Source organism: Adiantum capillus-veneris, chromosome 25 (genome assembly GCF_014529385.1).
Source record: "Adiantum capillus-veneris isolate H3 chromosome 25, ASM1452938v2, whole genome shotgun sequence".
Lineage (NCBI taxonomy): Eukaryota > Viridiplantae > Streptophyta > Polypodiopsida > Polypodiales > Pteridaceae > Adiantum > Adiantum capillus-veneris.
In genome coordinates, this window is record NC_140955.1 from 27062674 (window position 1) to 27206852 (window position 144179).

The 144179-nt window shown below is 42.8% G+C and overlaps 1 protein-coding gene across 2 annotated transcripts; it reads right to left on the reverse strand.

Annotated features, from left to right (window-relative positions):
- Positions 1 to 21599: 21599 nt before the first annotated feature.
- Positions 21600 to 106446, reverse strand: LOC147424612 (beta-carotene isomerase D27). Of its 2 annotated transcripts, XM_086499553.1 has the most exons (9): positions 106281 to 106446; positions 106079 to 106185; positions 105910 to 106005; positions 56756 to 56860; positions 56421 to 56520; positions 56255 to 56346; positions 56035 to 56115; positions 54478 to 54546; positions 53702 to 54276 (listed from the first exon to the last, which is right to left on the reverse strand). In XM_086499553.1, the coding sequence occupies exons 1-9, from the start codon at positions 106444 to 106446 to the stop codon at positions 54136 to 54138; spliced, it is 957 nt and encodes a 318-aa protein (XP_086355679.1). In that variant the 3' UTR covers positions 53702 to 54135. The 2 variants fall into 2 exon arrangements, with proteins under 2 accessions (XP_086355678.1, XP_086355679.1); XM_086499552.1 differs by lacking the exon at positions 53702 to 54276 and adding an exon at positions 21600 to 23637 and having other exon boundaries at positions 106079 to 106284.
- Between the last annotated feature and the right edge of the window lie 37733 nt (positions 106447 to 144179).

Consider the following 144179-nt stretch of genomic DNA (forward strand, 5'->3'; position numbering starts at 1 on the left):
CGTGTCGCCCTTGAAGGCAATTCAAGGCACATGAGAAAACACACGCCCACGCACACACACTAAATTTCTCCCTCCCTCCCTCCCTCCCTCTCTCTCTCTCTCTCTCTCTCTCTCTCTCTCTCTCTAACAAATCGCACCAATACTTATATAAGTAAGACAAAAAGTTCCTGAACAATCAAAGTACAAAGTTACCCATGATTCCAATTTCCAACACCAACAAAGAAGTGGAGGTTGTGATCTGTCAAAGGCAGCTTCCTCAACTTAGCTGGTTGCGGCAACAAAGGCCACAAAATTCGAATGTTTTGGGCCGGCCAAAGAATTGTGGACCCCCGCAAATGAAGAACAACATTGAATTATTGCACTATACTCAATAAGCAGGATCATCATCGGTAGGTGCAGCCTTCTTGGATTGTGGGTTGCCCTCATTAGGTTGAGGAGGGACAAGGAAGGTGGCATTGTTGTTGTTCACAAGCTCATCATCAACATCACAATCGAGATCAAGAGACTTTTGCGCAAATGAGCCGTTCGCAAGCTTCGTTTGGCATAAAAGTGCAGCCTGGCCCAGCTTACCCCACATGCCCCTGTCTTCCCCTGATCGGCTACGTGAATGATTGCATGCATCGGAATGAAGAACAACCGTGTAGGTGTTGATGAGTCCAGGACAATGCTCTTGCATGTGATCACATTACATGACGTGAAAGTGGATTTGAGCAGATACATTGTTGTTGAAGCTTGGGTGTAAAAGAATGTCGGTCGGAAGTTAGGACTCTTACCCTACATGCATGTGCAATGTGCGTTGCCAGAATCAATGCCAGGAAGGCAAAGCACTCCCAAGATGGCCGGTCTCGCCATGATTGCCCAACAGATGACATATTATAGCAAATCAAGTTTCTTATACCAGCTCAGCCGCTCATATGACTATAGCATAACACTCATAGCGGGCTTGCTATGAGATGGTTGCGGTCACATAGGATTCACAGAGCCGGTTTCATGCTTTAATAGTCTCCAAATGATTGGTGTTGGTTGTAAATAGGGCCCACGAGAAGCTAGAACAGGAGCGTCGAATCGGTAGCTGCCGATGAAGGAGGTGCATCATAGCTTTGGAGGGAGGTTCAACCACCTCTACACTAGAGGTGATCTAAAGATGAAGCAACCTGCCATCTCAGCCATGTATGGCATATGAGAATGCAGCCACACCCTTATTTCACCCCCTAGAGGTGGTTTTATCAGGCCTATCTTACACATAGTCGGTGATTGTCGACCCTATGGGTGGATGCTCTATGTGGTCATGCGAACGAGACTATGCAAGGGCATTAGTAGGATCTTGCTCTGGGTCCGACACCCACCTTCACTTGCTTTTTCAAGTCTGAGACCTCTCGTTCGATGGTTCATTCATGCAACAAACCAGTCTTTCTGATTGGGCCTTCCGGCACCAAAGGATGCCATCAAAAAGCCCTTATTGCATTAGCTGGAGTGGCAATTAGGGGAAGGTCCCCGACAGCTAGCTTGAGCACGATCCTGAGCAACAACCCCCTGCAATGCATGACCCCCTTGGGTGAGAGCAGCAACCCACTAGAGGCTTCCATTGAAATGCCTCCATCTTATCAGGCGTATGTGGCCACCCTCTTAGCCATGAAATGCATGCCTATGATCTCATTGTTGCGTATCATCTAAATGCTACAGACCAACACAAAGCACCTACAACGGGAGCCTTGAGCCGATTGAAGAGTCCAAAGCTGGTTGTGACAACCATTGCCAAATATTGGCATGCACTAATTTATATGCTATTCTCCCTCTGTGCCGCAGCTTGCCGCAAGCCGCTGTCAGCAAGACGTCATCTCTCTCTCTCTAGCATCGCACACCAGCGCGTGCACATTACGATAGCTCAAGGCAGGTTCTCTCTCTCTCTCTCTCTCTCTCTCTCTCTCTCTCTCTCTCTCTCTCTCTCTCTCTCTCTCTCTCTCTCTCTCTCTCTCTCTCTCTCTCTCTCTCTCTCTCTCTCTCTCTCTCTCGCGCACTTTACGGCAGTTCAAGGCTCCTCGGGATCTTTAAGGTCTCTTGGGATAGTTTCCTACGACGTTAAAATTCTCTTCTTCAACGGGGTGTGTGTGCACTAATAAAAAGAGGAAAATGGTATAGAATTTCAATCACCCAAGTGTGGTAGATTGGTTATGCCATTTCCCTCTTGAATCACAGGTCTTGAGTTCAACTCTCCTTGTCTGATAGATATTTAAGGTCTCTTGGGATAGTTTCTTACGCCGCCAATAACCTTTGCCTCTCAAAACTGACAAAGTTTGAATCTCCATAGAGGAACTAGTATTAAAAAAAAAAGATTATGAGCAGCAATGTTTCAAAAAATGTGTCTCAGTTTAATATCGTGCCGTTTTCAATTTCAAAATGTCAATTGAGATCAAGAGGAAAAGGAGAAATTCTTCACCAAAATAGAGAAAAATGGTGCAAAAAACCCAAAAAGATAACCTAATTTGCTAAAATTTCCTCTTGGCAAATTCAAGGAAAGGAATTTTGTGTGTTTGGAAAAATGATTTTTCATGAACACTGATGAGTAGCTACAAGCCTAAAAATGGTGCCTATGGCCATCAAGTCGCTAATAGCTTTACGATAAAGTGACCCACTCATCCTTGATCGATCTGATAGGATGGATGGGGTAATAATTTTGTACTTTGGAACATCAGAAAGAAGCTTATCATGAGTAACCTCATCAAACAAAACCATAATATTATGGACCTTCTCCTTCAGCTTTCCCTTGCTCCATTTCTTCTGCTTCTGCTTGCCCAATGCCGCCTCCTCTGTTCTCTCTCTTTCTCTACCACTACGCGCCGGCGTGCACCCTTGAAGGTACTTTAGATCGTGCAGTTTAGATGGCGGTAATGTGTCGCGGCAAAAACGTTGCCGAATACAAACTGCCACGAGAGCCTCTCTCTCTCTCTCTCTCTCTCTAGCACCACACATCGGCTCTCTCTCTCTCTCTCTCTCTCTCTCTCTCTCTCTCTCTCTCTCTCTCTCTCTCTCTCTCTCTCTCTCTCTCTCTCTCTCTCTCTCTCTCTCTCTCTCTCTCTCTCTCTCAGCACCACACATCGGCTCTCTCTCTCTCTCTCTCTCTCTCTCTCTCTCTCTCTCTCTCTCTCTCTCTCTCTCTCTCTCTCTCTCTCTCTCTCTCTCTCTCTCTCTCTCTCTCTCGCTCTCTCTCTCTCTCTCTCTCTAGCACCACACATCGACGTGCACCCTTGCAAGCAGTTAGATGATGGCAGGTAGGTGTCGCAATAGAAACGCTATTGAATACAAACCGTCGAGGACAAGAGCCTCTCTCTCTCTCTCTCTCTCTCTCTCTCTCTCTCTCTCTCTCTCTCTCTCTCTCTCTCTCTCTCTCTCTCTCTCTCTCTCTCTCTCTCTCTCTCTCTCTCTCCTTTGGTCGGCATGCACCCTTGAAGGCAGTTTAGATGGCAGCCATATGTCGCGATAGAAACGTTGTCGAATACAAACTGCTGGGGAAGATGAGGTGCAACACGGGTCTATTGGGAAGTTGGCAACGCATGTGGAGGCCGCCAACACTAAGTGCAAGGAGAGCCAGTTTCAGACGAGGTTCCCTATCCTTGCATCCTAGCATTGTTTGACTAAATGAATTGAGGAAATTTAACCTACATATTTTTTTTTTCAACTTAACTCTGTTTTCTTAAACTTTTCAAGTGGAGTTCTCCTTATCTAGTATAAGGCTAAGTTGAGGCACACTTTTCTCTAACACTACATTCCACCCTCCTGTTCACACAGGGGCAGTAGTGACTCAATACGCCTAGCATAAAAGAATAAAAGAACCTGTTTGAATAAAGGTTTGAGCTCCTGTTCACACAAGGACGGTAGTAACTCAATATGCCTAGCATAGAACAATAAAAGAACCTGTTTGGATTAAGGTTCGAGGACAAAAACCAATAGAAGTAAAGCCACACAACTTGACACAAGCAGGTTTATTCAAACTAGAGGATGGAACTTGGAAGAGTAGTTTTTTTTGTGAGGGGGACATCACCTCACGTTCTACCGTAACTTGCTACTGTGCAGGCTTGTTGCCGCTGCATCTTGTGACGCATCTCTAGGCACATGAGAAAAAACACACACACACACACACACACACACACACACACGCACACACACGCACGCACAGTGTACGTTATCTAGATTGAAGGATTCTAAAGCATTCTAATTTGTCCAGCCTCACACACACGCACGCACGCACGCACAGTGTACGTTATCTAGATTGAAGGATTCTAAAGCATTCTAATTTGTCCAGCCTCTTGCCATTAGACAATTACTCTAAAAAAATGTTTGAATATGGAGTCTCACTGAGTCCTGCACTCCTTGTGTGTGTGTGTGTGTGTGTGTGTAAAATCATGCTCAAGGTAAATAGAGATTATTCTTTTCCTTTTGCAACTGAAGTGAACACGCCTAAAGCCTTTTGGGCAAAAAATTGAGAAGGTTTCACTAACCTTCTCCCTTATTTTTGAGAACCCCCCCCCCCCCCCAAGCACGCCTGAGTAGGCTTTGGATAAACTAAACCTAGCTTTTCTCGAGTCATGTTAAAATTATCACACACACACTCTCTTTCTCCCTCCCTCTCTCTTTGTCTCTCTCTATCACGTGCTCTCACTAGCAGAGTGCACCAATGCATGCTCCTAAAGATAGTTTTCATTAGAAATATTGTGGCAATTCTATAATTTCCCAAAAGAAAAAATCAACCAGGGTCAAAAGAAGGCACGTTCCCCATTGATATAGAAAAGGCACACTTGAAAAGCTCCGAGTTTTAAGTAAAAATTTGAAGCATTTTCCTGTTTTACACTAAAACTCGTAATTTTGAGCACTTTTCTCAAGGGCAAGCTCAAGTCTAGCCGAGATTTCTCAATTGAGGCCATTGAAATAAATCACACCACCAGCTTTTATAAATACTATTTGAAATCCTCCCAATTTAATGTTAAATTTGAAGCATTAGCTGGCTTTTACACTAACACTTGTAAAATTTGAATGTTTTCTTAATCGAAAGCCCAAATCTAGCCTTTGGATTTCTCAAGTTTAGCTCGTTAGAAATACACTACATCTCAAATTTTTGTTAACGATGTGTAGAACCAATTGTGGCTCACAATCTTCCAAAGGTAAGCCATCATGAACTACAAATGTTGCAAGAGGCTAGGACTCAGAGGAGGCCTTAGGTGACCTTACCAACAAAATGTTTACATAGGCTGATAGGAAGTGTAAAAGAATAATGGTATTACATAGGAGGCTCACCAATTAAGAGACTCGCTCGGACTATAGGTGTCATAAAATCTAATATCTAACCAACCCAAATGATTTTCTCATATTAAATTGATCACTTAATGTGGGAGAATAAATGGGAACAAGTGTTAAGATATAGATATGTGCTTATAGATCTATCTCAACACGGGGCCAATAGTAAAGGGGCCCAAATGGGAGATGGTCTATCAAGAGCAAGGCTAACCAATGGAGCATAAGACCTTAGGGTTAGCTTCATTGAAGACCTCCAATAATGTGTGTAAAAGTCCTTTGACCTTAGGTAAGCTAGGGCTGAGCTTGAGGTGGGAACCCGGCCCAAGCTCAAGGTGCTTGTCGTGCTTGAGGTGCTTGTCATGCTTGAGGTGATTGATTAAGATGCTTGAGGTGCTTGACTGGCTCCATGCTTGAGGTGCTTGACTTGGTGCATGATTAAGGTGCTTGAGGTGCCTTGAGAAGCTTGCCTGAGATGCTTGTGGGAACACCCCCTACTTCAAGTGCTTAGTCATGCTTGATGACTAAGGGGCTTGCTCATCCAAAGTCAAAAATATCCCTACAAGGAGGGGGGCGAGCCTACAAGGGGGGGGAGATGAGAGAGAATACACACACACACACACACACACACACACACACACACACACACACACACACACACACACACACAAGGGAAGCCCCAGCTTGAAGAGGCAGCAAGGACACTTGTCAAGTTCCTCCCCATGTTGCGCCTGAAGCCTATTGGTTGGCCACCCAAGGGGTTCAATGATAATTTAGGATATTTAATTAATTGATTTTGCATTTATCAAGTCCTCTCTCTCAAAGGGGAAAGGGGGACACTTGTCCCAAAGCTACCCATGTTTCTTGTAATGGCTCCTGCTTGTGATTGGCTAGGCCTGGAGGGGTCCAATGAGCTTCAAGCATGAGCTACAAGGGGGGGTCGACCCAAGCAATCTAGGGGGGTGCTTAGGGGGTATACTCACCCACACACACTCACAAACACTCTCATTGTGTACTATGCAAAGTGCAAGAACTCCCTCTCCTTCTCCAAGCAAGTAGAGGTTGAGAGCCTACACCAACACTCTTGGCTATGGAGTGCAAATCCATCCAAGAGCCATGCTTCAATGCTTGAGCTTGCCATCTATTTCTTCTTCATTACTATGCTATTATGTATGCTAGCACAAGAGTTATGATAAGTGAGGAACTAGCTCTTTCTTGTATGAAATGTTTCTTCTTCCTCTTCCCTACCCTCATTCCCTGCTAGCTCTCTCCACCTTCGAAGATGTTTGAGGTCTTGGGACTGAGGCTTGGTATAGTTAAAGCTTTCTTCAAGTTTAGGTTATGCTATGATGGTGATGCATGAAGCTTTCCATCTTCATTGCTTCACCTACGTCACAAGGAACACAAAGAATGTATTGTAACAAGTCTCTCTTTATGGGAGAAATCATAATACAAATGCCTATTGGAGGGGGGACTGGCTCCATATAAATCCGGTCCTCAACTGTTGTCATGTTCCCTAAATTCTCTCTCTTGCAAAAGTATTGTCCATGCCAAGTTAACTAATTGCTATATTTATGTTGTTATCTTCAATTATGTCTACCCGCTATGCTCACAAAATCATTTCTTGAAAGTACTCTCATTAAATTCCTCTACTCTCAAATTGAATAGAAAAATTCCATTACATTGGTATCAGAGCATTTGGTTTCTCTTTTCTTGCTTAAGAAGAGAGATCCTTAAGTAGCCTATAAATGGTTGATGTTGTTAATTATAATAGAGTAAGTGGAACTGGGATCTAATATCGGTTTTGTTAAGCCCACTATGTGGGGGATGGTGCACACCTCAGGAGCTTTGGACTTAATAATGGAGTCTTTTTAGACTTGCCTACGGCTTTACCATTATTGAGCCATAAGAAGTCCGAATGGAGCTAGCCCTTGGCAACTCTGCTATGTTAGACCTACTCCTCTACTCTCTATAATTAACCACTTTGAGCCGTGGGTGTAGATACTTAAGAGCCGATTTTCAAAGGCTAAGAGGAGTGGCAACTAAGGTTTTGTATTGCCAAAGCATGCAATAAGTATAAACATCAATTTTGTTAACATGGCTGACAATAATCAAGAGAGTAGAATGAACATTGATAGCTTTGATTTTGCACATGAAGGTGCTAATGATGATGCTCCCATGTTTGTGAATTATCTCGTCACTAGGTTGCAACAAGCTATGGGCAACCCTGTTTTGCAAGCCGAAGTTACTCAACAACTTCGTGCTTATGGAATTTCCCTTCCTCTCCCAGAGGAGAGAGAGCTTAGGAGGCCTCTTGAAGAGACCCCCAAAAGAAGACTCTCTCCCATTCGAGAGGAGGAATCCAAAGAGAAAGAAAGCAATGAAAGTCTAAGTTCTTCTGAAAAGGTGGCTCCACGAAGACGGCGGTCTAGACGATCGCCTACTCCTCCCAAGAGGAAAAGAGCAACCTATAGTCCTTCTCCTCATCACTCTGAAAGGCATGAGAGGAAACAAAGGAAGAAAAGGGCTAGGAAGAGGTCACCCTCTTCTCCTTCTTCTTCACCTTCCTCCTCTTCCGATGAAAGTTATGGCTATTCTCCTAGAGAATACAAGAGGGGAGGACATCGCAAATCATTTCCTGCATGGCGAAGGTCACAAAAGCTAAAGAAGTTCAAGGAGGGAGGAAGGAGTATCTCTTTTCTCAACTATGATGGCACCTTTGGTGCTACCGACAAAGTGTTGGCCTTCATCCAGCAATTTGATGCGGCCTTTGGGGACGAGGGCTTCACAGAGTCCTCCAAGCTACACCATGTAGCTATGCACTTCCAAAAATCAGCTCGTCAATGGTGGGCTAGCCTTCGTGGCAATGGAGAAGCCCCAAAGACATGGAAAACTGTACGAGTTTCCATCATGAAGAAATTTCTTCCAAGCGATACTAAAGATAAAGTTCTTACCGAATGGCGCGGCTTGAAGCTTCTCTCTCATGAGTCTATCAACAAGTATGTAGACAAGTTTTGGGATTTACATCTCAAAGCTACTGTCTTTCAAAAGATAGACTTTGCCGAGCAAAGACAGCAATTCTGTGCGGGATTACCTAAAGAGATGGCCGAATACATCAACTCTCAACGGCCTAGTACTATTACCGAAGTAATCCATCACACCATGGTTGCTTCACGCATCAATTTCCATCAAGGGGCTAGACGTAATGTCAAGCCCATGGAAAACAAAGATAAAAATGATGCAAAATCCAATGCTCAAAATAATTCCCAAGGCACTTCCAACAACAACAATAACAACAACAATCGTTCCAAGGAGAAGGGAGTTTACAAAGGTAAAAACAAACTCTCTCCTGAACAGCTTGAAGCTTTTCGCAAGGACCATAAATGTTTCAAGTGTGGGGAGCAAGGACATGGCTATCGTTCTTGCCCCAAGAAGAATACTCGCAATGAGACTCCTAGGGCTTCCACCATCGAAGCTCCAAAAGAGGATGCTCATTGCAAAGCATCATCACTCTCCTATGCTTGGGGAAAGGTAAGAGAGCATGATGCCTTCATCTTGTTTGACCTTGGCTCTACTCTCAACTTCATATCAATAGAGTTGGCCACCAAGTTGGGCATTCAAGCTTTTGAGATGGGAGATATAGTAACAGCTGATGCAGCTTTCAAGGGACAACAAGCCTCCATTACTCCCTTGATTGGGAAGTTGAGGCTTCATGTCCAAAGCTATGTCGACAAAGAAGACTTCTTCATCTCTCCTCTCCAACATCAGGATGTTATCCTAGGGGCACCATGGTTTGATCGCATGGCTACCAACATGAAGTTCCCTGAAAGGAGAATTTACTTCACCTACAGGGGAAAGAACATGTATATAGATGCTAGTGAGCGTGGTCGCACTATTCCACTTGTAAATCCTCTTTCTTTTGATAAATCAATGAAGAGCTAAGTTTCTGCGTACATGATTTATGTCAAAGAGTCTCTAAAAGCTAATAATGTTTCATCAAATGAAAATGATAGGAATCAAGAAGAGTTAGACTTGTGTACTTTTCTAAAAGGATTCCAAGATGTGTTCATCGATGATATCCCTATGGATCTACCTCCAAAACGAGGGGATGATGACCATCGTATTGAGCTCCTTCCAGGAAGCTCACCGCCTAACAAACCTCCTTATCGAGTCTCACAAGCTCAACAAGAGGAGATTATGAGGCAAGTACAGGAATTGGTAAACAAAGGGATGGTGAGGCCTAGTTCCTCTCCCTTTTGTTCTCCAGTCCTTTTAGTGCAAAAGAAAGATGGTACATACCGTATGTGTGTGGACTATCGAGCACTAAACCATATCACTATCAAAAACAGATTTCCCGTGCCTCGGGTAGAAGATCTGTTTGATAAGCTACAAGGCTCTACCTACTTCAGTAGGATTGACCTTAAGAGTGGCTATCATCAAATAAGGATAGTGGATGAAGATATCCTAAAGACCGTGTTTCGCACAACATTTGGTCTTTATGAATATCTAGTCATGCCTTTTGTCTTGACTAATGCACCAGCTACTTTCAATCGTCTCATGGAGAAAATTTTTAGACCATATCGTAAATTCACTGGAGTGTTCTTTGATGATATCATCATCTACTCCAAATCTTTGGAGGAACATAAGCAACATCTCCAAGTGATTTTTCAAGCCTTGAGGGAAAACAAACTTTTTCTCAACCAAAAGAAAAGTGAATTCTTCCTTCAAGAGATTCAATATCTAGGTCATATTATCTCTCACGATGGTATTCGTATGGATCCATCAAAGTTAGAGGTAATAAAATCATGGCCTAACCCAAGGAATCTACATGAGCTAAGAAGCTTTATTGGTATGTGTGCATACTATAGACGCTTCATAGCAAAATTCTCTCAAGTAGAAGGACCACTACACGAATTAACAAAGAAGAACGTTAAGTTTGTATGGACTACTAAGGAGCAAAATGCTTTTGAAAAACTCAAAGAGAAGCTTACTTCCCAACCAGTCCTCATGTTTTGGGATCTCTCAAAACCATTTGAGGTCCAATGTGATGCTTGTGGTGATTGCCTTGGAGCGGTTTTGCTTCAAGAAGGGCATGCCATAGCATATGAGAGCCGAAGACTCAATAGTGATGAACGAGTCTTGGACATTTATGAGAAAGAGCTTTTAGCTGTTCTACATGCCCTAGATACATGGAAGCACTACCTATTGGGGACTCCATTTATCCTACGAACCGACCACCAAAGTCTCAAGTATTTCATGACGCAAACCAAACTTTCCGACAAACAAATGAGGTGGGCAAATTTTCTTTCGCAATTTAATTTCCATATTGCTCACATAGCTGGTAAGCACAATCAAGTTGCCGATGCACTTTCACGACGACCAAAAGTTAATGCGGTGTCTATAGCTACTCACAATGATCTATCCTCTATGATAGATGAGTATGCTACTGACCCTGACTTTAGAGACATAATGTCAGCCCTTGCTTTGGGGAAGAAAGAGGAACCATTCACCTTGCAGGATGGTTATCTTCTCCACGGCAATAGGCTATGTGTTACCCATTCCCTTCGTGAGAAGGTTATGTATGAATCCCATACTCCTCCATATGCAGGGCATAGAGGTATTCAACCTACTCTCCGAGGAGTAGAGACTTATTTCTATTGGCCTACCATGAAAGTGGACATACAAGAGTATGTTTCAAAATGTGTAGTATGCCAAAAGACCAAGTATGATAGAGGGAAGCAACCTGGATTACTCCAGCCATTGCCTATTCCAAATTCGCCATGGGAGAGTATATCCATGGATTTCATCTTTGGATTACCCAAGTCTATCCATGGGAATATAGGAATATGGACAATAGTCGACAGGTTTAGCAAGCAAGCACATTTTATTCCTGTCAAAAAGACTATTAAGGCACATCAAATGGCAACTCTCTTCATATCTCAGATTTTCAAGCACCATGGATTACCCACATCCATCGTGTCAGATAGAGATCCTAGAATGACCAGTAATTTCTGGAAAGGTCTCTTTGAAAATCTAGGAACAAGATTGAATTTCTCTTCGGCCTATCACCCACAAACGGATGGCCAAAGTGAGATAGCCAATCTTACGATACTCGATCTACTCAAGACTTATGTTACCGAAGTAGATCAACGCTCACAATGGGAAAAGTATTTACCTCTAGTAGAGTATGCCTACAATAATACTGTACATACTTCTGCGGGGAAAGCACCTTTCGAGATCATAGAGGGAAGACCTAAAAGTCCCTTGCTACTCAAAGTACATGGGAAGATCTTCGCCGCCGATGAGTATAGCCGTGACCTACAAGAATCTTTTCAAAAGATTAGGGAGGCTATAGCCATCTCTCAACAAAGGCAAAAAGCTGCTGCTGATAAGCACAGAAGAGCCTTAATGTTCAAAGAAAATGATTGGGTCTTACTCAAGTTTTCTAAGGCTCGATTAAGGCAAACGACGGGCAAAAATCCTACGGGCCATCAAAAGTATTATGCTAAACTAGCAAAAAGATACTACGGTCCTTTCCAAATCTTGAAGCCCATCAATGAGATGGCTTATCAACTCAAGTTGCCCAACCATTGGCTTATACACAATGCCTTTCATGTAAGCCTACTTAAGCCTTACAAAGGAGAGCCACCAACTGAACCAATTATTGAAGACACTCCCGAAGTTGAAGACCAAGAAGAGGTGCTACAACCCGAAGCTGTCCTTCGGCATGAAGACAAGGTACTACGACATGGTAAGATAATCCGACGGTATCTTATTAAGTTCAAAAATTATCCTTTTGAAGATGCTAAATGGATGCAAGGAGTACAACTTAAGGATAGTATGAACCTTGTCAATGCTTACAATGCTACATTAGAGTAAGCAAATGTACAACTCTCTTTTAAATGACTCATGTTTTTGTCTTATAAGACTAATCCTCTTTTTAATTGTGCACAAATTTAACTAGTATGCATGCTTAGAATCATGTTTGTGATGACGACGTCTCTCAAACACCAAGTAGAATTTGTCACTCTACTTTGGGAGAATGAAATGGAATAAAGAGCAGACATGCTTGCGGCAGCTATGTCTCCCAACCACCAAATGGATTAGTCATCCATCTTGGAAAGATGTCGTAGGGTAAAAAAGGGATCCTCTACCCGCTAAGTACGATTGACTAATGAGTAAGGCTTTATCTCTTCTACCTCATAGTCAAGGACGACTATGATTTCAAGAGAGAGGTAATGTCATAAAATCTAATATCTAACCAACCCAAATGATTTTCTCATATTAAATTGATCACTTAATGTGGGAGAATAAATGGGAACAAGTGTTAAGATATAGATATGTGCTTATAGATCTATCTCAACACGGGGCCAATAGTGAGGGTTAGTGTTTCTAGAGTTCATGCATCTCTTTGTTTTCGTCCAATCGGTTCCAATTTCTCCCAGGGACAAGTTAACTAGGGAGTGAGAGCTGTTTTTCGGTTGTGCCAGGTCAGTATGAGGTAGTTCTCTCATGTCGCGTGGTGTTTGCCATGTTTAGCTCGGGTTTTGGCTTTGTTCCATGGCCATATAGGATCTTGGAGACGTGTGATAATTTATTCTAGTCTCCCCTATTTTTGCCCCATGGATCTTGTGCCGTTTTCCCATTTCCCTTTTATTTTTCCCTTTATTTCAGGGCCGTGGAGCATAAGGTCTGAGTCACACAAAATGGGGGTTGTAGCTCGGGTTTTGGCTTTGTTCCATGGCCATATAGGATCTTGGAGACGTGTGATAATTTATTCTAGTCTCCCCTATTTTTGCCCCATGGATCTTGTGTCGTTTTCCCATTTCCCTTTTATTTTTCCCTTTATTTCAGGGCCGTGGAGCATAAGGTCTGAGTCACACAAAATGGGGGTTGGCCCTATATATGGGCATGGGGGGGGTCTTCTCTTGGCATGCAGTTCAGCCCCACTAAGAGGGCACCCTCCCTTGGGTGCCCCAATGGGCAACCGCACGAGGCAGGCAACTAGCAAGCAAGAGGGGGGCACCCTAGTGTTCTTGGGCAGCCTCCCATACCAGTGTTTTTGTCTTGTTGGCAGCCCTGGCATTTTTGGCATGTGCAATGGGAAACAACATGTGCGAGTCAGAAGCAACTCCATTCCTACATTCTCTTCAATACACTCTCTTGCTCATGCAATCTCAGGCAGAGACAGAGCACCCCTTTGATGGTGTAGGCCTAGGAGATCAGAGATGTTCTGCCCTCTAGAGGGCAACCATACAATGGGTAGCCTTGAGGGATGTCGATCTCTCTCTCAGATCAAAGGTAGTGTCAGGATGAGGAGCACCTGAGGGTTTGATTAGTGGTCTCCTGTGTAGGAGCAATTGGCAGTATCAGTAGCAATCGCAGTTGTGTGTACCTCCTAACTATCCATATGGCATGTTAGATCTATGCCGTGCACCACCCTTGATCACTTGTATGAGCAGCTTGTTATTAGCATGGAGCAGCTTGGTATCAGCATGGGCAGCCTTGGTCACTTGTATGAGCAACTTGTTGTCAGCATGGAGGGTCTTTCCCAGATCTCTCTCTCTCTCTCTCTCTCTCTCTCTCTCTCTCTCTCTCTCTCTCTCTCTCTCTCTCTCTCTCTCTCTCTCTCTCTCTCTCTCAAATGTCCCGTCTCTTTCTACCTCAGTGATCTCTCTTCTCCATAGGTGTCTTGTTCATGTGTGTGGCATTATAGGAGTTGAGGTGTCCACGAAATCAAGAGACAATTCTTGACTTCATTGCATCTGTTGCTGCCACCTTGGACATGATTTCAAAACCCTAGGTGATATGACACCTTCGACGCTTGAATTTGGTTTATTTGGTGTTGTTTTGGACTTGATAAAGAGACTGGAAGCTTACTATTTTTCTCCTTTTTTCCTCCAAGTTTGGGGCACATTTGGGTATGTGGAGGCTATGGATCCTCGTCTACGACTTCCCCATCTTTAACCCTTGTTTACCCCGACCTCTCTTTTCTGAGAAGAACCCGATGGAGGTTCCAAGATGTGTAGCAGTGCTGGATTGCTTTGGTTTTCCCCAATGGAGTCATGTTGTCATGCCTTCCTGCAAGGGGATCAAGCATGTGGTTGTTGGATCCATATGGGGATCTATTCATTTCAAGCTTCTTCTTCAGAGAGCAGTGTTTGGACATCAGTATGATATTCTTCAACACTTATGGAGTAGGTTTCTATGGCTGTGTTTCCTTTGATGAGGTAGATTGGACGATTTGTTGTGCCTTTCCAAATGCACGTCTTTCAGAGAATTTTCGGTGGAGCTACCTCTCCGATGGGCAACAAGTTGATGATTCAATTGCACTTTTGTACCAGATAGTGGATTATGGATAACAAAAGGAGATTTCTTTCCTTCTTGAATCAAAGGATGATCTTTGATTTTCTCTTATCCTCTAAGGATGGAAGTTCTAGTTCCAGCTTCAGATGACTCTTGTTCATCCAATATGAAGTAGTTCATGTGCATGTTTTAGTGCATGTCTTGTTGACAAGTAGAGGGGGCTATTTTTAACTCCAAACCCACTTCTTGTTTGATCATCTGACCTTCTTTAATGAGGTTAGAGGTGGAGCATGTGGTGTTAGACCCTTAGCCGACAATGACACAGTTGAAAGAGGTTTTGATGGAGTGTGGACTTCTCCTTTCTCCATGTTCTCTCCTGTTCCGGTGGTAGTGTGGCCCTGCAGATTTGGTCATTTCTTTGCACTTTTAAGAGCTTAATAGTACCAGTTTTTGGGCATGTTTGCACCCTTAGATGGGCAATTTTCTTAATGCTCGATAGCATATTTGTCAAGATTCTTTGGATGACAAATTCGCATATGGAGTCGGTAATTGGTGGGGGAAATCTAGTTCCTACTCCCACATGCAACAACATTTGGATGCTTCTTCCATAGATCCTTTTGGAGAGCTCCAACCTTTGGGGCAGCCCTTGGGATGCAGATCTAGCCACTGCTGGCAAGTGTAATAGGTTCTTTCCTCACGGTTTTTTGCCAAGATTTTTGGCATGTTACAGATCAGCCCCATTGTTCTTCACGGGCTTGTTCCCAAAGCCAATTCTTTTACTCTTACCTTGAATATTAGTGTCATGTTGTGTATTCGATATTGCTTGCACAGTGTAGTTGTGGGTATATTCTCTTCAGCAAAAGCACAAAGGTCAGTTTTGTTGAGGATCTTAAGGAAGCAACTTACAACACTGGGAGTAGATGTGCTCTTCCAAGTATGTATGTAGTTTGGCATATTGTATTGAATTGTACCTACAAGTTTGATCTTGACAGATGCAAAGGAGTGGCAAACATTTGCTTTGATCATAAGGAGTTGTCTTGAGTAGTTAGGTCCTTTTTTTTGGAACTCAACGGCTTCATTGGCAAACATGATCCTTAGGAGACAACCTTTCAAAGTGTCTTCCTATTCTTAGCAGTTCGAGTTTACCGATGGTGTGATTCTCTTTGAGTCTCAAGTTCCTTGAGATTGAGGTTTTTCCATTCACTTACAGAGGTAGCAGTTCTACTCTAGGTTGTCTCATATTTCTTTATGGTAATAGTTATTCTCTTTTCCCATAATTGAGCAAGAAGGGGGCTTCCTATCTTCAGCGGAGCCCTCAGCTATAGCCTTGGAGCTTTAGTGAGAGTATTTTCATTGTTTCGACCACAAGTTGAGTCAGTTGTTACCTCAGCGTTCTTTGAGGATACTTCACTTTTAGAGGGAGCTTCCAAGTTTCTATCTTTACTCGACTTTTCTTTCTCCCTTCTAGTCCTTGGACTCCTTGCCCATTTCTCGTGGCTTTGGATAGTGTGCTTTAGTCCACAGTGCGGTTAATATCTTGGCGGATCTTCCAAATCTGTGGCATGACAGTTGCTCTTCCAAGTGCATCCGAGAAGTAGTTCCTATGTTTTGTCTTCTAGATTGGCCCCTAGATATTGTACCATCCCAAACACACCTACTTTCCTTATCCTTAGACTGGTATGTTGTTTCAGACAGGTGGACAATGGTCCTTCTTGGACCACGAACCAATTACTTCTAGCCAGCATTCTTTATAGTGAAGAGGCGGTCTTCTTGGGTCTCACAGATTTGGTTCCAAATTCCATAGGTATATTTTTCTTTTGGAGTCACCTACCTTAGGTGATCCATCCACACAAGTACAGGCTATTGGAGAATTATGACAGTTATCCATAGTTCGGGTGTTCTCCATTCAAAGGGGGATGAGGAGTTAGCTTGGGAGGCAGTTTTCGCAAACTACTTCCTATTCAGTACCATTGGTACCATGTGCAGCGAACGGGATTGATAGTCTATTTGGCAGCTTTCTATAGCACCTTGTCCTTCCCTTGCAGAGCTAGGGTGCACAGTCTCTTGATCTTTTCGTGTTAGTTGCAGTCTTAGTATTGATGTGTTTTTCTTTCTACTGGATGTTTGTTCTCGATTCACTTTAAGAGTGGGGTGATATTCTCTCAGAATGTGTTCCAAATACATGAAGATCAATAGCAGTTTCACTCTCACTTTCGATGAAGGTCCTTCAAGTACAGTTTGCAGCTTATTATTGTACATGGTGGTGGGTGCAGTTCTTTGGTTCTTCAATATCGACGGACAAATTATTTCTCAGTAGCCTCAGCTGCTCACATTCTTTGGACTTCTCGTGGCAGTTTGGAGATTCTGGGATGTGGTATATGACGGGAGGTACAGGTTTACACTCTTTCCTCGAGCATGGAGCACTTTAGAGTTGGAAAAAGATCCAGATACCATTAGTTTATGCTTTTACCCTCCGTTTTGATGCATTCTCTTGAAGTAGTCAGCAGTAGTACTTTCAGCAAATGTTGGTTGTGCGACTTGTGAGTTGCTTGAGTTGAGGAAAATCTTGATAGAGTTGGAAGTATTTTCAGCAGACAACATTTTACTATGTGGACATCTTTCAAGGGTAGCATTTGGATCGTACATTGTAAGATACTTTTGTATTGCAGAGACTTGTTGTGTCCACGAAACCCTCACTTTACAGTTGCACATTGCTCACTCCAGCTTCCTAGTCCATCTTCCTTTTCAGGAGCGGAGAGGGGGTGTTAGCATTTAGGAATCTCTTTGGACTCGTCAATCGGTCCCAGTTTCTCCCATGGACAGGTGTTAGGTAGTGAGGATTGTTATGTGGCTATGCTTGGCCAATATGAGGTAGTTCTCTCACGTCGGGTAGTGTTTAGCCATGTTTAGGTTGGGTTTTGGCTGTGTTCCATGTCCACATAGGTTCTTGGAGGCCTCTGATATTTTATCCCAATATCCCCTACTTTTTCTTCAAGCGTATGATGCCCTTTTCCCATTTCTCTCCTATTTTCCACTTTATTTCAGGGTCGTGGAGCAAGTTGGGCAGATGGGGATTGGTCCCATCTATGGGCATGGCGGGGTCTTCTCTTGGCATGTAGTTCAGCCCCACTAGGGGAGCACTCTCCCTTGGGTAGCCTCCCACACCAACGTTTTGGGCAGCCATCACCAGCAACGTTTTTTGCCTTGCTGGCAGCCCTGGCATTTTTGGCATGTGCAATGGTAGCATGCCTGAATGAGCAGCAGGTCCAGCCCTACGTTTTCTCTGCAAGACACCCTCTTGCTCATGCAATCTCAGGCAGAGCACACCTTCGATGGTTAGGCCTAGGAGATCGTAGATATTATGCTCTCCAGAGGGCAGCCATATGGGGATGTCAATCTCTCTCTATAGATTAGAGGTGGTGTCAACAGAGGAGGAGCACTTGAGGGTTGGAATGATATCGTGTATAGGAGCAGTTGGCTGCAGCATTCGCAAACATGATCCTTACGTGACAACTTTTCGTGTCTTCCTATTCTTAGCAGTTCGAGTTTACTGATGGTGTGACTCTCTTTGAGTCTCAAGTTCCTTGAGATTGAGGTTTTTCCATTCACGTACAGAGGTAGTAATTTTACTCCAGGTTGTCTCATATTTCTTTTTGGTGGTACTTACTCTCTTTTCCCAGAATTGAGCAGGAAAGGGGCTTCCCATTTTCAGGGGAGCCCTCAGCTATAGCTTTGGAGCTTTCAGTGAGAGTATTTTCATTGTTCTAACGTGAAAACGTGAAGTTTAGTCAGTTGTTACCTCAAAGCGTAGTTGTTACCTCAAAGCGTTCTTTTGAGGATACTTCACTTTCAGAGAGGGCTTCCAAGTTTCTATCTTTACTCGACTCTCTTTCTCTATTCAACATAGTGCCATGCACGATGTCTTCTAGTCCTTGGACTCCTTGCCCATTTCTTGTGGCTTTGGATAGTGTGCTTTAGTCCACAGTGTGCTTAATATCTTGGCGGATCTTCGAAATTTGTGGTGTAACAGTAGCTCTTCCCAGTGCATCCGAGAAGTAGTTCCAGATTGGCCCCTAGATATTATACCATCCCAGACACACCTACTTCCCTTATCCTTAGACTGCCATGTTGTTTCGTACAAGTGGATAGTGGTCCTTCTTGGACTACAAACCAATTACACTTAGCCAGCATTCTTTTTAATGGAGAGACGGACTTCTTGGTTCTAGCAGATTTTGTTCCAAATTCCATAGGTATATTTTCCTTTTGGATTCACTTACCTTAGGTGATCCATCCACACAAGTACAGACTATTGAAGAATTACCATGGTTTGGGTGTTCTCCGTTCATAGGGGGGTGTGGAGCCAGCTTGGGAAGCAATTTTCGTAAAGTACTTCCTATTCAATACTAGTGGCTCCATATACAGTGGACAGGATTGATAGTCTATTTGGTAGCTTTCTATAGCACCTTGTTCTTCCCTTGCAGAGCTAAGTGCACAGTCTCTTGATCTTTTCGGGTTAGCTGCAGTCTTAGTATTGATGTGTTATCTTTCTACTGGATGTTTGTTCCCAATTCACTTTGGGAATGTGTTTCAAACAGATGAAGATCAATAGCAGTTTCACTGTCTCGATGAAGTTCCTTCAAGTACAGTTTGCAATTTAGTATTGTATATGGTGGTCAATGCAATTTTTTGGTTCTTCGTCATCGACAGACAAATTATTTCTCAGTAGCCTCAGTTGCCCACATTCTTTGGACTTCTCGTAGCAGTTTGAAGATTCTCGCATGTGGTATATGACGGGAGGTACACTTTTTAACTCTTTCCTCAAGCATGGAGCACTTTAGAGTTAGGAAATCATCCAGATACAAGTAGTTTATGCTTTTACCCTTTGTTTTGATGCATTCTCTTGAAGTAGTCAACACTAGTACTTTCAGCAAGCGTTGGTTGTGCAACTTGTGAGTCGCGGAGATTCTTGATAGAGTTGGAAGTATTTTCAGCAGACAACGTTCTACTATGTGGACGTTTTTCAAGGGTAGCAATTGGATCATATACTGTAGGATACTTTTCCATTGCGGAGACTTGTTGCGTCCATGAAACCCTCACTTTACAGCTGCAAATTGCTCACTTCAGCTTCCTGGTCCCTCTTCCTTTCGACGAGCGGAGAGGAGGGTGTTAACGTTTAGGAATCTCTCTGGAATCGTCTAGTCGGTCCTAGTTTCTCCCATGGACAGAGGTGTTAGGGAGTGAGGGTTGTTATGTGGCTATGCATGGCTAATATGAGGTAGTTCTCTCACGTCGTGTAGTGTTTAGCCATGTTAAGCTCGGGTTTTGGCTTTGTTCCATGGCCATATAAGCTCCTGGAGGCCTGTGATATTTTAGCATGAAGTTCAGCCCCACTAGGGGGTCACCCTCCCTTGGGTGCCCTATTGGACAGTCGTACAAGGCAAGCAACTGACATGCATGAGGAGGCAGCCAACGTTTTTGGGCAGTTTTGGGCAACCTCTGCCAGCAACGTTTTTTGTCTTGCTGGCAACGCTGGCATTTTTTTGGCATGGGCAGTGGGTAGCATGCATGAATGAGCAGCAGATCCAACCCTACGTTTTCTCTTCAAGACACCCTCTTGCTCATGTGATCTCAGGCAGAGACAGAGCACCCCTTCGATGCTGTAGGCCTAGGAGATCGTAGATATTACGTTCTCTAGAGGGCAACCATACACGGATGTCGATCTCCCTCTATAGATCAGAGGTGGTGTCATGAGGAGGAGCACCTGAGGGTTGGATGTCCGCGTGGAGACCATGCCAATGGTCTCATGTTTAGGAGCAGTTGACATTGTCGGCATTGTCAATAGCAGTCGAAGTTGTGTGTATGTCGGGTCTATCCATATGGCATGTCAAATCTATGTTGAACAGCGCTTGGTCACCTATTTGAGCAGCTTGTTCTCATCATGGAGAGCCTTTCCTCTCTCTCTCTCTCTCTCTCTCTCTCTCTCTCTCTCTCACACACACACACACACACACACACACACACACACACACACACATGTCTCGTCTCTTTCTACCTTAGTGATCTCTCTTCTCCACATGTGCCTTTTTCATGTGTATGGCATTGCAGGTGTTCTAGATCGGAGCCAAAGTTTCCGACCGATCACCAACCAATTCTTGTCTTCATTGCATCTTCTGTTGCCACCTTTGACAAGTATGTGGGTGAAAACATGTAATGATGGTACCAATGCTTGCCCTTTTTTTTGGTACTCCTTGGACTTCCAAAAGGGAGGAAATCAAGCAATTTTGGAAAATAGCCTTTCAGTTGTTTAGAAGTGGCACCTTGGAAACTAAGGTTTTGAAAGTAACACTTTGAATCTGCAACCATGTCATGGCATTATTGCTAGGCGAGGGGCTTCATGGTGCCATCATTGTAGTGACTTTCTCTCACTCAAAGTGACAAAGGTCTTCTTGTCCCTCCATAGGATAAAACCTATGCACCTTTGTCACTCTACTGATGTGCCTCTTGCATTACTCTCATCCCCATTGCTACGTGCCATAGGCTACCTCTACCTTCCAATGCTATTGCGTTTGGTCATGCCTTCCTCAATATTCATCAGGCTCACTTTGCAAATGTTCATCAGGCTCAATATTCATTGAGGTGGTTGCAAATGGTGTGTTCAAAGTGCTTTGTCCATGAAGGTGTTGTGAAAGTGCTATAAACTATATTTTTGCAAGTGATTCAAGGGTTTTAAATGTATTCATGAATGTCCCTCACATATGAGCCCCAAAATGCTTTAAGGTACTTCTTGGTGCCTATACCTCCATCACAATGCTTCAAAAGCACTGAAAAAGTGTTTTGAAGTACTGATTTGAAGTGCTTCATCTTTTACTTTAGTGCTTCAAAAGTGCTGTTAGGTGCTTGAGTGTGCTTCAAAAATGCTACTACGTGCTTTGTAATCTGAAACATGAAAAACTAGTGCCTTTGACAACTTACAAGTACAAGACAGGTTCTTAAAAATGATTAGAATTGCTAAAAGTTCTTCAAATAGATTGATAACGCTTTTGACAACTAAAAAGTACAAGTCTGCCTTTTGTGTACTCAATAGTGTCTCACAAGTAAATTAGAGTGCTTTGACTGCTTGAAACTGCTTTCAAGACTTTTGCAAATGATGATTCCTCCTATCTTTTCTTCAAGGACAACATGATCCTTTGGAGCATGATTTGGTAAAGATGAGAGATTATCGAGGGTGCATTGAGTTTGTTGAAGTGGGAGAGCAAGGTTATACTGGTGCCCACCTTGCCTTCTATAAGCAGATGCAACAATATTTCTATGGTGGTTGTTGGGCAGCTGTGTGCGCTACTCAATCTGAGTGCATTGGCAATAATATCCCGACTTACAAAGTGCTGAACACATGGTAGGATGTGCAAGGAGAACTTTTTCTCATCTACCATTGTGCACCAATACGGCCTACTTATTTAGGAGATGCGAGGGAAGGGCTCAAAATTGTCCTGCAAGTGTGATGGACGATGAGGTAGAACCTTTTAACTTGGATGACTTGTTGAAGACCTTTTCGGCTTGTGCTTCCGGTCCTGTATTTGGTGAGGATGAGGACACAGATGTTCTTGATGTGACACCCTTTTTGCAAGACCTATAGATAACCCTCTATAATTGCACCATCTTTTGCATCAGGTTTATAAAACGTTAACTGTTGTGTTGAATTGGCAGGAGGGGATGCTGAGGAGAAGGGAGAGAATGTGATTTGATTGCTACCACTAGTGATGCAACAACTCCAATAGCATGGACATCCCTGATTTGACTACTACAGTGGGTGATGAGGAGAAGGGAGAGACAACACTTGGGGCTGCTACTAATGAAAATACCATTGAACACCTTTCTGCAGATTTTGAGCCACAAATACTGTGGCAAATGCTTAGCCAAGAATGCCAAAGATGCAAACTGGCACAGGGCAAATGAGACAGAGAGGACATGTGGACAACAAAATCGAGGAGACGTTGCTACTGTTGAGATGAGGAAAATGAGAAAGAGGCAGCTGATATTTTCCAAAAACCTTGAGAGCTTCTGGTTACTCTTCCCTGGCTGTGATAATACTACCACCTTGGTACTTGATGACTCCCACCACCATATGTACTACACGATGCCCAAGCTACTGCTATCGAGACTATGTACACCCCTTTCGCCTGCCACAGCTATCAGCCACATTCAAAGCCCTTTTTGCTTACGAGGTTGAGCAGCAGTAGTCCCCCCTCCCTAAGACTTTGCCAACCCCTCACCCATCAGCCACACCAGCTTGTGTGCATACTAGCCTCTTGCTGTCCAGGCTTTCCGTATTTCCGAGCTGCCCGCAATCCGCAACCTCTTTATGGAGCGCGCATCGCACCCCGAGAACCTATAAGCTTGCCTTTGACTGTGTGCTGCCACACCAACGATATGGGTCACCCACTCTCTAAACGTTCGCCCCACCTTGGCCCTTAGCTCCAATGTCATTGTGTACAGTGTTGTCATAGCAACCGTTGGGTTCTCTCTCAATGTTCGCAGTATTTGTGGGCCAGAATCGCAGTATTTCTGGGGTACGATGTCGTTTTGCATAGGGTTGTCCCAGCAACCGTGGGGGGCAGCACCTCACGTCTTGCTCGTGTGCAGGCTGTTGAAGCTCGTGGGGGCTGGATTGCCAATGGACTCCAAAGCTTTTCAGCGCCAATTTGAGAAGGGAGGCGAGATCTAGGGGGCCGCCAAAAAGAAGTGAACCTCTCCTGCGGACCCAAATATCACCTTCAGGCGCGTTGGTTGAAGTCCGCCATGTTCCCCATGCCTAAAAATTGGCTTGAACACACCCCTCCTGTGGGACGCTTGTAATTTTATCTTTATCATTTCAATCAAAACTTACTTTTCTCAAAAATAAAAATAAAAATTGGCTTGAACACGCCACGTGAGAAGGGGCCCAAAACTCTCCTTAAACCAAGTGGCCAAGCCATGCTCTTCGTGGAAGGAAACCACAAAATAGTTTGTTATGCTTGGTTCGGCAGGTTCCTCCCCAGACGCACACTCCTAAATAAAGCAACAATTAGAGCTATTGATTAAGGGGCTAATGTGCTCCAAATCAAGAGAACAGGGGCTCTCTGGAGAGCTCTTGCAGAGCACAAATGAACACACAATTTAAAATGAAATAAGGCTTCCACTTATGCAATGAGATCAAACACAAACACACAAAAGAAACACGCAAAATCAACACTAAGTGCAGTCTAAATGCATATGCGAGCACCTAATTAACAAACCCTAATGCTAAGTGAGCATTCAATGGTCAATGAGTAGTGGCCAAAGAGTCTTTAATCTCATGGACATGCTCATGCTAACCAATTGGCCGCAGCGGGGAGAGAGAGGGATAAGTGTGCAATTAAAAGTGAATTGATTAGAGAACGCTAATCACACCAAATCTCTGATACCAATTGAAAGATTTCATGGGGGATTAGCAAGGCTAGCATTCATCTTAGCATACTTGATAATCACTAACTATTACACTAATTACTCAAAGAGAGAGAGAGAGAGAGAGAGAGAGAGAGAGAGAGAGAGAGAGAGAGCGTAGATTCAAAGCATAACTTGATTAATGATAACTTGACAACATGCATACAATGGGTTGGATTAGGTAAGTGTGTACAAAATCTAACTACTTTATCACACATTTTTTGGCTATAGGAGCTAAGTCTATTGTGTCACATAGAGACCCCACATTGACGAGCTTGTTTTAATGAGCAGAATGAGAGACTGCGGGTTCTTCACTCAAATTCTCTTCAATATTTCATCCATATACCAATAGGAAGTCAAAGATCACAAACTCTCTAGTATTAGACGTGTTGAAGTGCTACATCTCTAAAAATAAGTCTCAATGCAAAAAGTGTTTTCCATTGGTGGAATTTGCTTACAACAATATGTCCACACTTCCACGAGGAAGCTCCCATCTGGAAGTGTCCAAACTGGCAAGAAGGTTCCGACTACCTTGTACACCAAGAACAAAATTTCCAAGGCTGATCATTTTGTAGAGGATCTAGCCACCACTTGTGCCAAGGTTGAGGAGGCTTTGTAGAAGTCTCAACAACGGCACAGGCAAGTACGAACAACCATCGACGTGACTTGCAGTTGAAGGAAGGTGATTGGGTGCTTTTTAGGTTTGAGAAGTCATGCTTGAGAAAGAGGAAGAGTAAGAAGAAAATTTATCCAAAGCCGAGTATGAGACCTAGGGGATAGTCACCATACATGATACTAGATGAGGAAATTTGGGAGGTCTCGAGGAATGGAGATGTCATTATACTTGGGGATTTCAATGCTAGGACAGCATGTCATTAGGCATCCTTCTTTGACACTTCCAAGGAGATGTTGAGAGAGCTAGACTCCATAGAGATTGAGCTCTCCAGGACCTTAGAGGATGTGAGGAGTTTACAAAGAGATGTCTCATTGAGATGGGCACAACACATGGATTGGCCATTTTGAAAAGCCTTGATAGATACTCTTGTTCAGGTAGCTTCCCTTGCTTCCCTCACAAACATGGTGCTAGCATTGTGGATTACGTTTTGGCTCCCACATCACTTATACCACGCATTCAAGACTTATCAATCTCGCCCAGACCCGTTGGAGTGGCCGTAGATCATGCTTTTGCATTAATTTTACTTAAACCATTGGTGGCTTTCATCATGCAACACATCGCCATCTGAGATACCACTTTTGCAGAGAGACAATTGGAGTGTATATAGCAAAGTTGTATAGTCTTCTAGCAAGGGAGAACCCCCATAGACCCTTCCTTGTTCGAGCTCACCCAGATGTTGACATAGATGATACACAGAACAGCAGCCATAGCTTTTCCCCACTCTTAGCTTGCTAGGAGACCATGGTTTGGAAGCACGCCTCATAATAGTTGGTATGATGATGAGTGACGAGAAACGAGAGGCCGAATACACACAGAGAGATGGATTTGGGAGACATCACACATAGGCAATCGCATATACTCTTCCGACGCCTTATACGACGAAAGAAGAGAGCTTTCTTAGCTCATCTTGAGAGAGATATTTATCAAATACTCTTGAGCCAAGACTCTAGGGAGGCTTCGCGATTCTGGAGAGAGAACTCACCCTCTCCAATCATTGCTTCCACAAAGACATGGACACAATATGCATCCTCTCTATACACAGTAGCAGAGCAATTGAATATGCATCCTCTCTATACACAGTAGTAGAGCAGTTACCATTGCCAGACCCGTCGGAGCCTTGTCCTCCCACTTCTACTTTCTTCACACCAATTTGGTGAAATTTGACAAATTGCACACATGGGGGGCATAGGATCATGATGGTATAGTGGCAAAGCATTTCATACAAGGTAGAGATCATATTGATGATTTGTTAGCCTTATGTTCAACAAGGCCATGTGTGAAGGTTTCCTGAGACTTGGAGTACGTCTACAATTGTACCAATACTCAAGTCTGGAATTTCGACCCTGCCAACTTACTATCGCAGTATTGTACCAATACTCAAGTCTACAGTTTCGACCCTACCAACTAACTATCGCAGTATCATGATTGGGCACTCATTGGCCAAGCTATATGCATCTATACTTAATGCATGAGTTGAGCAGATGGGCAGAGAGAGAGGGTGTACAAGCTTCAAGGCAGCCTGTATTCAAGAGGGGATTCTCTACACTTGATCATATCTTCACGCTTAGAGCGATCATTGAAGAGGACACAGCACGTGGGAGGAGGATATATTCTAGCTTTCTAGATTTCTGCAAAGCCAGGTTGACACAAAGACTACACGACTTGGGGTATCATGGCACTGTATGAGACACAGTTATAGGGATAGTACACACAGCAAAGGGTCTTTCAGAGCCTGTTCACTCTACTACTAGGGTGAAGCAGGGATGCCCACTTTCTCCGACTTTGTTTGGATAGTAGATTTTCCGACAATATTGAGACTGCAGGGGATAGAGGGGCATAATTGTCAAGTACATGGGCCTCTATGATATTGTGCTTATTTCAGACTCTCCAAAGGGTATGCAGAGACATCTAGATGCGTTAAATTCTTATGCACATGACAGTGGGCTCTCCATCAACCTTGGCAAAACCAAGGTGATGTTATTCAATACTACAACGCAGTGGGCCAGGAGATCCACATGTAATGAACGGGAGGGCACCATGTTCCAATTGAAATGAACAGAATAAAGGAACTTTTAGTACTTCAAAGAATTGAGCTAAAAGAGAGGGAGAATCCACACAAGACACGGAGTGGCGGTGTTCCACTCCCAAATTACAGTGGCCCCAAACTGTGGAGCCCCTTTTGATATTTCTTTATATTGCTCCAACATTACAATTGTGCGGCCCCACTCTGTTTCTCCCACGGGTAGAATCCCAGAAAGAAAGCCCACAACACAAGCCCTCATCAAAAGCAATTACATGAAAAGCACTTGACTCAAAAGCATGAAGTCCAGAATTTGGCGCCCCAGAAGCTGTTAGCACAAAATCCAAAAATCCATACAACGTGCTAGCCCAAAATCCGGGATGTCCGTACAACCTCTCATGTCATCACTTTTTACGTAAAATTAAGAGAGAGAGTGTGTGTGTGTGTGTCAAGTGACACATCCAACCCTATGTGTCCGTGGACGAGCTACAGCATGACCTAGGTTCAGTTCAGTCAAGTCAGTCTAGAATAGAAAGTGATCTGGCACTTTTGTGAGTCTGTTCGCACACCGTACATGTCCAAACACTTAGACTAGATACATATCCTCTGGTTGCACACAGCATGATCATCAACATTACCATCAGAATCCATCAAGAGTATTTTCCAATGCATTAGACCTATTTTCCCTATTTTTGACATTTTTCACTTATTAATTTAAGTGACTTTTGTTGGGAATTGGGTAGGGCAATTTAACTAAAGCAATATATAAGGAAACCCTAGCGCTAGCATTTCTGGCAGAAGCAGGAAGGAGAGCACAAGCACCCAGTGCACCAGGCCCTCTGGAGCACCTTCTCAACAAGAACCAAGACCAAAGAACCCCCGGGGTTTTCAGAATTGAAGGCCAGCACTTCAGCGTTTTTGAAGACCTAAGACCAGCGTTTTGGAGCCAACATTGCAGCAATGGTTTCAAGCCATAGATCAACGATTTCAGCAATCTTCTGCAGCGTTTTCAAGCAGCCAATTTAGCGTTTTCAAGCAGCAGAACCTGGCATTTTTCAGCATAGAGACTTCAGAGTTTTTGAACCAGCAGAGATAGCGATTTTGGCCCAACAGAGGTGGCGTTTTTGTAGACAGCAAGACAACGTTTCCAGCAAGGCACTAAGCACACAGATCAGTCCCGATTGGATGCGACAAGAACCAACTCACAACATTCAGTTTTCAGCCTTAGCTTCATCATGGTCGTCCGCACCGTCGACTTCGACATAGTACCACTTAGATTTTGCATCAGCATCTTGTACCAAATTGTGCAATCAATAGCATAGACTTCTCTCGCCAACAAGAGAAGGGCCCTTGGAGGAGGGTTTGACAACTTGTCTGGTGTCGTATTCTTCTCTCTCTATCTCTCAGTCTCATGCACCTTCATTCACAGTGTTTACCACTTTGTTTGTGATCAATGCACTCTCTCACTAAAGGAACGGAAGGCTCTCCCGTCTGGAAGTAAAAGGAACCTTGAGCACAGTTCGGAGCACTCATCTTGAGCAAAGTTCAACATTCACTTCCGCTGCACCTTACAATGAGTGTGTGTGTGTGTGTGTGTGTGTGTGTTGTGGATTGGAACTGCCTTCTCGTGATCATTTTGTGGTGCTTGCGTATGCGGATGACTCCATGTTTTGGCCTAGAAATCGACCTGAGGATGTTTGATATATCATGGATGCATTGCATATTTATGGGTTGATTGCAGGTCTGCATGTGAATTTTCGAAAATCTAAATTGTTACCATTGCATCAAATGGATTGGCACTCTGTATTATGGCCAGGTGAGATAGTGAAGCTTGATCAAATTGTGAGCCATTTTGGATATCCGTTGGCTTGATCAATTAACAATGCAGAATTATTGGATTGGGTTGAGAATAAATTGAGGTCTAAATTGCATTATTGGAAATTGTCTACCTAGCCGTTACCTGTAAGACTCAAAATAGTGCAGTCCATCTTGGTGGCATACATGCAATTTTTCTTGCCATTGTTGCATTGGCCACCTCGTCGTCTTTGGACCTTCATGTCTTAAATTCTAGAGCACTTCTGGTCTACTTAGTACTTCCTCCCAGAAAAAGGGCCTCCGATTCCTTGCGATGGATAATTTGTGTACTCCAAAGCGTTGTGGTGGTCTGAATATTTTACATTTGTGTTCTCATGTTACAACAAGGAAGGCTACTTCGTTGTTGGTGCTAGTTAAGCGAAAGCAGTCCTGGACACAGATGTTTGCATTTCTGTGCTATCATGCAGTTTCTACACCGGCTTTTGGCCCTTGGCAGCCGTCGTATTGGGATGTGGTTTTTGGTAAGTTTGAAGCTACAATATCTGGATGCCCGTTGCTTCCAGTCTTGTAGCTGATTAAAAATTGGTCACGCGGGAATTGTTGTGGCATGGTAGAGATGATGCCTGTGGAAATTTACTTCGATTGGAGAGTTTGCATTGGGAGTCCAGTTTTTTAATCGAACTCTTGTTCAATGCTTTCCTAGACAAGCTTATTTTCTCTCCCGAGAAAGTATTGATAGGATAACAAATGTGAAGACATGCTGCTCTTTCCTTTGGGCTTGGGATGCACTATAGGCATATATGGGACACCATTAAGGTTCTAGTTGGCTCGATGTCTCCGTTCCATTGCTAGTTGCGGAGAATCGAATTTGTGATTAGCTCTATGTTGGTTCTTCGATCCGTTCGATATTTGAAAAGAAAGTATACTCTCATTTGCAATCATCTTCCTCGATCCAAGATCACTGTAATAAGGTATGGAATATGACAGAGTGTGTTTCATTGTGGCGGAGTAAAGTTATGAAAGTATGGCATGCTAAATTGCCTCTGAAGGAGAAAATGTTTATGTGGAGATGTATTGTTGAGGTTCTCCCGACTGGCAAATTTTTGCACTCCAAAAGATTGGCCTCTTCGCGATGTATTCGTTGTGGTGCACGCATTGAGAATATTCCACATTTATTGTGGTCTTGTTCTCATACGCAACAGTTTGTGGATTGCATCTCTACAGCTCTTCGCACACGTTTTCCTGGTATGCATTTCAGTAGATTTTTCTTGATTTTTTGAATGCTTCCGCCATTACTTCAACCGTATGCATGCTTCTTCGGTTGGGTTAGATTCTAGGTCCTATGGACAATGTGGAGAGCATGTAATTTCCTCATATTTCAGCAGGTTCAAGTGGAGTATGTTTCCTTCTTCAAGACTTCTCTTCAACAATCTCATCAAGTTGCCTATGACTTGGACGAGCTCCCTGTTTATCATTACGGCTAGGATGTTTAATCCTCACCCCTTTTCAATCTCTAGGCCACTCGGCCAGGATCTGTAAGTTGGGAAGTCTTCTTCTACTAATGCTTCTTCTGTTAGGGTTTAGACCCCTCGGCCAAGATCTACAGGTTAGCCCAGTTCTCAGGGATTGCCATGTCACTAGGTTGTGACATACCCCCCCTCTTGAAAGAAAAGTAATCACCCGCAATTATATCTGCAAAACAACTCAAGTTAGCTCAAAAATGTATGAGGGTTATTCCAAGGTTCAATCCCGACGGTCATTCAGTTTTCTCATTCCATATCGAAGCTCTTGATATTTAGGCATAGCAACATTAGCCATCACAACCAAACCACGTTGATCTTTAAAGGTGTGTCTCGACGGACTAAGATCGAATACCCAGGTAATAAGAACTTCACAAATAAACTTGAGACAAGAATTCAACACTTCAAACAAATCACAACTTGGCAGTCAGAGTGGCTCACCAATAGACAGTGACACCGCGTTGGCCCCAAAGGTTGGCGCCCCTTTCCGTATTTTTTATTCCAATTAAACTTTGGAGAAACCTATGAACTCCTACGTGTTGTCCCACTTTTATTGGGCTGAAAATGCCCTACTCTAGCCGGATTCGGTAACATAACGACAATAGGAGGCTTCACAGACAAAATCCCCATGAAATAGGTGACTTTCCCAATGCATTAGAGCACTTTCCTAAACCGGGCGAGAAATAAAAGCATGCTGAATTCTCTGTTTTCGGCCTCTAAAATGCACCAAAACACCTGTACGATGATTCTCTAACTTCCCCGAAGCTCCTGGGACTGTTAGGCAACAAAAACGGCCAGAATCCTTAACCTGCAAAAATACACAACACGTTGTAATTCTCTATTTTGGGCTCTGTTTCGCGTGCCAATCGCATTCATAGCAAGCCCTCGAGTTTCCGTACCTGTAGGGCTACTTGCCCTTTGATTTGAACGAGATTTCTCACGAGAAATCTCTCCGAATCGACTTGTATCTGTCGGGGATTGACAAGTAGCTAATCCAGTACCTGTGAAAGAGGCTCTTGCCTCCGCAATCGCACATAAACCCACACAGTTGTACATACAAATGAGTAGCCCTTAAGTTGGGCATCACGTTTCTATATTCAAAAGGGGAGAGAGGTGCACGAGCGGAATCATCGTGCTACATATAACAAAGGAGAAGGCAAGCTTTCCATGAAAGTTGTAACCCTTCACTACTCACACACACACTATAGGCTTCACAATGAAGAAGAAGGCAGCCCCAAACAGCCTTTTCTCTCAAATTTGGGCACCCCCAACTAAGGTATCTTGGAGGTGAGTTCTAGAGCCGCCAAGTGTCAGGTTTGCCCTTTTGTGTTAATTTCCCAGTAACCACCAACTAATAAAGTATCGCGTGGGGCCTAAATGACTTTGAACTAAGCCTAGCCACCATTTTACTACTCGAATCTCAATGCCGATTGGCCCAACCAACTTGTGGCGACCTAGCCTTCACTGTTGTGGGTGAAACTTATGGCCATCGGCCATTTCACACTAGCCACACAATGTCCAACCATTTGTGACTTCAACAAGAGGGTCCCAAGAAGTAAATAAAAATAAAGGGAAGGAAACCAACAACTGAGGTTAGTGGTTGTCACAACCTCATGACATAGCCCCCTCAAAAAATTGCAAACGTCCTCAATTGCATGCCAGATATACATGCCATAGATGATTTAGTGTGATTAGCACCCTTTTATCATCACATGTATGGCAAGAAAGGTCATGAAACATAGATACAAATGACTTAATGAAACCTCATACTCTTGTCATTTCTATGTACGATACAAGTGAGCAATATACCTTTAACACTTGCTAAACGATGTACACTTCTATTGCAATGAATCCGTATGTACATATGACGTGCTAGCTCCATTATCACCCCTCTTGAGCACATTGAGTTGGGGCATACGTAGGTTGTAACCCAAAGGCTTCGAGGTGGAGATGCAATACATTCAGTGACTAGCAATTCATTTTCTTCCATCCGCTATGCATCCATAGGTGGATAGTTTCTGAGCTTCACCAAATAGCGTCATGCAAATTTGCCCTTAACCTTCCTTTCCGTATGTGTCAAAATCTGCTCAGGTACCAAGATTCATCAAGTTCCTCAACTTCTGGTTAATCATTATCTAGCAAACCTTTTGGCACATCACCCACAAAGGGTCTTAGAAGACTCATGTGAAGCACATTATGAATCTTCCGATTGTTAGGGAATTTCAACCTATAAGCAACATCGTTGATCTTGTCGAGTACTTGAAAAGACCCATAGTAACACATGCTCAGCTTAGCAATCAATCGTTCTTGCCCTCCATCTTCTTTAACCTTGCCTTTTCAAACCCCAAAGGAACCCAAATCACCGGGTGAAAACAAGAGTTCACAACGGTGACAATCAGCAACCTTTTTCTCCTTTGCCTCAATCTTCTCCAAGGCAAGCTTGATTTTCTTATGCATTTCATCCATGTTCTCTACAGAGCAATCTGCTTCAAAAATCTTGTCCTTTGTGTACAAAATGGGAGAAACCTTTTTGCCACCTTTCAAGAGGCGCCTTGCCTGTTGACCGTATTGTTGTATGCATACTCAAGCATGGGTAAATATTGTTCCCACTTGCCCTTATTATCTGACACAGCATTTCAGCAGATCTAAGTATAATTAGCTTTTTCTGACAGTCCATCAATTTGTGGATGAAATGACTAGGAAAACTTGAGCGTAGTGCACATGTTTTCAAACAAGCCTCTCCAAAAGAGGCTCATCATACGAAGATCACGATCACTGATAATAGACTATGGCATACCATGGTACTTATACACATTGTACATAAACCTAGTCAGATTTTATCTTCTTCTTGGCAAGGATAAAATGAGCCTATTTTGTTGAACCTGTAAATAATGATCCATATACCATCATTCCTTGTTAGCGTTCTTTGAAGATCAAAGATAAAATCCTTAGAATTATTTTCCCATGGCTTATCTGAAATAGGCAATGGTTGCAAGAACCCTGGTGCCTTTTGCTTGTCAAACTTGACCTTTTGGGAGATTATGCATGCTCGCACAAAGGCATCCATATCTCTCGTCAAAGCAAGCCAATAAAAGAATATCTTCATCAGTAGTATATTGTTCCTTCATTTCATCAAGCTCATGATGATAAGGAATTCACACAATTGAAAATCGTGGCTTTCTTGACAACGCATCAGCCACAACATTTTTATTGCCTTGCACATGCACAATTTGAAAGTGGAACATAGAGAGAATGTTTGCCCATCGCATATGCTTTTCAAATAACTTTCATTGTGTCAAGAAGTATCGCAATGTCTAATGGTCTGTTTGGACAATAAATGAGCACCTAGCAGCTAGTGTTTCCAACTTGAAAGCGCATGAATCACGGCTAGTAGCTCTTTCGCAATGTCTAATGGTCTACTTGGACAACAAATCAGCACCTAGCAGCTAGTGTTTCCAACTTGAAAGCGCATGAATCACGGCTAGTAGCTCTTTCTCATAGATTTGCATAGTCTTTTTTGGCCCTTGCAAGATTTTGCTTTCATATGCTACTACCCGACCATCTTGCGTTAACACTAACCAATACTATTGCCACACGCATCACACTGGACCACAAATGACTTCCTGAGATCATGTAAAACAATTACTGGATCCAAAGTCATCGTCTTTTTCAAGAGATTAAAAGCTGCAATCTCTTTTTGTGTCCATTTGAAAGTGACCTCTTTCTTTTGCAGAACATGTAGGTGTGAGATCCCCAACCCACATATACCAAGATCGGGATGGGATCCTTGACAGGTCTCTAGGTCTGATAAAAATTAGAGTCTCTAAACAAGAAAAATCCAAGGAATAACCCTTTACCATTGACAATGGCTTGGGTCTATAGACTTAGAAGAAGACCTAGTCCTGTCTCGCAACGGAAACGGGACAACGTATTAAAAGTCCAAAAAACTATTTCAGCCCTATAACTTCCACAATTTGGGCTAAGATATCTTCAACCAACGCTTTTTTCCTCCTAACATATGTGAGGGCACAGCCGCTAGTGAACTCCTCTTCCAAGTGAAGATGTTTTCCAAACGTTTTTAGTGCGCGAGGATGGATAGTTACCTGACTAATCAGGTCCACCCGTCCATGATTGACAACCTTAGTCAATCCCCACTTACCACCCCGCACTCACATATGATTGCTTTGTTATTTAATTACTACCACATTCTTGTCACAATTAAAATAATGATTTCTTTTAACTTTCATAACTGAATTTCATTAAAACACCTCTTGAAAACATTCTTTTTGCAAACAGATATCTTTGAACTTAAGACAGAGTACTGTCAATCAAAACATTGTCCATAATAACCATGACCAATACTCTTCTTGTCTCAAGATCACCTAAGGGTGAAAAAAACGACACCCATTCCTTATTCATAATCCGGAATGGATAAACCCCCACCCAAAGTTCTGGGTGCCCATACAGCAAACCAGTTGCCCATACAACCGGGCAGCTCCCCTAGGATAAAAAATGGTATCGTAACTTATGTAGAAACATCAAGATATGACACGGAGTAGAAGCTCAACGTTCATGGGGGTAATCGACTTATCCGTGGCTGAAAAGCCATCATTATCATCAAAATATACCAAAAAGTCAGAGGTGTCTTGAGACAAGCTATCTTAAGGATAATCAATCATATCTTTCCTAATTCAATCAGTTTTAACCCAAACAATTCTTTCCTACATTATAAACAAATGCACGTTGGAAGTTACCTTCCGTTTTTGGTCAATTATTCCTTTTCTGATTCTTACTCGCTCCTTATGTATGCAATGCTAACTTATAAAAGAACTTAAACTATTTAAAGACTTAATTGGATAATGGGAAACCCACCTGGGACTGATCGGCCATCTGCTGCTGCGCTGGCGCCTTAAGACTCTCCTCCGTAGACCTACTACTAGGCCCAACTTCATCGTCGTGCGACGCTCTAGTTCTTTTTAGAGCTCTGCCCTCATCATCAGATGTAGGATTGGCTCGGGTCCTTTTTGATGCCATAACTTCGTATCTGTTGATTAACCAACTAGAGCTTTGCTCTCTAGTGATTTCTGCGAAGAGGTCTCTGTAGATTACGGAGAATTTGCCAAGGCTCCGAGTCTGCCTGAAATTGTGAAGCAAGGGGTCCTATTTATAGGTTTCTGGCACTCACAAGCTCTCATAGGCTGACAAAGACAGTTGCTTGCAGCTCAAGCAGCCCCCAGGCTCAAGATGGCGCCCCCTGCTACTAATTCTGTCTTGGGAAGGTTCCACACAGCCCCCCAAGCTTCCAGAATCGATTTCTGCTATTTTCCCTAAGTTTTAATGATTAAACTTGGAAATATCTACAATTTCTAAAACCTTATGATAAAAAGTCTGTAGCAGTAATAATCACTGAAACCATTCAATTTTACTTAACTAATTAGATTCATAGTGTAACCTTTCAGAGGCCGTAACTTTTTCAGATTTTATCGGAATTCGGTTCTGAAAAATTTTAACCATAGTAAAGCTTTGGTTACGGTTTCAAAAAATACCAATATTTGCCATAGTTGGATCATTCTACAGTGTTTTCTTAACAACCAAGTTAATTTGATGAGGCTTTGTACAATTTCTAAGGTTTCAGAAACTGGAAACCTTACAGTAGGGGTGAAGCAATCTCGGCAAAGTTCCTTATGTACCTTCTATAGTAAGAACATTATCCCAAGGAGCCACGGACATCATCCATAGTCTTCAAGTTTGGCCATGTCTTGATTGCTCAACCTTGGCAAGATCCATTCGGACACCATCTCTTGATACTATGTGGCCTAGAAAGTGGATCTCTTCCAAGAAAATTCACTTTTTTTGGGGTTGATGAGCAACCTATGACTGTGGTACTATTCGAACACAATGGTTAAGTGACGCCTATGCTCCTCTTCATTCTTTGAATAGACTATCTATATACTATTCATTCTTTGAATAGACTATCGTATCATCAAAGAGTGTGCCAACAAGCTTTTGATGTGGACAGAAGATCCGATCCATCATCCTACTGAACGTAGCAAGAGCATTTGTAAGAACAAATGGCATCACTAAAAACTCATATAGACCAAATGTCATTCTAAACGCAGTCTTGTGCACATCCTCTAGTCTGATCCGAATCTGCTGATGCGAATCTAATGGTGTCCACTCTTAAGGTCTATCCTGCTGAAAATTGCAGCATTCTCTTATTGAACGCACGGTAATCAATACACATGCGCCAAGAGCCATCCTTCTTTTCTACTAGAAGCACTAGGGAGCAAAAGGGGGAAGAACTAGGTTGAATCAGCCCTTTTTCTAACAGCTCCTCTACTTGGCTCATGATCTCTTTCTAATTGGCCGCACTAACCCTGTAGAAAGGTCTATTTGATGAGCTACAACCTGGCACCAAATCTATCACAAGATCATCAGGCCTCTCTAGCGGCAACTGAGCCGGTAATGAATCACAAAAACACTCAACTAGACTCTAACAAAAATGCTAACCTTTCTTTATCCAACACAGATAAATTTCACTGACATTTATCTGAAACATCACGTGCAAAAATCAAGTACGCAGAAAGATGATTCTTAATTACAGAAGCGATAGCCGAAGCTGATGCAATAGGGACAGAGTCCCCTTTAAGCTTTACATCCAAGATGTGAGTTTTGCCCCTATGCTACAGGGTGACCCTTTGTTGAAAACATCCACCACTTCATCTACACGTAACATCCATGGGATTCTCAACAACGCATCGCACCCTTCGAGTGGCATGATGTAAAATTTCTCTGTGTCCACATACGACTGAATATGCAGACACAACTTTTCAATGTTGGGAGTAACACACTTTGAATGGTCACGACATGCCAAACTTGCCTCTGCTATGTACCCCATCTCTTCAGCTTTGATGCCCAATTTGATAGCCAACTCTGGCCAGATAAAGCTTTCCTTAGCACTTGAATCAAAGAAAATAAATGTTGTCTAATACCTCACTTTACTCCACGCTCTGCATAACTCATTGGCATCCGAGTTTGGCCTATCACCATTGTATCTAGCATTAAACCTGTCGTGGGTTTGAACGTTTGTTCTTTCTTGTTCTCTGAGTCAGCTAGCCTCTTCCTCTATAAACAATCTGGAGTAAAATGAGCCAACAACAATACTTCTCAATCTGCTCTATCAGCGACACAAACCTGTAGGAGATTAATGAGTGACGCTTTACAGAACCTCCGATTGTACTCATCTAGGCTCTTGCAAGTAGCCGCAGTGAGTTGGTTTCAATCTGTCATGACATCGGCATCAAATGTGTTTGACATCCATATAGATACAAACATTTGCTTGAAGTAAACCCATGTGGCGGGTGTCTGTCCTTGCATCAACAATGTCGTCCACCATGCACGCGCATTACCTTTCAAAAAAGTGGCAACTTTCCTGACCTTGGAGGCTTCTATAAAATTTCCCCCTGTTGTAACAAACCTGGACACCCCAAGTCTGGAATCTGTCGCGACACAAGAGAGAATCATTTTATACACTTCACAATTTAAATCACATTTCAATTTGAGTCGACACGGCCCGGTGTAGTTCTGTGCCCAAAGAGATTGGCCCCAAAGATTGGTGCCCCTTTCCATATTTCTTTTTCTATTAATAATCAATCAAAGTACAGTTGCCCTTGGGTCGCCTCTGCTCATCGGCTCGTCAACACGAAGTGAGCCAAAGAGAGCCCAAGGGGCTTATTTAAAGGCCCTTGGCCTAGGTGAAAAGCAGGACATGAAAAGCTTGCAATTCAAAAGCACTAGGCTCTCCAAAACCAGCCAGTACTCAAAGCAAAAATTCGTACAGCATGCCACGTCACCACAACAACACATTTTGCAAAGATTTCCGTACGAACAGCCACGTCAGCATGCTCAGCACGTTTTGCAAAAATTTCCGTACATTCTACTATCCGCCAGTCTTTTTATTTTTCCTAGTGTCCCTAGGGGCCTTGTCGGCAGGTGCCCTATAAGTTGGGTACAACTATGGACATGCCACGTCATCAATTTGTGACATACCCCCCTCTTGAAAGAGTTGTAATCGCCCTCGATTACGCTTGCAAAACAAACAGAAGCCATAAACCAATTCAGTAGACACCGGATCTAAGCACCGACGCACTAGACTAACATAAATCTAGCAATTGCACAAAGACGACTTAGTCAGTGCACATTCATATCATATCAATCACATAGAAATTGATTCCAGATCTAAGACCATGATTCCTGGCAACATATTTAGCATGTCGGATTAGCTAATTCTTCTTATTGCGATCATGTCTAAAGATTCTCAAGACTGAACTGTTGCAGTCATTTCGTCTTTCATTACTACACTCAAACAAAATCACATGAGAGAGTACACATCGATCAACTTCAAGTCCACTTTCAATAGTCATAGTCATACAGCAGAATACTGTCAGCACAGCAATATCCCTAAAATCCAAAGGAAAATCGATGACTATTCCATCCATGTACTTTGTGACAAAGGAGCGGAGTGACTCCCCTCTTGTGCAATCCCATCTGCACCAGATTTAACCCTACTCATCCGCGTGATCTTTCGTAATAGACGCAACAAATCCAAAAGTCTCAAGGTAAAGTTCCAAAATCCGAGGAGTATCTGTTAGGTCCTCCTCCACCATCCACTTCGCATCCAATGCAGGATAGTTCTTAAAATTCACTAAGAACCGCTGAATCACTTTACCTTTCACCTTTTCTTTCCTTATGTGCAAGAATCTGTTATGGAACGAGTATCTCCTCGATCTCTTCCACTTCGTGTTGCTCGTCAAGCTCCCCATCAATTGGCACCTCACCCTTAAAGGGTTTCAAAAGACTCACATGAAATGCACTGTGAATCTTCCAAGTATTTGGCAAGTTGAGTCTGAAGGATACATCGTTTATCTTTTCTTGAATCTGGAAAGGGCCATAATACCTCATGCTAAGCTTTGGAAAAAGCCACTCTTTTCCTTTTCGTTTCCTTAGCGTGCCTTCTCAAAACGTAAGAGCATCCAATCATCTTCCATCAACTTCAAGTAGCGTCTATGTCGATCTGTTGCTTTCTTATGCCGTGCTTGAGCTTCTCTAGAGCCTCGCAAACCTTGGCAAAAGCAGTGTCCATGTCCCTCGTATACTGATCAGCATCAAAAATCTTGTCTTTGGTGCTTAGAAAAGGAAGGACCTTCTTAGCACCTTCAATTACCTCAAATGGCGCCTTCCCCGTCGAAGAGTGAACCGTGTTATTGTAGGCAAATTCCACCAAAGGCAAGTATTTATCCAATTGAGTCTTCTGATCCGAGATGTAAGACTTCAATAAATCCAAAACCACTCAATTGGCTATCTCAGATTGCCCATCTGTATGAGGGTGGAATGATGATGAGAATTGCTACCGCGTGCCAATGTTCTCCCAAATAGCCCTCTTAAACAAACTCGTGAATCGGGGATCTCTGTCGAAGACTTTGGTCTTAGGCATGCCATGTAACTGAAAATCTGAGCAATGAGCAGTCTCGGTAAATGATCCAGGTTGACTGTTTTCTTTACTGAAATGAAGTGAGCTTGCTTGCTAAATCTGTCAATGACAGTCCAAATGCCATATTGCCCACTTTGAGTCTTGGGGAGATCAAAGATAAAATCCATGGCAATGCTTTCGAGGGACGGATGGGAATGGGTAAAGGCTATAGTAGTCCATGTGCCTTATGCCTGTCAAACTTCACCTTTTGGCATACTAAACAACTGCGAACAAAGTCATCCACATCCTTTTTGAGTCTCAGCCAATAGAAATAACGCTCCACGTCCTTCAAGGTGATATCTATGTCGCGGTGACCCATAAGGTGGGCAATGGCACTCTGTCAAAACCTTTTTTCTCAAAGGCTGTGTAACACAACATCGTTTTCCGCATCAAATAGCCATCCCGCATAGAATAACCTAAAACTATCTCTCCATTCTGTATCCGAGCAAAAATGTACGCAGATCAAGATCTGTGGCGAACAAGTCAACCATATCCTCGAAGCTTCTGTAATGAATCACCGAAATAGCCAGAACCAAGGGCTTCCGAGACAACGCATCTCCCACTAAATTCTTATGTCCTTGAACATGGACAATCTGGAAGTGAAACTATGACAAGATGTTAACCCATCGCATCTGCTTTTCCAAAAGCTGCTTTTGTGACAAGAAGTAGCATAAACATTCTTTATGTCAGGCCAATCGCGGATAGTCTCGATTTTGGCCAGGTCCATCTGTACTACTCCTGCTGAGACAAGGTATCCCAAGAAATGTATCTCCGTAAGAAAATTTCGCTCTTTTTAGCATTGATAACAAATCTATGCTTCCGCAATGCTTGAAAGACCTGAAGCAGATGGTGTGTGTGTTATCCTTCATCCTTGGAGAAAACAATAATGTCGGTCCACTAGGCATCACCAATAATAATATAAACCAAAAGTCTTCCGAAAAGCTATCTTGTAGACATCTCCTAGAGCAATTCTCATCTGATGATATCCACTTTTAAATCAATTATGCAGAAACAAGAGGATCCCTGATGTAAGGTGCAGCGGAAGTGAATGTTGAACTTTGCTCAAGATGAGTGCTCCGAACTGTGCTCAAGGTTCCTTTTACTTACGGAAGTGAGAAAGTGCAAATGACCACAAACAAAGTGAATGACACTGTGAATGAAGGTGTTGAATCTGAGAGATAGAGAGAGAAGAATATGACACCAGAATGTTGTCAAACCCTCCTCCAAGGGCCCCTCTCTCGATGGCGAGAGAGGTCTATACTATTGATTGCACAAATATGGTACAAGATGCTGATGCAAGTCTAAGTGATGCTATGTCGAGGTCGACGATGCTAAGGCTGAAAACTGAATGCAGTGAGTCGGTTCCTGCCGCGCCAAGTTGGGGCTGTCCAATGAACTTGATGCCCTGCTGAAAACGTTGTCTTGCCGTCTACAAAAACGCTATCTCTGCTGGTCAAAAACGCTGGACATGCTGGTTCAAAAACGCTGGTCATGCTGGTTTAAAACGCTGAATTTGCTGGGTCTTGGAATCACTGGAATGCTGCCTTGAATTGCTGATATGCTGGCCACAAAAACGCTGCAATGCAGGGCTGGAAATGCAGGGGCTGAAATCACTGATTTGTAGGCTCACTAACGCTGGTCCTGCATGCTGAAAAACGCCAAGCCTTAAAGCTGAAAAACGCTGATTTGCAATGCTCCAAATGCTGAAGAAAAACGCTGGCTCTTGCTTGAGGAAAACGCCAGGTCTTCAATGGTTCTTGCTTGAGAAGTTGCCTGCTGAACAAGTGCTCCTGCTGCCTCTTCTGCTGTGGAATGCTAGCACTAGGTTTGCTTATATATTGCTTTAATCATTTTGCCCTACCCAGTTCCCAACAAAAGTCACTTAAAAATAATAAATGAAAAATGGCTAAAATAGGGAAAATGGGTTCTGTGCACTGAAAAATGCTCCTGATGGATTCTGATGGTAATGTTGTTAATCATGCTTTGTGCAACCAAAGGATATGCATCTACTCTAAGTGTCTGGACATGCACAGTCTGCGAACAGACTCACAAAAATGCTAGATCACTTCCTATTCTACACTGACTTGACTGAAATGAACCCTTGTCATGCTGCTGCAGCTTGTCCACGGACACATAGGGTTGAATGTGTCACGTGACATCCCCTCCTTTTCAAAGTGAGGTACTGGTACCGAACTGTATGGCGTCGAGGGAGATCGCCAACAGAGTCTGGAATCCTGAAAAGGACTCTTCGCCGGCCCACTCTGATGCATGGGTCATGCAATACTTGAACTTCATAAAGGTCTGCAACGCTTGCTTCTCGGGGCCGCGCCGAAAGCGACACAAAGTCTTATGTGGCTCCTCCAATGCTTCAACTTCGTCTATAGTCATGCGTCTATCTTGTTCAAGAATCTTCGAGGATGAAAATTCCTGAAACCACTTCCAACACAAAAATATGAACATACCCATTCCATGTAAAGTGATTGGAAAAATAATATTCGTTCAAAAAAATTGTGCATGTGTCACCTGACACATCCAACCCTATGTGTCCGTGAAGAAGCTACAGCACGATCAGGGTTTAGTCAATCCAGTCAGTCTAGATTTAGAAGTGATCTGGCACTTTTTTGAGTCTATTCGTAGACCGTGCATGCCCAGTCACTTAGTGTAGATGCATATCCTCTGGTTGCACACAGCATGATCATAAGCATTTCCATCAGAATCCTTCAGGGGAATTTTCCAGTGCATTTAACCTATTTTCCCTATTTTTGATATTTTTCACTTATTATTTTTAACTGACTTTTGTTGGAAAGTAGGTAGGGCAAATTGAGTAAGTTTGTATATAAGACAACTAGAGCTAGCACTATTTGGCAGAAGAGGCAACAGGAGCCAAGCTCAGCAGGCAACTTCTCAACAGGACCTTGGCGGTTGCCCCCTCCAAGCAAGAACCCCCATGCTAGCGTTTTTGCATCAGCCATTGCCTAGCGTTTTCAAGATCTACACCATCGCCAGCAAGTTCAAACACTAGCAGTTTGCATCAGCCTTCATCGCCAAAAGAAGTCACAGACAAGCTAGCGTTTTTGCCATCAGCAGCCCTAGCGTTTTTGAAGATCTCCGCATTTGCAGATTTCAGGCTTCGCCGATTTTCAGCATAAAGAAGTAGCATATTCATCCCGGTAAGACCATCAGTTTTCAGCCTTAAGAGACCTCAGTTTTCAGCCCTAAACCTGCAGATTTTCAGCGTCAACGACCTACAAAAACAGCCCCCCAAATCAGCGTTTTTGGACTAGTCGCAGATTTCAGCCCATAGCGTTTTTGGACAGCAGTAGCAAGATTGCAGATTTCAGCCCTTGGGTCGCCTTCGTCATCACCGTCATCATCGTCAACATAGCCTAGGCTTGCATCAGTCTCATGCATTCCATTTGTACCATATTGTGCAATCATAAGTAGACCACTCTCGCCAGCGAGAGTGGGGCCTTCGGAGGAGGGTTTTACAACGTCTCTGGTGTCGTATCTCTCTTCTCTCTCTATCTCTCAGTCTCATACACTTGCACGCACAGTGTCCATTCACTCTGGTTGTGATCATAGCATTCTCTCATTAAGAACGGAAGGCTCTCCCTTCCATAAGAACAAAAGGAACCTTGAGCACAGTTCGGAGCACTCATCTTGAGCAAAGCGCAAACATTCATTCCGCTGCACCTAACAGCATGCAATGCAGATGAACATATAGACGGAGTGTCAAACCGTTCATCAAACACACGCAAACAATGGGGTCAAATCGTGACTTTCTGATCTAAGTCAATCAACTCTGGCAAATCACAATGGAAATGCCGATGCTTGATGCTCAATCTTTCTTGTGCTCATTCTGATACTGTGTCATGCCAAGGAAGAGACATGGAATGTAAATTCCTTGGGTGCAAACATTTCATCTTTTCATGAGTAATCCGCATACATCCGTGCTCATTCATGAGTGAATTGTGTTCATCGTGTAATATGTCATGCCTATGAAAAGGGATCACATAAAGACGCTCATTAAAATACAGGAAACAATCACAAATAAAACACTTGATCAATGCGTGGCTGACTAATCATGCAAACACATAATACTTCCTCGGTCGGGGGGGGGGGGGGGGGTTCTGTGGACCTAGGCTCGAGAGCCAAGATCGGTTCTTCCTGAGGGGTTTCTTTGAACCTAGGCTCGAGAGCCAAGATCGGTGCTTAGTGATTGATCGTCTCTGCAATGAGGTTAGCTTCACTAGAGAAAGTATCAACTAACACATCATCCTTGCGAGCAATCACATCATCTTCATGCAAATCATCATGCTTATCATTATCATGCAATTCATCATGCTTGTCATTATCATTCAAATCATCATGCTTATCATTGTCATTCAAACCATCATGCTTATCATAATCATGCAAATCATCATGCTTATCATTATCATGCAAATCCTGTGTGTCATGCTTTGTAGAAGAAGAGACTGAGAGAGTCTCCTTTTCCCGAATCTCTTGCATTTGTGTCTGCACTTGAGAAAAGAGTCGCAATATCTCTTTCATGTGTCGGTCGTATATTGCTTTTCTTGCTTTGTTCTCACGATCAAATTCTGCTTCTCTTACTTTGGCTTTGAAGTGTGCGTGCCTATGCTCACACTCTAAGACTGCCATTCTTTCTTTGGCCACTTCGCGCGCTTGCTCACGCTACCGCTCCAAGTCGGCCTTTCTTTCTACTTCTCTTTCTGCTTTTCTTTCTACGTGTTTACGATCCAATTCTTCCTTTCTTTGCTCCCATGCTACTTGCCTTTCTTTGCGCTTGCGCTCCAAGGCAAAGCATTGCACTTCTAGTTCTATCCTCTTGTCCATAAACATCTGTTCCAAAGCCTCCATATGTTAGGTGCAGCGGAATGAATGTTGTTTTTTCTCAAGATTAGTGATCTTTATTACTCAAGGTTCCTTTTAGTTCTTTAGGGAAAGAGAGAGCTTTCCGTCTTGTAGAGTACTGTGGTCACGAACAAAGTGAGTGGATTGTGCGTGCAAGTGACTGAGACTGAGAGAAGGAGAGAGAAGAGATACGACACCAAGAGGTTTGTAAAACCCTCCTCCGAAGGCCCCACTCTCGTCGGCGAGAGTGGTCTACTTGATTGCACAAAGGTGTACAATGCGAATGCAATGGACTGATGCAATGGGACTATGCCGATGACGACGACGATGGTGACGACGGCGACTTGGGCTGAAATCTGGGATCTTCTTGATGCTGAATTTCTGGGACTGTTTCGGTGGCTGAAAATGACTGTTTTGGGCTGTGTTCTTATGGCTGAAAATGGGGAACCATCTGCAACCTTTTTGGGCTGATCTGCTACCTTTGCTAAGGCTGAAAAACTGCGTTTTGACTGCTGATTTTCTGATCCTAAAACGCTGGTTTTTTTAGGGTTTGCTGCGTTTTTAGGGTTTGCTGAAAACGCTGGGATCTGCAAGTATTCCAAGGCTGGAAACGTTGGGATCTGCAGGTATTCCAAGGCTGAAAACGCTAATGAAGCTGAGGTTCTGCTGTGGATTGAAAACGCCAAGGGGAGTGGGAGGATGGCGCGGGGTCATAAGGGGGGGACTGCTGAGAAGTTGCCTGTTGAGCGGAAAGCTCCTCCTGCCTCTTCTGCCATTTAGTGCTAACTTGGGTTTGCTTATATAGAAACTTAGCAAAATTGCCCTACCTACTTTTGTAGGAAAGTCACTTTAAAACAATAAGTGAAAATCCCAATAAATAGGAAAATAGGCTAAATGCACTGGAAAATTCCCCTAACTGATGCTAATGGATTTTGATGGGAATTCTGATGATCATGCTGTGTGCAACCGGAGGATATGCATCTATGCTAAGTGACTGGGCATGCACGGTCTACGAATAGACTCACAAAAGTGCCAGATCACTGCTACTCTAACTTGATTGGACTGACTGAACCTTGCTGTGGTGTAGCTTGTCCACGGACACATAGGGTTGGGATGTGTCACGTGACATCCCCTCCTTTTCAAAGTGAGGTACTGGTACCGAACTGTATGGCGTCGAGGGAGATCGCCAACAACATCCGGAATCCTGGAAGGGACTCTTCGCCGGCCCACTCTGATGTGTGGGTCGAGTGGTACTTGAACTTCATAAAGGTCTGCAACGCTTGCTTCTTTGGGACGCGCTGAAAGCAACACAAAGTTTTCTGAATCTCCTTTCTTGTTTCAACTTCGTCTAGAGTCCTGCTTCTTTCGTCTTCAAGAATCTCCATGGCTGAAAATTCTTGAAACCATCTCCAACACAAAACCATGAACATACCCATTCCATGTAAAGTAAAGGAAAAAAATCTTGTCTTCTCTAAAGACTGTGCATGCAATGTAGATGAACATAGAGACGGAGTGACAACCTGTTCATCAAACACATGCAAACAATGCGATCGAATCTTTTCTGTTTGATCGAAATCAATCAACTGTGGCAAATCACAATGGAAATGCCAATTCTTGGTGTTCATACGATCATGTGCTCTTTCGGAAACTATGTCATGCCACGGAAGAGACATGGAATGTGACTTCCTGACATACAAACTTTTCAGCTTTTCATGAACAATCTGCATACATTCGTGCTCATTCATGAGAGAAACCTGCTCAACATACAATATGTCATGCCTAGGAAAAGGGATCACATGACGATGCTGACTAAAATACAAGAAACCTTCACGAATGAAACACTCGAACAATGCGTGCGTATCAATCATGCGAACACATAATACTTCCTGTGATGGTTCTTTGGACCAAGGCTCGAGAGCCAAGATCGGTTCTTCGGGATCTATCGAATCGTCTTGTGGGGGTTCTTTGGACCTCGACTCGAAAGCCAAGATCGGATCTTCGTGATTGATCGAATCTATAACGAGGTTAGCTTCGCTAGGAAAAGCATCAACTAACACATCATCCTTGTGAACAATCACATCTTCTTCATGCAACTCATCATGCTTGTGAGAAATCACAACTTGATCATGCAAATCATCATGCTTCTCAGAAATCATATCTTGATCATGCTTGTCATTGTCATCCAAATCATTATGCAAATCATTATCATCCAAATCATCATGCTTATCATTGTGCTTCAAATCCTCATCATGCTTCAATCATGCAAATCCTGTGTATCCTGCTTTAGAGAAAGAGAGACTGAGAGAATCTCCTTGTCCCGAATCCATTCAATCTTGTCCTGCATATTAGCAATGAGAGATGGAGAAGGAGAAGTATCCACTCCATGAAAGACAGTAGGAGAATCACTTTTTGCATTGAGAGTTAAAGTGCTAGCCTCCCAATCAACGAGAGGGTTGATTTCACAAAACCATTTCATGCCTAAAATCATATCACATCCTGAGAGAGGAGAAACAACAAATCTTCTAGTGAAGGTAGTCTGTTGAATTGCAAACAACACATCAAGGCACTCCTTCGTGATGAGAGCGTCCATACCAGGACGAAAGCCAGAGACCTCGATAGGAGATCTCGGACTAACTTCGAAGCGGACTCTCTCAACAAGAGAAGGGCTGATCACATCATGCATACTACCTGGGTAAAACAATATGACAAAACGGTGCCTTGACGTACGACCATAGCATTTAATGAGAGAATCATCAATGGGAGGGTCCTGAGAAACTTTGGGCACAATCGTGGTATCATTCATTGCATTGACAGATGTAGTGGGTGCTGTGGGTTCTTTAGATTCATTCAATTCAAGCTTAGGACATGTTCGTTTTATGTGACCCTTAATGTGACAATGAAAACAACGACCTTCTTTAGAATAAGTGCTTTGTTCTTCCGACGTGATGTATCCTCCTACAATTCCTTGTGCTACCTTTTCATCTGGAGTAAGCTTAGGTTTAGCAGTTGTGTTAGCCTTACCCTTAGATTCATTGGAAGAATTCTTTGATGAGATATTGTTGGTAGAGTGGTTAGAAGAGTTATCATTCTTACCATTCTTACCGTTCTTACCGTTCTAAGGAGTCTGCGAGGTACTTGTGGAAGTCATGTTCTCCTTAGGCTTTCCCTTGTTGTGCTTCATCTCTTGTGCGAGAGCAATCGCTACCGCCTTGTTGAGATCGATTGGATCGAATACCTCGACATCGTACTTGATATACTCGTCTAATCCAAAGAGAAAAGCCTCTTTGCGTTCATCATCCGACATCCGTAATTGGGTACCTAGCTACAAAAAACGATTAGAAAAAGACATAACCGGCATACCATTTTGCTTGAGCGTGCGAGGTATTGAGGTGGCATAAACCACGCCTTGAGCTTATCTTAAAAATCAGCCCAACTAAAAGAGAGGGGCGTGAAATCGTCGGCTACCTCTAGGTGCGCGGCTAGCTGTGCCTCTTGCCATGCGTGGTACCAATTAATGGCATCACCGGCAAGGTACATAGCTGCCGTCAAAACTTTGTTGTTGCTTGTCTTCTTAGTTGTCGCAAAATAAGCATTAAATTGATGCAACCAAGAATGAATCACTGTAGCATCCATCTTACCGTCATACTTACTGAAAATCAACTTTTCTGTAACTGCATGATTGGAATCCACATCGTGGCTTGCGCCACTTGACGAACTTCCACGATCTTTGGGTGGTTCGGTCTTCGAGGCTAGGACTTGGGCAATAAATTCTTGATTGCGAAGCTCCCTTTGAGCTTCACGCTAGGCCTCCATAGCCAATCTATCCGCAACACGATCGGCCTCCAATGCGGCGTTTCTTGTTGCGGCTTCTTCCTTCCTTAGTTCTTTTCTTTCTTTTCGTGCGTCGCGCTCGTGTTCCAAAGCAAGGAACTTGTCGTCCTGTCGATCCATCATGGCCATCATTTGCTTCATCATTGCCTCCATAGAGTCTGGCGTAGATGGCGAAGGGGGAGGGTTGGAAAAACCTCCTGGTGGGGAGAATCCTTTGTCGCCTCTCTCATGCTCATCACCTAAATGCAAAGTATCCATGCCGCTTCGGGTGACGACCATACACTATGGTTTTGGGGTCTTAAGCTCGCGAGGAACTTGGGTTCTTGAGGGTCTTGAGCTCCTTGATTCGTGAGAATCTTGGGTTCTTGAGGTTCTTGAGGTCCTTGAGTCTTGAGGGTCTTGGGTTCTTGGGGTTCTTGAGGTTTTCTTTCGCTTGCAAATCGCGTTGGAGAAGGATCTTCTCTTCACCCGAGTTCTACTCTTTTCTGCGGGCGCACCCCTTGGCGGCCTTGCGCTCACACCAAGGTTGCTTTTTCCCACCTCACGTCGATTGGCCGGCCACTAAGTGCACGGTCCGCTCTCAATGAGTGAAAAGAGACACCAGGGGAGGCTGGACAAGCCCTTCTTTCTTGGGATTCCTATCACTCTTCAACAAAACACGATTAGGAATCACCACGCCCAAATAAACTTGGGTTCGTGCGATCACAACAAGCAAAAAAATTCTTGTGGTTCTTGTGGTTCTTTCCTTGAGTAATGCAGAACACTTCCAAAGCTCTGATACCAATGTTAGGTGCAGCGGAATGAATGTTGTTTTTTCTCAAGATTAGTGATCTTTATTGCTCAAGGTTCCTTTTAGTTCTTTAGGGAAAGAGAGAGCTTTCCGTCTTGTAGAGTGTTGTGGTCACGAACAAAGTGAGTGGATTGTGCGTGCAAGTGACTGAGACTGAGAGAAGGAGAGAGAAGAGATACGACACCGAGAGGTTTGTAAAACCCTCCTCCGAAGGCCCCACTCTCGTCGGCGAGAGTGGTCTACTTGATTGCACAAAGGTGTACAATGCGAATGCAATGGACTGATGCAATGGGACTATGCCGATGACGACGACGATGGTGACGACGGCGACTTGGGCTGAAATCTGGGATCTTCTTGATGCTGGATTTTTGGGACTGTTTCGGCGGCTGAAAATGACTGTTTTGGGCTGTGTTCTTATGGCTGAAAATGGGGAACCATCTGCAACCTTTTCGGGCTGATCTGCTACCTTTGCTAAGGCTGAAAACCTGCGTTTCGACTGCTGAATTTCTGATCCAAAAACGCTGGTTTTTTTAGGGTTTGCTGCGTTTTTAGAGTTTGCTGAAAACGTTGGGATCTGCAGGTATTCCAAGGCTGGAAACGCTAGGATCTGCAGGTATTCCAAGGCTGAAAACGCTAATGAAGCTGAGGTTCTGCTGTGGATTGAAAACGCCAAGGGGATGGGAGGATGGCGCAAGGTCATAAGGGGGGTACTGCTGAGAAGTTGCCTGTTGAGCGGGAAGCTCCTACTGCCTCTTCTGCCATTTAGTGCTAACTTGGGTTTGCTTATATAGAAACTTAGCAAAATTGCCCTACCTACTTTTGTAGGAAAGTCACTTAAAAACAATAAGTGAAAATCCCAATAAATAGGAAAATAGGCTAAATGCACTGGAAAATTCCCCTAACTGATGCTAATGGATTCTCATGGGAATTTCGATGATCATGTTGTGTGCAACCGGAGGATATGCATCTATGCTAAGTGACTGGGCATGCACGGTCTACGAATAGACTCACAAAAGTGCCAGATCACTACTACTCTAACTTGACTGGACTGACTGAACCTTGTTGTGGTGTAGCTTGTCCACGGACACATAGGGTTGGGATGTGTCACATGACACCATAGGAGTTAGTGCAATCCTTGGCGTAGATGGGGAAGGGGTGGGAAAAACTCTTATTCGCCACTCCCATGCTCACCACCTCCATGCGAAGTATCCATTCCGCTTCGCGTGATGACCATCCTTTGAGATCTTTGGTTCTTAAGTTCACGAGGAACTTGGGTTCTTGTGGGTCTTGGGTTCTTGAGGGTCTTGAAGTCTTGAGGTTCTTCTTTAGCTTGGAATCTATGTTAGAGAAGGATCTTCTCTTCACCCAAGCTCTTCTCTTTCTTGCAAGCGCACTCCTTGGCGGCCTTACACTCACACCAAGGTTGCTTTTTCCCACCTCACGTCGATTGGCCGGCCGCAAAGTGCACGGTCCGCTCACAATGAGTGAAAAGAGTCACAAGGGAAACAAGACAAGCCCTTCTTTCTTCCGTTTCCTGTCACTCTTCAAAAACACGATTAGGAATCGAAACACCCAAGAGGACTTGGGTTATGTGCGACCGCAACAAGCAAAAAAAAATTCTATGGTTCTTTCCTTGAGTGATACAGAACACTGCCAAAGCTCTGATACCAATGTAAGGTACAGCGGAAGTGAATGTTGGACTTTGCTCAAGATGAGTGCTCCGAACTGTGCTCAAGGTTCCTTTTACTTACGAAAGGGAGAGCCTTCTGTTCCTTTAGTGAGAAAAATGACCACAAACAAAGTGAATGACACTGTGAATGAAGGTGCTGAGACTGAGAGATAAAGAGAGAAGAATACGACACCACAATGTTGTCAAACCCTCCTCCAAGGACCCCTCTCTCTATGGCGAGAGAGGTCTATGCTATTGATTGCACAACTCTGGTACAAGATGCTAGTGCAAGTCTAAGTGATGCTATGTCGAGGTCGACAATACTAAGGCTGAAAACTGAATGTTGTGAGTCAGTTCCTATCGCGCCAAGTTGGGGCTGTCCCATGAACTTGATGCCCTGCTCAAAACGCTGTCTTGCCGTCTACAAAAACGCTATCTTTGCTAGTCCAAAAATGTTGGACATGCTTGTTCAAAAACACTGGTCATGCTGGTTTAAAACGCTGAATTTGCTCGGTCTTGGAATCACTGGAATGCGGCCCTGAATTGCTGATATGCTGGCTGCAAAAACGTTGCAATGCAGGGCTGGAAAACGCTGCAATGCAGGGGCTGAAATCGCTGATCTGTAGGCTCACTAACGCTGGTCCTGCATGCTGAAAAACACCAAGCCTTAAAGCTGAAAAACGCTGATCTGCAATGCTCCAAACGCTGAAGAAAAACGCTGGCTCTTGCTTGAAGAAAACGCCAGGTCTTCAATGGTTCTTGCTTGAGAAGTTGCCTGTTGAGCAAGTGCTCCTGTTGCCTCTTCTGATGTGGAATGCTAGCGCTAGGTTTGCTTATATATTGCTTTAGTCATTTTGCCCTACCCAGTTCCCAACAAAAGTCACTTAAAAATAATAAATGAAAATGGCTAAAATAGGGAAAATGGGTTCTGTGCACTAGAAAATGCTCCTGATGGATTCTGATGGTAATGCTGATGATCATGCTGTGTGCAACCAGAGGATATGCATCTACTCTAAGTGTCTGGACATGCACAGTCTGCAAACAGACTCACAAAAATGCCAGAGCACTTCCTATTGTAGATTGACTTGACTGAACTAAACCCTTGTCATGCTGTAGCATGTCCACCGACGCATAGGGTTGGATGTGTCACGTGACAGGTAAAGTCTGTCGAGAATATCATCAATCCTTGAGATAGGAAATCTGTCCTTGATGGTGATTTTATTGAGAGCTCTATAATCAATGCACACTCTCCAAGATCCGTCTTTCTTTAGTTCTAGCAAAACCGGATAACAATAAGGTGATAAGCTAGGTTAGATGAGACTCTTCACTAGAAGTTCTTTTACTTCGTTCATTATTTCTTCATTTTGGGCTCGGCTAACTTGATAAGGTGGTTGGTTCGATAGTGTACTTCCAGAATTTTATGGTTACTCACCTGGTAGGCCTTCAGAGAAGCAATCAACTTACGTGTGCAGAATTCTTATCGTTCTTTATCCAATTCAGACATATTGGTTCTTTGTTCATCATTCAATTCTTTCAAGTAGATCAAGTAAACAACAAGATTGGATTTCATTAATTTTGAAATGGCTAAAGCCGATACAATAACCGGCCATGCCAAAATTGCCCCGGGACACCCCAAACTCACCTTGATTGCACTGAAACCCTTGTTGCATGCCAATATTACGATACATGGGGTTTGGCATCATGCCTTGCATACCCCCAAAGACTGTTCCTGGCATATATTGCTGATTTCCAGGTGCATAACCAGCCATGCTCTCAAACACAGACCCACCCTCGAAATACCCAGGATGTACCGTGGGTGGTGAAAGAACCGGTTGCATAGCCTGGAAACTCGTTCCTTGTCCATTTAATCCAACATTTGGACTCTGAAATATGGCTGGCTGAACGAACTAGTAAAGACTATGGAATAGGCGTCCTAACCTCCTGTTTTGGACAGAAGGAATTTGTCTCGAGGCCCAATTGACTCTGCAACATGCGAGTGCTCCCTGCCCTGTTGAGATGCACAAGGGACTTGGGCATGAGCCTCAACAGGCTCTCCTGCATGAGAAAGTTTCCTTGTCTGCTCTGACATTGTTGGTGCTTCAGAAATTCCGTAAACCTAGGATTCTTCACCAACCGAGAAAACACATTCACAGCAGCAACCAACTGTGTCTTGAACACATCCCCGTCAAGTTGCCCTGTCATAAACCCTTGAGCTTGTGGAGCATTCACATCAACAAAAGGTACACAGGGGTGGCCGTGGACTCTCGCCAACCTCTAACTTTGGAGGAGGAACAACCTGACTGTCCTGTGAAGAGAAACCCTCTTCCCTCGTGTCGTTCACTCTATCAGCCATAGTGTAATTCCAAGTTCATGTGCTCTGTGTCCTCGCTGAAAACCAACCAAAGCACACTCTTTGAGAAAAAAGTGATTCTATCCTGGCAACGAGAGCATGAAACCAGCCCGTAGACTCGCTACAGGGCGGTAGACTTTAGCTTTCACCCGACCTTTCCATTGTTAAACTTTACGACACAGAGCCTCTCACTCGAAATTACACTTCAAACAAAAATGAAAGAGAGAGAGAGAGAGAGAGAGAGAGAGAGAGAGAGAGAGAGAGAGGTGCTGCAATCGAAGGAAGCACCTTCATACTATTATAAAATATGAGGGAAGGGATTCTGCTTCCATGTGGACGCAATTACTCCATCCAGTCTCCTTCAGCAGCCTGCACCTATCAGCTTGGTTTTTTTTTTTTTTTTTTCCCGTGTGTGTGTGTGTGGGAAGAGGAGGGGGGGGGACAAACCCTAGAAATCCAAAACAAAAAACCCATAAAATGACAAAGGAAGAGTGGTCCCCCCTTCCCCCAAAAAAGCACACACTAGCATACCCAAGAGATGACCTACACAACCTCTACATTGAAGTGACAGAGGAGCATAAGAAATGTTTTTTCAAGTTCTATAGGATAGATTTCTGCAAGATGTTTGCCAAGCTAACCAAAAAACAGATGCTCGTCAACAACCACATTTTGAACCTCCGCTGACTATAAACCTGACATCCATGGCAATGGTAAGCCAATAAATGGGAAGCTGCCACTGGGATAGTAGCAGTGGGCATCATTGGATTGATTTTTCACATGATATAAAAGGTCATCTTCACAATGACCAAGGGTAGGAGCAATGCCCAATACAAGCTTTTAAGCTAGATGTTTTGGACATGATGCTTCCTGGTGCCATACTCACATAGTTGACACACAGGAGATCCCAGTTAACCAGCTAGACCAACAAGTTGAAAAGGGGGCAACAATATGCCATCCTATATAGCAAATGCTAGATAAAGGATCGTGGAGGCTTAATCCATAAGCTTCTAAACTAAGCCACTTGAGGGCAACGCTCTGAGTCTTGAACTTTTGAGGTCCCCTGTCTGATTGAGGCCATCGGGCACACGTCCAAGCAAGGGGTCTTCAAACTCTCGTCATCTTGTCTAGCAGGAGGCGCAACCCCAAATTTAAACTGCAAGAGAAAAGGGAAGAGTATAATTTTTGCAAGGCTGCAGGAGTCCAACAAGCATGCACAAAAGTTACATAGCAAAATGCTGGCATGGAACAGCGGTGTTGTGTTACAAAATTTATGCACAGATACCTATGCATTGCATAATTACTTACGAGATTGCAATTGTAGCTGTAAAATGCTGAAAACAAAATGTCTCTGTACCTGGCAGCTTAAGTCTTCAAAGTTAGGCTCCATTGTCAAAGGTACCCCCATGTAGTCAGTGATAAAAGTCTGAAGCGCACGCACCAAGCATTTTTACACATTTAGCCTCTCCATTGAAAAAAAAAAAGAGTGCAACACAGGTCTATTGTTCTCTTCTACCCACTCTCATAGAGCACTTTACCGGTAGGCTACAATTCCATTGGCATTAAAAAGACAAGTCAAATAATTTTCTTTCCAATTATCCGAACTTTGAGCTGCCATTATGATGTGACCCATGAGGGCACACACATCTCGAGAATGATTATGTTCAGGCTTCAAGATAAACAAGTACCAGTACACCAGCTAACATACTGGATGACATGACGTGCACATTGAAGTTTTTTGTATGTGCATGGATGTAGATACTGCAAAAATCTGGTAACCACAATAGTCGATGTAGAAGGTACCAATGGTCCAATACGCCCCCTGACCCCACCCCTCCTTTTGCTGCCACTCTATGTCGCTAGGTTATGTTAGTCTTTTCCTATTTTTTTGCTGTTCGGCCTAGGTATTTTTTGTCTCGCACGTTTGTCTTTGTTTTTTGTTTGGCTTTTCCCTTATGTTATGTGTTTTTACTCTGTATTGTACTTTGGTGGTGTGTCTATTTCTTGTTTGGTCTTGTGTTTGTTTTCTTTTTGGTTTTTTCTTTTCTTGCTTTGATTTTGTTGTTTTGTTTTTGTGCAGTCACAGGATGCACTAGAGCAATTAGCACCAATGAGGCCGGCAGAGCCATTGAGGGTCAACCCAATTTTTTCAACTTTTGTCCAAACACAACCAATGCAACATTTAGAGTGAAATATATGGGGAAGTTATTCTTCACCGGCCATTACATTTTGGGAGTATCTCTCCTCCATTTTATAAAACTCCTATGTACAAATCCTAAGGATGATAAAGAGACGGAGCCATAACCTTAGATTCAATCTTTGTACTTTTTTACTAAATATGGCCACTTTTAATACATGATGCCCAGCCAAGGATGAACCCTTATTGAGGGTTTTATGCATCTATGAAAATGACGAAGTTAGGGTTCCTTCATGTCGATGTCAAGGTGCTAACTTTACCACGAGGAGAGAACACATAAGGTTGGAGCTCCATCTCCACTTTCACCCTTCCCAAGGAGCTTATTGTATCTATGCCTCCTCTAAGCTCACTATGTCTGTGAGAGAGTGGCTTTCACATCGATAGAGTTTATCCTTTCTACTCTCTACTCTCTCTATGTTCATTTGTCTTGAATGCATGCTTGATTTGGCGAATGATTTGTATCTACTCTCTCTATGTTCACTTGTCTTGAATGCATGCTTAATTTGTCAAATGATTTGTATTAAGTGTGTGGTATAATGCGCGCAATGTGTGCATGCTTAGTTGAAGTTTTAAGTGCTAACGCTGTGCGTGATAGGTTTACAGCAGTGTTAATTATGTTATGACTTCTAGACCCACAACCCAGCTTCATCTGGATTATGCATTTGAATCTTGCCATAAATAAGGAACAGACGTCTCAGAAAAGATTACGCTTATTACCTGGCTTGGTAGTTTACAGGTATGTATACAAATTCCTGCACACTTGCTTTCTTCCAAATACTTACATCGTTCTACAAGAACCTAAACACATAAAATATGTGGAAGTTATCCGTCTGTTCAACCCTCCCTTGTTAATTGCTGAAGTAAGAACTTAAATTGCCTTTTCAAAAATCTTGATAAAAATTATCAGCAATTTGAAGCATTTTCATAGAATACTTGCCCCACTCTCTAACAAGGTGCCATCATTGAGTTCGACAGTATTAATGGAACAAGACCCCATTAGCCATTGACATGTTGCTTTAGTTACTCGAGCTGTTCACATTCTACATTCAGAAGGCAACAGAAACAGGGCATATAGTGTAGAAAAAGGATATCAGAAGATATACCAGTAAGAACAGCAGCAGGTTTCCCTCCAAATAAAGGAGCAATAAGTATTTTGAACATTGGCAGTAAGAGAGGAGGGAATAGTGACCTTAAGATACGCACCTACCAAGTACAAAAGTACATAAGACACAAGTAAGGTTTACGAAGGTATTGCACTAAGGAAATATGGGTTATAATATTGTTGTCTAAATTAGCCATCTGACACTTTCAACTGAAATACCACAAAACTATTTGATTGATTGAATAAGTATCAGGTAATCATGTGAGCCGAACCTAAATAGATATCATATTTCCAGAAAATTATCCACTTTAACCACCGGCTCAAGTAAAATCCTACCGATGATACTTCTGCATCTGTTCTGTCCTTGCTTTTCTTGAAAAGATGATTTGCTATTTCAATCAAGCCATCATACCCAAGTTTCGATGAATCCCATCCTGCTTCCTGTGGCAATCTTTGAAACAAATGATGTGATGAGTCTCGTTCTCAAATTGAAGGCTCCTAATAATGCATGCATCTGGAACAGTGTGAACTAGATGCAGCTCTTTGTCTAAAAGCTTTGATTCATCTACAGTTTGCCCATGTTACACTCTTATCCAATAAATCAGACTCGTACATATTTATTATTAGCAATATCACCTAGCTGGCATAGACCCATTCTGAGTCCAGCCATGCCTATAAAAAAACTGTATGGCTATTTTTTCAACGTTTTTCAAAGACCAAACGAAAAAAAATTCACAGAAATCTGACAATAAAAGGAACAATAGACTCTTATTGCAATTCGAAAACAAAAAGTGCTTCACTTCTAATGCAATTATTCAAACCTACGAGCTGAATTTTCTTTAGTGGGGTGTTGTGTGTGTCCACAAATACGTGTGCGGATGTGTGTATGCGCGCGCACATGCATGTGTATGAGCTTTAGTGTAGTTTTATTTTAGCGTTGAAAATTTAGTCTGTTGGCCCGTCATGGCTGCAATACCAGCAACTCTATACAATAGCGTTTATTTAGTCCATTAGACCGTCATAGCTGCGATTCCAGCACCTGTATACAAATGTGTGTGTGTGTGTGTGGGGGAGAGAGAGAGAGAGAGAGAGAGAGAGAGAGAGAGAGAGAGAACTTTCAAGAACATGTTCGTGAGCTTTCAAGAACATGTTTGTCTGCTCAATAAGACCTTGACTTCTAAGCTCTATGGCTTCTTCTTCTACATCCCATCAGGTTGTTTACAGCCAAGATTCGAAGCACAGGGTCGCAACAATTTCAACGTCTAAAGGATGCAGAAGCTTGCATTGTGTTTGATGCTATGCATGAGTAAATAGCAAAATATTTCCATGAGGGATTAGTCAAACTCCCCACACCGGAGGGTCTGAATAGCTACCCCGACTATCACAAACTGCTGACGTGCCAAGCTACTGAAGAACGGAGCCAACCTGCAGATCCCGGTCGAGGGACCTAAACCCCAAGAAGAAGCAGAAGCAGAAAAAGCAGTAGAAAAAGTTTTACCAACTTATAAGTCTTCCCGAGTGGCCTATTTTTAAAGAAGAGTTCCCACCAACTTACGGGACCCCGTCCGATGGAGCCCAAGTGACCTAAAGAGATTAAATAAAGCAAGACCTCCACACACACACACACACACACACAAAGATTTGCGTGGAGTCTGATGACATGGCAACTGTATGGACCACGTGGAAGACTATATAGACTTCGGCGACTTGCGCTAGCAGATGCTGATGTGGCAGGTGTACGCATTTCCGTGATTTACGATGGGCAGCTTTTAGCACCAGTTTTTGAGGCTAGATGCTTTTGAGTTTGAACCTTCTCATGTAAACTGCTTTTCATAGACCAAGGGCCTTTAAATATGAGCCAAGGGCTCATTCTCTGTCATGCTTCCAGGTGAATGTACAGAGGATGGAGTACTAGCGGTGTACTGAGTTCAAGCAATATAAAGAAATACCAAAAGGGGCGCTTGTCACAAAGTGATGATGTGGCTACCGACAACAGAAACCCTAATTTCTGCCAAAAACCCTAAAATTCCTGCAAACCCTAATTTTGCAAAAACCTTAATTTCTGAAACCCTAACCCTAACTGCTGGCTGAAACCCTAAGTGGCTGGAAACCCTAAAAGCAGGCGCTAATGCCATGTGGCAGCAGTGTACCGATTTTCCGAATTTTACGGAAGTGAAAAGCGGCCCCATGGGCGACGCAAATTGGCAAAGAAAGAGAGAGAAATTGCTTTATTTTACGAGAGAGAGAGAGAGAGAGAGAGAGAGAGAGAGAGAGAGAGAGAGAGAGAATTTTCATTGCTTTTATTTTGAAAGTTTTTGGGGCTCTGCTTTTGGGCATCCCTTGTAATCTTTATATATGCGGTGAAGGCCTCACTTCTCAGAGCATCTGGACGCAGAGTCTGAGAGTGAAACCCCAACCGCTCTTTGTACTCTGACATTGATTTTAATACATAAAGAAATACCGAAAGGGGCGCCAGTCTTTGGGGCCAATATCTCTAGGCACGGAACTCCACCGGACCAGTGCAAATCTATTGTGATATGTGAATTGTTTTGAAGTGGTTATTTGGTGCTGTCGCGATTGATTCTTGACTTGGAGTGTCCAAGTCTGTTACAACGCCAATGTTTTGGGCCAGTGCTCTCTTGGGGTGGAACTCCGCCACTCCCCGTCTCGTGTGTCGTGCACTCTATTTCTTCAGTTTGGTTGTTATTTGAAGTGCTTAAAGTTGTTTAGTCTGTTCTTTTTTGTTGGCACGTGGTGCCCCTCCCTGTTACACCGACTGGCATACCGTGCACTAAGGATGGCAGATAATCTTTCCCCTGCTTGGGAACAAAATCTCCGTCTAAAACCAGAGGAGAAACTCCCATAGAAAGCACCAAAGGTCGAACACTCGGCTTGGCAAAAAGCTTGAAGTTGTACAAGACACTTCTAGTGATGAAGAAATAGATAGAGAGAAAGAGACTTCCAACAGTGAGGAGGACAATGTTATCTAAAGGCTACTATGACTGGCACATGAAAGTCAACCAAGAGCAAGGCCACAGCCAACCAAAAAGTTGAAGAAGAATAAACGGCTGCACAAAAGAGAGCCCACTTAGAAAAAGAAGTCGAGGATCAGGCAAAGGCAGCTTAAGAGCTCCACAAGCAAGACCAAGCCGAAGCAGAATGAATACCATCACACAAATCCGAAGAGATGAAGAGGAGGGTCCTAAGGACCATAGCTGAAGAAAAAGCAGTAATAGTACTTGTCTAGAAGCTCGAAGATGAACAAAAGCTGAGGGAGTGCACTATCTGGAACTGGAACTCACTCCCATAGTGGAATGCTATATGCCCGTGCTCATGATCTGGTCACACGCCAATCCACACTGTCCAACTCCCTGTGAAGGAGTCGAAGAATCTCCTCCTCATCCTACTTCTGATGTTGAATGTCCTTTGTAGTACTATCTTTACCTCTGGGATCTACTGGCTCATAGGAAAACCAACCAAACCTGTGTTACAAAGAGTTTGCTCATAGAGTAGAATCAAAGAGTTAACAGTAAACAAAATCACACATTACCTGCTTTGGTATCCCCAAAGCGTGGTAGGCTCACACAACCTTCATGTTGGCTCTATAACTATGCAATGCTCAGTCCATTGAGTATTTTGGTGTGGATTAATGAGTAATCACTCCAATTGCGCTCGCAAGCATTCACAGAGCAACCTTCAATTTAGAAATCACAATGCTTGTGAAATTGTAGACCAAACAAATTGCAAACCACAAAGTTGACAGCTCTCAAGCTGCTAATGCTTTAGGGTTTAATATTTACTTGCGAAACTAGTCATAACGCAAGATCAATGAGCTTTGGAAGACGTTGTTTGTCACAAAAATACGGAAGCGTAAACTGACTTTTAATTGTACTTTAAATACTCGAGAGAATTAGAGAGGGAGAGAGAAAGCTTGACACTTCAATGGGGACCAGAAGCTAGGCTGGTCCCCCCCCATAAAGAGATTATCTTTATTACTAAGGGAGAATCTTTACAAGCACAGGAACAGGGTAATAGCCCGTCCTCTATTCTTTCCTTTCTGCTTCTGAATGAGAGAGTGCGAAAGCTACTCTCTGAATACTGAGAAGATTTTCCCCCTGCTATGAGATTTTGGGAAGCTCTTGAAAACGAGAGTTTATCTTCCACAAAACTCAACGGAAGCTCTCAAAAATGAGAGTCTACCTTCCACTAACTGTGTCCCTTTATGCATAATCAGGAGAAACACGCAACATACACGCACACATGCTTGCTGTAATTTTCTGCACATAACCTGAAAATGTTACCTGAGCACGTTCCAATGCCGAAATAGAGACCTTTTTCGCGATGGAATCGCACCAAACTTAGTGTACGCGTAGTGTAGGTAGATAAGCACTAGATTCTAAGTGTGCTTTGCTGAAATTCACCCTAATAGAGGTGATTAGGGGCTGAAAACAGAGAATTTGCAGCAGCTAGGCGTGAAAGAAAGAGAGTAACCTTCTACTTTTTCGCGATGAATCTTCCCCCACAGCAGCCTATGATCAAGAGAAACCTTGTTCTATGTGATGGGAGTTCCAAGACTCCGCATGCACCACAAGGGCTGATTCTCTAGCTTCAATGGAGAGCTTCGTTGCGTAGAGCACGCTCACATTTGGGGAGGTAGGTGCACTGCCAACCTGTGAAGAGGGGGAGGGGGTGCTGCTAAATAGCCAGCAAGAAGAGGGGGCGCTAGAAGAAGAGAGAGGGTGAGAGTGAGAGTGAGAGAGCCACTTAGTATTGGTAAGTGAGCCACTTGGCACACTTACTTAATAACTTAAAAACCTTTCAACTTTCACATTTAAAAGTTCATAAACTATTAATAAAATGTGCAAATTGAACCACAATTGCACATATGGATGCAACCAATGAAATGTTAGCTGATCCCTAACACAATGACGTACCGGCACCGCTCTGGCATTACCTGTTCGCACTTGTTCGGCCATTTGGTCCAACATAAACAATTTAAAAATATTTTAATTGACTTATCCTAAAGCCATAAAATAATTTAGGCCCCAGGGTTACTGTTCTAAGGACCCCATCTCATTCCTATGCTCGCACTCATGCGCGTAATTTTCTGAGCCTGAGATCTGAGGCTACTATCTACCCCTTCATTGGAGACCCGATTTCCCAATCACTAGAGCTTCAAGGTATTTTCTGCTAGCGTCTCCCTGAGGTGCTCTAGCCTAAATTTTGGGCGCACCTTAGGCCCCAGAACTGCTAGATCTATTTTGATGTGCACACAACTAATTAGATAATTATTTCCTCGTAAATAAACTAATTATTTACAAAGTCTGACATTGTCACATTGTCTCTCGTAGGTCTACCACCAAGTGAAAGGAGACTCAGAAACGTCCTGTCTCAGTGCCACTAGTTGCACAAAGAATGGGCCTAAGTTGTTGATGAAGCTCGTCATCTCAACATAAATTTCCAACTGCGCATCCTCATCAAACATCAATGAGATGTATGAATCACGCAAATCAAGCAAATTCCTGTCATGAAATAGTTCTAGCTTTTTGTAGAGAGATGGAGACATGCACTCATCCCATGTAAAGGACCGCTCATAAACATCCACCTACTCTCGTAGCTCTATCACCAAGTGAAAGGAGACTCAGAAACCTCGTCTCAGTGTCACTAGTTGCACAAAGGATGGGCCTAAGTTGTTGATGAAGCTCGTCATCTCAGCATAAATTTCCAACTGCGCATCCTCATCAAACATCAATGAGATGTATGAATCACGCAAATCAAGCAAATCCCTGTCATGAAATAGTTCTAGCTTTTTGTAGAGAGATGGAGACATGCACTCATCCCATGTAAAGGACCGCTCATAAACATCCACCTACTCTCCATAATAGCCAGTATATCATCCCGTTTGCACAGCAAAGCCATTAAAAATGGGCATCTCAATGTAGTTATAAATAAACAATTTAACAATGAACAACAATTGTCAATGATACAATACCGCTGCTAAGATAAAGAAGCACACTCTGCAATGTGGCTCTTCATCTTAGAGAACAGATGGTAAACCAATCCTACTGTTGAGCCCTCCATGTTCGTGACATAAACATCTATCGACTCTCCACAATAGACAATATATCATCCCATTCGCACAACAAAGCTATACAAAGCAGGCATCTCAATGTAGTTATAAATAATTAATTTAACAATGAACAACAATTGTCAATGATGCAATTCCGCTGCTGAGATAAAGAATCACACTCTACAATGTGGCTCTTCATCTCCAAGAACAGATGGTAAACCAATTCTATTGACGAGCCCTCCATAATCGTGACACGCAACAGCACGTGAATAGACTGCAAGGCCAGTGTGAGAGGCTGCATCTCTACCCAAAAGCTCTAATCAAGAACACGCCTCAGGATGTACTTCGTGGTCTCTTGGTGGGTATTATGCATGTCTCTTCATTTGGGATCCACCACAATTTGCATCAATGAATCCCTCAACTTAAGAGCCTATGGAGCACCAAATACATGTACGCAAACCTCGTTTTAGAAGGGCGAAGCATATCCAACTCGATGTAACTCTTGAAGATGGCAAGTGCCTAGTGCTTCTTACCGAAGAAAGTGGTTATCTTTGTAGCATTAGACACGATAGGCAGCACCCAAGGGAGTTTCCCTATCTCCTCCATGAGTAAATCAAGGCAATGTGTAGCACATGGGATCCAAACTCAGAAACTTTGTTGAGATCATGTGACCCATTGCCTTGCAATTTGCTGCATTATCAACGACAAGCTGTACCACATTCTCTACACCAACCTCAATGATAGCCTACCGGATGTGTTGTATATGCACTAACCTATGATATGTTCCCCTGTCTTCCCTACACCCACGGCTCGCAAAAAGTAAGTGCCAAGGCAAGACAACACAAGAATGTTGATGATGTATCGTCGACATATATCACTCCAACCATCTGAAATGATTGTGCACCTAAACTCTTTCCAGCCTCCTTTCACGGGAACCAAATCCCTGACAATCAAAGTCTTTTGTTCATCAAGCATCGTCGTGCACATTTTCTTGTAATCTAAGCCCATCCATGTATCTATGGGGCCAACCTGAACAATAGCCTTCACCATCCTTTTCCACTGGTCAATCCTCACTACATTGGAAGACGTGCTGCACTCTTGCGAGCCGTGGGTGCCAAGGCAAGACAACAGAAGAATGTTGATGTATCGTCGACGTATATCACTCCAACCATCTGAAATGATTGTGCACCTGAACTATTTCCAGCCTCCTTTCACCGGAACCAAAGCCCTGACAATCAAAGTCTTTTGCTCATCAAGCATCGTCGTGCACATTTTCTTGTAATCTAAGCCCGTCCATGTATCTGTGGGACCAACCTGAACAATAGCCTTCACCATCCTTTTCCACTAGTCAATCCTCATTACATTGAAAGAGATGCTGCACTCAATAAGAGTGCGAGCAATCTCGATCTCCACCGCCTTATGTCGCTCCTTGATCCAAGATTGAGAATGCACACACGAGGGCAAGGTGGTATGTTGGGCCCTGTGACATCCTCTGTATCATTAACATCCTCACAAAATACATCCTCATCCTCCTGCATAACTTCCTGCTAGTATGAGCCTGTGAACTAGGCTCACTGCTTCCTCCCATTTAATCCTGTGTGCCCGTGTCCCCAAGGTCTCCAAGCAGGGCATCATGAAGAGCATCCTATGTAGCCCGTTCTCCTTTGCCTTTGATGCTCCTCCCATTGCTGGGAATTTATCTGCAATCAGCTGATCTTTTACCTTGGGAGGCACCTTCTTGCACGCTCCACAATTGGCAGTATAACCTATTTCCGTCAACTGTTTGATGACACGAGTGATGACGTTGGTCTTCTACATCCCACAATATTTGCATTGCCAACATCAGATTGCCCTGAGCCTATGAACTAGGCTCACTACTTCCTCCCATTTGATCTTGTGGGGCCGTGTCCCAAGGTATTCAAGAAGGGCGTCATGAAGAGCATCCTATGTAGCTCGTTTTCCTCTGCTTTGATTGCTCCTGCCATTGCCGGAAATTTATTTGCAATCAGCTGACCTTTTTCCTTGGGAGGCACCTTCTTGCACGCTCCACAATTGGCAGTACAACCTAATCCCGTCAAGTGTTTGACGACACAAGTGACGATGTTGGTCTTCTATATCCCACAATATTTGCATTGCCAACGTCGGATTGCCATGAGCCTATGAACTAGGCTCACTACTTCCTCCCGTTGGATCTTGGATGCCAGTGTCCCCAAGGTCTCCAAGAAGGGCATCATGACGAGCATCCTGTGTAGCCTCTTTTCCTCCGCCTTTGATTTTTCATGCCATTGCCAGGAATTTATCTGCAATCAGCTGATCTTAAACCTTGGGAGGCATCTTCTTGCATGCTCCACAATTGGCAATACAACCTATTCCCAACAAGTTTTTGATGACACGAGTGACGATGTTGGTCTTCTGCATCCCACAATATTTGCATTGCCAACGTCGAATTGCCCTAGAGTCTTCACAATCTCGAGGACATTGGTGTGAATGTTCTAGAAGGGGTTGGCTTTGCGAGGCATGGTGTTTTCACCCTAGAGTACCTCTGTGGTAGTTTGTGCAGTCAGTTTGCACTCTTTGTAAAACGCTCTGCAACAGATACTCTCTGCTAATGTTTACAGAGCCACACAATAGAGTAAGTGGATAATAAGAAGCCAAGCTCGAGCGCTCAATCGGACGCTTAGGAGCGAAGCTACGGAAAGAGAAAATCTTTTTCTTTCGTACAACGGATATGTATTGTACGGACGTATAGTACCGATTCAGTTCGTACATACGTGCGTACAGGTCCACCTTGGCCAGTGCTCTCGAAAGATTCGCTCCATCATCCAATTAAATGTAGGCGGAGCATTAGTGAGGCCAAAAAGCATCACTAAGAACTCATAGAGTTCAAAAGTGATATCGAATGCTCTCTTGTGAATATCCTTAGGAAAATCCGGATATGATAAGAGCCACTTTTAAGGTCAATCGTGCTAAAATGACTTGATCCTTGAAGATGATCAAGGATGTCGTCAATCTTGGGTACACGAAACTTGTTCTTGGTTGTAATCTTGTTGAGTATACGATAATCGATGCACATTTGCCAAGATCCATCCTCCTCCTAAAGAAGTAAAACTCGTGAACAGAAGGGTGAAGAACTCAATCCATCCATTGTCGAGAAGATCATTGACTTGACTCCTCTGTTGTGCAGGGCTTACTCTAGTGAGCTCCTTGGAATAAGATCAATGTTATGATCCTCAGGACACTTACGAGGCAACTCCCCCCAATAAGCTCTCTGAGAAACAATCCTGATATTGTTTCCACAAATCAAGTCTCTCGGTCTCAAATGAAGATAAATTTGATTTATCTTCAACTTGAGACCTGTCTCAAACATAAAATTAAGCAAGCAAAAATATGAGATTTCATTAATTTAGAAATTGCCGCAACAAATACAAGTGGAATAGTTTTACATCCACAGGGAGATCCTTTCCTTTGTGCCGAAGTAAAATCTTCATTGCCTTGATATCAATCATTGCACTATGTAACAGACTTGGGCACCCCAAGTCGGAAATCTGGCACGACACACAAGAGAATCACTTAAAATACTTCACAACTCACACTTTTTTTTTTAAAATGGAGTCGACACGGCCCAGTGTAGTTTCGTGCCCAGAGAGACGTATTGGCCCCAAAATCTGGCGCCCCTTTCAATATTTATTTTTATATTAATGCTTGAGCAAAGTTACAACTCCCGCGGGACCTCTACTCTCAGACTCTGCGTCCAAATGCTCTGTAGAGTGAGGCCCCAAGGGTTCTATTTATTCTTACAAGGGATGCCCCAAAAGCAATTAGTTCAAAAGCAGTCAATCCCAAAAGCATTTGGTCGAAAAACTAGCGATGAAACTCTTGAAAAGCACCCAACGTAATTTTTGAAAATCCGTACAACCTGCCACGTCAGCATTGTCAACGCTTTTTACGGAAATCCGTACACAGTACACATCAACTTGTCAGCGCAATTTGCAAAAAATCTGTACTGCTGCCCAATAAACTTTATTTACTTTCTTGTGTTCCTAGGGCCATGTCGACAAGTACCCATAAGTTGGAACAACTTATTGAATGTCTTTGGGGTGTCCGAGTAGTCGTGCCACGTCATCACTTTGTGACATACCCCCCTCTTGAAAGAATTGTAATCGCCCTCGTTTATGCTTGCAAAATCAGACATAAGCCATAAACCAGTTTGGTAGACACAGACTCTAAGTACCGACGTACTAGACGTCACAAATCTAGCACTTGTACAAAGACGACAATCGCATCACATTCAGATCATATCACATAGAATCCATTCACATCTAGGACCATGATTCTTGGCAACGTATTTAGCAATCGTATCGGGCACACTACCAATGTTGCTGACGAGGTCGAGTGTTGAAGGAACTAAGGACAGAAACTGTGTAACACATGTTTGGTCGGGAATAAGTCAACCATACGAGGCAGCCAACAACATTCTTGTACTGCTCCAAGTCAATCCGTGGGGAAGGATCGTGAAGCGATACGTTCTCTCCGGGCTCATGAGGAGTGCCAATCAGTCTACAACCTATCATCTAGAATCTCCAAGATAGCCTTCGCATACTTCCGCTGAGAAAAGAAGATGTCCGGTGCCTGAAAAATCTCGAATCCAAGAAAATAGTGAAGAAGCCCAAGATCAATCATCTCTAAACACGTCTCCATAGCTTTCATGATCAACTTGAACTGGCTGGTCCATGAGCCTGTGAAAATGAGATCATCCACATAGACAATCACGATCGCAACCAAAGAGCCATCAAAGACAACATAACAATTGGAATCTAATGAGGTACGCCGTAACCCCAGCTTCACGAGAAACTGGTCAAGTGTGAGGTACCACTGTCGTCCAACCTGCTTCAGTCTATACAATGCTTTCCACAACTGATAGACCCAATTCTCCTTGCCGGGTATACAAAACCCCGGAGGTTGCTCCACATACACTTCTTTATCCAAATCTCCATTCAAAAACGCACTTTTCACATCCATCTGAAAGATAGGCCAACCAAAGTTGGCTGTGAAAGCAAACATTGCGTATGGTAGTCATGCGAGTGGTGGGAGCAAAGGTCTCGTCAAAGTCCACGCCTGGTCGTTGTGTGAGACCCCGAGCAACAAGTCTCGCCTTGTGTTTGTCGAGGGAACCATTGGCCTTGTACTTTGTCTTGAAAATCCATTTCATAGAAACCACCTTCTGATGAGCGCACGGCGGTGTGTGCAAGTGAAAGAGCACGCGAGGAAGTGCAGTGTGTGTGCAGAGAGGGGAGGCGAAGGCCAACAGGAGAGGAAGCGCTAGCAGAAGAAGAAGGGCACGTAAGTTTTTCTCAAGGGGATAAGTGAGTGAGTTGTATGAAACTCACTTACCCTTTATTATTGTATAAGGACCAATTTAATAAGTTAGTGGCCAAGTTCAATGTGAACTTGGCCAAAGGTTAGTAACCTTTAAAATGTACATTAAAGGGGGCCATTTGGGCCTTTAACCCAACAACCTCCAACTTAAAGGCATAAATGGTGCCTTTAAGCTTCATGACTCCCACCATCTCGATGCATAGATAATGTTGTGCTTTGGGTAAGCACTTAGTAAGCATCTGCTGGATTTTGTGATGTATGGACCTTAACTGCCATCCTCAAGCACTTCTCGTATGAAGTGATACCGCACACCAATGTGCTTTGTACGTGCATGAAACATGGCGTGCTTTGCCAGACATATGGCACTCTGGCTATCACAACCAAGCATAGGTGCCTTGGCAAGCAAACCAAACTCACTGCATAGGCGTGCTAACCAAATAGCTTCTTTGGAAGCCTCAGTGACTGAAATATATTCAGCCTCTGTCATAGACAATGCAACAATCTTTTGCAATTAGAACACCATGAAACAGCACCTCCCGCAAGAGTAAATACATAGCCACTTGTGGATTTCCGTGTATCCACCTCACAAGCCATGTCAGAGTCACAAAATCCCTTCAACTCCATTGGTCCTTTACCATAGCAGAGGCATTTGTTTTTAGTCCCTTTCAAGTACCTCATAATGGACTTTACTACATCCCAATGCAACCTGCCTGCCATAAATCGGCTCACAACTCCCACTGCATGGGCTATGTCAGGCCTAGTAGCAACCATAGCATACATAAGTGAACCACAAGCTGAAGCATAAGGCACACTTTGCATGTCATTGGCTTCTTCCTTTTACTTGGGACAATCATCCTTGGAGATTTTAACATATGGCTGTAATGGCACACCAAGAGGCTTTGCTTCAGCCATGTTAAATCTGTCCAGCACCTTTTCAATGTACTTTTCTTGCGACAAATACAATAAGCACTTGTCTCTTTGCCATGTAACACGCATTCCAAGTATATGTTCAGTTGCCCCAAGGTCTTTCATTGAAAACGCAGATTTCAGTTGCCCTTTAAGAGCATCAACAGTGCTTCTTTTCTTTGCAGCTATCAACATATCGTCGACATAGAGCACAAGAATGATAGGACTGCCATCCTCATCACGTTTGGTATAGAAACAATGGTCTGCATGGCTTCTTTTGTAACCATGTTTAAGCATGAAGCGATCAAACTTCTTGTACCACTGTCTACATGATTGTTTCAGCCCATACAAGCTTCTATTGAGCATACATACCAAATGTTCCTTGCCAGGGATGACAAAACCCTCGGGTTGCTTCATGTAAAGCTCTTCTTCCACATCACCATGCAAGAAAGCAGTATGTACATCCATTTGGTCCATTTCCAAATCAAGAGCAGCCACAATGGCAAACAATACACGCAAAGTGGTCATCTTCACAACAGGAGAGAACACTTCCTGAAAGTCTATGCCCTTGGTTTGAACATATCCCTTTGCCACAAGCCTTGCCTTATACTTGGGTTTTGCATCAACAGTCTTGATTTTATACACCCATTTGTTAGGAATAGCCTTCCTTCCTTTGGGCAATTCAACCAAATCCCAAGTATGATTAGCATGCAAAGCTTTAATCTCTTCCTGCAAAGCAAGCTCCCACTTGTCGCTGTGCTCACATGTCTTTGCCTCTTTATACGTAAGAGGCTCTCCCTCATCTGTCAACATAATGTAATGCAAAGAGGGGTCATATCGACTCACAGGCCGTCTTTGACGAGTAGACCACCTCACCCAATGATCCACATTATCCGGCAATGGGTTTACATCAGGTGGCACTACAAAATCATCAACAATGGGCTGCTGTACATCATTTTCAGCACCATTTTCAGCATTGTTTCTTGGCTGCAAATGCCCTTCAGGAGCCTCAATTTGCTGTCCAACATCATCTGGCTCAAACACCACTGGATCATCTACATTTTCAGCCATTTGTGGTGCATCCTGAGGGTCAAAAATAGGCCTAACCGATGGCTGGTCATGCTGAAATTTCACCCTTTTATGGTCATGCTTTGAGGCACAATTGTTTTGAAGCAGCCTTGCCTCATTAAAAACAACGTCCTGGTTGCGTACGACCCTTTTGAGCTGAGGTAACTAAATTCTGTAACCCATTTCGCCTTCTTCACCATATCCCATGAAGAGGCCTTTAATGGACTTTGCATCTAGTTTACTCCTCAACTCAGGTCTAATATGCACAAAAGCTTCGCAACCAAAAATGCGTAAGTGATCATATGAAGCAGGCTTGCCAGACCAAACCTCTTCAGGAATGTCACCTTTCAAAGACATGTGAGGGGATCGATTGCATATATGCACAGCATTTTTCAAAGCTTCTCCCCAAAATCCATGAGAGAGATTTGTTGTGGACAGCATGCATCTCACCCTCTCACAAAGTGTCCTATTGAATCTTTCAGCCACACCATTAGAAGAGGGGCTGTATGGCACAGTAAGCTCTCTCTTAATGCCCAAATTTTCACAAAACTTGTTAAATTCAGCACTTGTGTACTCCCCCCCATTGTCTGTATGCAAGCATTTTAGCCTTCTACCAGTTTGGGTGGTCACAAATGCATGAAATCTCTTAAACGCAGCAAAGGCTTCATCCTTAGACTTTAGCAAATAAACCCAAATTTTCCTAGAATGATCATCAACAAAGGAGACAAAATAACATGCACCACCCATAGATTTAGTAGGCATGCTACATACATCAGAATGTACAAGATCAAGCACACAAGATTTACGAGAGACACCAGAGTAATAAGAACGCTTTACTTGTTTGCCATATTGACAGTCATTACAAAAGTCAAGCTTTGTGCCTTTAGCATCAAGCTTGTTCAAAGTAAAAAGCTTAAAAAGGCCCTTTTGGCTCATATGGCCAAGCCTCTTGTGCCACAACTCCATGTGGGAGTTAATTTCAACCAATGCAATAAACTTGCCCAACACGGCCTTTCCATGCATGCAGTAAAGTGTCCCTTTCTTTGTGCCCTTTACAATCAGCCTTGAGGAGCCTTTGGTCATTTTCCATGATCCTCTCTCAAACAAGATGTTGTAACCATGCATATCCATCTAACCAACAGAAAGCAGACTCTTCTTGATTCCCGGCACATATCTAACATCATGCAAGACAAGCTCATTTGTGCCATCTATGGAGAGATGCACAGTGCCAATACCCTCAATGAAACATGCATGATTGTTTCCAAGGTATACATGGCCACACTTGCCTACATCAAAAGTAGAGAAACACTCCTTGATAGGAGTCACATGAAATGAAGCACCGGAATCAACAATCCAAGTCTGGGACAATGCATCATTGACAGTCAACAAAGCATCAATAAGATCACTCTTGGTGATCTGCATGTCTTGTGAATGAACATTTAGAGCGGCATCAAAATCATAAGCATCATCATCTGACAAAGTGGCACACAAGATGTCCTCTACATCTGCCAGCTCCTCAATCACGACACTAGAAGCCACATTGGCCTTCTCTTTGTCCTTTGAGCTATCCTGTGCATCTGCCATGACTTCCTTCTTCTCTTTCTTTTTGTCTCCACCATTCTTTTTCCTTTCTAACTCAGCTTTATAGTACCTGCAATCGGGTTTCTAATGACCTTTCTTGCCACATTGATAGCAAGTCACATCACCCTTGCCTTTGCTTGCATTTCCCCTTTCTTTACTCTTACTCTTACTCCTTTGTGCATAAGCATTCTTCTTTTCTGTCCTGCCTCTAACCATGTTGGCAGAGCTGCCTCCCTCTCCACTTGCTTTCCTCCTGATTTCTTCATTCAAGATAGAACCCCTAACACCATCAAAGGTCAAATTGGGGTTATTGGACAACGAAACCACCTAAGTTTCCCATGACTCAGGTAAGGTCATAAGCAAGAAGATAGCTTTGAGCTTATCATCAAAAGGGAGCAAGCCAGAATCTTGTAACTGTGACAAAGTACCTGCGAACAATGACAAGTGCTCTGCCACGCTCTTGGACTCATCTAGTTGCATGCCAACAAGTTTTCGCATGAAGTGCACCTAGTTGACAGGCGTTGTATTTTCATACATTCCCTTTAACTTCTCCCACACATCAGAAGTAGTCGTGAGACCTTTCACATCAATGACGGTCTCATCTGTCATGGCCATTTTAATGCATGTAACGGCTTTCATATTCATGCTAACCCATGCTTCATCTGTCATATTCTGTGGCTTCACCTGTTCAAGTGCCCCTTCGCAATCCTTAAGAAATAGGATTCCCTGAATCCTGTCTTTCCAAAGATCAAAACCTGTACCATCGAACCTCCTAAGCTCGAAGAGGTTCTTCACATCCGAAAAAGATGAGGCCATAGTTGCACGAAATAAGAGGGATACGCTCAATTTTTGGGCAAAATGCGCAAAAATCGGAGTATAGCCTCACAGAGATGTGCACTACAGCTCCAAATGGTCGCAGGAGCAATTTGGGGCAATATAGGTCGATTTGGACACAAAATTCAATTTCTGAAATTTATGCGCAGGAAATTTAAGCGAGCGAATTTGTGCTCGAAAACAACAAATTTAGTTGTTTTTAGTCTCAGAACACATACATAAGCTAATACACAACCTTTAGAAGCATGTAAGCACAAAAGCCCCAATTTGTAGCATCAAAATTGCATAAAATTGAGCCACAAATGATCATATATCGACAAAATTTGTCAAATGTACGTAGATTGCATCAATTTGCACTTTCCCCAATGTAATCGCACCATAAAAACACTTGCAAAAAACCTGCGTAAATCTGAAATTTGCTTAAAACACCTGTTTTAGGGCTTGTTTTTCAGTAATTTCAGGGTTTTCAGGTAGCGGGGACTTAGCAAAAGTATTCCCACACCTTAATACATCATTTGCAAAACCTTTATTTTGCTGTCATAACCTGTAATTTCCCGTTTTTGACCTAATTTCAGCCTGTTTTAGGTCAATTTTGGTTGCTGGGAGCTCTCTAGTGTCCGGGGACGAGTCCTTTGGCAACGAAATTGCAAAATCTCGCGTGAAAGCTGACCTTCTTGGCTGAAATTCAACGTTTGCAGGTTTGGGGCAAACCCTAATCGGGCTCTGATACCAGTTGATGAGCGCGCGGCGGTGTGTGCAAGTGAAAGAGCACGCGAGGAAGTGCAGAGTGTGTGCAGAGAGGGGAGGCGAAGGCCCGCAGGAGAAGAAGCGCTAGCAGAAGAAGAAGGGCACGTAAGTTTTTCTTAAGGGGATAAGTGAGTGAGTTGTATGAAACTCACTTACCCTTTATTATTTGTATAAGGACCAATTTAATAAGTTAGTGGCCAAGTTCAATGTGAACTTGGCCAAAGGTTAGTAACCTTTAAAATGTACATTAAAAGGGGCCATTTGGGCCTTTAACCCAACACCTTCTACTTGTTGGGCCTAGGGACCAAAGTCCAGGTTTTATTCCGCTCGATAGTGTCTATCTCTGTCTACATGGTACGCTTCCAGAGCAATCATGCTGGAGTGCTTCCTCCATCGAGGAAGACTCAACTGGTTAAGCCTGAATCTGAGACATGAGTGCAAAGTTACGGAACTCTGCGCCATCATAAACTTGCATGTCCTTGAGGCGTGCAGAACGTTAAGGTTGTCCAGAGTCTAGCGAGTCTAGTAACTTCGTGACTCCAGAGGAAGAAACCGTAGAGTAAAGCCAACCAGGAACTAACTTCTCCTTGCGAGGTGGGACTGCCTCCACCAAAGAAGAACCATCATCCATATCACAATCAGAATCTGACATGATGTGATCGATTAGAGTAATTGACTGTGGTGTAGAGGGTACTGGAACAGGAACACGGGTAGGATCAGGTGTAGGAGGTAGGTAGACGAGGAGAAGGAGGTAGGAAAGGTATAGGCTTGGATGATGCCCTCTCTACAGGTGTGTTGAAGAGCTCATTGAAAGTCACATCACGGCTAATTGTGGTGGCCTTGGCGTCAGGATCATAAAGCCGGTATCCGTCAAACTCTCGTGAATAGCCCAGGAAGATGAGCTTCTTTGCCTTGAAGTCTAACTTTTGTCGCTTCTCCTTCGGTACATGGACAAAGGCCGGACACCCAAAAACTCGAAAGTGTGAGACCGAGGACGTGCATCCATAGTAAGCCTGATAAGGAGTCATGTCCTACAAAGCATGGGTAGGAGAACGATTCTGGATGTAAACCGCCGTCTTGCACACCTCTCTCAGTAAACATGGGGCAAAGAAGCATGCGCAAGCATCGCACGAACCATCTCCATGATTGTCTGATTCTTCTGCTCAACAACTCCATTCTGGAAAGGAGTGTAAGTATTCAGCTTGCGTTGGATGCCGTCTCACTTGCACCATTGTGCAAAGTCCTTCGAGGTGAACTCACTCCCTCTATCTGAGCGAATATATTTGACGTGCAAATCCTTCTACTTTTCAACCATCGTCTTCCAATTTCGAATGAAACTGAAAGCCCCCGACTTAAGCTTTAACATTAGAATGGTAACAAGACACTTTTATGTCCTTGGACACTTTTGTGTCCTATTAAGTGACCATTTTGCTTGAATTATTTGAAGACTATGAAAATGAATTTCTAGGTGCTAAATATCCACAGGGTTGCCTACTGGAAAAAAACTTGACATTAATTTTGGAATATCGATCTCACCATCAATCTTACTCTTGCACAACATTTTTGAACCTAAACTGTGTGGAAAAACGGGTCCTATTTTTGGTTTTTTCTCAAAATTTTGCAACTATACCACTCTAAACTTCATGTTTATGAGGTTTAGATTGCTAGATAAGCCTTCATAGTTCTCAACATGTTTTGATGCTTATAGGGAGAACTAAGTGTTAAAATTGAAAGTTATGACCAACTTACAATAATTGCATAATCCTGTTTTTTTGTCAAAATTAACACTCTTATGGATTTTTTGGTGGCTTTCTTTATATACAAATGCAGTTTTGATTGTGTAAGTAACAGTATAACATAAAGCTAATCTTCCTTGATTTTTGGGGGGCCTAATACGCTATAAAAGATAGTATATGATGATGGTTGAGTATTTTGATTGCTGAAGAATACGAAACATTTTAGTGTAGCAAGTATAGCTTTCTCAATATTGCTAGTTTCTTACGCCAGTTGTGTGTATATTGTAGGTAGTAACCATATCTAATCATAAACTACAAATTTGGCTAGATATTGAATAGTTTCTATGGAATTCTAGAGGTCATAATGCTAGACCCAATTTTGTCATGTTTGCTGTATTTAGCACTTCATCATTGTCCCCAAGGTTCCACTTAATAAGAGATCCATTATTCTTTTGACATGCTCCATCGCTTCTTTTGAATCCAATGGCCCAAAGGGAACTAACAAAACATGTATATAGAATCAGTATTGAGCGTAACCATAGAAACTTTAATAATAGGTCCATAGAATGACAAAAATACAACTTTTTTGTACCTTTTTTTTTCTGCCCAAAAAAAAAAAGTGAGGCAAAAGCAACCATATGTTTTGATCACCAACCCATTGAAGTTAACAAGGAATTTTATTTCATGTCCTACAAAAATCTCCACTCTTCTTTATATGCAATCAACCGTAAGAAATGGCTGTTTTGGGCAAAATGCACTGGGGTCCATCAACTTTGGAGGCTTGTTGTGACAAAAAGATGAGAAATTTTACAAGTTTCTCATTTTTGCCAGAAGTAGTAGTCCTTGTACTATAAGCTCATGAAAGGATTTTTCAAAATGAGTGGATCTACTATGGTTTTGGAATTTTTTCCCAAAACCCTAAAAAGACACTTTTATGTCCTGTTAGGTTACCAAACTAGTGTTAAGAACGAAACCCAAGTATACCTGCACAAATCATCCACAAGCACAAGCAAAACCTCTAAGCCAGAAAATGAAGGAGTGCTCATCGGGCCACATAGATCAATGTGAACCAGTGCAAGTGGTGTCGAAGCTCTGTTGGATGCCTGCTTCGGAAAGGCAATCATGTGTTGCTTGCCCATCTGGCAAGCCTCGCATACGCCTGATGAGGAGCGTATCGCTGGTAAACCCTCCACCATAGCGGTCCTAGCATCCTGTTGAAGCTGCTAATAACATAGATGTCCAAATCGTGCATGCCATAGAGAAGAAGACTCCGTGGTCCTAGACACAAGAGTAGTGAGGCGGTATGAAGAACCATCGCGCTCACCACGTGCAAGGATAGTATCTGTCGTAGAATCAGAAATGGTGATTGTTCCACTCCCAAAGTGTATGTCAGCTCCCTAAGAGTCCAAACTCGACACAGAGAGGAGGTTGAACTTCAACGGCCATGTCCAGAACGTAAAGCGCCTCCACTGAACTGAACTTCGGTGGGTCTAAGGTAGAACAAAAGAGGGTAATCTCGCTCATGCCAAACACTGGAATCTCATGGTTGTCACCCATAGTGACAGTCTGTCCGTGAGTCTCCCTGAGAGAGCTAAACCATGACTATTGGAGAGTCATGTGAGTGGTGGCTCCACTGTCAACAATCCAAGTACCTGACTGCGATGTAGCAAGAGCGTGCTCCGTCGTTGCGACAAGAGCGGTCCCCTGTTGGCCGCCTCCTCTCGCTTCTTCTTTCTGCATTCTGATTCTCTGTGCCCTTTTTTGTGGCAATGGTAACATTCGATGTCCTTCTTCTTCTTCTTCTTCCTCTTCTTCTTCCTTTCTTGTCACCTCCTTGAGCTATCAAAGCTCCTTCTGCATCAACAACACCTCCGGCTCTGAATGCGGAGTGCCCCTCAATCTATCTGAGACAAGGTAGAATCTAGTCCCAAGTGGGAAAAGAGGTACGTCCAGATGTGAGCAAACTCTGAAAATATAGATCAAAGTGTGGGGGAAGCTTGAATAGTAAGAGGCCTGCCATGCGTGCCGAGGTGATGTCGCCTCCGGCAGAAACAAGGTCGTCCCAGAGTTCCCGCATGCGGCGGGTCAACCCATCGAGTGAGTTGAAATCTTTGAACCGGAGGTTGTACAATCGCGTTCAAGTGTGATCTGTCTGGCAAACGAGGTCTCCTCAAACTGGTCAAGAATCCGTCTCCACAATGGGTGTGCATGCTCCTCTTTGGAAACTTCCTTCGTGATGCGATCAAAGAGGTTCATAAGAAAAGTGAAGATTGGTATGTCCAGATCCACCCACTCGTCGATTTGGGCCTGAGTGGCAGTGGAAAGAGAAGGCTGAGTAGCCGAATGGGTGAAATCATTCAACCATTCCCAGAGTCGATGGTAGGCAATGATTGTGCGGACTCGTGTCCTCCACACAGAGTAGTTGTGTAAATCCAACTTCTTCTCCTCATCAAACTAGGTGAGGACATAATTGTTGGATGTAGCATTGGCAGATGCCAACGTAGTCGCAGAAGTGGAAGTGGCCGTAGTCCCAGAAGACATAGTGGCCCCCTTCTAACACTCTTGTTGTCGTCCCTTTTGCTTCGGAGTCAACATGTCGCGTGCTCACAGAGAAGTCCCAAAGGTAGATCAATAAGATCGCAAGTTGTCCATGAAGGTACCGTTCCCAAGTCTGTAGCAATCCAAGATAACCGCACGGACAACCACCTGATGGTGTCCTTACGAGCAAGAGATGGTTCAACCGCACAAGAGGTAAAAATTCAGCGTGCTGTCCACCCAAAAAACGCTGCAAAGGGTGCTGAAAATGCTGCTGTAATAGAGATTTCAGCTTGCCTGTACACCACCAGTACGTGCCGGAGCATCGCAGAGTGTCAGAGGAGGGGGTTCTCGCGATTTTCAGCCGTCGAGGGGCTGAAAACAGAGGAAAAACAGCAAGTAATAAATACCGAAAATGGTGCCGATTGGATGTAGATACCTGTCCAAGGTATAGATCTACAAGTTCCAAGCAGTGTAGAAGACACCTTGGTGTTCCTTGGCCACTCCCTTAGGTGCACAAGATCAGCGTTTTGTGGAAAACGCCACAAGTCACCAAAAAATGCCAGCAAAGCACGGAAAAACGCAGCAAGGTCTACAAAACGCAGATCTATCCAAAAATGCTAGGTGTTGCAAAAATGCTAGCTGATGTTCGGAGACGGTTTGGTGCGATTCTGCTGCAGGAGGGAAGCGCTAGGGAAATCGATGGCAGATTTGGGCCGCAAGTGCAAAAACGCCATGCTAAACCAAAAACGCTAGCACATGCAAAAAACGCTAGGCTAAAGTTGCAGTTTTCCATGACGAAAGGGTCCATAAATGCAAGCGCTAGCCTCGGGAGGAGGGATCAATGAAGATTCTCCGCGACTTGGCGACTGATACCATGTGAGAGTGAGCAACCGAAAGAGTGTGAGCCATGCGCGCCGAAAACGTTGTGGAGAGAGAGAGAGAGAGAGAGAGAGAGAGAGAGAGAGAGAGAGAGAACACAAGTGCTCTGCAAATGATGCTCTCAATACACAATCTGAATGACTACAAGACCCTAACCATTCTATTTATAGAATCTTAGGTTGAGGTAGGGCAAAATGTGTAACTGGTGCAAAAAACATAAAAGCCCAAAATTGGCTAAAAACGTTTGCACCCAGCCAGGCTCAGAAAATGACCGGGTGGACACGTGCTAAAAGTGTCTGCCCATGCAATCTACATGATGTGCGATGGGTGGCCAACCTTGGACAATCACTAGCCATACAACATGGCGAAGCAACTCTAACATTTCAATCATTCAATCTAGTCATCTCATCCGTCCAGAAGTCTCCATGCACCTAGATCCCTGAGTAGCCATCTCATCCTGCAGGAACTTTTGATGCGCTCACCACAGTATCCAGTCATCTCATTCATATGGGAATCTTGATGCACTAGAATCATTCATCATCATTCAACATTCCTCATGCGTCATCATCCACTCATTCAAATTTCAAAATAAAATTCATCATTCTTATCTTGAATCGACGAATTCATTCTTGAGTTGCCATCGCTCCCGATTGCCTTCATATGCAAATTCCTCACCATGTCATCCTTGCTTTTACCTACGAAACAAGTAAAATTTCAAGGAGATGTCTCACCTCATTGCAAAAGAGTAGATGCCAGATCCATGCTTCCCAATGCATACACGCTCAATCTGTTCTTTGAACGAAATCTTCTTAAATGAAGAGGCTGGTAGAAAAGAGCTCCAAAATCTCTCGCAATATGCTTCCAATGAATCTTTCTTGGTCATACGAAGATGGTTCCAAGCAGTTTGTATGTCACGTTCGTACTCCCGAGTTAACCAGGAAGAAATAAAAAGCCTTTTAAATTTCAGCCATTTAACTGGCGCTTTCTTGTTCAACAAAAGAGTGGACCATCAAGTTCGAGTATTTCCCTTGAAGTAAGAGGTAGCTCTCCGAATCTTGGAGTGCTAGTAATGTCCTCCAGAGAAAGCTATGTCAAACTGCTCCATGAAGGCCAAAGCCTTCGAAGCATCTTGAAATCCAGAAAACGTGTCAAATTTAATTGATTGTCCACCTTCTTTAAACTCTCGGACTTTCTTGCTTTTATCATACTAGTTGGCTTTATAGAAATTCTTCTTCTTTGCATAGAATCTGCGATCATGTAAGTTCGAACTGTTTGAAGACGAGTCTTCTGTAGAACTGTCAGAAACTGGGCGAGATTTAGACTTCTTTGCCTTTTTCTTGCCCTTTCCGAAGCTTTGCTTTTTGCTTCGCTTTTTCCCTTTTTTGTCTTCTTCGCTCGAGTCAGAAGAGCTAGAAGAACTATCCGAAGAAGAAGAAGAAGACCTAGATACTCCTTCAAATCTTACATGCTTTTTCTGCTTTCTTGCCAAGGCAAAAGCAGATTGACGACCCAAATAACCTGTTGCTAAATTGGCTTTATCTGAGAGAAAAATAATTCTAGATGAATTATTGGATTTATAAGTGAGAGGGTTTTCTCGCTTGGAACACCAAGGAAAAATAATTCTAAATGAGTTATTGGAATTTTAAGTGAGAGGGTTTTTCTCACTGGAGACATCCGAGTACAGAGTATTCCTAGTGCGTCATTCAAAGTAATGACGGGAGCACTGAGAACGGGAATATCTGTAAGGCCACCAGGAACGGGTACTTCTGATGCGTCACAACGGATGGGTGACAGGGAGCATGAGTAAGAAGTATTCGACCAACCAAGAACGGACATCTCTGATGCGTCATAGGATGGGTGACATAGAGCATCGTGAAGGAGATTGTACCGTAAGTTCGGTAGGAAAGGACTAGGTGATGGGTATTCCTGATGCGTCACAAGGTGGGTGATGGGTGCATCGAATAGGGGATATCCATAGTCCAGAGGAAATCCAAACTGGAAAGAGGAATACGCGTAAAGACGCAAGCACAAGAATAAAGATCGGTTCTGAGAAGCTTTTCTTAAAAAGCGGAAAATTTTAACGAGTTTTCCAGGAAGAGCAAACGCTTTCCCACGAGGAATCTATGTCTGCATTGCATTTGTGCATGTGGTTGCATCCAGGGACACCTGGGAAGTGTTGTGAAAAGCATTGTTTTAAACTTATGAGGTTTTATTGAGTTTTTAGGCAAGTTTTTAGGCAGGTTCATACCAATTTTAAAATATGCCGGCCGTCCACTTAATAAGTGGACAGCCACTTAGAAAATAAAGCAACAAAACCAGCCAGCGAATTCTCTCTCCCTATTTCGGGTAGAACAGAAAAAAAAAAAGGCCGCGATCTCTACGCGAGCAACTATTCGTGCCGTGGTGAACGAGCTATAAAAGCACCACATGCCCTCACTGAAAAGGAGTTACCAACGTCAGCAAGAGAAGACTCTACCACCAGATAACGCAAGAGATCGCGAGACTATGAAGCACGGAAGTCGCTCTTCCCGCGCAAGAGCGACAGGTATCTATTGTGGATTCGTCATACGAATTGTTGTCGCGTGTTTGCGTGTGTGTTTGCAGGTACTTCATCGCGAAGGAGGAGCGAGAAGGCTTCAGCCTACGCTTGGGAATTCCGGGAACGGAATTCGGAAATTGTCTGTGGAGTTTCGACTCCGAGTACATACGGAAAAAGGATTGAGAGCTCGTCTCTCGGATTTCCCTTACGGGAAGGAACGACCATCGAGTCAGAGATTTAGAACGGAGGGGTTTTCTCCGGTTCTTGTGCTTGTAAAAAGATTCTCCCTAATAAAGGATTCTCTTTAAGGGGGGGGGGGGGGGGACCAGCCCATCTTCTGGTCCCCAATACTGTGTCGATCTTCTCACTCTCTCTCTCTCTATCTATTTCTCTCTATATCGTTTGGCTTCAGTATTAAGTGATAAAATCTATTTATCCGAGTATATTGTATATATATATATATATATGCGCTCCCGTTTGTGACATAACCCGGGAAGTCAGTTCCTTTCTTCTGCTTTTTGTCGTGCTTTTCAGTTGTGTTCTGCGCGTCAAAAAGCTGAGAAATCCGTGTATCAAACACCTCCTCTAATTCTTGCTCTGTAAACATCCTTGGAGTAGGAGGTTTCTTGAGTGCGAGTTTGAGGGGTGGTTCTGTGGTTTGCCGCCACTGTGAGTGTACCTCGTTGAAGGAGGTCTAGGTCATATATTTTGCAAATTTTGGGTCCTTCGCAAAATTTATCATCATCTTTGTTGCATCGTCAATCAATCGTCAACGCTCCATCTCTTCAATCTCTACCTGAGTAGGCTGAGGCGGGCCATACTCCTCGTGAGAATCTTCTTCGTGATCTCTTCCCACATCCCCAGATGCAGAGGAAGTTGACTGATCTCTGTCTAAATCCATAAGTGTCGCTAGAACAAGGATTGGATTTCGCGATAGAAGAGAAATCGGCCGCGCTCTCATACCACCATAAAAGACTTGGACACTCAAGTCAAGATTCTACCGCGACAGGACAGAAATTCACTTCAAAATAGTTCATAGTTCACAATTGATTCGACACGGCCCGGCGGAGTTCCGTGCCTATAGATATTGGCCCCAAAGATTGGCGCCCCTTTCGGTATTTCGTTTTGTATTAATATGCAACTCAAAGTACAAGGGAGTGGGAGGGTCTCACTCTCTCACTCTACGTTCAGATGCTCTGCAGAGTGGGAGCCTTGCCCACACCTATAAAGGTTACAAGGGTTGCTAAAAGCAGAGCTCTAAAAGCTGAAAATCAAAAGCTCTTCCCAAAAATAAAGCAAGTCTTCTCACAAGCCATTGCTAGATAAAAATAAACCAATAAAGCTCTCTTTCTCTTGCGTAAAATAAAGCATTAGCCAAAAGCTACACGCTGCTTTTCCATACGCAATCTGCCAGATCAGCATGTCCATATAGCTTCCGCGGTTTTCGGCGCCATTTCCGGGGGACCCGTACAGCAGTGCCACGTCAGCCCTAGACAACGTGATTTCCGGGTGTCCTTGCCAAGGCGTGTGTGTACTGCTAGGCATGCCACGTCACTAGACTGTGACCACTCTAGGTCAATAGTCGTGTCCTTCTACTGTTGAAACGAACGCGGACAGTGGATCTCCCAGCTACACGGACCGCCTACAGACACGTCGCACAAACCACCCGACCATAGCCACCATCCGGCAGCTCCCCCGTGCTGGGGCCAGCGTCCGAGGACATAGGCGTGCACCTGTAAGACCGAGCGTCCATACCACCCGTCCTCACCTCCTCGAGGTGACCTCGCCCACTCTTAGCCTCGCGGGCTAACCACTGGCACTCTGCCAGTGGGAGTCGATAACTACAAATGAGGCCTTGGCCTCCCTTTTATAATAATGGCCGGCCACACTGGTCGTGTTCACACTACGTCCACCCGAACACTGGATGCCCATCTTGACGGCATTTGGGCTAGATCCCCTCTCTTGTGAGCGGGACATAACATACTTCCCCCCTTGAGAACCATTGATGTCCTCATCAATAAAGTGGGGATACTGAGCCTTCAAAGCTCTAACAAGTTCCCAAGTAGCAAACCTTTCAAATTGACCCTTCCATTTAATTAAGTACTCGTCATAAGCCTTTTGGCACGAATGACGGGACGATGATCTAAAACCACTTCTGGTTCTCGAGGAATATACTCAGTTTGCATATCTTGCCAGACATTTTCCTCGATAGGCACAACAACGTCGACTTCGCCCAATTTCACTTTAAGGCGGCTAACATGAAACACTGGATGTACACTAACATCCGAAGGAAGAGCCAATTTATAGGCAACTTGGCCAATTTTCTTTGTGATCAAGAACGGACCACAATATCTAGCTGAAAGCTTATAATGCTTTCCTGTTCGCATAGTCTTGGAATCCTTGGGTATCTTCAGAGTCCTTGGAGACCTCTTTCGATTAGCATAAGTAGTAACTCGGTCACGAGCCGTTCTTATACTATCCTTAACCAATTCAAGCATTTCTTGCATGTCATACAGGAAATCACGAGCTTGGCGTTCCTTGACTTTCTCTAAGCCAATAGCAATTGGGGATTTAGGCTCAAATCCATACATCAGCATGAACGGGCTAAATCCATTAGCGGAATGCTTGCTACTATTATAGGCAAACTCTAACTGTGGAAGATACCTTTCCCAATCAGATTGCCTGTGAGAGACATAGGCTCTCAACATGTCTTCTAATGTCTGGTTCATCCTCTCAGTTTGTCCATCCGACTCTGGATGATCAGAAGACGACATACTCAACTTCATCTGAAGATGAGCAAACACATCTCGCCAAAATCGGGCAGTGAACTTAGTATCTCGAATAAAACCGCCAACTCATGGCTTTTTACTGTCGACTTCGTTGGTATAAACTTCGCCATTTTTGTGAGTCTATCGACCACAACCCAAATAGCGTCATTGCCCTAACTAGTATTTGGCAAACCAACGACAAAGTCCATGGAAATACTCTGCCACTTGGCATCTGGGATTTCCAATGGATGTAGCAAGCCAGCTTTCCTAAGGCGCTCTGCCTTATTGACCTGACACTGAGCGCATCTCTTCACATAGCTTGCTATGTAAGAGCGCATCCTTGGCCAATAGAAATATCGCTTGACCAAAGCCACAGTTCTCTGGATGCCTAAGTGCCCAACGCTAGGAACATCGTGGCATTCGCACAAAATCCTTTTTCGAACCTCATCGATTTCCGGCACGCAGACTTTACCATTTTTGAAGAATAGTCCACCTCTAATGTCCCGCTTACAGGAGACGGGATCTAGCCCAGATGCTGTCGGGATGGGCGTCCAGTGTCTGAGCGGACGTAGTGTGAACACGGCCAGTGTGGCCGGCCATTATTATAAAAGGGAAGCCAAGGCCTCATTTGCAATTATCGACCCCCACTGGCAAAGTGCCAGTGGTTAGCCCGCGAGGCTAGGAGTGCGCGAGGTCACCTCGAGGAGGTGAGGCCGGGTGGTATGGAACGCTCGGTCTTACAAGTGCACACCTATGTCCTCGGACACTGGCCCCAGAACGGGGGAGTTGCCGGATGGTGACTATGGTCGGGTGGTTTGTCCGACGCATGTCTGTAGGCGGTCCGTGTAGCCGGGAGATCCACTCTTCACGTTCATTTCATGGTATCAGAGCCAGCTTGGCTGCATGAAGGACTGTGTGCACACCTATGGACTGGTTAGAGTCGGATGATTTTCATTTCATGCAATTATTGATGAATTAATTGTTTAATTATTATTTTCTTCTCGTGAGCATGTTTGCACGTGAAATTTAATGAGCTACTCGCTGATTTTTTATAAAATTCAGCAATTTAGTAGGCAGAAGTGCTGAAAATCGGTGGATTTTTATTGGTTTTGCTAATTTTTTATGAAAATCAGTGATTTATTTATTCATTTGCTGACTTTAAATTGAGTTCAGCGAACGAAAGCTCTCTGTACTCCTCTTCTGTGTCAAGTACACACACACACACACACACACAGGTCTCTGTGTGTGTTTATTTGGACCTGCAGGGAACAATAGAAGAGAGAGACACGGGGCTATTGAGTCCTTGCGTTGCAGGAGAGAGAGAGAGAGAGAGAGAGAGAGTATTTGCGCAAGAAGAGAGAGAAAGCCAGTGTGGCCTTTCTCGCGTGGTTTGCACAAGCAGGCGCACGCCAAGATTTTTCTCTCCCTCCTTCCACGCGTCCGTGGCTGCCCACTTTCGCTGCTGGCGTTCGATTTCGCTTATTGCTAGCAGACTTGCGTTGAAGTTTTTTTTTTTAACGCTATGTACTGGGTACTTTATTAAGTGGCCCCTTTTATTCTAAAAGGGCCAGGACACTTAAGTTTGTTTTTTAAAGTCTAAAACCTGCAGTATATTAATAAAATTCACTTACAGAGACTAACAAGTTTACAGCGAACTTCATTTTTAGCTCTCCTGCTCCTCTCTCAAGCCTGCTCTCTCCCCCCTACTCGCGCTTCCGCCATCACCTGCTCGCCTTCGGACGCTCACTTCGACGCGTAGAGCTTCTCGACGTTCAATTTTTCGCGATCGAAAAGTGCAGAAAAAGGCCCAGTTTCGCGTGAAACTTCCAGTTTTTCACGCACTTTGCCATGGATTCCTCCAGCTCAGATGTGCAGCGTGACGACGTGCCAGGTAATATCCAAATTCCATTCACGCATGCTCTCTATACATGGATTACAAGTACTTTCCAGAATTTCGACCAGTGTGTTACCGCTCTGGAAAATGCGAACGTTCACCCTTTTACAGCCTATGCCAAACTGCAGAGTCTTTCGATGAAAACTCTGTCTTTTGATAAGTATACGACAGCTTTCAAGGAGGCACTCACCTTCTGCAAGGTGGATTCTATGCACGCTGTGCACATGTACCTGCTGGGATTGCATGAGGATTACCGTTGGGCTTTAATCAAGGACAAAGCCCCGACTGATGTCGAGGATGCAGTGGCAAAGGCCAGGACGTTCCATTTAATAAATGGAGCAAACTATGAGAAGAAAAGAACTGCATACCATCAATCCGGGAGGGCGCTTTGAAGAAGCGACCCCGATTCCTACATAAGTCCAAATCACCGCCGAGATCTTCTCAGAAGAAAAGAAAGCCAAAAATGCTTCAGTTACTGATACAGTGAAGAAGGGAGCTTGCTTCGGATGTGGCCAGACGGGTCACCAAATCAAGGATTGCCCCAAGAAAAAGACAAAGAAACCGCAAGGTCGTCCTTCGGTTCAGATTCACGAGATCTAAGGTAACTCTTATGTTGTTCAAGTTGAAATCCATCATTTAGCGCACAGTTCATGCACTAATTGTACTTTTAGCACCAAAGTGTTTCATAAGCACGATCTTCTCCGTTAGCCCGGAAAGATCAATGGTCACGACATGACCGTACTCCTTGATAATGAAAGCTCACACAATTTTGTGGCTGCAAAATTGGTGCAGAAACTGAGCCTGCGGACATGGGACAGTGACCATGAGTATCGCGTGAAGATGGCTCGTGGCGAGCATACGGATGTATGGAATCGGATGGTTCCAGACTTGTCGATCGAGCTAGCTGATTACAAAGAGAACCTGGATTTCCACATCATGCGCCTGGATAGAGCAAATGTTATTTTAGGAATTCCATGGTTTTATGATAAACAAGACTCATTGTATATAGACTATGTACATCACTCTCTTGTTTTGTTAAGTAGAACATGCCTCATGTATCTGTGTCGCTTTGTAATCAGAAGTCTGTAAATAATGGTTTTGCAATACCAGTTGTTACTGCTTTGGAAATGTATAAAGAAGAAAAGTCTTCTGATGTTGACTTTTATCAATGTGTACCATTTGCTTGGTTTGATTCATTAGTGCTTGGTACTTCGGTCACTGAATTTCGTAAAAATGTTTCATGTTCTTCTGTTCAACTTGGAGATTCGGACGAATCCAACCTTATCCGAGAAATCATGACTGATTTCAAGGATGTTTTTCCTGATGATCTACCTCTTGGCTTGCCGCCTTCGAGAGGAGTCGATCATGGCATTGAGTTGGTGGCTGGTTATCAGCCCTTCTCAAAGCAACTCTATCGGTTTAGTAAAACCGAAGAGGACAAGATTCAGCAGCAACTGAAAGATTATCTCGACAGGGGTTTCCCTCGACCAAGTAAGTCCCCGTGGGGAGCGCCAGTGTTACTTTCTCGAAAGAAGGATAACACTATGCGCTTCTGCGTGGATTACAAGGGGTTAAATAAGCTCACTGTCAAAAACAAGTATCCGCTCCCACGCATGGACGATCTGATAGATCGGCTCCATGGAGCGTTGTATTTTACGAAGATAGACCTACAATCAAGCTATCATCAGATACGGATCAAACTGGAAGATATTCCTAAGGCAGGCTTCCATACACGTTGTGGTCACTATGAGTTCTTTAGGTCTTGCCTTTTGGTTTGACCAATGCTCCAGCTACATTTCAGCAGATGATGAATGATCTGCTGAGACCGTTTCTAGGCAATTTCGTTGTTGTATTTCTCGATGACATCTTGATCTACAGCCGAAGTTTATTTGAGCACTTAGCACATATACGCGTTGTTCTCGAAGTACTGAGAACTGAGAAGCTTTATGCTAAGGCTTCTAAGTGTGAATTCTTTAAGAAAGAGCTTCTGTACTTGGGTCACATCATTACTCGCGATGGAATTCGCGTCGACCCTGAAAATTTGAATAAAGTGCCAAATTGGCCCATTCTGAAGAATGTACGCCAAGTAAAGTCCTTTTTAGGCTTTATTGGATTCTTTCGCAAGTTTATCAAGGATTACTCTAAAGTTGCTGCTCCGCTTACGCAACTTTTAAAAGGAGGGGTGAAAGGCCAAAGACTTCGGGTCCTCATCGTAAAGATAATCCCCCTGTCGTCTGGAATGAGCGTCTCGACGAGACGCTTTCGGACACTAAAGCACTTGGTGACTACTACGCCAATATTGCACATTGTGGATCCTAGCAAACCGTTTGTGGTTGAAACGGATGCTAGTGATTATGCTATCGGTGCGGCATTATGCCAGGATGGACGTCCTGTTGCGTTTGAAAGTAAGAAGCTTTCTGACGCTAAGATGCGATATCAAACGTATGAGAAGGAGCTTTACGCCGTAGTCCACGCCCTGAGGAAATGGCAGCACTACTTGTATGGCTCTACGTTTGTTGCATGGACAGATCATCACTCCTTGCGCTATATCTGTGATCAGGATGATCTCAGAGGCCGGAAAGCTAGATGGATTGAGCTTATGCAAGAGTTTGACTTTGAGATCTGTTACAGAAAAGAATCCAGCAATCGAGTTGCCGATGCGCTCAACAGGATTCCTGAGGTCAATGCCTTGTCTATGGCTGAAATCTCGACGGATTTCTATCTCTCTCTCCGAGGGCTATGTCGTTCAGATGGCCATTTTGGCAAGATATGGAACGAGGTCGAAGCGGGACATAACAACTGTAGAGTCGTGACCTTTCGGCGTAAAGGTACACTCATTCGCTCAAGAGTGCATGGCTATTCGTCGAACAGGTGCAACTCTTGGGCGAAGTGTCACGTGACACATCCAACCCTATGTATCGGTGGACAAGATACAGCATGACCAGGGTTCAGTTCAGTCAAGTCAGTCTAAGATAGGTGATCTAGCACTTTTGTGAGTCTGTTCGCAGACCGTGCATGACCAGTCACTTAATTTAGATGCATATCCTCTGGTTGCACACAGCATGATCATCAGATTTCCAGGATTTTGGTACCTTTCCGAATGACTTGAGGACTTGGTAGGATTGCACCTTTAGGTGTTGTAATGCTCCTCCTTAAGTTTTGTTCCAATCCGACACTATTGGAAGTTGAAAAGGCGTGATGATCTGGAGCGATGAGGTTGGACATAGACTGATTTTTGGATTAGAGAGTGATATATTTTCTAAAAAGTAGTTAATCGCGTAGTTCCGTAGGTTCACTTCTTAAGGCTGACAGTTTCAAAGAGTCTCCGTGCCCCATTCCAAGTCGCTTCCTTGAATATTGGCATATATTAGTGCCAGATAGCTATGCTGTAGACGTCCATTGCGGTGACCCGCTACTAACATTGTTGTGGACGTCCATCGCGGTGACCCGCTAAGATTGATGCCACTGCCAGGGAACACGATCCTTAGGTGGTGAATGACATAGACGTATGAAAAAGCTTCCTTCTCATACATTTTGACAACCATTCCATTTACACTTAGGCAGTAAAGCAACTAGGTGAAAGCATGTTAACGTGTCACACTTTTTCATGTCCCGGACATTGCTAACTAGCATAATTTTGACATATGCTAACTAGTACAATAACATGAGCTACATCTCCAAGATCTATGACGTATGATATATCAGTAGAAAGCTCTCGAAACAAGGTATCCAAATGTGCAACCTCCGATAAATTTTGATAAAAATTTTACCGGACACCCAACTTTTTAAAGATTTGCTTACTTGAAAATGCTAACTAGCACAAAAAGCGCGACACCTTAACATGCTTTCACCCAACTAGATGAGGGTTTAGTGCTTGGTAGAGACTGGAGTCGAGGACGGACCAGTTCTACTCTTTAGGAGCAAGGAGAGCTATGATTGAGATAAAAAAAGGCATTTCATTCTTTGTTTTTCGTTATGCTTGGTGAGGACTGCTTATCCATCTACTACATTGTTATTTTTGCACTATGTTATTCATTTCTGTTCCTAGATTCATTTTAGTTCATAGGATTAGGTTAAATAACAACTAATACCACCAAATGGGGCTGAAAGCATCAGGGTAAAAACTGTCCAGAACCATATTTTGGTACAAAAGACCATAACTCTAAAAAAGTGAAAATTTAATGGTCAAAGCATCAAACTTGAATCAAACCCAAAAAGACCTTGAAAAAAAGGATAATCGGGGAAATTATTTGAGAAATTTTTTCTCAATTTTGTTGAGGAACATGGATCACAAAAAATCATAGATTTGAGATCTTTAAGTTAAGGGACAGGTGTGGGATTAAAATCACCTTATTTTGCCGTAGGAATACATGGATCGCGAACCATGTTCCTCTGAGACAGAATGAGATTAGAATTGCACCACAGCTAGAGATAGTTTCCAAGACCCTGGTGGTCTTTTCAAAATTGAAATTGGACTTGAGTTGTGGATGTTACAAGAAAAATTGTGAAGTTATTGAAAGTGTGAGATAAAATTTTGTCGCTTGTAAGCTTGAACTAACAAGAGAAGTTGTAAACTCATAGCCATCAAGCATTTTTTGACATGTTGCAAGTGCTAGAGAGTACGACCGAACAAGTAAGACAAATCGGAGGATACAAGTTAGCCAATGAGGTAACAATGTTAGGTTTTTGCTCTTGCAGATTCCTGGCGATAGTAGAACAAGCAGAAACCCCAGCGTTTGCAGATTCTCCACACAAGACCATTTTCAACCCTAGCGTTTTTGCATCTGCAAGGCACTTCAGCGTTTTTGCAGATCTTCGCGACGGAACCCCACAAGCATCAGTGTTTTCAGTTTTCAGCAGTCAGACTCCAAAGTAGAACCCCCGAACCTCGCAGATCTCCCCTTCCTGCAGCAGTTCCTCGCCACACAGTTAGATTCTGCAAGGTTTACAGATTCAGCCCAGAAAACACAGATTTCAGCATCTGCGTTTTCAGTGCATCATCGTCGCATCGTCGCCATCGACATCGTCACCGACATAGAGTCAGAATTCAGCAGATACAAGATTTGCAGATTTCAGCCAGTAGCGTTTTCAGATTTCAGCTCGTCTCGTCGTCGTCCTCATCGTCGTTGACATCGTCGGCAAGTCCGAGCATTGTAGAGATTTGTGCAATCATAAGTAGACTGCTCTTGCCATAGAGAGTGGGGCCTTCGGAGGAGGGTTTGACAACATCTCTGGTGTCGTATTCTCTTCTCTCTCTATCTCTCAGTCTCATGCACTTCCATTCACAGTGTTCATCCACTTTGTTTGTGTCCATTGCACTCTCTCATTAAAGAACCGAAGGCTCTCCCTTCCATAAGAAAAAGGAACCCTTGAGCACAGTTCGGAGCACTCACCTTGAGCAAAGTTCAACATTCACTTCCGCTGCACCTTACATTGGTATCAGAGCTTTGGCAATGTTCTGTATCACTCAAGGAAAGAACCACAAGAATCACAGAATTTCATTTTTTTTGTGGTTGCGGTCGCACGTAACCCAAGACCTCTTGGGCGTGTCGATTCCTAATCGCGTTTTGAAGAGTGACACGAAACCCAAGAAAGAAGGGCTTGTCCAACCTCCCCTTGTGTCTCTTTTTACTCATTGAGAGCGGACCGTGCACTTAGCAGCCGGCCAATCGAAGTGAGGTGGGAAAAAGCAACCTTGGTGTGAGCGCAAGGCCGCCAAGGGGTGTGCCCGCGGAAAAGAGCAAAACTCGGGTGAAGAGAAGATCCTTCTCTAACACAGATTACAAGCGCAAGAAGAACCTCAAGAACCCAAGAACCTCAAGACCCCCAAGAACCTCGAGACCCTCAAGCACCCAAGACCCACAAGAACCCAAGTTCGTCGTGAACGTAAGAACCCAAGACTTCAGTGGATGGTCATCACCCAAAGCGGAATGGATATTTCGCATGGAGGTGGTGAGCATGGGAGTAGTGAAGAAGAATTGTCCCCACCAGGAGGTTTTTCCAACCCTCCCCCTTCCCCATCTACACCAAGGATTGCAACAGATCCTATGGAGGCTTGGTGCAAGACGATAATGGATACGATGACAACGTGGCACGAAGCAAGAATGGCAACCATGGAGCGTGAGCGCGAGCAATTACGCTTGGAGGCCAACAAATTTGATCGCAAGTATGCAGAAAGAAAAACAGAATTGGATTGCAAGAACGTTGTTCATTCTTCCTCTCTCATTTCTAATGTGCAGGCGAAGATTGAAGAGATTCGGGAAAAGGAGACTAAGCATAAAACACAGGATTTGCACGATGGTTTGAATGACAAGCATGATGATTGCATGATGATCACGATGTGATTTCTCACAAGCATGATGATTTGTATGCTCAAGACGTGATTGTTTCCAAGGATGATGGTTTAGTTGATGCTTTTTCTAGCGAAGCTAACCTCGTTGCAGATTCGATCAATCACGAAGAAACCGATCTTGGCTTTCGAATCGAGGTCCACAGAACCCCCACAGGCAGATTCGATCGATCACGAAGAACCGATCCTAGCTCTCGAGCCTAGGTCCAAAGAACCCTTACAGGAAGTTTATGTGTTCGAATGATTAGCCAGCACGCATTGTTCGAGTGTTTCATTCGTGATCGTTTCCTGTATTTTAATCAGTGTCTTTATGTGATCCCTTTTCCTAGGCATGACATATTGTACGTTGAGCACGTTTCACTCATGAATGAGCACAGGTGTATGCGGATTATTCATGAAAATATGAAATGTTTGCATTCAAGGAATCAACATTCCATGTCTCTTCCTTGGCATGACACAATATCAGAAAGAGCACAAGAAGGATTGAGCATCAAGCATCAGCATTTCCATTATGATTTGCCACAGTTGATTGATTTAGATCAGAAAGACAAGATTCAATCTCATTGTTTGTGTGTGTGTGGTGAACGGTTTGGCACTCCATCTCTTTGTTGATCTACATTGCATGCACGGTCTTTGAGGAAGACAAGATTTTTTCCATTCACTTTACATGGAATAGGTATGTTCATGTTTTTGTGTTGGAAGTGGTTTTGGAATTTTCAGCCATGGAGATTCTTGAAGAAGGAAGAAGCATGACTCTAGACGAAGTTGAAGCATTGAAGGAGCCACAGAAGACTTTGCATCGCTTTCAACGCAGCCCAAAGAAGCAAGCGTTGCAGACCTTTATGAAGTTCAAGTATCGCATGACCCACGCATCAGAGTGGGCCAACGAAGAGTCCTTTCCAGGATTCCGGACGTTGTTGGCGATCTCCCTCGACGCCATACAGTTCGGTACCAGTACCTCACTTTGAAAAGGAGGGGATGTCACCTGACACATCCAACCTTATGTGTCCGTGGACAAGATACACGCTCAAGTCAGTCTAAGATAGGAAGTGATCCGGCACTTTTGTGAGTCTGTTCGCAGACCGTGCATGACCAATCACTTAGATTAGATGCATATCCTCTGGTTGCACACAGCATGATCATCAAATTTCCAGAAACACTTTCCAGCAGAACCCATCAGTAGCATTTTTACAGTGCATAGACCTATTTTCCCTATTTTTGACATTTTTCACTTATTATTTTTAAGTGACTTTTGTTGGAAAGTAGGTAGGGCAATTTTATTGAGTTTGTACATAAGCAAACCTAGCGCTAGCACTTCCTGGCAGAAGAGGCAACAGGAGCACTCGCTCAACAGGCAACTTCTCAACAGAACCCACAAGAGGCCTAGCGTTTTTGCATCACAGCACAAGGCTAGCGTTTTTGGACCAGATCAGCCAGCGTTTTTGCTCTTGCAGATTCCTGGCGATAGTAGACAAAGCAGAAACCCCAACGTTAGCAGATTCTCCACAACAAGACCATTTTCAGCCCTAGCGTTTTTGCATCTGCAAGACACTTCAGCGTTTTTGCAGATCTTCGCGACGGAATCCCCACAAGCATCAGTGTTTTCAGTTTTCAGCAGTCAGACTCCAAAGTAGAACCCCCGAACCTCGCAGATCTCCCCTTCCTACAGCAGTTCCTCGCCACACAGTTAGATTCTGCAAGGTTTACAGATTCAGCCCAGAAAACGCAGATTTCTGCATCTGCGTTTTCAGCGCATCATCGTCGCCATCGACATCGTCACCGACATAGAGTCAGAATTCAGCAGATACAAGATTTGCAGATTTCAGCCAGTAGCGTTTTCAGATTTCAGCCCGTCTCGTCGTCGTCCTCATCGTCGTCGGTATCATCAACAAGTCAGAGCATTATAGAGATTTGTGCAATCATAAGTAGACTGCTCTCGCCATAGAGAGTGGGGCCTTCGGAGGAGGGTCTGACAACATCTCTGGTGTCGTGTTCTCTTCTCTCTCTATCTCTCACTCTCATGCACTTCCATTCACAGTGTTCATCCACTTTGTTTGTGTCCATTGCACTCTCTCATTAAAGAACGGAAGGCTCTCCCTTCCATAAGAAAAAGGAACCCTTGAGCACAGTTCGGAGCACTCATCTTGAGCAAAGTTCAACATTCACTTCCGCTGCACCTTACACGAAGAGACACATCCTTTCGAGAACAGGGGTCTCTGATCTGGTACATCTTTGTATCTGCAAAAAAAAGCAAGCGAAGAAGGTAATACAAAGACAAAGAATACGTCACAATCATGACAAATCTGTACGGCAGTCCACGTCAGCCTGTCAACGCAATTTGTGGAAAATCCGTACTGCTATCCAATCAGCTTTATTTACTTTCTTGTGTCCCTCGGGCGCTGTCGATAGATACCCATAAGTTGGAACAACTTATCTAAATGTCTTTAAGGTGTCCGGGTAGTCATGTCACGTCATCACACTTTGTGACGTGGGGGGATGTGTGCGCGCTAATAAAAAGCGGAAGACGGTATAACTTTTCTATCACCCAAGTGTGGTAGATTGGTTATGCCATTTACCTCTTGAATAACAGGTCTTGAGTTCAACTCTCCTTGTCGGATAGATCTTTAAGGTCTCTTGGTATAGTTTCCTACAACATAAAATTCTCTGCTCCTCAAGGGGGGGGGTGTGTGTATGTGGTATGTATGTGGTAATAAAAAGAGGAAAATGGTATAACCTTTCTGTCACCCAAGAGTGGTAGATTGGTTATGCCATTTCCCACTTGAATAACACGTCTTGAGTTCAACTCTCCTCGTCGGATAGATCGTTAAGGTCTCTTGGGATAGTTTCCTTCGACATTAAAATTCTCTTCTTCTCGGGTGGGTGTGGGTGTGGGTGGGTGGGTGTGCGTGTGGCGCAGGTTCGGGAGACTCACTCATTGGAAAACGTCCTTTTAAGCTCAGATGGGGAAAATTTGCAAATTCATGTTTTTATTGTGGGAAATTTGGACACATGCAATCTGACTGTTCTGAGTCTATTTTGCAACCCCCTCCTTCAGCTGTTCCTCAGCTTGTGGTTTCTACTGAGAGGGAAGTCCCTCACTCCAGATCTGCCGCTACTGCGGCTTCTATGTTGCCTGACGTTTTATCTGTGGAAAAAGGCAAGGTCAAACCTGCTGTTCCCTCCAATCCTCAGGGTAAAGGAAAGTCTGTGTCTACTCCTGAGACCAAAAACAAGGGAAAAAAGGTGGATTCGGCGGATGGATCTCTTTGGGTGACTCCCAAGAAAACTGTTAAGATGCGTTCACAGCCTTCGTCTCGTAATTATGTACCTCCTGAAGTGAAAGCTGCGGGGCAGAAACCTCTTCCCTGTAATGATAATCGCACTCTTGCGGATGCATGGAATAAGGTGGTGCACTCTTACAGAGATGCTATGGTTCATGGTACTTCTCAATCACTTGCACGCCCTGTTGCTTCTGAGAGTGGCTTGCAGAATATTGTGGTTGAGTCGCGGGCTATTGATGTTGATGTGCTTATGGGCACGTCAACCTAGTCCCTCCCTTTACTTGCCTCTGTACATATGTTTTCAATGCATAGTTGTGTTAAATGCATTTCATATAATGTGCGTGGGTTATGTAACCCTGACAAATGGAGATTAACCTGGCACTATGTACATACATGTATGGCAGACATTGTGATTTTGCAAGAACACAATCAGCATGATTATGCTGGGCAATGCTCCTACTTTGCAAGATACTGGATAGCATATGCTTGTTTGTCGGATTTTTCTGGTGTTTTGATTATGGTTAGGCATGAGCTGCAACCAGTTCTGGCGTATAATGATCCAGAGGGTCGTTGGATGGTGGTCCAATGCACGATCAATGGTCACATTTATGAATTTGGTGGAGTATATGCGTATACAGCCTCGGGACAACGAGCTACTTTGTGGCATGAGATATCTTCTTATCCGTGGCTATCCAATGCCTTGCTTTGTGGTGATTTTAACAATGCACCCGCTTTTTCGGATAATACCACAGGACATTCCCACATGCTGAGTATAGAATTGCAGGCATGGGAAAATCTTGTTGCATGCACACAGATGTTGGACTTGTGGACTCTCTTGCATCCTAATGTTTCGGGATACACATTTCAACATAATGCCTTTTCTACATATCGTGCAAGATTAGATCGGTGGTATGTCCTCGGCATGCAACAATTTGATGAGTTTGTATGCGGAATGCGAATAGACCATTCTTTGCTTTTATCTGATCATGCTCCTGTTGTGATGTTGTTGCGCTATGGGCAACTACACTCTGATACGCCTCTTTCCAAGAAACGCATGTTGCACATCAACAATGCTTATCTTTCGCATGAGGCATTCCGCGGAATGATTTATGATGTTATTCCCCCCTTGGTTGCTCAAATGTATCTTGATCCTGATGTTGCTTGGGTTCACTTTGTTGCATGAGTGCAAAGTGTAATTCAGGACTATGGAAAGCACTACATGTTTCAATTACGCGGCGATGTTGAGGAGGCAAAACATATGTATCAACAGCTCCAACTCATAGCTGACGCACGTCTGTTGTCAGAAAGTGAATTGACAGACCTTTGTTAGGCCAGACTGAGTCTGCAAGATAATGATAAACAAAAATTGGTTAAATGGCAGACTCATGCTCGCCATCGAGCTTTTGTAGACAAGGGATGTGCTTCGAAACAGTTTTTTAAGCACTTGCATCATTCAAGGGCTTCTCAAACTATTAAGCGGGTCATGTTCCGACCTGGAGCCTAGACAACCTCAAAGCGTGAGCTTGCGGATGCCATGGTCACATTTTAGGAATGTTTTCGCCGCCCCCCCCCCCCCCCCCATGGCATCTGCTGAAGTTATTAATGCACGCCATCTTTTGCTATCTACCGTGCATGCAATTGTCTTGCCTCATGATGCTTTGGCCTTGGAGGCGGATTTTACAGAAAATGAATTGCATTCGGCATTGCTTGCTCTTGGTAGATGGCGTTCCCCCGGTTGGGATGGGCTCACTGTGGAATTTTCTATCTCCTTTTGGGAGCCTCTGAAAGAACCTTTGCTTTACATGATGAACATTGCATGGGCGAAGCAGTGCTTGCCGATGTCTTGGAAAGAGGGTTTGCTGAAGTTACTGCCCAAACAAGCACTTTGTGAGAAGTTCTCGCACTGGCGGCCGATAACCCTTATGCCGGTTATTTATAAAATCTTGGCTAAAATCATTGTGAACCGCATCAAGGAACCTCTTATGGCTGGTATCCATTCTGCGCAGTATGGCTTTATTCCTCATCGCCAGATTTTGGATAATTTGGCTAATGTACTGATTGGAATGGAATATGCAAAGTATACCCAACAAGATGTACTTGTGATGCAAGTAGACATTGAAAAGGATTTCGATACATTTCAATGGGATTTCATTGTTGCCACGATGCAAGCCCTTGGATTTGGTCCCAAGATGGTCAATGTGATATACTTCTTGTATGCTCGCAGTACATCTTCAGGTCTCCTTGATGGCGAGCTGACAAAACCTTGGCCTCTTGGATGCTCTGTGAGACAGGGTTGCCCGCTTAACGCTTTGTTGTATGCCATTGCCACCCACCCCTTGTTGCTGTATTTGGATCATTTGATTTCACTCGATCGTCTTCATGGGTTGCAATTACCGAATGGCAAAGACTTTGCAGGGCAGGCCTATGTTGACGATTCATTGTTCATGCCTCGTAATAACTAGGGTGATGTGCATGAAATTATGCAAGCATTGGATACATTTGGCCTAGCAGCAGGCCTTAAGTTTAACTTTCACAAATCCAAACTCTTGCCTCTGGAGGTTTGTGACTGGCATCATCTTTTGTGGCCTGGTGAGATTCTTGATCCGCATGTGGTGGTCAGGCACTTAGGATACCCTATCGGCTGGCATGTAACCAATACACAGCAAATTGATTGGGTTATGCAACGATTGAATGTCAAGTTGCACTATTGGAAACTGTCTACATGGCCGCTACATGTTCGACTTCGTATTGTGCAAAGTATCATGATGGCGTATGTTCAATTTAACTTGCCGTTGTTGCACTAGCCGCACTCTCGTCTCTCATTGCTAATGTCTAATATTGTATCTCACTTGTGGTGCACTAGTTCTCATAAGAAAGGCCTCCGTTTGTTAGCAATGCAGAAGCTTTGCACTCCGAAGTGTCTTGGGGGCCTGAATATTTTGGACCTTCGTCGCCATGCATTGGCTAGGAAGGCAATGTTATTACCAACTCTTGTGCGGCAATCTCAGCCATGGACAGTTATGGTTGCTGATTTATGTCGGCACGCTACCACTCCCGCTTTTGGTCGTTGGCAGACTTCCCTTTGGGAGATAGTGTTTGGCAAGATGAATGGTTATGTTCCTAGTTGCTTATTCACCTCTGCCTTGCTTTCCGCTTGGAAAGATGTTACGGATCATCTCTACTGGCATGGCAGGCAGCAAGCAGATGCGAATTCCTTGTGATTGGAAAGCATTCATTGGAGTAAGGTGTTCTCTATTACCCTAGTTGATCAATCACCTCGTCAAGCCTACTTCCTCTCTAGTCGTGGAGTATGCACAGTGGATGATGTGGTGGATTCATTTGGGAATTTGCTTACTTTTTCTCAGGCAGCAGCACGCTTTGGGTTGGGCATGCATTATCGTCGGATTTGGAGCCTGCTTCAGCGTATGCTGGCTGATTTCCTCCCTATTCCGCCGCTGGCAGGTGGTTGTCGTATGCAGGATTGGACTTTATGGGACACTCCTATAGATGCGATTTCTGCCCAACAGATTTATGCTTCTCTTGTGCAAGACTCTTGGCTGGATGATCACTGTAATACGCTTTGGGCTTTGCACAAATCTGAACGATGGTGGAGACAGGCTCTCACTGTGATTTGGAAGTCTCACTTGCCTCTTAAGGAGCGTCTGTTTCTTTGGCGTTGTTTGTTGGGAGTTCTTCCAGTTGGAACTCTCCTTGCAACGCGTCACATTAGCTCCTCTCGTTGTGTCAGTTGCTCTATTGCTGATGAGAATGTCAGACACCTGCTTTGGGATTGTCGCTGCACCAGGACATTCCTTCGATGCGTTTTTGCGTGTATGAATCTTCGATTTCCCTCGATGGTTTTCCACAAACGTTTCTCGCTTTTTGGCATTCTTCCGACTTCCCTCCAACGTTTTGTCATCTTTTTCGCATGGATCAGATTTTGGTCGCTGTGGTCTCTGTGGCACCATCGCAATCTCCGTATGTTTCACCGTCGAGAGGTGAATCCTTTTCCATCCTTCAAGATTTCATTGAGGCAATCGTTACATTTTGCCTTTGACAATGGGGACATATCCCTAGAAATCTTGCAACTCTTCTATGTTTGCTTTTAGCAATTTTACATCGCAAAACACAGTTGTGTTCTCTCCCTTGTATATGATCTTTTTGGTGGGGTTTTCTCGCTTTGAGGTTTCCCACTGGTAAATTAATCAAATCACATTTACAAAAAAAGTGTGTGGCGCGGGGGGGGGGGGGGGGGGGGGGGGCCTTATAAAAAAAGGCAAATGGTATAAGCATTCTATCACCCAAGTGTAGTAGATTGGTTATGCCATTTCCCTCTTGAATAGAAGGCCTTGAGTTCAACTCTCCACGCCGGATAGATCTTTAAGGTCTCATGGGATAGTTTCCTACTACGTTGAAATTCTCTTCTTCTCAGGAGTGTGTCCAGTGATTTTCGGCCATCTTTCTCTATGAAGGCATCCTTGATTCATGCAGAACTTGCATGTTAGGTGCTTCCTAGACTTGCATGAGGGTTTTCTTTTTTTGTGTATGGGTGTCATTGGGAACAGCCCCTTAGGGTGACCATAGGGCACCCTTGGGCGCCCAACGTTTGAAGAAAAACAAGTGAAAAGAAGCTTCTTTCATAGCATACAGAGAGTAGACAACAAATGAGGGGGGAAATTTGTAGACACCACCATGTGTGGTCGTTTTGTGCAAACTCTACAAAGTCGCGAACTACATGGTTTGCCATGGCACTCCCAACGACCTAATGCATGCCCATTTTGGTGCCGGTCCATCTCGATCTTCGTGTGTGCAAGGGACTGTTCTCACATCATGCTCGGCTTGCACTCAAGCACACCAAAGCCTCGTGTGAGTGTGTGAGAGGGAGAGAGAGAGGTGCATACGCATGCCTGCATACCCATGCCGCATCGCGTGCAAAGCCTCCACGACCTTCTTCCCCTCCACAGAATCTCTCCTACCTGCATCCTCACAGAACAAGAGAGAGCATCTATCACATGCAAGCTCCTCCATGCTTCCTGCCTCCCCTCCCGCCTAGCAGTGACAGGACAAGGGAACTACCACATGCTCATCTCCACCCATCCTTACCCCTATATAGATCCATGGTACCCTTGACCACGCATGCATAAATAAGGGCCTTGCCTCTTGAGTCCTACGTTAGGTCTCTCTCTCTCTCTCTCTCTCTCTCTCTCTCTCTCTCTCTCTCTCTCTCTCTCTCTCTCTCTCTCTCTCTCTCACACACACACACACACACACAACATGCAAAGCATCTCTTCTATTTTGGCAAAAAAAAGCGCCAACAACTCCTTTATTCTAGAGAGTTTCCAACACCTATAAAAGTAGCCCTCCCCTCCAATTTCGGCATCATAATTGAAGGTGCCTCACTTGAAGAAGAAGACTTTGTTGAGTTTTGGCTGCAAACAAGTGCAAGATTACACATAGCTTCTACATCCGAGACTACTCTACATCCATAGCCTGAGTCAGGTGATGTATCTTGTGAGATATACGTTACCACTTTCTATGTTTTGCAGGTTTCCCTCTCCCAAGTGAGAGAGATAGCAATAGAAGGCTTCGGCCTTTGCTTAAGGGATTTTGACGCTCAATTCGAGAAGAACCCGAAAAATTTCCATGCACTAAGATCAGGTTCAAAACAAGAGCTTTTGCTCAAGATCCAGTTCAGTAGAGGAGAGGAATTCTCCCAAGTACCATCACAATCAAAATTCAAACTCAGTGTGGGTATCAAGCCCCACCTTCCGGTTCATGTGCTTTTTTCTCTATTCTATTCTTTTCTTCCAGTCTGGCTTCTAAGAGTTAATTCTATATTCCTTGGGTATTAAAATTTGGTTCTTCTTCCATTTTGTGACACAAGGGGTAACAAAAGACAATGGAAGACAAGCAACGGAATACCTACATGGTACAAAGCATCTCAATCTTCTATGTCTTCTTTTCTTTGCCTCTCTCCCCCTTGCTTTCACTACAACCCTTCTTTGCTCTCTACAAGTATCAAAACTGACAATTCTTTAGCCTCCTCTCTCTCCTAGACATTTGTTTGTTGTCTCTGCTCCTAGAGCATTAACCTACGAGTGCATCTAGTTGTCATTTGTCCTGCTCTTACCACATACAAAACACTATCTCTCAAGCCCAATAAAGAGTCGGAAGAATACTTTTGAGCCAAGTATATCCTCCATTGACAGTCGGAAGAGGAACAACCTAGGAGAATCCTTAATAAGCGATGAAGGATAACTTTGAGAGTAGGGGTTTTTCCACAATCAGACGGTACCTTATACTCACTCAAAAGAACATCAAGACTTCTCAGATGAGATCAAAACTCTGGGACAAGACCAAGTAATAACTACAAGGCCCTCGATGTGACCTACCCCCTATTTTCACCTAGAAAGATAGCAAATCCTTTAGTCCAATCCATGGGGCTCTGTGCTAGAGCCTCATTTGCATGATCAAACTAAGCTTTGAAGGAACTTCTCCGCATTATGAGAGACATCCACAATTTTGATGCGAAGCCTGCCCCACAATCATGATTGAAGGCCTACTACTGACAAAGGATGCTTGGAGGAAGCCTCTTAAGTTGTCCGTTAGACACCCTATACCCAACCATCTTAAAACCAAGCAGCAATGTCAGACATTAGAACTCTTGCGGATGTTCCTTGTCCTTTTCACTGCTAGAGGCCTTAGGTGGTTTAAATTTTTTATATACAATAGTCGAGCAAGCTTTTGTTGGAAGTGCCTATCTTTCAAAGGCTACTGTCATCCTCTCTCCACTATTGGATTATAGTGGGTAATCCAAAGTAGCATTCATGCTATTGCAGAATTAGGACACTAAAAATGCTAATCACACACTTAGATAATCAACACACAAGAGCATAGCATAGGCGCACAATAATTATTGATTATTAGAATGAGAAGATACAGGCTCAATTTATAGCATTAAATAGGCATTTTTGCACACATAAGTGTTGTTGTCACTAGGATTGCCAAGTAGGTTGCACAATAGGACTCCACAGATATATCAAATGGTCTATCACATGTCATAAGGTTGATTACACATTACACATACACATATTAAGTGCTACAAAACCCATTGGATTTTGTCGCACTAAAGCACTCACATACCTCTCCTCAAAACACACTTAGGGATAAGTGCACAAGTCAAAATCCTCCCCTTGAACACAAGTAGAGTAAGGATGCACAAAATCCCCCGGACACAAGGTGGAATGTACAAAATTCTTCCTTATAACACAAAGGAATGAGGAGCACATGTCTAAAGTGCTCACAATACCTAAGTGTAAACTAAACCAACATATATATCTTCAAGTTGGAATCTTCAGCAACAAAACTTTTCCTTTCTCTTTGTAGTGGTTGTGGTTGCTTATGTTTGCCTTGTGCCTACTGTTGTTATCTTTGTGTCTGCAATACTTGGATAAGTGATTGTTTTTGCCACAATGCTTGCACGGATTTACTTCATAACAATCCTTTGACAATGATTTATATGACCACTGTGTGGGCACTTGAGGTTACTCTTGTTTTATTGGACCAATGGTTGGTCATTGCAAATGACCCTCCATTGGTTCGCTGCTTCATCTTCTTTTCATGCTCTTGAAGAGAATTTATGACATCCTCAAGCTTCGATATTGGATCTCTCTCTCTTTGAGTATCGTGACAATTTGACTCTGTAGTCGTCAGTCACAGCCTTAAGTAAAATTGCCTCAGTGTCCACTTGGCTTTCAATGTAGGCCAATTGTGTACATATGCTTTTGAACCTATTGACAAGAGAGGCTACATTCTCTTTTGCCTCCATCATTAGGCCATAAAGCTGCATTTGCCATTTTGAGAGCAATCTTTGAGTGCTTGGCAATAGCACTGAAGTGTTTCTCTAGTGTGATCCAAGCCTTGTAGGAAGTGGTACAATTATCTAGATAGTGCATGAAATTGTCGTCAAGTAGTGAGGAGTATGCCCAAAGCTTCATCTTCTTTGACATGAAATTGAGCAACGCTTTGACTGGTCTCGATTCTCTCACTCTCCCTTAGTGATTTAACCACAAACCACAATTGTTTTTTCATGAGGTACCCTTCGGTCATGTGTGGAAATCTTGGCCAGTGAATTTATTGGTGTCGTTTTCCCCTCCCATGATGGTGTACTCAAAGATATGTGTGAGGGGTATGAGGAAGGTCTTACCCAATATTTTGAATGGCCATTGTCTAATCCTCTACAAAGAGTGACGTGAATGCACTAGCATAAGTGTATACATACATTGCTTTTGGCGTATGAGGCCAAAGTTGTGCATAAACTTTCAATGAACATAGAGAATGTGGGTGTTTTACAGAATAGGCAGATTGTGCTCTTTGAAGATTTGGTGTGATGCCTCCCCTTGAAAAAGCTTAATGTGAATTGACTTCAATTCTTGCTATGCGAAAGGCCTACTTCTTCGAACTTTGGATGCGCACCGTGAGAACGAACATTTAGTGAGGTTTGTTAGAAAAGGAAACCTTTAAAACGTTTTGAGCCTTCGAAGGCTATGCTGACAGATGCAGCATTGAACCCACGTAGGCAAACATGTTTTTGGCAAATAGAACCAACTTGCTGACAATAACGTATGTGATGACGACATCCGATAAGAATAGCGAGATGCAATGAGCGGAAGCTAATAGTAATTGGCAAGCCGGACCGGGCCTTCAGTCTCTAAGAGTAGAGTATTACCCATTTTCAGAAAATGAGAAAATCAAGCCACGATTATAGAGTGGGAAAGATAACCCCACTACCACTTTGAAAAAGAGGGATTTTAAGCTAAGTTTACGTTGAGGAAAAGCTCCCCTTGTTTTTGAGAAAGGTGGACCAATAAAAAAGTAGAATGTTGAACCCATGATCTCCTACATTCAATATAGCTTTTATTTCTCTAGTGGGTGTGACCCTATGTTACAATTAACCCCCACTAATCCTACTACCCCTAGGTGCGACCTAGCTGTAAGTTAAGCAACAAATGTGCTAGTTGGGCACAAGAGCACACATGGGCAATGGCAGCACATGCAAGAGCTGAGATAGGCACCAGACATGGAGCCATGCACCAATACCAATAGACACAGTGAGTTGTGTAACACCAACATCCGACACGCAACAACCTAATGTTGAGGATGCTCTGCAAGTCACGAAGCCAAGCAATTTCGAACGACACTTAGCGTGGCGTTCCACTGGCAGCAAGCTACGACAAATCAAACGGCAGCAATAGGAGCGTGCAGATTCTGAAAATGACAGCGCAGATGTGACGAGGTGAGATGTTGAGTCTAGGCCTTCTTGCTAGTGAGCGTTGCGCAAGGGTTGCTTGGATAGCAATTGGAGGAGCCGGCTCAGGTTAATGGTGGACCAATGATGAGCGCAAAGCTGCTTGGCAGTGGGCTAAACACTCGAATACACTGAAATTTTAATTCACCAATGATGAGAAATTGAATAATGAGCTGACAACTTGCACCTAACCACCTCCAAAAAAAAAACAAGTAGCCGATGCCTATTGAGCAAAAATGGATACCTTATATGATATTAAGAATTGGCTCCCACCACAACGTGAAGACACACACACACACACACACACACACACACACACATAGAGACACACACCTTAGAATAGGTAGATGATTAGAAAGGGCTAATCTACCCCAATTTTAGAGAATAAGCAGTCTATAGAAACCTAAAAAAGGGAGGTTTTTGAGAGCTCAATGGTGAAGCCAAACAATGAGCAATTCTTGAACCTTCTATGGAATGGGCTCAAAAAGTACTCTACGCACACACTACTTTCTAAAATGCAATGATGGCTGAAAATTAAATGCAATGAGATGCAAAATACGCTAAACGCACACTAAATCAACCCGTTAATCACTTGATGTGAGTAGTGGCCCATGGACATGCTCACAACTGCGAACTTAATAGCTAATCAATGGATTAACTGGAGATAAGAGATTAATTAGCAACCAAGTGTATTGAACACAAGGTCTAGTATAAAGAGGGGCTAGATTAAAATTAAACAAAGTGATTAAGAGATGCTAATCACCATTATGGTTCTGATACTAATTGTTACATTATGGTGGGTAATCCAAAGTAGCAAGCTAATTGCATACTTAAGAGACTAAGAATGCAAATCACACACTTAAATAATGTATACACAAAGGAGCAAAGCATAAGTACACAACGATTATTGATTATTGGAATGAGTAGATATAAGCTCAATCTATAGCCTAGAGTAAAGGCATTTTTGCACACATAAGTGATGATGTCATTGAGATTGCCAAGTAAGTTGCACACTACGACTCCACATAGGATATATCATATGGTTTATCACATGTCACAAGGTTGGCTAAACATCCACTTGTAAAAGGGTGCTCACACTTGTTAGATGCTACAAAACCCACACCCTAACATCCACTTAGCTTGCTGGGGCACTATTACTCTCTTGAAAAGTGGTTTTTTAAACCCTGGCTTTCAGTTTTCTACAATTTGCCAAGTGGCCAGTTGTATCTAGTTTGACTTGGCACTTGCCCTCAGTATCAGCACCATTTAGACGCTCTGGGGGATTTTTCAAATAATTGAATTAGCCTCTTTCTTTCCAAACAAAAATATATATTGAAGTTATAGAACCAGGAATTGTAGGAGATTGCTCTAAATCTAGCACCAACAACAGTGCCACCAAAAGTAGAAGCCACCAAAAAACAGCACAATGATGGCGTATTATCTGGTCATTGCATAAAGTGCAATCTGATAGAAGAGGTTAGGTCAAAACCAGAGGAACAGTGTGACTGTCGTGAGAAAGTTCTACAATGATACCTCATACAACATACACAACCGCATAGCTGAGCAGACATATACACACCAAGATGAGATAAATTCTGTTAGCAACAGACGCCTAACCTGAGCCATTTTGTTCCGAAACAGTTGAAGAAAAATAGTATCGAGGGGCGTGAGGGAGTAGGTGCTCTGATGAGCCGGGGGTTTCACTTTGACAAGCTGTCCATGAGAAATGGAATAGAGGTTAATGAAGGAGATGGTCGTCCAGCTGAAACAAGCACGTATGTAGCACCTGTGCTCGGTTACTAGTAGACAGCGGCCTCCTGCTGAGAGGCTTGATGGTGGCCTGCTTGTAGAATGGCGTTGTCATGGCCACTTCCATTGGCAAGAGAGCCAGAACTGATCTTTCAAAACACAGGAAGATTCAGACTGCCCGGACGAAGTAGACGCGGCATAATCTGAGCACCTAAGGCCTGTGTCACACGAGTCCGGACGCACAAAACGGTTTGCTGAGGTGTCCCAATCGTTGTTGCCGCCTTGCACAGTGAACATGACGAGGGCCAGCTCATGGCCACCTGCTCGAGTTTCACATCCGAGAACCGAGAGGCCACCTGCTCGAGTTTCACATCCGAGAACCGAGAGATAAACCCCACCCGCCATTGCTCAAGCAAATTTTCTCACCGTTGATTGGACGTGAGCTTTCAGCGTGCGACACAAGTGTCGCCTTGTGTGACAAGCAGCATGGATGTCCTTCACTCTCTTAAAATCTATGTATGTATTTTATGTGGGAGCTTGTCATGTGACTTCCATGTGATGTGTATGAGGTATACCAACATCCTGAATCCTATCTCTCTCAGACCCTTGATTTTGGATGCCCTCGGACCAACGGGAGGACACCGTGGGCCTATGAGAGACCTCCCTAGTCTCATGGATTGTTCTCATACTTGTAGGGTTGATTGGGGTGTCTCTTGGTGCCTGCTAGGTTCATACTCATTGGTACTACTACACTAACTACTACTGCTTAAGTAGCCCATCTTGTACACACTTTTAGAGTGAGTTTATGATCAGTAATATAGTTCATTTTCAACTTGTTACATTTTGTGTGTTGTGTAGTTGATCATTGATTAATCATCATTATGAAAGCTATACTTATCAAACCATCCTAATCATAACATCTAGGGCCTTAAGATACCACCGACAGCTATTGAGTACTACATGAAATACATTATGTAACATTTAATGGAGTAGTAACTTATGTGTAGCGGAAATTAACATAGACATAGTGAGCATTTCATTTAAGAGTAGATTTCTAATGAGCATAGCAAGAGTGCTTGGTTGGAGAGAGAACAACAAAAGCATAACACCTCGTTAGAATTAGGCATGAACGATACTTCAAAAAGAGAGAGAATTAAGCTATTGAACAACAGTTGAGGACCGGATGTACATGGAGCCGGTCCCCCCTCCAAAAGGATTTTGTATTATAGGTTTCCCCATCAAGGGAGACATTTTACAAATACAATACTTTGTGTTCCTTCAATAACTTGCTGGTGCAATGAAGATGGAAGCTTCAAGCACTAAGCTTACACTTGAAAAACACAACATCAATTCCCTCACGGTCTCAGACCCACACCTTCTAAGATGGTGAGAGCTAGCGTGGTATGAGAGTAGATCTAGAGGAAGAAGAAGTATTCTTACGAGAAAGAAGTATTTCTCCTCACATAATCACTCTTAATAGCTTAGCATAGCTTAGTAATTAGCATGGTAGAGGAGATTAGCATGCATTGAAGCTTGGATTTTGGTTGGATTTGCATCACAAAGCCAAGAGTTGTTGGTGTAGGCCTCCCTTCTCAAAAGCTTGGAGAAGATGATGAGCTTTCCATTAAAACTTGGAGAAGGAGAGAGAGTTCTTTGCTCAACACATGAGTTGTGTGTGTGTGTGTGTGTGTGTGTGTGTGTGTGTGTGTGTGTGTGTGATAATCCTTTGCAAAATCAGCCCCCCCCTCTCTCTCTCTTGGTCGACCCCTCTTGCTATTTCCTCTTGTTGGCCCCTCATTGGCTCATGCCAAGCTTAGCCAATAGGAAATAAGAGGTCAAATGGGGAGCCTTGTGACAAGTGTCCCTCTTTCCCCTTTAGTGAGAGCTTAGGTAATTCAAATAATTCATTTAAATTCCCATTGAACCTTTTTGTCTTCTGGCCAATAGGAATTAAGCAAGCCATTAGGCTGCTTAATTCTCATTGGACCCCTTGGCAGACTGTCCAATAGTCTTCCAAGGAACTTAATTTTCATTGTTTCTTTTATCAAGTGTTTTTAAATTAATTAGACTAAATTTACTATAGCCTAATTCTCATTGGTCCACCTCTTTGGCTATCCAATAGGATTTGAATGGGGGTTGGGGGCAACTGGGCTAGGAACTTGACATGTGTCCACTATGCCCTTTGTGTAAAGGGATCTTGGGAGAGTGTGTGTGTGTGTGTGTGTGTGTGTGTGTTTCTCTCACTTCTTCTCTCTCTTCCCCTACCTTTAGGGCTCGCCCCATCCTTGATAGGGATGTGGGAAGACTTTTGAGTCTTCCCACAAGCATCCAAATTTCCTAAAGTTTGCCAGTGGAATTTTTAATTGAAATTTTGAAACTTTAGCTTTTGGAAGTCTTAATGGGCTTCACCTTAGGGTCTTTATAGCACCATTCATGCACATTGCTCTTTTGCAGACTGTCCCCCTTTGGATCCCTATTTTTTCTCCTTTGGATCCCTACTGAGACCGGTCTGCCAGCCTTACCAATATTCTAGCTTTTTCTACCCTGGTACTTTCCCATATTAAATGATCAGTTTAACATGAGAAATTATTTAGGAGAATTAGATATTAGTTATTATGACATTACCTCTCTCTTGAAATCATAGTCATCATCGACTATGAGGTAGAGAAGATAAAGCCTAGTCATTAGTCCGTTTGCTAGCGGATAAAGGATCCCTATTTTACCCTATGACACCGTTCCAGAATGGATGACTAATCCATTTGACGCTTGAGAGCCTTAGCTGCCGCAAGCATGTCTGCGCATCAATCCTATCAATCTTCCATAGTAGAGTGACAAGCTCTATTTGGTGTTCGGGAGACATCGTCTCCGCAAACATGATCCTAAGCATGCATACTTCTTAACATTTGTGCACAATAAAGAAAAAGAGAGTCTTATAAGACAAAAACTTTGTTCATTTAAACAAATTTACATTTGCTTACTCTAGGGAAGCATTGTAAGCATTGACGAGGTTTAGGTTATCCTTTAATTGTATGCCTTGCATCCATCTAGCATCTTCAAAAGGATAATTTTTAAACTTGATAAGATATCGTCGGATAGTCTTACCACTTCGTAATACCTTGTCTTTGTGTTGGAGAATGGACTCGGGCTGCAACACCTCTTCTTGGTCCTCGATCTCCGGTGGGTCTTCAATAATTGGTTCTTGAGGTGGCTCTCCTTTGTAAGGCTTTAGTAGGCTCACATGGAAAGCATTGTGTATGAGCCAATGGCTGGGCAATTTGAGTTGATAGGCCATCTCATTGATTGGTCTAAAAATTTGGAAGGGACCTTTGTAAGGCTCTAGTAGGCTCACATGCAAAGCATTAATGGTGTATGAGCCAATGGCTGGGCAATTTGAGTTGATAGGCCATCTCATTGATTGGTCGAAGAATTTGGAAGGGACCATAGTACCTTTTTGCTAACTTAGCATAGTACTTTTGGTGTCCCGTAGGATTCTTGCCCATTGTGTGCCTTAATCGAGCCTTGGGAAACTTTAGCAAGACCCAATCTTTTTGTTTAAAGGCTTGAGCTCTTATGTGCTTATTAGTAGCAGCCTTTTGCCTCTGCGGTGAGATAGAGATAGCATCCTTAATCTTTTGGAAAGATTCTTGTAGGTCTCGGCTATATTCATATGCAGCGAAGATCTTCCCATGTACCTTGAGTAGCAAGGGATTTTTTAATCTTCCGTCTATCTCCTCAAAAGGTGCTTTCCCATGGAAGTATGTACAGTGTTATTGTAAGCATACTCCACTAAGGGTAAGTACTTCTCCCATTGGGACTTTTGATCTACTTTTGTGACATAAGCTTTTAGTAGATCAAGAATGGTTAGGTTAGCTAGTTCACTTTGGCCATCCGTTTGGGGATGATAGGCCGAAGATAAGTTTAGCCTTGTACCTAAATTCTCAAAGAGACCCTTTCAGAAATTACTGGTCATTCTAAGATCTCTATCCGGCACTATGGACATTGGCAAGCCGTGGTACTTGAAAATTTGTGATATAAAGAGGGTTGCCATTTGATGGGCTTTGATAGTTGACAGATATGAAACGTGCTTGTTTGCTAAACATGTCTACTATTGTCCATATTCTTGTATTCCCATGGATAGACTTAGGCAATCCAAAGATAAAATCCATGGGTATGCTCTCCCATGGTGAATTAGGGATTGGCAAAGGTTAAAGAAATCTAGGTTGCTTCCCTCTATCAAACTTTGTCTTTTGGCATACCACACATTTTAAAACATACTCTTATATGTTTGTTTTCAAGGGAGGCCAATAGAAATATGTTTCTATCCCTTTTAGGGTAGACTCTATGCCCCGCATAAGAAGAAGCATGAGATTCATACATTACTTTCTCACGTAGTGAGTTAGTAACAAATAGTCTATTGCCATAGTAACTTATGAGTAGCAGAAATTAACATAGACATAGTGAGCATTTCATTAAGAATAGATTCCTAATGAGCATAGGAAGAGTGCTTGGTTGGAGATAGAGCAACAAAAGCATAACACCTCGTTAGAATTAGGCATGAATAATACTTCAAAAAGAGAGATAAATTAAGATATTGACAATAGTTGAGGACCGAATGTACATGGAGCCGGTCCCCCCTCCAAAAAGCTTTGTATAATAGGTTTCCCACATCAAGGGAGACTGTTTACAGTACAAACTTTGTGTTCCTTCAATAAGTTGCTGGTGCAATGAAGATGGAAGATTCAAGCACCAAGCTTACACTTGAAAAACACAACATCAATTCCCTCATGATCTCAGATCCAAGACCTCACACACCTTCGAAGATGGTGAGAGCTAGCGGGGTATGAGAGTAGATCTAGAGGAAGAAGAAGTATTCATTCAAGAAAGAAGTATTTCTCCTTACATAATCAGTCTTAATAGCTTAGTAATTAGCATGGTAGAGGAGATGAGCATGCATTGAAGCTTGGATCTATTCGCATCACAAAACCAAGAGTTGTTGGTGTAGGCCTTCCTTCTCAAAAGCTTGGAGAAGATGATGAGCTTTCCATTAAAACTTGGAGAAGGAGAGAGAGTTCTTTGCGCCACACATGAGTTTTGTGTGTGTGTGTGTGTGTGTGTGTGTGTGTGTGTGTGTGTGTGATAATCCTTTGCAAAATCAGCCCCCCCCTCTCTCTCTCTTGGTCGACCCCTCTTGCTATTTCCTCTTGTTGGCCCCTCATTGGCTCATGCCAAGCTTAGCCAATAGGAAATAAGAGGTCAAATGGGGAGCCTTGTGACAAGTGTCCCTCTTTCCCCTTTAGTGAGAGCTTAGGTAATTCAAATAATTCATTTAAATTCCCATTAAACCTTTTTGTCTTCTGGCCAATAGGAATTAAGCAAGCCATTGGGCTACTTAATTCTCATTAGACCCCTTGGTAGACTGTCCAATAGTCTTCTAGGGAACTTAATTTTCATTGGTTCTTTTATAAAGTGTTTTTAAATTAGTTAGACTAAATTTACTCTAGCCTAATTCTCATTGGTCCACCTCTTTGGCTATCCAATAGGATTTGAATGGGGTTGGGGGCAATTGGGCTAGGAACCTGACATGTGTCCACTATGCCCTATGTGTAAAGGAAGCTTGGGAGAGCGTGTGTGTGTTTCTCTCTCTTCCCCTACCTTTAGGGATCGCCCCCTCCTTGATAGGGATGTGGAAAGACTTTTGAGTCTTCCCACAAGCATCCAAATTTCCTAAAATTTGCCAATGGAATTTTTAATTGAAATTTTGAAACTTTAGCTTTTGGAAGTCTTAATGGGCTGAACCTTAGGGTCTTTATAGCACCATTCATGTACATTGCTCTTTTGTATATTGTCCCCCTTTGAAACCCTATTTTTCCTCCTTTGGATCCCTACTAAGACCGGTCTGCCAGCCTTACCAATATTCTAGCTTTTTCTCCCTGGTACTTCCCCATATTAAATGATCAGTTTAACATGAGAAAATCATTTAGGAGAATTAGATATTAGTTATTATGACACATTATTTTCTAAAAACTTTAGAAACCTTCATGTGGAAATTCATGTAGGCAAATTAACCACATTCAAAAGTATAAAATATAAATTTCTTCAATATAGTCTCTCAGTCTAAAATGCAACGCTTAATTTCAAATCTATAGGTGGATTTCTTTAAATCTAGTTTTTTTTAAAAAAATGGTGTACATGATTTTGTATATTGATGTCTTTTATTAGACTGCTTCATACTTGCTCTTTCTAATCGTATTCGCCCAAATCTTCGCTGATATCTTCAAGATTCCCTGCATTCTGCACAATCTAGAGTAAAACTTTGATGCAAGAATAGATTCGAACTGTAGACATCATGGCATTGGATGTACTCCGCTAACCATCACACCCATGTCTTGTAAGTGCCCATCCCATGATGCCTGCATTATAAATGAAAAAAAGAATCCTTTGTTTATCATCAGAAGAAGCTTATAGAACCTACTGCGAGTACATTGCATGGTGAAAGGTGTTGGAGGGCATGATGGCTGGTTTTGCATATGGAAGTAGGTTGCACATGCCTAAACTCGAGTACCAGAGTTGGACGTAGTTGGAGGCAAGGGCAAGTGAGCTTGGTTGTTGCATCCTATCGGCACTAGACCCTCTCGTCCCTTCACCCTGATAGCAATGAACGTTGCCCTCCCCCCCTCCCCAAATTCAATTTTGTTTTCTTTCATTGCACGCAAAATCAGCATTGATTCTCCTCTAATTTTTTTCTATTTTTAAAAACGTTCACACATATTGGCAGGTTTCATATTTTATTGCATATAATCTTTTCAAATTCGTCCATCACCTCTTTTGGAAGCAGCGCATAGAGCAACAAAAGAATCCCTTTCAGATTCAAACCTTAATGTGCCCGACCCAAGGACAATGCGCTAACCAATTTGTCTTATTGGTTTCATTGTCTGCACATAACCCCTTTGCTGTAACTAAAAAGAACTCCTGCAACCCCTCCTAACCATGCTTCTAGTTGCATCATGTGTTGTTGTCGATGCCGACGAGCGCTACGGGCAAGTGTTTCTCATCGTCCTCACGCCGTAGTCATTTGCTGCAACCTCACATCAACATCTAACAGCTCTTTCTTTCCCTCTTCAAATAGAAAATGGAATCTGCACGATCTACTAATGGAATTTTTTTTCAAATCGTAGGCCCATATTGGTTTCTCTGTCTTTTCTATGTGTGTGTGTCTCTCTCTATCTATCTATATTGCCTTTGGCTTTAACTTCCTTACTTAGTGGGAAGTGAATGTGTGGGAAATCTTTCTCTTATGGGTGTGCATGCATATGTGTGTGTGTGTGTGTGTGAGAGAGAGAGAGAGACAGAGAGAGCAGAGGAAACTTAAATAACCTTTCTATCACCCAAGTGTCATGTCTTGATCTGAGGTCCCTTGGGATTTTTCTTACGACTTTAACACAAACTTCTTTTATTGCAACTATGGCAATGGAGCTCATTAACATACTGTGAGTCTAGACTCAACTCGGCGTGCTAACAGCAGATAGTGCCTCATGGAGCGTTGAGTGACATTAGATTATAGGGCCAATGAAAAATCTACAGCCTGTTGTTGCCCTTTTCAAAGCGGCATTGGTGACAAATAGCCATTATTTTTTCATTGGTGACATCTCCTCATCCTTGGACCTTACAAACTAATAAATCCATTGCTTGCAACTTGCAAAACTCATTCCATTGCCCTGCAATCTTCGTCAATAGCATTGCCTCAACCCCTGGAGTTGTTATCGACATGTCTAGCTTTGCCTTAACAACGCCATCCTTTTGCCGCTTGGTTTCCATGAAGCAATGCCGCCCTCATCACCACTTGCATATATATGATTTGCTACTACAAACATACGCCACCCCGTGTCTTAATTCCTGATATGCTGATGCCAAGCCTGGTCTTGAGCTCATAACTTCTAGCTTGTAGAGTATGGATCATGCTCGCTTCCACTACGTGCAAGGTCCATAGCCCTTGCTACCATATGCCTTTCAAATTCTCAAAGGTAAGTGAAGGATGTTGCAAGAGTGGGTGTTGCATGTAAGTATGTGAGTCAAGTAGCATCTTGCATTGCTTCGACTTCCTGTGGACATCCTGAGTGGGCCGTTTTGCATCCATATGCAAGGGTACCTAGTTACTATTTCTAAGTTCCGCATTGTTGACTAATAATGAGTGTTGAGTCTAGCAATGGTTCCTTGAAAAGGAGCCCTCGAATGACGAGGTGAGAAAAAGAGAAGGGTTTCAGGAGTGCGTGGTTGCATTTGTAACAACGTGGCTCCTAGAATCCCATCCTTCTTAGAGGGTTCCCCTAAGGCCCTCCAAACTAGAGGGGCCTTTGATAGTTCAAGGGGCCCTCTGTATTCGTCACAAAGCCCTGTAATACAACCAAGGGGGAGTGCACACGTGCTATAGGCCATCAACCTAGCACATTTGGTGGGAGCGTTCACTGTGTGGATAAGATCTACCTCTTGCTTCCGATTTAAAGGCGTTCACAACATGTAAGGGGTGCTCAAAGAACCCCCATTGAAAATGTGATGCCAGCTTCAGAGCTCTGCGTAATTGCACATCGAAAATGTGGTGCCAGCTTTCGAGCTCTACGTAATTGCACATCAAAAAAGCAGAGTATCCTATGGGGCTTGTGCTATTTATTTTGAGGACCCTCCATAATCACCTTTAATGGGCTTGTGGGGGAGCCCTCTTAATAGATAAAATATGGATATTTATTAATTTATTAATTTTATTTTTTAATAAAGCAAAAGAGCTTCCACCAGTTCTCATATAAAGAGGGAATCATATAGACATATAGAGCTACATATAATATTTCCATTCAGTTCTACAATAGCCATCAGAGAGAGGCAAATTTTGTATAGTTCTAGGTAATCTCTCTCTCTCTCTCTCTCTCTCTCTCTCTCTCTCTCTCTCTCTCTCTCTCTCTCTCTCTCTCTCTCTCTCTCTCTCTCTCTCTCTCTCTCTCTCTCTCTCTCTCTCTCAGCTTTGGTTAGTTTTGGGTGTCTTCCATGCCTCACTAGCCTCAGGTGTTGCATGCAGCACTTGGCATCAACCGTAGCAACTACTGGCTTCACAACCTCATAATAGCTATTGCCATTAGCTAACATAAGAGCTAATAGTAGCCCCCCTCTCCCTCTTCTCTTTCCCCCCTACGTGAGATTGGACTTTATCAAAGTTCCACCATCGTCATTCTAGACATAGGATCAATTGTTGCTTGGGACATCTAAGCTTGCCAAAAATATCAATTGCACCCATGCAACTCCTAAAATTACTTACAACAGCCAATCAAAACCAACAATAAATGGTTTAATTAAAATCAAGTGATTTAATCAATCCAAGGTTAATTTCCATTGAATGCTTAGCTACTTGCCATGACCACTTAGATGCATGGTGGGATTTGAGCATGGCCACACATATTGCCACTCTCAGTGACATAATTAACGATTTTTTGCTCCGAGGGTGTCAACCATGTCTTTTGCCTGTGTGAAACAATGGGTAGCCATCATTGGGCACACCAGCGATACACAGTGTGCTTATGGCATTCACCACTATCATTGCTACCGACGAGATGCCAAAGGCATGTAACTCGGTGTCCAATATGGCAACCACCTGCTCCACAAGTAGTGTTATGACCTCTACAAAGATGGCCCTTGTATTGATTTCTCATGGAGATTCTAGCAGTGAAAAGAATAGTGAACTTCGAGCGCCTTAGCATGGAATGCTAAAAGAGACAGAGGCACCAGATCTCAAAATTCAAATAAAGTGGAAGAAGGGGGCAAAAAATGGAAAAATTATCTGCTACTAATGACATAGTAGTGGTATAAGGTATGCGCCAACACCTACTGATCTCTTATGCACACTAGTATGGCCGGCTGCCTTCGGCGGCCTCTCTCTTCTTTCTCCCTCTCTCGCGGCAAGTTCCAACCAATGTAGTGGAAAGCATGATGTTTTTTTTTTAATAACCCCTGACTAACAATATTATCGTGAATTCTTTTGCCCATATTAGCAAGTGCAAGTGTACATGATTACATTTGGGCCTTACCTTCAAGATGTAAGTGTATGTGATTGCATCGTAGAGACACCCTCCCTTTGAACACATCGGTTGAAAACAACCCAGAGCTTCTTGGCCCTGCCCAAGTTGGGCATATCAGTGCATTCCAAGAGATGACGTCCCATAGATTAAGCTCGTCAAGCACTTTTTGTGCTGTATAAAGTGCATGACATTTGGCATACATGTCTACCAAGGCAGTGCTAGGGTTCAAGGTTTTTACACTAAATTTCTCTACATGCTATAGGTTTTATCAAGTTCAAATTTAAAATTTAGAGGTAGATACCAAAATTTGAAGGTGGGATTACATTAAACCTAGGTTTTCTTTTAGCTCTGCGAGTCCCACCATCAACAAAGCTCCGTATCGATGCAAAATAGTATAGATAAGCTTCTTTTCCCCCCCTCCTGCTTCGTCGATGATGAGTTGTAGAGCCATGCCTCAATTCCTCCTCCTCCTCCTCCTCCTCCTCTTGGCTTTTGAAGCTGACTTTACTTGGCTCCAAGCCTAAGTTGCCCTCGTCATCAGTAGATTGTTTTTGTCCTGTGGGAAAGGGGAATCAATGACGTGTGTGTGTGTGTGTGTGTGTGTGTGTGTGTGTGTGTGTGTGTGTGTGTGTGTGTCCCTACATCGCTAGCTTGTAGAGCTTGCTGGTCACTACAAGGAGCTTGCGACGTGGGAAGATGGGGTCCGAGCGAGGGATGCTGTTCCCTTTGGAGTCAAAAGTATTGATATGAACTTTACTTGGACGAAAATCCATGTTTCAACTTTAACGAAAATCTGCATTTCGAAGTACTGCTCAAAATCAAGAAAAAAACTCAACCTGTCCCGACTCTGCCGCTATCAACATCCATGACACCTCATCACGCGAGCTCAACAGCCCTACCAGAATTCAACAACCCCTTCTGCCGGTGAGTAGTCCAACCACAATACCCATTTTGGCTCGCAAGAATCTCTTGTCTCCTCTGGCTAATACTTTGCACACATCGACGACGCTTATCTTGCACAACTGACGGTGGCCGGAAGCAGTCCTGATAGCCTTGTTGGCAAGCTCTTCATGATCATGGCTAGGACCAGCTCCATTACCTAGATCTGATCATGCCAGCCCTGCAAATCCAGCAACACAGAGCTGGAGAATTTGTCCGTATCTGAACCCTCCGCCTCCTCCACTCTGCACAACATCACCTACGACGATCACTCTGCATTGCTTTGTCCAAGCACACGTCCAACCTCGACGGCCCGTCCAGCATCCTTCGAACCCATCTCCGAACACAACTTCCCTAGCTGCAATATGGCGTCTTCTGGCCATGTAGCTAGGGAGGGTGCCGAGAGAGAGAGAGAGAGAGAGAGAGAGAGAGAGAGAGAGAGAGAGAGAGAGAGAGAGAGAGAGAGAGAGAGAGAGACATGATCCACAGGAAATTGCATTTTTTAAAAACCAGACATTGGATTATATCATTTTTTTTAAAAACCAGACATTGGATTAGAGCCACCAAGGTTGTATCAATTTGGTCTCATAAGCCATTTTGGCCTTTTGAAGACGTTTAATATAACATTTCATTTCATCACACTTGAGGCAGCGAGGCCTATCTCTCTCTCTCTCTCTCTCTCTCTCTCTCAGCCGTTTTTTGACCTAGTAGACAGCAGTTCACTCTTTTGACCATAACTTGCTCATCCGAACTCCGATTTAGGTGATCTATAGCCTCAATCGAAGAGCACGAAGCCCTCTACGCATTGATGTAAAGACAGAATTTTTCTGTGTAATGGAAGGCTTTGCTGTAACAGCATCTCAGAACTGAAAAAACTGTCAAAACTTTGCGTTTTTGTTGCCGACTTGAAGGCAATGTCAGACAAAACTCGCAAGGGTGGAAAAGCCACACTCGCCATGGAGAATGATGCAAAATCTCCAAGGAATTTGGATGCTAATCCAACCACATCATCTACAACAACGGAAGCAATGATCATGGCTTACTTGATCTCGTTACAAGAAACCGTCAACAAACAAGGTGAAGAGTTGCGCGCACTTGCAATGGAGAATGGTACTTTAAGAGTTCTCGTTGTGGAGAATGAACACCTCAAGAAGGTTCTTGAAATGCAAACAACACGCTTGATGCATCTTGAGACTGAAGTTCAAGAATGTAAACGCTCTCTTGTTGACATGAATGTATTGAAAGAGCGCTTGAGCAAAGTTGAGAGTGATCATGTATTGAAAGAGGAAACAATAGATACAATACGACATGATGTATGTGAGATGATAAATGCATCCAAATCATGGGCTGATATATGTAAGGATAATGTGGTTTCTACATCTTCTATCACGCAAGCCGTTGTCCAAGCAAAGAATGTAGAGAATGTGGACACTCAAGAATTGCACGAACGACAAAAACGCTCAAAGAACATCGTCATTCGTGGAATCAAGGAGGAAAGCATGGAAACACCCCAATCTCTTGCAGTTGCTATTGAAGAGTTTTTTGCTACACACTTTGGCATGTCAGGAATCATGGCTTATGGTGCACATCGAGTTGGAAAACAAGGAGTCCCTCGCTCGGGAGAAAGACCTATTGTATGTACCATGGCTGATGAGGTAAAGAGAAAGATCATCCTTGACAATGGTTGGATCTACCTCAAAGGAACGGGTTGTAATGTATATGAGGATCGCACTCTTATGCAACAAAATGTACGTCGCAAAGCATATGAGGAAAGAAGCAAGAAGGTTAAGGTATCATCTCATGAAGAGAAGCCACTTGAGGAGGATGCAAGTCCACCCAACAAATAGGGACACATGATCTATGAGACCAACTCACGCTTGCGAATAAGCTTTTGGAATTGTAACGGGTATCCATGGAATGCGGGAATTGGCATTGATGAGCTTACCAATGACTCCGATGTGATACTTCTTGTCGAAACATGGGAGCATGATGCACAACGAATTCTTGGATTTGACAAATACGATGTGCATTTTTTGATGTGGGCAAAAAATGCAAAGCAACGAAGAGGCCAAGGAGGCGTAGCATGTATGACCAAAAAGGGTTTGAAAGATGTTTCCATTGTCAAAGAAGATAAGTATAAACGCTACTTATGGCTGAAAATCAGCCCACCAAATGGTCAAGTCATGTTTGTGGCCGATTGCTACTTTGCTCACTATGACTCCAACTTTTATGCTTGCTTGAATATGGATAGAGATCAGCCCTTTGTTGAACTAGAGGAAGAGATTGCTCATTACAAGGATCAAGGTGAAGTCATTGTTTTTGGAGACATGAATGCTCGCACAAATATGCTACAACACGACACACAACAAGTAGACATGCCGCATGTCTCAAGAAGAATGGATGACTCATACATGTATAATCGAAGTTCTAATGATGCAAAAGAAGTGGATCACTATGGAAAGTCACTTCTACATATGTGCAATAGTACCGGAATGCTCATTGCAAATGGTGTATCTCTATGGCAAGGCACCAATGACTTTACATGTAGAAAGCACAACGGTGCTAGCGTGATTGACTATATGTTGTTCTCGGAAGCCACTCTAGAATGCATACAAAGCTTTACACTTGGTGAATGGAATCCGGAATCGGATCATAGGATGTTATGTATTGACCTCAAGTGTGGTAAACGGCCCGAGCATGTAGCCTCCAATCATGATGTGAATCATTTGTACCTACGTCTAGACTTCAAACGAGCACTTATATATGCTGATATGGTGGACCAAATGTTAAGCATGATAGAGCATCAAGAGAGCCCAACATTAGAATGCAAGTGGAAAGTTTTCAAAGAAGTAATTTTCTCTTGTGCGAAGGAATGCTTTTCGGTGAAACACATGTCTTGCAAAAGGTCTAAGAAGGGTAGCACCAAGAAGAAATGGTTTGACATGGAATGTAGTCAAGTCCGAAAACACTTGCTAAGATTGGATGCAATCAAAGACAAGGAAGTTTACTTGGAATGTTTACACACATACAAAGCACTTGTTCAAAAGAAGAGGAGAAGGTGGGAAGTCGAAAAACAACTTCTTTTAGCACAAGAGAAAGCACATGCATGTGGCAAGTTTTGGCAAATACTAAAAGGCAAGCGCGTTGAGAGCTTTGGTGACTTAACTCTTGAGGATATGTATATGCATTGTAAGAATCTCTATGAGCAACCCAATGTTGATAAGATGGAGTGTTGTAGCTCCCTTCCGTTTATGTCTCGCTTCTTTACCATTGAAGATGTATGCCGCGCGCTTGAGAAACTTGCTACTCGTAAGGCAGGTGACCTTCAAGGTGTCAAGGCTGAAATGATTAAATGGACAAGCAAGAAAACACGATATTGGATATGCAATATGTTTAACCTTGCACTTCAGTATGGCATGCCTCATGATTGGAGTGCAAATTGGATCAAACCTTTGCACAAAGGAGGAGATGTAAACAATGTGAACAACTATCGCACTATAATGGTTGGTTCTTTAATGGCAAAGTTATTTGGATGTATCATGGAGATGAAGATAAGTGAATGGGCTGAAAAGAATGGCAAACGTGCACTTGGCCAAGCAGGTTTTCGAAAGCATCATAGCACTATTGATCACCTTGTCACTCTTCGAGTTCTTATGGAAGCGTCTCGATTGAAAGGAAAAAAGTTGTATTGTTGCTTTGTGGATTTCAAGAAAGCTTTTGACATGGTACCGCGAGGAAATCTTTAGAGACGTATGCAAAGCCTTCAAGTGCCGAGAGAATTTATGCATGCAGTCTTTCGCATCTACCAAAAAGTGATATGTCGATTACGTATGGGAGATGGAATTTCAGAATTTTTTGCAAGCACTATTGGTGTCAAACAAGGATGCCCACTTTCCCCAACCCTCTTTGGGCTACTCATTGATGAATTGGAATGCATGGTTCTTGACTTTATGCAGTAAGAAGGCATAGACGAGGTTAAGATTGGAAATGCGGTGATCATGCTTTTGCTTTATGCCGATGATGTAGTGCTCTTGGCACATACCTTAGAAGATGCACAAAAGCTTATGAGTGTCTTGGAACGCTTTTGCCTACATAGTGGGCTGATCGTGACTGGATCCAAAACCAAGGTTATGCTTGTAAAGACCCTCAATGATGAAAATCCATGCATTGTATATAACAATGAGAAACTTGAAGTGGTAGATCACTTCAAGTACCTTGGCCTTGAGGTTCCATCCAATCATAAATGGAAGGATTGTGCAATGCGTCGCTTGGAAGCCGGAAAGAGGGCCTATTATGCATTTGAGAACATGTGCAATGCAGGAGAGATCAAGTGTTGGGCTCTCAAAAAGTACCTCTTTGACACATTGGTGACACCGGTGCTTCTTTATGGAGTGGAGGTGTGGGGTGGAAGCATCGGGAAGTCTACTTGGAAAGAGTTTGAGAATGTCCAAAAGCGTTTTCTCACCAACTTTCTCCAAGTCAAGACACAAACACCCTACATGCTCTTACTTCTTGAGTCCGGATTGCTTCCCATTGAGGTCTTGGGCATGCAAAGGGTTGTGGAGTACATGCGTAAGACACAATGTAGCCCTTTGCATCAACTTCCTAGAATCGCATATGAAGCAAGTCAAATGGTTCAAAAGACATGCAAGAGCAAAATACTAAGTTCGGGGTGGATGCTTGATATCAAGAAATGGTTTGGAGGATGGGATGCATATCACTTGGTCAGGGATGCGTCGATCGACTCCCAAGTTAATGAGGCCTTCTTACAACGCCAATGTATCACGGCTTGGGAGAAATCCGGAGGTTCTCGCTTCAGCCATTACACCACACACGTTGCCCCAAACTACAAATCTCTCTTCTTCTCGGAACGAGGTAACCGAACCCATTCCTACATCCTTGAGCCCATCCCGTTGAGTGCGATCCGCACCATTGCCTCCATTCGGCTTAGCTCCCATTCTCTACGCTGCGAGACAGGACGTTGGGGCACTGGCGAGGAGTGTCATCGACTTTGCACCTTATGCCCTCGTCAAGTGCGAGAGAGTGAGTACCACACACTACTTGAGTGCTCAGCTTTTGACCACATTAGGTCCTCTTTTCCCCATATATTCAGCCATGATCTCTCCCTACATACCTTCCTCTCCCAACCACGATGTGGACTCTCTATTGCGACGCTCATTTCAGCCATTTTTGAGCATCGAGAGTCACTTATGAACTCCACTCACACCACGTGACATGTTCATTTGGTCCCATAGGTCATATTTGACCTCCAAGGACGATAATAGAACTATCTATCTATCTCTCTCTCTCTCTCTCTCTCTCTCTCTCTCTCTCTCTCTCTCTCTCTCTCTCTCTCTCTCTCTCTCTCTCTCTCTCTTCATTGATAAGTTGACAACACTGCTTAGCGGCTCTATCGGTATTCAACAACCCCTTTTGCCGGTGAGTAGTCCAACCACAATACCCGTTTTGGCTCGCAAGAATCTCTCGTCTCCTCTGGCTAATACTTTGCACACATCGACGACGCTTATCTTGCACAGCTGACGATGGGCAGAAGTAGCCCCGATAGCCTTGTCGGCAAGCTCTTCATGATCATGGCCAGGACCAGCTCCATTACCTAGATCTGATCATTCCAGCCCTGCAAATCCAGCAATACAGAGCTGGAGAATTTGTTCATATTTGACCCCTCCGCCTCCTCCACTCTGCACAACATCACCTACGACGATCACTCTGCATTGCTTTGCCCAAGCACACGTCCAACCTCGACGGCCCGTCCAGCATCCTTCGAACCCATCTCCGAACACAACTTCCCTAGCTGCAATATGGCGTCTTCTGGCCATGTAGCTAGGTAGGGTGCCGAGAGAGAGAGAGAGAGAGAGAGAGAGAGAGAGAGAGAGAGAGAGAGAGAGAGAGAGAGAGAGAGAGAGAGAGAGAGAGAGAGAGAGAGAGAGAGAGAGAGAGAGAGAGACGATCCACAGGAAATTGCATTTTTTTTAAAACCAGACATTGGATTAGATCATATTTTTTTTAAACCAGACATTGGATTAGAGCCACCAAGGTTGTATCAATTTGGTCTCATAAGCCATTTTGGCCTTTTGAAGACGTTTAATATAACATTTCATTTCATCACACCTGAGGTGGCAAGGCCTATCTCTCTCTCTCTCTCTCTCTCTCTCTAACTTGGGGTGGAATTTCTCTTTTTCCTCTCGCTGTCAACCGGCATTTTTGAAACTGAAAATGGCAGATATTAAGCCGACAGTCAGTGTACCGCCCTCTCTCTCTCTCTCTCTCTCTCTCTCTCTCTCACCAATCACGCGCTCGTCTTGCAGTCCTGGTTGTGCACTGACGCCATGCCTTGCTTTGTTTTGACCTACAGGATGCGGTGCCCCCCTCCTCCCCTTCTCTCTCTCTCTCTCTGTATAGTGAGTACTCTCTCTCTCTCTCTCTCTCTCTCTCTCTCTCTCTCTCTCTCTCTCTCTCTCTCTCTCTCTCTCTCTCTCTCTCTCTCTCTCTCTCTCTCTCTCTCTCTCTCTCTCACACGTGCGATAAGGTGGGCGGGCTGCATTCCCCTTCCACGTGCGATAAGGTGGGCAGGATGCGAGAGCTCCTGAGTCTCATCATGCTGGTTGACAGGCCCCACGTGCGAGAGGCTTAGAGCCTGAGACGTTGTGTTGTCGGGCTGCAGAAGACACGGACCGAAGCAAGGAGGTGGCAGCACATGGCGAGGGGGGGGGGGGGGGGGAGGGGGGAGCCGGAATTCCCTCCCCCATTATCTATTAGTATATATAGAGAAACAGACAAAGGGGGCTATATGGTTGTATCCTAGCAGCATGATGTTATGCTTCTTTGCAATGCACGCACCCTAGTGGCCATAGAGAGTAAGTTTGTGCTAAGTTTCACTCTAGATGCAAGCGCATGCCTCCCCCCCCCCTCTCTCTCTCTCACACACACACACACACACACACACACACATTACAGGTCTTAAGTTCAATTCTCCTCATCGCATAGATCTTTGAGGTCTCTTGGGATAGTTTCCTACAACGTTTTAATACTCTTCTTTTGGGGGAGTGGTGTGTGTGTGTGCACGCCAATAAAAGAGGAGAATGGTATAACCTTTCTATCACCAAAGTGTAGTGGATTAACTCTGTCATTTCCCTCTTGAATAACATGTCTTGAGTTCAACTCTCCTCGTGAGATAGATCTTTAAGGTCTCTTGGGATAGTTTTCTATAGCGTTAAAATACTTTTCTTCTTCTTCTTCTTATCTTTCAACCATTTGGGACACTATGCAAGATATTTCTTCCTTGATGCATTTTTTTTGCCAACCTATTGAGCTACCTCCACGATCGGATATTCCTAACAACTCTCACTGCACTAGGAACATGAGGACATGGGGACTCATAACTGGCTAGACACGACCTTTGTTGTCATGTATTTCCCTCTTATACCTGAATCCCTTTCACCATAATAGAGTAGTATAGATTCTAACACGTGATGTAGAAACTTATATTAAGGCCCGTGTCACATTGGAGGCACCTGCCATCATATATAAGTGGCACTGGAGGAGGAGGAGGAGGAGGGATTACCGGTGGATAAGTGGGGTGCACAAATCTTGAGGTGGTGAAGGTTTGACAAAAAAAAAATGGAACATGTCTGTTGTAGCTCCTGCATCTAGCTCGAACCCATCCCCTACCTGTAGCAACATAGCTAGCCTAATTAACGACACCACATGTATGATCTTTGGCAAGTTGGCAAGCCACATTGTTGGTATAAGCAAAAATTTACATTGGTTAGATGATGTGGCCACATCAGCCAGCAACCGGAGTCCCTTCCCAGCCTCCCACCATCAATCCCTCCTCTTCCTCTTGTGGTATACATGAGCCTGTCCAACTCTTGTTTTGCTTGTGGTTCGCAATTTTTATTTCACACTAGAAATCTATTGAGATGTTGGCCTTTTAGAGCAAAGAATTTGTGCGAGCCAAGTGGTAAGGCCTCTGGCTATCGTGTGTGATTAGTAGTGCTAAAGATTCGTCACCTTAGCTCCTACATGCCCTTTTTCTAGTTGGCCAAGAAGCTTGAAACTACTTTTGGGTCAGCCAATAAGATCCTGCCACCTTAGCATGGCCGTCCATGCTTGTCATGATGGGTTTTTTTTTTGCAAGCATTTTCTAGCGAACGTTTTTTGGAATCCGACGAGAAAATTCCAAAAACATTCTAGAGGGAGAATATAGGGGGAGAGAAAAGATTCTAGAGAGAGACAGAGAGAATGCATACCACAAAGATTGATATGGTCTGGTTATGTGACTCTCCCTCCCTCTCTCTCCATCTCCAATGAGAGAGAATGCGAGAGAGAGAGAGAGACGCATTAGAGAGAGGGAGGAAGAGAGAAAATTCATAGCACAAAGAGATATCCGATCTATTTTTGTCACTCTCTCCCCCTCTCTCTCTCCCCATCTCCATCCATATATATATATATATAGATATATATATATATATATATATATATATATATATATATCTATATATACATATATATCTATATATATATAGAGAGAGAGAGAGAGCATACCACAAAAAATCACTCTCTCCCTCTCTCTCATAGATATATATGCTCTCTCTCTCTCTCTCTCTCTATATATATATATATATATATATATATATATATAGAGAGAGAGAGAGAGAGAGAGAGAGAGAGAGAGAGAGAGAGAGCATACCACAAAAAATCACTCTCTCCCTCTCTCCCTAAGTGTCTACGACAACTATATAGCTAATACACACATCATTGTGGAGAGAATAATAGCTTGCCCCACACACACACACACACACACACACACATAGGGAGAGGGAGAGAAAGAGAAAGAGAGAGAGAGGAGATAGATCGTGTGAGACATACATAGAAATCATTACATTTTATATTACTTGCATTGCATAAGGCAATACTTTATATGTTGCGTTAGCAATCGATTTCTTGAATGGCCAGGTTTTGTAGGAGTACAACCCTCTATGGGAAAGAAGCTATTCACCATGCACCCCAGCTGCTCCTTTAGTCTCCCCTCGTCCTCCTTTGTGATGATCCTCGTCTGTCTACGAGTAGAGATATCAAATTGCCCCTTTTCCTTCAAGCTTGGCAATGAGTGCATCTTGAGCTCGATGCACATTGCATAAAGGCTATACATTTCTATAGTTTCCTTGGCAACCTACTTGAACCATTGGGCTCCATATGTTGCTTGGCCATTGGGGATGGCCTGCAAGACATCCCAAATAGTCTTGATGGACGTCTCAAGATCGTCAGACATTGAAAAAAATATGAAGAAAATGCCAAATTATAGCAATCAAGAGGCTACTACTTTAATATTAACATGAATAAATGATTGATGCAAAATCTCAACAACCACATACCCTATGGCACAATGTAAAATAAATGATTGATGTAAAATCTCAACAACCTCATACGCTATGGTACAATGTAAAAAAACATCACAAAACAATGCACTGTAATGTGAGCAAAACAAAGAAGATACATTGCAAAATTGTATCAAAAACTGGAACTATTCGTAATCCTTCATCATTGCGGTTCCAAAATTGCAACACTAACGAGGAAAGAACTTGTTTTGTTGTAGGGGAAAGCAAATATGGTAGGGTAAGTGTACTCTCGTACTTTGCTTCATAAAGGGATATGTTGTTGGACCCAACAAGGGAAAGGACAATGACAAGGACAATGAACCTAGCGAGACAACAACGAAAACTAAACTATACCACCTTATGCTTATGTTATTTAAATAATGAGGACGTAAATCTTATTTTTTTAGGCACTATTGTACTAGTTGGTTTCACTCAATACTCATCCTTTGCTATGTTGTTTAAATAAAGATGTAAACCTTAAAGCCTTTTGACATTACTATATGGGTACGTTTTCACTCGAATTAATGTTAAGCTAATGTTGTTTACACGTTCTGCCATATATTGAAGGTTGTAAAAGTTTTCTTTTCATATTTAACACACGAGAGAAACTTGTTTTAGTGTGAACGTCGTTTATGATGTGTTGTGCAAAATGTTTGGTGATTCCTCCCAAACAAATGGAATCTTTGGAATATGCTCGTTGGATTCCCAAAAAGCACTCGCCGTGAAATGATCACAAAAAATCACATTTGTCCCAATGTGTCACCCTCCTTATTTGACTAGATGATGCTTTGTAACAGTTGTTGTATTCTCAAGTATGTATGAAGTGAAGAAAAGTTCAACTTCGCTCTCAAAGAGGATTCACTCTTGCCCGAAGTCCTTCTACTAAGTTTATGTATACCCTTAAAAAAAAAATCTCACCCAAGTCATGCTACTAAGTTTATGTATACACTTAAATTAGTTGAGTAGACAATCAACTGACTACTCTCATAGAGGGACATGTTTGCCATGTAGGGATATGCTTGTCCACCTAGCTATTGAAGCATCAGCCTAATAGTTACAGATATATATTTTTTGTTAATCAAGTAAACGATGATGACATTAGTGCTTATTTTGAGGATTAACATTGCCTTATAAAATCTTGCCCACTCTTTTAGGCAAATCACGGTGGATCTTGGCATTGGGACCAATGGGTCTAGGTGTCGTAGCATCAATGGGTAAACCTTGTTGGGGTGGGGGTTGTGTTGCACCTTCAACTCATGTGTGCACCTTCGCTCCATGTCATCATCTCATGTGTCAAGTTATGTGTGCAAAACCTATGTGAAAGACGTGAATCTTAGTTAACATACTATGCGGGAGATAAAATTATTGACAAATTCAACGTGAAGGGAACATAGTAGAAACAAAGCAAAGCTTAGCACAATTTGTAACTAAAGACAAGCAAATCCTTACCATATGATTCCACATGGTATAGATCACATGGCCTGGCTTACTAGGACTTCCACAGAGGGAGAGGGTGTTCACACACAAGGTGAAACAAAAGCTCACACCAATAATCCCTACAACATAAGCACCAAAAAGAATCTATCGTGCACACATTGTGAAAGATCTAATCACCTTTCAAAGGATTGTTACTATGCAAACCCTTGCCGCATTTGTGGTCAGAACATTCATGATACAAAGTATCATAGACTTAAAGATAACAATCACAACAAATCAACCACAAGGAACAGTCCAAAGATAACAATCGTAGCAAATCAACCACAAGGAAAATTCCAAAGATAAAGGCAAAAACAATTCAATCTTACTACTAAAAAATCTATAGATAAAGACAACCAAGTGGGTTTTGTGTAAAGTTTTTGAAGGAATTTGTGTAGCAACCCTCGTTGTGTGTGTAGGGGAGGCTTGTGTTTGCCTACCACCTATTTGTGTTTAAGGGGAGGAAATTGTGACTATGTGCACTTCACCCTAGTGTGGTTGGAGGGGAGGATTCTTTGAGTGTGTGCTACTACCTACAACCATACCTTGTGCAACAAAACCCACAAGGTCTGTTGAGGTGCAAGCTTTGTTGCACCTTCAACTCATGTGTGAATCTTCTCTCAATGTCATCATTCTATGTGTCATGCCATGTGTGTAGAACCCATTTGAAAGATATGGGAATCCTAGTCAACATCTTATGTTGCAAATAAGAATATTGTGATGTTAGTTTGTGCTTATGTGGAGATCATTTCTAGCTTAATTGATACCAATTAATAGGTATGGTACGTATACATGAGAAACATTCATAGCTTAATTATGATTAAATAGACTTAAACTAATACTACATTTATGACCAATGCACAAAGAGTATATGGTTGCAACTAGATTCAATCAATATGCAGAAAGTTGTGCATCACTAGCTGTTTTTTAGAGCTAGATCTCCACATAAGCGCGAGTACATACCATAACTATCAAATCTACTCCCACCCAAGCCTTGTGGATCAAATGTTTAGTTAGAATGGTTGGGACATCATCGTGGCTAGAAGGATCAACTACCCACATTCATTAGATGGGGTGAGCCATTGATCACAATTTGTTTGATAAACAAAAAGTGAATGCCATACACCCCTTTGGGCAGGTTGAACCATCCTTTTATGGAGTTAGGGTCTTACCAACAAGCTATTGTACACTTGTTAATAATTTTATAGGTGTGGGTAATTATAAAGTTAAGTTAAATTGTAGGGTGGCATTCATAGGTAGTTCACTTTTTGTTTGCTTGAAGTTCATTTGAAAACACAAAAGATCACATCAACAAGATAGTTCACTTAGAGATAGAGTTAACTTATGATGACATCTTGTAATAAGTAAAGCCTAGGAATAGTTGTGGTTTCTCTGTCAAGCATAAAACTTGTAATCCTTTGACCCTCAAGGCTCGGTCTGAGCTCGAGGTTGGTGTATATTTCTGATGTTCTTAATACCATCCACTCACAATTGTGAGTTTTGAAAAAAAAAGAGGTAGAGTTAACTTGGAGTTTAATCTAACATTGGACAATGGATATGCAATCCGGTCATGTCGCCTATGTGGGGCCATGATGCCATTGGACACAAGATGTCGATTAGTCATCAGAGGCTACTACATCTTTGACTTACCCTTTTTTTGCACAAATGTGGGACGTAGACTAAAGCATAAAGAGCCCTCACCAATTGGAGAGATATTGGAGGACTCTAATCATGCCCCCAATGTGCGATCTCTTTTCATCACTTTTTTTATGTGAGTGGCAAAACTTGTATATTGTTGCAACTCCTGGTTTTGGAATCGATGTGAATTGTACACAGAGTGTATTCATGTTTTGTTAGTTACAAACTGTTGATTGGCTATAGCCATTGTAGTGTTTTTTTTCATAGGTGAGAATTGCTTATGAATGATTAAAGACACTAGAGGTGGATAACGAGAAAGAAGGAAGAGGCAAATTAAAGCTTAATGACGTCTTTTTTTTTGCCTAAGAATTGTACTTTGTAATTTTGAGCTTAGAATCTTGCCAAGAGTGTCCATCATGTAATCCATGTTAATCAATCTCCACAATTTCTTATTACACCTAAGATTGTGTCCGCTATATACTCTATACGGACCCTATATATAAATACCATGTAATTAACTTTTGAAGGATACGTTTCATTTGAAAAATATAATTAGCCTCTTACGAACTAGAAAAATAGATCTTTGTAGGAAAAACCTTGACCCTCTAGGATACTTTCACAATGTACTTATCTTCACCTCATTAGAGTTAGAGCATTTTTCATTGCAAGGAATGGCAATGGTACCTTGAAAACTGCTAACCGCTCCAAATAACGAATCATTGAAGTCTATGCCTTTTTGGTTATTGGATCATGGAGAACATCTATTATGAAACACCAATAGTCTAGCTGGGTTTGCTAAGCATGAGACTATTGATTCCCCTATGCTTCAAAGTCTTGAATGGCCAATCCCTGGTGTATGGTCATTCCTTGGCTTCAAGCAAAAGATGGTGGATGGTTTACAAGGTTCTCTTAAGCCTATAGCAAAGTGTCGAGGTTTGTTGGCCTAAGTTGGTGTTGCCCTATTCATGTGTTTGTGAGTTCCTTTAGGGCCTTACCATTTTCTCAAACACTTAGTATGCTGAATTGCAAAGATATAACATTAAATTCTCTAAGTGCTATCTTAGGTGAAAAATGGCATATGTAGAAGGCTTCCATAAGGTAATCATTACAAGTGCATTGTGTCAGATCATCATTTTTGCATGGGATACAGAAAAACAAGGTCCACTTTTTATGTGCGGCTTAGTTAAAATAGTTGTGCGTAAGCAAAAAGGGAAACTGGATTCCACTTTAGATTTCAAAGTCAAAATATATACTTTTAACTTGGATATTTGTTTGTCCAATGGCCAAATTGAAACTATGCCAATAGCTAAGCATTGGACCCTTGCTAACTTGCATGATCGTTTCTTGTTATGGGTGCTAAGGAGGTTTGAGGTGTAAGCTTCATCTTTAATTGGCACAAGGTGAATTCATATTTATTGTTGCATTGCACTTCTGGATTGATTGATGTTTAACTATTTGGTTTGATTTAGATTATTCTCTCTATTCAAAAAAACCATAGGTAACTGACAAAGAATCTCCTTAACCCTGTAAAAAGCCTCCTGTGCATCTTTAGCCCATTAAGAATTTGCTACCCCTTTTGCAGAGGATATACATATTGCACAAGCATTTAGAAAAACTTTGAAAAAAACTTCGGTTTATGCACAAATCCTTGAGGCCAAACCTTGAGCATTTTCTGGGGTTTCCATCAGCACAAGACCCTTCACTTTCTCAAGATCAGCCTCTATACCATTTCATGGGACCACATGCCCTAACATGATGAACTCAAGGTTGTGCCCACTTACATTTCTTTCATTTCAACATGCCACCTTTTTTATCTAGCCTTTGAAAACATAGCTTTCACTTCAAGAAATGCTCCAACCTAGAACTATAGCACCCAATGTCATCCATAAACATACTAATAAACCTACCCAAATAAGGACCAAACACCCATTCATCCACTAATGGAAAGTAGCATAAGAATTAACCAAACCAAAGTGCATCTTGTGATAGGCAAAAAATCCCTAAGGAATGATGAAAGTAGTCTTCAATTGATCCTCTAGAGTTAAGCTAATCTAGAAATACCTTGAGAATCCATCCATAATAGAATATCTCTCGTGATGTGCAATCTGGTTCAAAATTTCATCTTGAAACGGCAAAGGGAAATGATTCCACTACATAGCAGAAGGAGGCGATAATGCTTATCTTATCATTTTCGAGAGGCCGTGGCTACTTGTCCTGGGAGATAAACAAGATTGGGAGTGGCATGTTTATATTTCCTAATAAAGACAACACCAAACATGTAGTATTGGACTTGAAGACTACAGAAAGCACCATGATAGATGAAGGCCCGAGGGAGGTTCAACGACGAATTATGAATACAAAACGGAGATTGCCTATGACGAAGGATACATAGGTACTAAAGAAGAAGAGATGATGATGATATTTTGAAGATTGATGCAAACTTGTTTGGGGTTTCCATAGACATGCATAGTACATGGAAATGTATGCCTTCTCATGTTCATATTATAGTTGCCATGTAGGTGGCTGGTATGTTCGAGGAAGACATGACTGATCAAACAAAGGAGAGTTATGTGCGATTGTGATATTTACAATGGATTACATAGAGTTATGAGGAGCTTAAGGGGTAAAGCACAAGATTTGACTCAAGGAAGGGTGCGGACCAAAGGCACATAAGTTACGACAATGACTAGGGTAGATTCAATAGGAAGCCTTATGGCAAGAGATAAAAAGCTACTTGAAGTAGGTTTTATTTATCCTGTGCATGAATCAAAATGGGTTTCCTCAATTGTTATTACTCCCAAGAAGATTAGCAAGTGGAGGGTGTGTGTTGACTACAAGCCTTAGTAATGATTTGCAATTCTCATGTGCACATTTGATATAACAACCACCTTAACGCTTGCATCTCTCATAGCAGCCTCTGGCATGATGGATACATGATCTTCACCATCAATGTAGGCATTTACTTGCCTCTCTTTCTCAATGAGAGCATCAAGAAGAGGAAGCACATTAGTGGGACTTCCCACCCTACACCATATTTCGTATAGCATGCACCGCCTCCTTGGCTTGTGGAAGCTCAATACTAATGTTGGTGGACCACTCTCTCCTCAATCTAGGATTTAATGCTAACAAATGACCAGAAGTGTTATTTTCTCTTTGAATTTTTACCTCACTCACCAGATCACACTCCAGGTGGCCATGCCCAAGTTGGAAATCTGCTTGCTTGACCTTGTGGTGTCTTCTTCTCTTGGTAGTGTTTCCCTTCTCCTTGCCTACATCTACTTTCTCTTTCCCCTTTTGGCTGCAAGTCTCCCATACCATCTCCCTTTCTCTTTCCCCTTGAGCTTTCTTTTTGGCCAATACATCCACATCCTGCTTGCCAACTCTATTAATGTTAACACAAGGAACCTCTTCATTACGTAGAGGGGGTAGGGGTGTCGGGCTATTAGGCAATTGCTCTCTTAGACCATTGAGTGGCCCCTTCCCTCTACCTCTTCCAAAAAACGGATACATACCTCCTCTTTTCTGGGTGGATGTGGACAATCAAGAGCATACTATCCTTCTTTCCCATAGTTGTAGCACCATCAGACAAAGGATAAGATGCCTATATCCATGACACTAAGGTGCAACTCCCACATTTGCTCCAAAAAATCTTAAATAGTTCATGCCCATTGTTGTAGACTAGCCACCATACCATTGTTTTCTTGATTTTCCATCCGAGCTTCATCACGCAGACTCTGCGGTTGAGTAGATGCCACCATCTTGTAGCCTAGTGCACCATGCTCAATCTTCTTCTTAATTTTTTGGCTCTTCAATTGGGCAAACGCGATAGGCCCGTTGTAATTTTTGGGCTCTCAAAGTCCACCTTTTCTCACACTTTGGGATGCAAGCACGCCATGAATTTGTCTAGTTTAAAATACTCTCCGTTGTCTAATTGCATAGCCCTTGCCAATACTATCCAACACTCTTCAAAATGATCAAGAAAGATATTAAAATCTTCACTTATCTTATATGAGGGCCTTCACCTTTGCATCCATGTTGATTGGAGAGACCTCTGTGGAAATTGTGAAGAAACTGCACTCATAGGGTCAGACACAATTGCTTTGACTCACCTCCCAAAGCATTGACCCCCACACTCTAGCCTTGTCTTGAATTACCAAGGGCATAGTTTCCATCCTTCTCTTGTCGTTCTACATACACATTCATCTTGATTTTTTTCACCTTTGAGTACTGGATCATAGCTTTGTGTTGCCATCTTCATTGGCTTCAAAACTTGCTTATTCTTCAATCAAGGGCAAATCACATGATGCTCCTCAATGGGGACACTAGAGTATGGAAAAGGGCAATGACTGGACACACTCCAGACCAACCAAATTCCTCTCTATAGCCGAAGAATCTGGATGCCTCAATCTGCTTGGAAATACACACCTGAAAAAAATTGCGACCACACACTGTCAAGTCCGCTTGTGAGCATCCATAGCCTTGTTTTCCACCATTCCCTAGCACCAACACAATTTGGTTTTACCAATTCCTTACATAGACATTTCAAGGCAATATACATACCTTTTGACCATCATCAATGGAACATCTTAAGTGCACCATCTTTCTAAATTTGACCATCACTTGTTGCAATGATTGTGCTTTGATTTTTTAGAGATCTTACCTCATTGCTCGCACATTCTTGGCATGTACTTCAACATACTCTTCAAATTTGAGAGGCACACATTGACTTGGATAGAGATGATGAGGACACCTAGGGCACATTAAAATCTTTCCATGGATGCTTCACAACGTAGACGTACTAGGGCAATGAGATAAGTTTCTCTATTGGGACATTTGAGGAGAGTAGCTTCTAGGGCATAGGTCAAAGTCATATCTAGAGATTCACCAAATACACCCTTTAGATGAGATTCTATTGATGTGAGTGACCAGAGTGCTACAATACCATCCAAGATGGATGTAAATCGCACTTCCTCATCCACTAATCGATCTTTAGCACCAGAAACAAAGATAGGATCACTTGCATTATCTTTGCCCTTGCATGAGAGCATTGATTTGCTTTTAGTGATCATAGGCAAGCATGATGGTCTACCATGCTATTTTGATTTGATGCCAGGCCATTATTATTTCCTAGCTTTAGCCCATCGAGCACCAGACTAATACATGGTGGATGTGTAAGTACAAGCACATCTTAGGGTAGGTACATGTTTGATTGACGAGTTAGGCATGGCATATAAAGCCTAGTCTTTAGAGTTTGAGATTGCATGCTAGAAGTAGTTATTGATGAGTGTCTAGAGATCCATTCTCATCTTATTAGCATGCTAGTGGTAGTTCTTGATGAGTGTCTACAGATTCATTCTCATCTTATTAGCATGCTAGCGGCAGTTCTCGATGAGTGCTTAGAGATCCATTTTCATCTTATCAGCATTCATTTGCAACAAGTTAGTGAGAGCATCATCTATACAGACAAGGAGACTCACATGTATAGATGAGAGTCTAGAGCACACGATGAGCCATGCCTATTGGATAGCACTAGCTGAGGGTATATAAAAGTTCCTATGATGATAATATTTACATATTGATTTTTTTACTTTGATATTCCCCTCAACTGCTTATTTAGTGTTCTACTTCGAGTGCTATGACCATACCTAGTGAGCAATGTACATGTATCTTAGAGACAGTGACTAGATCACCCCCAAGGTTTCCTTCACTGAGAGAGACTTGGCCATTGAGCATGATTCTAGAATAACATGGGATCAAGAGAGAGATGCATCAATAGATTCCTAGAGACATGAGGTACGGGTTGAGGTAGAAAGAAGACCATAATATTTCCAGGAGACCATTCAAATGCAGATACCATGTAGATGAGTGTTGCCCCATCTCTCAACCTACAATGATAGAGAGCACCAATACACATCCTTGGAGGTTGTAAACACCATGGGGCCTATGAGAGTACCATCATGCACAAAGCCAATTAGATCACATGAAGTTGATAATTGTGCTACTCATAAACCACCATCCACAGAGATGCCTTCAATATTAATTGAGGCCAAGGATGCCATGATTATGATAGAGCATTCTCATGAGTGAGTTCTACATTTTATCAGGCATGATAATAAAGGTTGATCTTGCTACGTTGATTTATATGGACACTGCTATTTGTGACTCATATAAGATAGGTGGTGAGAGTTCATTCCCAAGTAGATAGTGATGTGGTTTTTGACGAGCTTGGAGATTTTTACAGCTCTCATCCCAGTAGTATCTTGCATAATGACTGCCTCAATAGATGGCTACCTCAACACACATACACATTCTCGACTAGTGAGTTATGCAGACTAGAGCTTACCATCACGTATATTGACGAGTCTAAGTTGTAGGTATAGGCATTCATAGATGAGTGCATCTAGCAAGACACCTGTGACAATTATGACATATCTTGTAGGAGATCCTTGTGAGAGGACCTACAAGGGTATTGAAAGTGCAACGTACACTTTTACCATTGGATTGCACTACTCTCCTTGATTTTGTAGTGATCTTGCACCTACTTTGATGTTCGCATGCACCCATTGCACAGTTAAATCATCCTATTTAAAGTTTTACTATAGCAAGATTTCCTTCTGTTAGATAACCCGTTAGATCCTCATCTCCTAGATAGATTTTTATTTGAGAACACAATAGAGAGCCTTTAGTCTAGAGTGATGAAGGAAAAGGATAAGAATTCACATATTGATACATAGAGTGAGCTCACTACAACCACTCCATATAGGTGTTGTTGTAGAGTCATCTAGGAGTGATAGCTCATGATCACATTTCTTGACCATTGAGCCAAAAGATACCACACATTTGACTTTCATAGATTAGGTTCTTAGAGACTATAGACATGATGCCACCATCATAGAGCTCACATTAGATATTTGAGCATACATAGCCTAGATTCACCTCTAGAGATACTATCCAAGAGGATACATGAGTGCATGCGATATCCTATTGGAGACAACTACCACATTTGTAGCCCAATGAGTCTCGTTGTTCTAGAGTGTCTATAGTAGTGTTCAATTGTTTACTTGTAGTTTTTGCTAGAGGTTGGATGTGTTAAGCTCAGCTATGGTGGATGGCAACGTGAAGGAGCCATGGCATGCTTGGACTTTGCAAGTGCACATAAGGGTGAATGAGAGAAGGAGAGAGAGAAGCAGAGATCGATAGCAATAATGAAAAAACACATGCTTTTTTTTTATTGATAAAAAAGGCTACGTATTTAAACTTGAACCTTCCCATACAAACTGAACCTAGAATTGGTATGTAATTGCATGTCGATAAGAGAGTGTTCTCGCGACCATACACTTGACTAGACCAGGGCTTGGAAACCCAACAATCACCCCCTCAAGCCCAAACCAGTGACAATGGACTTGATATAGACCATGGAAGAGTTCAACAACATCCTAAAACTAGAGTAGAAGCCCCCCTGCCCCCCCCCTTGACAACAACATAGGTGTGTGTGTACACTTCCCTCAAACAACTACCAAAGTGAGACAAAAAGAACTCAAAACCAAACAAAAACGGGAGGTCTTACCACTGATGTGTGGCAGAGTTTATAACCCGTACAATTTATTGACAATGACGAACATAAAGACAACATAAAAACAAATTGAACCTACAGGACATCACTATCTACGAGAAGCATCGGTGCTTCTTTGTCACCATCAACCATGTTGAGTTATCGTTTGTTCTTCTTGAAATACCAATCCAAAGGATGATTGGTCTTTCCATAGTAAATACAAGGATTTTTGTTGAAACAGTCCTTGGTTTGATGATTGTTGCGACCATAGATCGCACAAGGTCTAGTGTTGGTAGTAGGTTTGGTTGAAGTACAACTATTGGCTACATATGCAGTGGGAATTATGGCAGGATTGACATGTGATACTCATTTCTCTTCTTCCTAATGCTTGCTTGTCCTTGCATTGTTGCTTCACAAATAACGCTTTGGTAACTGCAATGAATGTGCTTCCTTCATCAATCAAAAGGGGTTTCACAACACTCCATAGATTATTTCGCATAAGATAGCCTTTTACCTTTATTTGCCTAGTGTGGAAGCCGCATCCATTAAGCTTGTCGACTTTTGATGCCATATTGAATCTGCAAAAGAGCTTGATGTTGAAGTATATTGTCAAATACAATTGGATTTCCCACACCACTGTTAGCAAAAAACACGAGTTGTTTTTAAGATGCTTTTTGAGATGTGATGCCGTTTGAATTGTGGCTTTTAAATTATGAGCCAAGGTTTGCCAATTTGCTGAAAATTTTTGTAATGCACAGAGAATGAAAACAGACAACATCGATGGCAAAAAAATTGCTCACAACGGCCTATAGAAGGCAATGTAGCAAAAGATGATGTGTCAGAAATTCACCAGCATCCCAAGGCGAACTAATTGTAGGGTAGCTATGAGCGAATCCGTGCATGTCAATGGACATCTTCTCTCCTCTAAAAGTAGTGGTTCTTGTGAAGTTCTTCTCAAGCACAAGCCCTTGAGGAGGCTCTGATACTAGATATTAGGCTTGACTATGGTGGATGGAGATGTGAAGGAGCCCGGGCGTGCTTGGAACTGCAAGTGCATAGAAGGGTGAACAAGAGAAGGAGAGATCGATAGCAATCGTGAAAACACACAAAAAAATTTTTGTTGATAGAAAAGGCTACATATATAAACATGAAGCTTCCCATGCAAATTGAACCGAGAACTAGTATGTTACTACATGCCGATAAGAGAGTGTTCTTGCGGGCGTACACTTGACTGGACTAGGGCTTCAGCAAGAGAGAGATGATGAGATCTATATAGAGGTTTTTCTTGCCAAAAAGTTAACGTTCATCAAGAGAAAAAAGAAGAGATATGCAAGAGATGTAGGTGTCCTTCGATGAAATCCATGGATAACCATTCTGATTTCATTTGAGGTACATCAATTGCATGAAGCCTACCAAGGTATCAAACTCATTCAACGTTAATGCATTGACATGTTAAGCATTTTGTGATGTAGCTTAACACATCACATTCAATCCTGGCCAACAAGAAAATCTTCCTCAAAGTAGAATAGGTTTTAATGCAACTTGGATGGCCTATAATAGGGATCTCATGGGCCTCTTGCATTACTTGAAACTTTATACCCTCATTATTAGGGATACAAAGATGATTGTTGATGTAGAGATCATCATCTTCAACACAATAGCCTTTGATTTGTCTTTCCTACTTCTTCGCTCAATTATGAAAAGTTAATACATATTGAAGTTTCTTGATAAACTAACCTTAACGTATACTTTCACGAATAAGTCAAAGAGGTAGTAGAGTTTCAATCACCACGACTGTACTCTTTGTACTTAAAGCATTGGCTACAAATTTTTCTTTTTCTGGTTTATATTCAATCCCAAAGTCATATTTGCATAAGCATTCCATCCATTTTCATTGTCGCATATTAAGGTTAGGTAGAATGTAGATCCATTTGAGGCTTTTATGATCTATTTGTAGCTCAAATCATCATCTAGGGTGATAACGTTAGCATACTTTAGCAACATGTTAAACCGCTAACAATTCCAAATCATGTGTAAAGTAATTAAACTCATAAAGGCGTAACTTACAAGATTCATAAGCTTTGGTCATCCTTCTTGATACAAAACGCTACCAATCGCTTGTCCACCTTCATTTGTGAGGATGGTGAAAGACTTCACGAAATTTGAATGTTGTAAAATAGGAGCATGTACTAAAGCTTCTTTGAGTTTCTCAAAGCTAGCATAGGCACAATCATTCCAAGTAAGCACATTAGTCTTCTTGAAAGTATTGGTTAGAGGTGATGCTATCTTAGCATAAGCTTCAATAAAAGTACAATATCATTCTATGAATCCCGAAACTCTGTGTACTTTCTTGATAGAGTTGGGAGTGGGCCAAGCTACAACAAGTTCTATCTTACTTGGGTTAGTGAAAATGCCATTCTTGGAAACAATAAATCCCATATATTCCACCTTTTTAGTGAAAAAGGTACATTTGCCTTGCTTAGCATAAAGTATTCTTGATTTCTTGTATGGTCTAAGAGCAACTGGTTGAACTCCAAAGATAAGCTCAATCTCATGATCACGCTGAGGTGGTAACTCAAAGTTCCTCAGGAAAAACATCATAAAATATTGGAAGCCGTTTAAATTTTGGTGTTCTTGATTTCTTCTCCATGTCAGGGTTAAGCTTAACAACGTAAATAATCTCATTGTTCATTAATCCTTTAGTACCTTAGTGAAATTCACAAGCTAAAGTTTAGGTTGTCCCTGCTTCTTGACAATAGTGACCCTAGAATTGTGCTCGTTTATAAAATTCGATGATACATGCTTAGAATATAAGTGAGAATCATTTGTTTTGAGCCACTCCATCCCAATTTTTTTGGCATAGACTCCTATGAGTAAGACCCTAAAATGAGGTAAAGTTTGTCCACCATCCAAAGCAAAATTCAAGTTATCCAGTGAAGTAGAAGATTTGACTTTCCTACTCATAGCCAATTCCATTGTAAGGTTAGTATCAAGGTGTTCAAGCAGATTGAAATTCATAATGCATCTAAGAAAGATGAAAAAATGTGTAGTTCCATAATCAATCAATAAGGTAAAATGCTTTGTTTACACATGGGTCAACAGTACGACATAACTCAACAAAGCCGTATTTTTTGAGAGTTATGAAATGCTACGGATTATGGTAATGAGTAGCTATTCTAGTTGCAAAAGCCGTGTGCAATGGCACTTCTAGATTGTAAATGCAAAGTCATTTTACCCCATGAACTATATTTTAAGTTTAACCTATGGTAGCCTTAGTATATAAGGTACCTAGGTCATTGCCTTTGTGCGTCTATCATGTCATATGTGTCCTCGATTGACATTATGCTGATCTAGGTAGTGTTGCATGCACTTTATAGGTGGTGTGATTTGCTCCCGCAACATTGGCGCCGCTGTCGGGGACACAAGGACCTAAGTAGGTAATCCTATTAACACTCCTGTGATGGTTGCTTGCTTTAGTATTGACTAAAGAAATCATTTTTCTTAAGTGGATCTGGAAGAGGATATTTCAAGATCAAAAAGTGGGCAGCCAGAAAGCGTGTGTCTTGCCGAGGGTCTGTGACTAGGTAGATTTAGTTAGGATTTGTAGTATTAGTAGTAGATTATAGTAGTTGTTGGTGGTTGAGTGATTTGTGAGGTGATAAAAGATTGGCTAGTATGTGTGTGGTAGTGAAGCGTTTTTTTACTCATAAATGCAAAACCCCATATGATGTGTAGGAGTAGCTTTAGGTAAGTGATTTGATTCTGATCTAGAGCTATTCATCGCACTAATTTATTTGCTGAAGTGTTTGTTTGCATTTAAAATCACTTAAAAGTCTGATTTTAAGGGTAAAAATGTAATAAACAAAATTTTGTTGTCATTTTTTCATGACTGATTGATGTTCTGCATATAAGAGAGAATGTGCAAGGGTTATGTGAAGAAAAATTGAAATTCTAAAAACTTGGACATCATATGCGTAAGATGTCTCAAAAGGCATTTGGAGACCAAATTTGAAAAATCTGACTACATGATTGTGTTCAAAAGGGGTGTTTTACCCTAAGTGCACAATGAGACTAGAGTTTTGACCAACTCTTGACACCCAAAAGACAAAAGACGGATTGTCTGAAATGAAAAAAGGAGGAACTTGTGATTTTGAGTATATTTTTGCATGAAAATTGGTGAAAGTTCTTGAAAACCGGTGCTAGAGACTTGGCTATGTTTGTGAACAAATTTTATCCAAAAATTCATCAGCAGACATCATACACGTATTATGTCTGAAGGGTAATTTTGGTAGCCAAAATAAACTTTTGACACTATACCCATTTTTTGCAAGTTGTGTTGAGCACATACACCAAATTTCATGTCATTTGGGCATATAAATTGAGAAGGGGGGATTTTACTCTTTTAGAGTATTTCTTGTCAAAAAGTGGTAATTTTGTGCAATTTTGATTTCCAAAATTTGTTGTGAGCACATGTGCATGTTGTCATACCAAAGGGCACCTAGGGTAGAAATAGAATTCCATTTTGACCACCTAGGCATCATACGCATATGATGTCTTAGAGGCCAAATTGAGGTCAAAAGATACATCTGAGTGCATCCTTGTGATCTAGAGCATTTAGAAAGCAAAAAGGCAAAATTTCATTGTATTTGAAGCATTTTTGGGCTTGTAAAGGCCATAAGACGGATCTCCATAAAGTGATTGCTTAATTTGACCATATCTAGCATAAAAAGTGTTGGATTTTAATCATGAAAGTTGTTGTGGGTTACTAGTGTAGTGAGGAACCTGTGGAGTGAGTTTCACCTCATTCTGACCAGTTAGACATCGTATGCGTATGATGTCTAAAGAGAAATTTTAGGGACCAAAGTTGACATCAGAGCATACCAGGGTGTTTAGTACCACAAGACAAGTTTATAAACCAAGTTTCATCCAATTCTGAGCACATAGACATCATATGCTTATGATGTCTCAAGTCAAGGTTTGAAGGTCCAATTGCACTTTTGACCACATAGGAGGTTTGGAAATGATGTGTTAAGTTTGTTTGAAAAATTTGAACTCAATTGGATACATATATTTGACTCTAAGAAGATTTTTGCAGATCCAATAGTGATTTTGACCAATTTTGCCATCCAAAATTTGTTGTGATCACATATTCTTGCCATCCAAAATCTGTTGTGATCACATATTCTTGTTGTATGTATCAAGTAGTACCTTGGGTAGAAATCTAAGTGAAAAGATGCAGAAACTTATTTTACCAAAACAAAGCTCTAGAATAGCTCTACAAGATTCAGTGTGACCCTTGGGTAGTGTCCAAAAAAGCATCATTTAAGGCCTCAAAACTCATCCGAAAGTTAGGGGTGTCTAAAAGTTATAATTTGAGAGAATTGTGAGAAAACAGTCGCGGTTTTGGACATAGTTTTGACCTTTTTCTGACCAAAACACTTGAACACATTGGAATAATACTTCTTACATCAAGCTAGAGCTATTAAGCCTAGAAATCATGTCTAGTTTAGATTCAAACTTAGCTTATACAAGCTTCGGGATCCTAGAGATAGAGGAGTATCCGCCCATTATGGATCTTCCAAACTTGCAATTGATAAAGACCAATCTTGTTGAGAGAGTTCAGATGACATATCATGAGAGTGAAGGAATGTATATATACGTTGATGACAGTGAGGTCCACCTTTATAGGTGCTCACAGCTATACCCAAGAGAGCTGATGGATTACAAGCTCTTATATGTCTATACATACGAAGTTGACTGTCAATAGAAATCTATAATTGTTGACAAGTATAGACGAGAATATAGAGCTATAGAAAGCACAAACCCACACACTGCATTAGAAACAAGAGGGATATTTGGTCAATGAAGGTCCATAAATACCTCCACCAAATGCAAGAATTTCTACGAGAATTCCAAAAAGCAAGCCATCTGGATTCGCTTCTAGAGTGATAATGAGAGATGAAATAACCACAGAGATGGTAGACATGCCTCCTCAATTGAGTCTCCCTAATGGACCAATCTCAAGAGAATGACCAATCCCTTCGAAGAAGAACCTGAGCATGGTAGAAGGCCTGAAGTGAGAGAAGGATTGGGAGAGTCTATGGTTAGCCTTGTAGCTAACTCGCAAGTTAGACCATCTCCAATCTAGAAATGGGTAAATAGGCGATACTCCGGAGATAAAGATCCGAGAGATCACGTAGCAACTTTTAGAAGAGTAAATAGAGCAAAGGTTTGGATTTTGCGACACAGTTTCTGGAATTTAAATTGACTCTAGAAGATGACGCTGATACGTGGTTCGACTCGATGGAAAGACGGGATTTTGAGACTCTATACGAGCTAATTGAGGAATTCATCAAATAATTCTCGCAAAAAGGCATAGTTCACAACACGGTCTCACAAATTCACAGATTGAAACAGAAAGAGGATGAATCAGTATGCAAAGTGGCATTACGGCTCAAGAGATATGTCAAGTTCTGTCCAAGAGTGGAACTACCTACGCAAGCACAATTGATGCTGATCTTTATCCAGGGAATGAGACATGCAAGTCTTTAGAAGGATTTTCATATGATAAGCAGCCTTATGCTAAACAAATTGATCAATGAAGCTCTTTATCTGGTGGATACTTGTGAGGAATATAAAGAAAAGGGTAGTAAGAGTCAAGAGGATGACGTATCCTCTCAACACAGTGATTCACAGATGAGTGAGTCCATTGCAAAACCAACGGCACCTATCGATCAAGAAAAGTGTATCGACAAAATGGTCAAGAGGTTAACTCCTCTTGTAAGGTCTGATTCGAGGGGGCCTAACTGGTGCAAAATTGAGAGAAAATGGACAAACCATTCGGGGGAGAAGTGCTACTAGAGCATGGAATATGCTAGGGAGTGGTATGTACAACCTGTTCCAGTAGCACCTACTTCACTTAGATACATTACAGGGAATGTGCCAGAACCAGTAGGATTTGCAAGGCCACAACTTGTCTTAGGGCAACAACCTCTACTGCCAAGTGCTAGAATGCCTATAGATATGAGATACACGCCGATGAGCATCTAATAAACAAGCACTAGTACCAACTACAAT

Excerpts from the sequence above, each read along its gene's own strand:
- LOC147424612 (XM_086499553.1), bottom strand. The coding sequence starts at position 106,446 with ATGGCGGGTGGGGTTTATCTCTCGGTTCTCGGATGTGAAACTCGAGCA. Across the intron at positions 56,347-56,420 it reads ACCTGCTGCTGTTCTTACTG|CTCGAGTAACTAAAGCAACA; the intron begins GTATATCTTCTG and ends GAATGTGAACAG. Across the intron at positions 54,547-56,034 it reads CCTGTAAACTACCAAGCCAG|ACTTTTATCACTGACTACAT; the intron begins GTAATAAGCGTA and ends CGTGCGCTTCAG.